We start from the raw sequence: 144,179 nt of genomic DNA on the forward strand, positions 1-144,179 counted from the left end.
TGATATCAATGTCTTCCTTCACAACATGATCTCTGAGAAAGTGATGACGAATTTCAATGTGCTTTGTCTTCGAGTGCTGAACTGGGTTGTTGGCAATCTTGATGGCGCTTTCGTTGTCGCAGTAAAGTGGCACTTGCTTCAGATGAATGCCATAGTCCTTGAGTGTTTGCTTCATCCACAGAAGCTGAGCGCAGCAAGATCCAGCAGCAATGTATTCAGATTCAGCAGTGGAGAGAGATACACAGTTCTGCTTCTTTGAAGACCAACATACAAGTGATCATCCCAGAAAGTGACATGTGCCTGATATAGACTTGCGATCGACTTTGTCACCAACATAATCAGCATCCGAAAATCCAACCAGATCAAACTCTGAGCCCTTTGGATACCATAATCCTAGAGTTGGGGTGTGAGCCAAATATCGAAGAATTCGCTTCACAGCTAAGTGATGCGACTCCTTTGGTGCCGCTTGAAATCGAGCACACATGCAAACACTAAGCATAATATCTGGCCTAGATGCACATAGATAAAGTAAAGAACCAATCATGGAGCGGTATACCTTTTGATCGAACTCTTTACCATTGTCGTCGGGACCCAGATGATGTTTGGCTGGCATTGGTGTTGTGAAGCCTTTGCAGTCTTGCATACCGAACTTCTTCAGGCAATCTTTGAGATACTTCTCTTGAGATATGAAGATGCCATTGCGTTGTTGTCGTATTTGAAGACCGAGGAAGAACTTTAGCTCTCCCATCATAGACATCTGATATTGCTCTTGCATCATATATCCAAACTCTTCACATCCATTTGACATAGAAGTATGTTATGATGATTTGCATAGGCCAGCAGTATGCGTATGGCTTCAAGTCTAGCCACAGGAGCAAATGTTTCATCGAAGTCAATGCCTTCCACTTGAGTATATCCTTGAGCAACGAGACGAGCTTTGTTTCTAACAACTTGACCATGCTCATCTTGCTTGTTGCGGTATATCCATTTGGTGCCTATTATATTGTGTTTCCGTGGATCAGGACGCTTAACCAGTTCCCATACATTATTCAGCTCAAACTGTTGAAGCTCTTCTTGCATAGCTTGAATCCATTCAGGTTCCATGAAGGCTTCTTCAACTTTCTTGGGTTCTGTTATTGAGACGAATGCGAAGTGCCCACAGAAATTTGCTAGCTGAGTTGCCCTTGAACGAGTGAGTGGACCAGGTGCATTGATGCTATCAATTATTCTTTCAATCTGCACTTCATTGGCAACGCGAGGATGTACAGGGCGAAGACTTTGCTCTTGCTGTTCATTGTCGTTGTTAGAAGGAATGTCTTCAGGCTGAGCATTGTCTTCATGTTGATCAGGTGCTGAGATGATAAGTTCTTCTTCAGGATGCGCTTCAGAAGGTATAATTTCTCCAGTTCCCATTAGCTTGATTGATTCACTGGATGGAACTTCATCTAGCACATTTGACAGTTGCTCTCTTTGTGAACCGTTGGTCTCATCGAACCGCACATCCACTATTTCAACCACTTTGTAATGAAAGAGATTGAAGACTCTGTAGGAGTGTGAATCCTTTCCATATCCAAGCATAAAACCCTCATGTGCTTTTGGTGCAAACTTTGAGGTGTGATGTGGGTCCTTGATCCAGCACCTTGCGCCAAATACTCTGAAGTAACTGACATTTGGCTTCTTGCCAGTAAGGAGCTCATAAGATGTCTTGTTCAGTAGCTTGTGAAGATAAACACGATTGATTGTATGGCATGCAGTATCAATGGCTTCGGGCCAGAATTTTCTTGGGGTCTTGTATTCATCTAGCATCGTTCTGGCCATCTCAATTAGTGTTCTGTTCTTGCGTTCGACGATGCCATTCTGCTGTGGCGTGTACGGGGCTGAGAATTCATGTGTGATGCCCAAGGTATCAAGATATGTATCAAGGCCAGTGTTCTTGAATTCAGTGCCATTGTCACTTCTGATGTGCTTTATCTTAGCGCCATAATTGTTCATAGCTCGATTGGCGAAGCGTCTGAAGACATCCTGCACTTCAGTCTTGTAGAGGATTATGTGCACCCAAGTATATCTAGAATAATCATCAACAATAACGAAGCCATAGAGGCAAGCAGTAGTAGTAAGAGTTGAGTAATGAGTGGGACCGAAAAGATCCATGTGAAGCAGTTCGAAGGGTCGAGTAGTGGTCATGATTGTCTTCGAGGGATGTTTGGCCCTCGTCATCTTCCCTGCTTCACAGGCACCGCATAAGTGGTCTTTCTTGAACTTGACGCCCTCGATGCCTATGACATGCTTCTTCTTCGCAAGGGTGTGGAGGTTCCTCATGCCAGCATGCCCAAGCCTCCGATGCCAGAGCCAGCATTCTGACGCCTTTGCTAGAAGACATACTGCAAGCTGTGGTCCTGCTGAGAAATCTACCACGTACAAATCATCTTTTCGATACCCTTCAAACACTAGAGACTTGTCAGATTCCATTAGTACAAGGCAACGATATTTTCCAAATATTACGATCATGTTCAAATCGCAAAGCATTGAGACAGACATTAAGTTGAAGCCAAGGGATTCAACAAGCATGACTTTATCCATGTGTTGATCCCTTGAGATTGCAACTCTACCTAGACCCAATACCTTACTTTTACCAGTGTCAGCAAATGTGATGTGGCTCTTGTCGGATGGACGTAAGGTTGAGTCCATAAGAAGACTTCTTTTGCCAGTCATGTGATTTGTACACCCACTATCAATAATCCATTCTGAAGAGCTGGTGTCGTACCCTACAGTGCAGTTAGGGGGATAGGCTTCACCAAGAGCATTGTGAAGCAAAAACATTTGACGAACCAGTGGGTTATGAAAGCTTAGATCCAGGTTAGGACTAATAGGGAGAGTAGCAAGCGATTCAGGAACGAAGTACATAGTAAGACCATTCGGGCATTTGATCTTGCGCCCTACAAGATGTTTAAGGTCCCCAGCAATAGCGTCAGACGATTTTGGTTTTCTGCTGGAGACCTTTCCCTGCAAAAGAGAGTTAAGCTTTCTTAGCCACCCACATCTTCAAGGGTGGCTTAGAAGCAATAAGTCTAAGTGCAGCATCTGAGAATTTTGGCTTTGAAGCCCTAGTAAACAGTCTTGCAGGCGGACAATAGTACTCATAAGAATAAGCAGAATAGTTCTTGGTCTTATGAACATGGCGGTTTGATGAACCTCTCTCATATTCATATGCCTGAGTGTGGTTTCCCTGCAAAACGTTTGCGTTAGTGCGACTCAGGTGAGTCCTCTGTCTGTATGAAGCCTTTGGACCGTATGAAGCCTTTGGTCTGAGGTTTGTCTTCTTCACGTGAGGTGTCATGATGACATTCACAGGAAGACTCTCCAGACACCTTTTCGAAACCTAGATCTTCTTCATAGGCGGTCCATTCCTGCAGTTAGTACCAATGTACCTGGCAAACACTTCACCATTCTGATTCTTAAACAGTATATAGTTTGCATCAAAGGATTCATCAATGATAATGGGGTTAGCACAAGTGAAGCCAGATAGATTGGATGGATCTGCTGAAGGTTCCTTTGTAGCAACCCACATGGTTTTGGGGTACTGCTTAGGTTTCCAGTAAGAGCCATCTGCATTCATTTTCCTTACGAACCCTACACCCTCTTTCCTAGGGTTTCGGTTCAGAATCTGCTTTTTCAGGACATCACATAGCGTCTGATGCCCTTTAAGACTTTTGTACATCCCTATTTCAAGCAATGTCTTCAACCTAGCATTCTCATCAGCAATAGCGGTGGTATCCTCAGCAGAGGGGTTAGTTACCACATCAACAGTTGAAGATATTGCAACAGCAGTAGCAGTAGAACATTCAGCAACAGAAGTAGCATTATCACGCTCAATGCATTTAAGACATGGTGGTTCAAATCCTTCCTGAGTGGGACTGATCTGTTTGGCGCGAAGTGACTTGTTTTCCGTTTGAAGATCTTCATGAACCACTCTCAATTTCTCAGGATCTTGCTTCCTTTGAAGATAATCATAGGAAAGCTTTTCATGAGTTGTTGAGAGAGTTTCATGACGACTTTCAAGTTCCTGATACTTAACGTGAAGATTTTTTATGTCTTCAATTAAGGATTCAGATCGAGTCATTTCAGCACCTAACAGATCATCGCTTCTGTCTAACAGTTTTTGAATATGTTCCATAGCTTTCTGTTGTTCAGTTGCAATTTTAGCAAGTGTTTTGTAGCTAGGTTTTGAACCACAATCAGAGTCATCGTCGCTAGATGTTTGATAGTGAGTAGTGCGTGTGTTTACCTTGGCACCGCGTGCCATGAAGCAGTAGGTAGAAGCGGAGTAGTCCTTGTCATTTGCATCGGTGTCGGCGATGAAGTCATTGTCTTCAGTGTTGAAGATGGACTTAGCAATGCATGCTGTAGCCAGACTTGCGACGCCTGAGTCGGATTCCTCCTCAGACTCCACCTCCGCCTTCTCAGAAGCAGACTCCTCCTCTGAATCCATTTCCTTGCCAACAAACGCACGTGCCTTGCCAGATAAGCTCTTCTTGTGTGATGAAGACTTTGAGGAAGACTTGGACGAAGACTTTGAGTATTTCTTCTTCTTCTTGTCGTCAGAGTCATATTCCTTGTTCTTCTTCTTCTTTTTGTTCTCATTGTCCCACTATAGACACTCAGAGATGAAGTGGCCAAGTTTCTTGCACTTGTGACATGTTTTCTTCTTGTAGTCATGAGTAGGAGCTTCATCATTCCTTGAACTTGATCGGGAAGACTTTCTGAAGCCTTTCTTCTTGGTGAATTTTTGGAACTTCTTGACAAGCATAGCAAGTTCCCTTCCAATGTCTTCAGGATCATCAGAACTGCTTTCAGATTCTTCTTCAGATGAGGAGACAGCTTTTGCCTTCAAGGCACGAGTTCGCCCATAGTTTGGACCGTAGATATCTCTTTTCTCTGAAAGCTGAAACTCATGTGTGTTGAGCCTCTCAAGTATGTCAGACGGATTGAGTGTCTTAAAATCAGAACGTTCTTGAATCATCAGGGCCAGGATGTCAAACGAACTATCAAGTGATCTCAGTAGCGTCTTGACGACTTTGTGTTTGGTAATCTCAGTGGCGCCGAGGGCTTGAAGCTCATTTGTGATGTCAGTGAGTCGGTCAAATGTGTGCTGGACATTCTCATTGTCATTTCGCTTGAAGCGGTTGAAGAGGTTGCGAAGGACACTGATTCTCTGATCTCTCTGGGTTCAGATGCCTTCATTGACCTTGGAGAGCCAGTCCCAGACCAGCTTAGATGTCTTCAAAGCACTCACACGGCCATACTGTCCTTTGGTCAGATGACCACAGATGATATTCTTGGCAGTAGAGTCCAGTTGAACGAATTTCTTGACATCAGCAGCAGTGACACCTTCTCCAGCCTTGGGAACGCCGTTCTCGACGACATACCATAGGTCGACGTCAATGGCTTCAAGATGCATGCGCATCTTATTCTTCCAGTAGGGATATTCAGTTCCATCGAAGACGGGGCACACAGCGGAGACTTTAATTATCCCTGCAGTCGACATAGCTAAAACTCCAGGTGGTTAAACCGAATCACACAGAACAAGGGAGTACCTCACTCTGATACCAATTGAAAGTGCGTTATATCGACTAGAGGGGGGTGAATAGGCGATTTTTATGAAAGTCTTCAGAACATAGAAGTTTTGAAGACAAATGATAAAATTAAACCTATTACCATGCAGCAGAAGGTAGACTACACTAGGCAAACCATAGTCAAGTATTCAATTGAAGTGAAAGCACAAAGACTAATAGCAGCTAGGTAGTAAGGATCAGGTAGGAAGATATTGTGAAGCCAAACAGAACACGTAGTCACTCAGTGAAGACAAATGATAGTGCAAACATACAATGACTTCACAAGGAGTAACAGTAAGTAAAGGGAAGTGAAGATGAAACCAGTGACTCGTTGAAGACAATGATTTGTTGGACCAGTTCCAGTTGCTGTGACAACTATACGTCTGGTTGGAGCGGCTAGGTATTTAAACCTTAGGACACACAGTCCCGGACACCCAGTCCTGAACACGCAGCTCAGGACACCCAGTCCTCACCGTATTCTCCTTGAGCTAAGGTCACATAGACCTCGCCCAACCACTCTGGTAAGTCTTCAAGGTAGACTCCCAAACCTTCACAGACTTCGTTCACCGGCAATCCACAATGTCTCTTGGATGCTCAGAACGCGACGCCTAACTGGCTGGAGGATGCACAGTCCTCAAGTGTAATAAGTCTTCAGATCACACAGACAAGAAGACTTAAGTGATGCCCAATTCTCTCTGGCTCTGGTGGTTAGGGCTTTATCCTCGCAAGGAATTCTCTCTCAAAGGCTTCGAGGTGGGTTGCTCTCAAACGACAAAAGCCGTACTCTCAATCTGAGCAGCCAACCATTTATGGTTGTAGGGGGTGGGCTATTTATAGCCACTTGGCAACCCGACCTGATTTGTCCGAAATGACCCTGGGTCACTAAGGAACTGACACGTGTTCCAACGGTCAGATTTCAAACTCACACGGCAACTTTACTTGGGCTACAAGCAAAGCTGACTTGTCCGACTCTAGACAAGATTCGCTCTCATAGTCTTCACTCGAAGACATAGGTTTTTGGTTTAGGCATCACTTCAGTCATTCTGACTGGTTCTCTTGGACCCCACTTAACAGTACGGTGGTTCCTATGACTCAACACAAAAGAAAAAGAACTACGAAAGATCTAAGTCTTCGAGCTCCATAGGCTTCATATAGTGTCTTCTCTTGTCATAGTCTTCAATGTGAATATCTTCATATACCACTTTTGACTTCAATGTCTTCATACATTTTTAGGGGTCATCTCTGGTAGTAAAACCGAATCAATGAGGGACTTCTACCTGTGTTATCCTGCAATTCTCACAAACACATTAGTCCCTCAACTAGGTTTGTCGTCAATACTCCAAAACCAACTAGGGGTGGCACTAGATGCACTTACAGGTGGTGAAGCGCGACTGTCGTCTTCGTCGTCATCGTCCGGCACAGAGGTGGGGAAAGAGACGAGACGAGGGGCAATTCGAACTTTGCTTGGGTTGGTGGCGAATTTCAGATTTTGAGCAATTTGGGCATGGAAGGGGACGGTGGAGAAGGGAGATTTTGCAGGGCTGGAATTGGGGCCGCCAGACATTTCAATCCGGAACATGGAAGCGTGAACTTATTTTGTCGTCGCTCTTTTGGGGGGAGGGAGGGGGTGGGTGGCTGGGTGCTAAGCGTCTGTACGGCACACGCGACCACCACGACACGAGCCTGGTCTGCCTGGTGTGCCTACATTTGAGAATGCAAACAAATCTCCTTTCATTTGCAAACAAATCTGTATGTATTACCATGTCCGTTTTTTCCTTGCAAATAATTGGTCATTCGAAACAAGGTACTATTAATTAATTAATGAGGAGTTATTTGAAAAAAATCGAAACAGTATCCACGGTATCCACGTTAATGTGGATTAGAGTGTGTGTCACATAATTAGTTATTTGAATTATGAACACCATGGTAATGAGAAAATTTTGGATGGATTCAAACATATGACCTACAAAATAGCACAACAATCGAGTCAATGTAAACTTTTCCAAACCTAGTATGGCACGAATTCGAAATAATTACCCATATGCATGGTCGTAAGTTCAAATGTTGTTTTTAGCCGCACCCCCCCCAGCACATCGATATTAAGTCTCGTACTATATACATCGATATTAAGTCTCATACTATCTACATTCAAATGTTGACACTAGAATTTTTTTGAAAGTAATAAGAGGCAACGGATATCGTTCCGTCCCCATAGGTGGCACGTTCCCTACCAAAACCATCATGCTTGTTGTGAGAAGCTCTGGTTCGTGAGAAGCTTATACCCAAACCTGCCCCAAATGGAACAAAAATTTTACCACGGCATGTTGATGCCGCTCCATGATAGCATGCCAAGTTTCATGAATTTCAAACGAGTTTTGGATTTACTAGAATTTAAAAACCAGGTATCTCAACGTTTTGCCGGCAATCAACAATGCCCTGGTGTTTGAAATTCATTATCGTTTCTTGCATGGGACCTAACCATGCACCCAAGGACACAGATTTGATTTTTCAACCAATTTGTATGCACTGGAGCATGTGCATGCATTTCAAATTTGAATTATGCACATAAAATGCCTAGAAAACCAAGTTAATGTATAAACATCTCCAAACGAACCCCGAAAAATTCCAAAACTTAACACAACACTCATGTTGTCCTATGTTGGCACTAGAAATTTTTTGAAAGCAATAAGAGGCAACGGACATCATTTCATCTCCAAAGGTGGCACGTTCCGTACCGAAACCATCACGCTTGTTGTGAGAAGCTCTGGTTTGTGAGAAGCATATACCCAAACCTGTCCCAAATGGGACAAATTTTTTACCACGACATGTTGATTCCGCTCCATGATACCATGCCAAGTTTCATGAATTTCAGACGAGTTTTGGATTCACTAGAACTTAAAAACCATGTATCTCAACGTTTTGCTGGCAATCAACAGTGCCTTGGTGTTTGAAATTCGTTCCCATTTCTTGCATGTGACCTAAGCATGCACTCAAGGACACAAATTTGATTTTTCATCCAATTTATATGCACCGTAGCATGTGCATGTAGTTTAATTTTGAATTGTGCACCTGAAATGGCTAGATAACTGAAAGTGCAACTATCCCTAGGTGGTTTTGGTAATTCCTAACAACATATAGCTCATTGAGCTAATGCTATTTCAAGATTAATATCTCAGGAAAGCTCAATGATTGGCATGGCATGGATGAGAAAAGTGGACCCCTCAAAATGCTAGGGACAAAGGATTGGCTCAAGCTCAAAGCTCAATACTCTACATTTTTCCATTTTAGTGATCCAAGATCACATTGAGTCTATAGGAAAAGCCAATACTATCAAGGAGGGATGAGGTGTTGCTTAATGAGGTTCTTGCTCAAAGTGCTTAGTGATATCCTCCAAAGCCCTCAACTACTTTCTCACATCCACATATGACCTAAACCAAAAGTCAAACTCGGCCCCACCGATTCTTCCTATCCGGCGCCACCGAGTTTAAAATGTCATAGCCACTGCCACAAACCCTAGGCAAATCGGTCTCACCGATAGGGATCTCGGTCTCACCGAGATGGGGTAGTAAACTCTCTATTTCCCTTCGTAACATTTCAGTCTCACCGAGATGAGCAATCGGTCCCACCGAGATTGCAATGTAAACTCTCTGTTTTCCCTTTGTAACGTTTCGGTCTCACCGAAATGAGCGATCGGTCCCACCGAGATTACCTGACCAACTCTCTGGTTAGCTTATTACCAAAATCGGTCTCACCGAGTTTGTGTAATCGGTCTCACCGAGATTACGTTATGCCCTAACCCTAATCATATCGGTCCTACCGAGTTGCATGTCGGTCCCACCGAAAACCCTAACGGTCACTAGCTTTGCTGAATCGGTCCGACCGAGTTTAACCATTCGGTCCCACCGAGTTTGGGAAGTTATGTGTAATGGTTAGATTTTGTGTGGAGGCTATAAATACCCCTCCACCTCCTCTTCATTCGCGGAGAGAGCCATCAAAATTAACCTACACTTCCAACTTACTTTTTCTAAGAGAGAACCACCTACACTTGTGTTGAGGCCAAGATATTCCATTCTCACCATATGAATCTTGATCTCTAGCCTTCCCCAAGTTGCTTTCCACTCCAATCTTCTTTCCACCAAATCCAAATCCTGTGAGAGAGAGTTGAGTGTTGGGGAGAGTATCATTTGAAGCACAAGAGCAAGGAGTTCATCATCAACACACCATTTGTTACTTCTTGGAGAGTGATGTCTCCTAGATTGGCTAGGTGTCACTTGGGAGCCTCCGACAAGATTGTGGAGTTAAACCAAGGAGTTTGTAAGGGCAAGGAGATCGCCTACTTCGTGAAGATCTACCGCTAGTGAGGCAAGTCTTTCATGTGCGATGGCCATGGTGGGATAGACAAGGTTGCTTCTTCGTGGACCCTTCGTGGATGGAGCCCTCCGTGGACTCGCGCAACCGTTACCCTTCGTGGGTTGAAGTCTCCATCAACGTGGATGTATGATAGCACCACCTATCGGAACCACGACAAAAACATCTGTGTCTCTAATTGCGTTTGAATCCTCCAAACCCTTCCCTTTACATTCTTGCAAGTTGCATGCTTTACTTTCCGCTGCTCATATACTCTTTGCATGCTTGCTTGAATTGTGTTAAGATTACTTGACTTGTCCAAAGTTGCTAAAATCTGCCAAGAACTAAAATTGGGAAAAGGCTAGATTTTTATTTGGTCAAGTAGTCTAATCACCCCCTCTAGACATACTTTCGATCCTACAAGTGGTATCAGAGCTTTGGTCTCCATTTGCCTTGATTTTCATAGCTTTTGGAAGTCATAGCCTTAGTTTCACAACCTAGGGGAGTATGGCGTCTAGCAGGGGAAATTACCACCGTAGAGGTCCTTACTTTGATGGTACTAATTTTGCTAGTTGGAAGCATAAGATGAAAATGCATATTCTTGGACATAACCCCATCGTTTGGGCTATTGTGTGTATTGACTTGCAAGGTGAATTGTTTGATGGGAGAGAACCGAACTATGAAGCTACCGCGGAAGAGTTGAAGATGCTACAATACAATGCTCAAGCTTGTGATATCCTCTTCAATGGATTGTGCCCCAAAGAATTCAACAAAATCAGTCGTCTTGAGAATGCAAAGGAAATTTGGGATACTTTGATTGATATGCACGAAGGTACCGATTCCGTCAAGGAATCCAAGTTGGATGTGCTTCAAAGTCAACTTGACAAGTTCAAAATGAAGGATGGTGAAGGTGTCGTTGAAATGTACTCTAGGCTTGCTCTTATCACAAATGAGATTGTCAGCTTAGGAAGTGAAGAGATGTTCGACAAATTCATCATCAAGAAGATCCTAAGAGCCTTGGATGGAAAATATGATACCATATGCACGTTGATCCAAATGATGCCAAATTACAAAGATCTCAAGCCAACGAAAGTCATTGGAAGAATTGTTGCTCATGAGATGTCACTCAAGGATAAGGAGGAGCTCCATAACAAGTCAAGTGGTGCTTATAAATCCTCATGTGAAGCTCCCACATCATCAAGTGAGAAACAAACCTTCAATGAAGAATTGAGCCTAATGGTGAAGAACTTCAACAAGTTCTACAAGCGTAGAAGCAAAGAGAGAAGTTCCAAGTCAAGGTCCTACAATGACAAAAGATCTTCTAGTCGAGAGCGAAACTGCTACAATTGTGGAAGACCCGGACACTACTCCAATGAGTGTACGCCCCCCTACAAGATAAGAGAGGATTCTCCCAAAAGAATAAGTAGAAGAGAAGAATAACCATCGAGTGAGAGAAGGAGTAGGGATGATCGTTATGAACGAAGACCCTCTCGGAGAAGCAAGGATTCGGAAATGAAGGACAAGTCATCAAGGAGCTACACAAAATGAAGACATCAAGCTCATGTTGGTGAATGGGTATCCGGCTCCGACTCCGACAATCACTCCGAGAGAAGCTATCACTCCGACTCCGGATATACTCAACATGAAGGTGTTGCCGGTCTAGCACTTGTGTCAACCAACTCCTACGACATATTTGATTCACCAAATGAAGGAATTGGAAGATGCTTCATGGCCAATGGTCCAAAGGTATCACACCCCGAGTATGTTGATTTCAATAGTGATGAAGATGAATTATTAGGTGATGATGATTTACTTGTTGACAACTCTAGTGATGAATACTATGATGAAACGTCAATTAATCATGCTAATCAAGATGAAACAACACTACTAGGGAAAACCCTAGCAGTAGTGCTGGTTTTGTGCTCACTAGTAGCGCGGGTAGGCGCGCTACTAATAAGGCACTATAGCTATTACTTAGCAGTAACGCGTGCCGCACGCGCTACTGCTAGGACAAATAGCTGCAGCGCTTGTTCACTCCCACACTGCTGCTAATGTAACTACTGGCAGTGTGTTTTCTTTCCATCGCTACTAGTATTGTTTTTATTTTTTTTATTTTTAGTGTATTTATGCGCCATCGTACAAATATTGGTACAATACCAGTTATGAGGTTTACATCATTATGTCCATAACAGTGTGTCAAATGAAGGTGGATTAGGTTCAAGTGGAAGCAATATGTGGTGCATGTCAAAAGTATACTACTAATCCAAACTTGATCTAGTTTGGACTAGTAGTACTTTCGATGTGCACCACATGTTGCCTCCACTTGAATCTAATCCGCCAGCACAAGCTATTTAATCATCATCATAATCATTAGCACCAACAATATTTATTTAATCACCACTAACACTAGCTAATAATAATCACCAGTCATTACCACCAACACTAGCTATTTTATCATCATAGTAATAGTGTAGCACATCATCATCCTCAAACTCATTTCTAGCTAATCACTCCTGCTGCTCTCTCTTAGGTAAAACAACATAAAACATGTGTAGCTCTCCTCCTTGATCAAGTTGGAGCATGCAGATGAACCTGTCTCCTAATTTTGGGTAGCACATCTGTTTGCCGCCCCCTAGTACTTGTCTGCACTCCCCCATCACATATCTAGTCCAGTCTTGCACTATTAAGCATTCATCGTTGATCTTGAATGCACTAAAGTAACATGTAGGATATCTTGGCCGTAAGCTAATAATACTCATGGTACCTTTAGTCTCGATCCCATAAGGCACAACATTCATCGGGAGTCCCTGTTGAAGAACATCGTATGGTCACATACTTAGCAATGAAGTTTAGCTTCACAAATAATGTATGGAAAACATGCACTGAGGACAAATAGTAAAAATCTTACCATCCTTCCTAAATAGATGTGACCGTAGTTCATGATGAACACTATTGGTCGCACGTTTTCAGTACTAAGATTTCTAAGTCCAGGAAGAAAATTTGTCTTGACGGTATCAAGATCCTCAAGCCATGAAACATAATGACTTAGCTCCTCGCAGTTTAGTTCAGCCCCGGGACAGTAGTAGGTCTTGTCTACCAAGCGCTGGACATGTTTGCTTGCACCGAAATAAGCTGACAATACAAATTAGTTGTCAACTATTTTTGAATAAACAATATCAAAGACATAAATATGGTTGAGAAACTTACATTTTGGTGTAACTGGAGGCGTCTGCACATTGACCCAGATGTCGGTATTACCTTCAATATCATCTTCCGAATGAATATCAAAGGTGATAACCATATCAGGCTGAAATGCATAAGTCTTGCATAGTGCTCACCATATTTTGCATCCAAAATAGGTGTAGTCGTCTGAATTGTATAATTTTGCGTGGAAAATATAACCATGCTCGGTCTTCAAATAAACTTTCTTTACCTCCATAGTATGACTGAAACCTATCTTATCCAATACAAAAACTCTTGCATGGCAGGGGATACGCTAGTAGAATAGTAAAAAAAATATAAGTTGAAGCAAATGAAGCAGATGTCATGCTTAATTACGAAAAAAGACTTGTCGTTGTGACTTACTGTATCCACTTCGAAGTTCTCGTCCAGCTTGATGCTGAAGCGCCTATCATCATCTAGGAAGATTCCGTCGCACAGGCCGCGCTCGTCTTTGCAGTATTTGCAAATACCGAAATCCTTTTTGCCGTCAGACATTTCCTATGTTCATAGTTAAAACATTAGTTGAAAATTGATAAAAGACAACTACCAGGATACTCAACACACAAATCCGGGGCACTCGATATTTCCTACATATTCTGGCAAAAGTCATGCCAAAATTCACGGAAAAATACGGCATGACCTTTGCTAAAATAGGATATATCGAGCGCCTGAAATTTGCCGGAATGGAAATGAATCAACACTCCGGCAAAACATAGGCCACTCGGAGGTGTAACCTGCAAACATGACCAGCCACTTGGATATTGAGCAACACAAGATATACATTTCAAAATATCTTATAAGACTCAAATTAGCATGCATTCAATAAGCAAAAGTAAATCATCTCATGCGTCCGTACATCGTCGAATATTATCACTAATACATCCCGAATAGTGTCATACATATAACATCACTAGTACCATTAAAACCCTAGCACACGACGGGTATCGGCGCGGGCGGTGGACACCCACAGAGAAGGAACCATCATGGGATCATAGCTCCAGTGAGATCCCTGGAGAACCTGCCAGGTATTGGAGAACCTGTGCTCCAACGCAAACAAGTAGCGACGGACGTGCGCGTCCTCCTCACTGACACGGTGACGCACCACCTCCGCGGAGTCCTCGAGCCTCTGGACCGTCACTGGCCCACGCGACCGCCACCAAAGAAGGTTCGGGTCAACGACAGGCTGGCTCCTCACCAACCCGCGCCCCCCGGTAGGTAGCGCCTCCCAGTACCACCCCGGCGGAGCCCAGTCCCGGACATGGCCCATCTGGTCAAGCAAGTGTCGTCCTCCGCCGACTCGACGACGAGGATGCGAGATAGGCATCATCGACGTCGATGCGGGAAAATTGCTTTAACTAAAAAAATAGCAACAAGTTCTTACTAACTAGTTCTATTAATTCAACTAGTTCTTACTAAAAATAAACTTACTATAAATAAAAATATTCTAGTACCTAGTTAGTACCTAGTTCTTACTAACTAATTAGTACCTAAGAACTACTGCCCTAATTACCATCTAATTTGACGAACCTATAGGGGTGGAAAGTGGTAGCGGATATTCCAATTATCCAACTATGAAGTGAAATAAGTGGTCAAATTTTACTCGTTTTATGATTTATCTTAGAAATTTGATTCGTTTCCACCCTTACATGAACCCTAACTCATTTGAGCCGCGTCTGCATCCGATTCGTTTCCACCTTAACTAATTTGATGGAGGTAGAAACCCTAGGCAGAGGTAGGGGAGAGCAAGGAGCAGGCGTGCTCACCTCGGGTGCCTGCGACGAGGGAGGGGCAGGCGGTGTCAAGGTCGTGGTCGGGGCTCCGGGGCGGCGTTGAGGTCGGGGGGGCGGAGGCGGCGTCCGGGGCGGCGTTGAGGTCGGGGTCGGGGGCGGCGTCCCGGGCGGCGTTGAGGTCGGGGGCGGGGCCGGCGTTGAATCTGGGGTCAGGGGCGGCGTGGGGAGAGCGCGCGGCGGCCGAGGGGCGACGGCGGCGGCGAGAGTGGAGTTGATTTGGGGCATGAAGTGGCTGTGGGGAAGGACGAACAGCGTGGTTAAGTCAGAAGTACCAGTAGCGCGTTCCAGAAAGGGCGCTACTGCTACGTTAGCTACAGCGTGTTCTGGAATACACGCTGCAGCTAAGGAGATTAGCAGTAGCGCTGGGCCATTATACGCGCTACTGCTAGGTTGGGCTAGCCATGTGCGCCCAGTTCAAACGTAGCATCAACGCTTTTCGCTAGTACGCGCTACTGCTAAAGTCATAGCACTAGCACGGTTTATTTACGCGCGCTGCTACTACGCTTGATTTTGTACAGCGCTACTGGTAAAATTCTGTGTATAGGCTTTTCCCTAGTAGTGCAAATGGCAATGATAAGGAGAAGATTGAGTCTCTAACTAAACAACTAAACACTCTTAAGTTAGCTCATGAAACTATCTTAGGAGATCATCGAGAACTTTTAAGGACTCGTGGGAAATTACGTTTTGAGAAGCTCAATCTTGAGCAAGAGCATGAGTTCTTAAAGGCAATAAATGATGATCTTTGCAAGAAAAGTTCTTCTTACATTGCCAAGCATTTACTCTTATCCACTTACATGCCTCAAGTCAAGTCTAGTAACAAGACCAAGAAGGATTCTTCCTCTAGTAGTAACAATAATCATGCTAAATCCAATATTGTTGCTTCTAGTAGTTCTCTTGATTCCACTAATGATTCTCTTAGCCAAGTTACACTTGAGCAAGAAAATAGCTTATTGAAGGGAATCATAGAGAAAGGTGTTTACAAGAGCCTTGCCGGGAATAAGCAATTTTAGGAAATTGTACGCAAGCAAGGAAATGCACCGGAAGAACCAAGCTATTGGTTTTGAACGAAAGTTCAATGCCAATGGAGTTGAGTGGGAAGAAGATCAATACCCCAAGACGAAGTTTGTTCCTCAACAAGAGAAGTATGATCCTACTTCTTTCAAAGGGACACAAGCTCAAGATGATCTTCCACCACAAGACCACAAGCAAAAAAGGCAAGGATAAGCTTCAAGAGGAAATTGATGCATTTGAAGAAGCACCCAAGGCCTTGGTCAAGTGGGTTACCAAGACTACATCAAGTTCTACTTCATCAAGTATGACTACAAATCCAAGGATTCCCATCAAGATGATGTGGATCCCGAAGAAGAAGAACTAGAGAGTTCTTGAGGGTGACTCCGCCAACATACCTCACTCTTATCATTTTGGCAAGAACAAGTGCAATCAACTTCCACATCGTGCACTAGTTCAAGGAGTCACAAACCCTCTTGTTGGTAAGACAAGGGACAAGGTAACCTAATGCTCTCATATACATCATCTTGTGTGTGCATCACTCTATGTCTATGGATATCCTTGTTTGTTCCTTGTGGGACTAACCCGTGTAGGTATTGAAAATGCAACTCACTCCAAAGGATAGCTCTGAATGATCTACATCAACTTAGAGCATCCACATCTTCAACACCTACATGAAGTCATCATCGACAAAACCCAAGGTTAGTTCATCCCTCTTAGGGGGATCTCACATCTAGGGGGAGCTTTACTCTAAGTGTCGGATTTCGGGTTCCGGCAGACCCTTGAGGTTCGAACACTGGGGTGCGCGCGGAGATTTCGCCTCCTACCTACCTGCACCCCTCCGCCATGCTAGGATCTAAACTAAGGAAAGAACAACACAAGAGACACAGGGTTTATACTGGTTCGGGCCACCGTTGTGGTGTAATACCCTACTCCAGTGTGTGGTGTGTGGATTGCCTCTTGGGCTGATGATGATGAACAATACAAGGAAGAACAGCCTCGCGAGGGTCTGTTCTTGGCTGAGGCGATGAACTGCTGGGAGGAGTTCAGTCACCTTTCTCTCTCTCTCTCTCTCTCTCTCTCTCTCTCTCTCTTTCGACCGACCGACCAACCCCCTTGCTGTGTGGGTGGCTGGTCCTATTTATAGAGGCCCTGGTCCTCTTCCCAAATATTGAGCGGGAAGGGAGCCAACAATGGTGGGCCAATTTGAAGGGGGACAGCAAGTATCAGCTATCCTGACAAAAGTAGTCTTCGCCTGCGCAAAGCTCTAATGATGACGCCGTCTTGGGCTCCACGGTGACCTCCGTCTCGTAGCCCTCCTGGTCTTGGTCTCGTTGCACCGAAATGGCATCTTTGCCTGATGCCTCGGTACTCCGCGGCTGCGCTTGCCCCCTTTGCACCAAAGAGGAAAGGATGACGCTGCGCGGGCTGGCACCCACCTGGCGCCCTGAGTTGTCATGGCTTGCGTCATGGGCACCTCGTGAGGTACCCCGCCTTGATCTCTCCGCCTCCTCGTGAGCCAGCCTGACGAGGCCGTGCCTGAGGAAGCTTCGCGTCGTCCGCCCCGCGAGGCTTGGCCCCTCGCAAGGGTGTTGGGTTTGTGTTGGTGAAGATGGGCCGTGCTGGGCCCCCCTTTGAGCCACGCCGCAGGCCGCAGGCAGGCAAGTCTGGGGACCCCCGTTCCCAGAACGCCGACACTAAGAATTGAGCTAAAGCAACTCTAATGGTGTGAACACAACAACGCTTTATGTAAAAGTGGTAACCCCACTTGTGCTTAAACGATGAGTATGACCTATGATCAAATGTTCTCATTTGACTCCTAAGTCAATATACTCATATATAGATGACCTAGTCATCGCCAATTGCTTGATAGATGCTAGAATTGTTTGTGCATGCTTTGCCACATATTTCATTTGTCATTTTATTATGTGAGCATGTTGGTTGCATAATTTACTCATTCGAGGACATCCACTTGTTGTTTTGATTGGTTTGTTTCCTTTTCTCTTGCCAAGTGGATGGACAAGAATGCCTAAGAACCTTCTCTAGCTATCTATGCTCTTCTCGTCTCAAACTCTATTCATGCTGCATCACAAAGTTTGATCAAGTCGGGTTCGAACCACTCTGTGTGAGGAGCACTCGGAGTCCCCGATTTTTCATAGACTTAAACTTCCAAAACTTCTTTGTGCATTTCGGTCTGACCGATTCATCCATTTCGGTCATACCGAGATCACTAAGTCGATCTAGGTTTTTAATCTTGGTGCAACCGATTTGAACTTTTCAGTCACACCGAGTTGCAATAACTGCTTGCAGTTATGCAACTCGGTGCCACCAAGTTGTTCCACTCTGTCACATCGACAGGGTCAGGCTATATATACCCACGGGCCAAAATTTGGAAAACTTTCTGAACCTCTTCGCCCGCACTCAGCATGCTCTGCCTCCCTAGGTCCCCGGATCGTCCTCCTCATCGCCAGCTGCCTCCAGTCGCTGGTCTCCGCCGCCGTCAACGGGATCGTCTCCGCCATTGCCGCCGTAGCAAGTCCATCACCGATCTAGGGTATGGACTTGATCTTTGTGCTATTCTCACTCCGATTCCCCAGCACATTGTTTTGCCATGTATCTTGCCACGATTGAGATCACTCTATCCAATGAAAACACTCCGTAGTTTAGTTGTGGATTGAAAATTTAGGGTTAGGTTTCCGCCGAAACCATCTCGGACCGACCGAGTTGTTGAAATCGGTTCCACCGATTTGGCTCAGGCCATTGCACATGTGATTCTCGGTCTGACCGAGAATTGCAAATCAGTGTGACCGAGTTCAAGTCTTTGTGAAACCCTAGCAGTCTCTGTGCCACCAAACTGTGACTCGGTCTGACCGAGTTCACTAGTTTAGGTTCCAACAGCTGCTTCGGTATCACCGAGATTTCAAATCGATAGATCCGAAATGCTTTCTGTGGAAAACTAAAACTAAGTTTTTAACTCATTCTTTTGCAAAACCTCTGTACTTTGTGATGCTCATCCACTCTACCTCATCTATAATCTATTCACAGGGTCTGCTGTCAGTGTTTGCATCATGTCAGATCAGAGTGACGGTCAGAACAAATCTGAGGAGCAGGTTCACATGAGTGAGGGCACTAGTCCCTCCAGTAGCTCAGATGATGGAAGCAGGAGCACACCCAGCAACTTGCCTAAGGCAGCCACCAGGACTAGAAAGAAGAAAACCTCAGATTCAGAGGATGAGGACTATGTGGCTGCTGAGGAAGAGGCCACCTCAAAGAGGAAAGTCCTGAAAAAGTAATATGGCACATTTGCTGCCACTAAGTCAGGGATGAAGCAAAAGGTTCCTGCCAAGAGAGCTCCCATGTCAAAAGCCAGAACATCCACTCAAGAGACTTTGGGATCTGCACCCAAAGAGCAGGTTGTGGCAGAAAAGAAAGAAAGGAAAGGGTCAAGAAGACCACTGCCAGAGTGCTTGGGAGATCTTCAATAATGAAAGACTCTGAAGAAGAGGAAGAGGAAGAGGATGCTGCACCAGCACCTAAAGCCCAGAAGCTTATGGGAGATGCCATAAGATCAGGGGCTGCTCCATCTAAGCCCAAAGGAACTCCTCAGCCAGCTGCTCCAAAACCCAAAACCGCACCCAAGAGGAGCACCAGGAACATCCCAGCAGCAGAGAAGAACAAGGGCCCAGTGCCTGAAGCTGCAATGGAAGAAGAAGATGATGAGTCACATGTCTTGAGGAAGTTGAAGCCAAAAATTCCAGATCACAATGATGCTCATCCAGTAGCTGAGAACATGAAAATCAGGAAGGATTTTGGTCTAAGGCTATGGAGAGAGTCTGATCCATATGCCACCAGGAGAAGGACTGCTGTGAACTACAGGTTCCATAAAAAGGAACGGCAGGACTTCTATGAGACTATCTTACTTGACAAGAAGCCCATAGTGTGTGACATGAGATGGGTCGATTGGACATTCATTAAGGAAAATGAGGATCACTTCCCTGGTGTATATGACAGCTTCAAGGCGTGTGAAGTCGATGAGTTTGTGGCTCAGAAGCTCACAAAGTGGAATGATGAGCTCATCATGCAGTTCTACTCCACAGCTCATTTCTACCCAGATGGAAGAATTGTCTGGATGTCTGAAGGTACTAGGTACCAGTCAACGGTTGCTGAATGGGCGAAATTGATCAATGCTCCTGAGGAGAGTGAAGATGACTTGGATGTCTATACCAAGAAGAAGAAGCATCACAACACCATGGCACACATGTACAAAGAGATCCCAGATGCTGCTCTTGAGACACACAAGTTTGGATCAGTACATTACCTTCTGTCAGGCTTGCCAACAATCAATTGGATCCTCATGCACACACTTCTGCCCAAGTCAGGTGATCATAGAATGATCAGAGGTCACTCCATAAACTTGTTGCACATTTTTGATGTCCCACAGAAGTTCAAGGTCATGAGCCTAATTGTGGAAACCATTAAGAGAACAGCTACAGATCAAAAGAGGAGTTGTGAGTATGCCCCACAGATCCAGGAGTTGATCAACTCCAAGATCGGCACTGGCACATATCTCCTGGACAAGGAACACATGCCCATTTACCCCGACTTTGAGGACAACACTGTGGTGATGGATGAGAATGAACCATCTTCTATGCACGCACAAGCCAAGAAGGAGAAGGCAAGGGCTGAAAAAGCAACAAAGATGCCAACCATGAATGAGGCATCTCAGTATCTTCTGAAGAGTAAGCAAGATCATCTTGGCTACTTGATTGCCTCCACTCTGAGGATTGAGAAGGGACTGGCTACCGTGACTCAAAACTAGGAGAGCTTGGAGAGGATCGTGGAGAAGAAGTTCTATGACTTAGATGTGAAGGTCACTGAGATCCAGTCAGTCGTTGAGCAACTTCAGGATGAAGTGCAGGAGAAGAAGGGCAAGACAACCACTGATGCTTTTGCTAGAGTGCCCAGAGGTCAGAGGTCAGCTGCTATGCCTGTCACAGACACCAGAGCAACTTCATCTGCACAAGCTACAGCTTCAGTGCCACCAGCTCCAGCACCTACTCCACCAGCTCCATCTACATCGACTGACGCCTTCGTCCTTGGAGTTTTGTCTATACCACCACCTGAAGACCAAGCCTGAGTGACGATTTAGCACTATGCATTTTTTATGAACTTTTTGGTAACTTGTTGCCAAAGGGGGAGAAAATGTATAGATCATAGGCTTCGAGAGAGAGTGTTGCTTTTGTTCTCTCTTGCGTTTCTCCTTGGTGGTTGAACTTTATTATTTGCTTGGTTGAGATACTTTATACTTTGTGCTTGCTTGGATGATCATGTGTTTGATCATATACTACCTTTATGCTTGTTGGATGACATTATCCTTTTATATGATCATTCACTTTGCTTGGTGATGAGTGCATGTATTTCATTATTATCATTATTATCATTTTGAGCGCTCCACCAAGATGTATGTGACATGGAAGAGTAACCCATGATCCTAACTCTTTGTGCATTTGTAGTCCAAAGCAAATATTAAACTATGCACAAATTTAGGGGGAGCTCTTGCTTTTCACATACTTCTCAAGGCGACAATGTTTTTCACTCTTATTATCATTTGTCGAAGCTTTGATCTATATGTTGTCATCAATTATCAAAAAGGGGGAGATTGAAAGTGCAACTATCCCTAGGTGGTTTTTGTAATTCCTAACAACATATAGCTCATTGAGCTAATGCTATTTCAAGATTAATATCTCAGGAAAGCTCAATGATTGGCATGGCATGGATGAGAAAAGTGGACCCCTCAAAATGTTAAGGACAAAGGATTGGCTCAAGCTCAAAGCTCAAGACTCTACATTTTTCTATTTTAGTGATCCAAGATCACATTGAGTCTATAGGAAAAGCCAATACTATCAAGGAGGGATGAGGTGTTGCTTAATGAGGTTCTTGCTCAAAGTGCTTAGTGATATACTCCAAACTGATCAACTACTTTCTCACATCCACATATGACCTAAACCAAAAGTCAAACTCGGCCCCACCGATTCTTCCTATCCGGCGCCACCGAGTTTCAAATGTCATAGCCACTGCCACAAACCCTAGGCAAATCGGTCTCACCGATAGGGATCTTAGTCTCACCGAGATGGGGTTGTAATCTCTCTGTTTCCCTTCGTAACATTTCGGTCTCACCGAGATGAGCGATCGGTCCCACCGAGATTGCAATGTAAACTCTCTGTTTTCCCTTTGTAACGTTTCAGTCTCACCGAAATGAGCAATCGGTCCCACCGAGTTTACCTGACCAACTCTCTGGTTAGCTTATTACCAAAATCGATCTCACCAAGTTTGTGTAATCGGTCTCACCGAGATTACATTACGCCCTAACCCTAATCATATCGGTCCTACCGAGTTGCATGTCGGTCCCACCGAAAACCCTAACGGTCACTAGCTTTGCTGAATCGGTCCGACCGAGTTTAACCATTCGGTCCCACCGAGTTTGGGAAGTTATGTGTAATGGTTAGATTTTGTGTGGAGGCTATGAATACCCCTCCACCTCCTCTTCATTTGTGGAGAGAGCCATCAGAACAAACCTACACTCCCAACTTACTTTTTCTAGGAGATAATCACCTACACTTGTGTTGAGGCCAAGATATTCCATTCTCACCATATGAATCTTGATCTATAGCCTTCCCCAAGTTGCTTTCCACTCAAATCTTCTTTCCACCAAATCCAAATCCTGTGAGAGAGAGTTGAGTGTTGGGGAGAGTATCATTTGAAGCACAAGAGCAAGGAGTTCATCATAATCACACCATTTGTTACTTCTTGGAGAGTGGTGTCTCCTAGATTGGCTAGGTGTCACTTGGGAGCCTCCGACAAGATTGTGGAGTTGAACCAAGGAGTTTGTAAGGGCAAGGAGATCGCCTACTTTGTGAAGATCTACCGCTAGTGAGGCAAGTCCTTCGTGGGCGATGGCCATGGTGGGATAGACAAGGTTGCTTCTTCGTGGACCCTTCGTGGGTGGAGCCCTCCGTGAACTCGCGCAACCATTACCCTTCGTGGGTTGAAGTCTCCATCAGCGTGGATGTACGATAACACCACCTATCGGAACCATGACAAAAACATCCGTGTCTCCAATTGCGTTTGAATCCTCCAAACCCTTCCCTTTACATTCTTGCAAGTTGCATGCTTTACTTTCCGCTGCTCATATACTCTTTGCATGCTTGCTTGAATTGTGTTAAGATTACTTGACTTGTCCAAAGTTGCTAAAATCTGCCAAGAACTAAAATTGGGAAAAGGCTAGATTTTTATTTGGTCAAGTAGTCTAATCACCCCCTCTAGACATACTTTCAATCCTACAATAACCAGTTTAATGTATAAAATGTCCAAACGAACCCTGAATAATTCCAATTCTTTTACGACACATATATAGTTGCATGTTCACTGCAGATAAAAGGTCTAGCAATTCAAACAGCGTCCATTTCCGCTGTGACCCCATTATGTAATTCAAATCAAGTAGATCCCACATAGTTTATTATCACCAACCGTGTGAGATGTTGTACAAAATATCTTGGAGCACCGTCGGTGTTTAGTACGCCTATGGCTTACGCGAGAAGGTGCGTCGGCTATAGTCCACGGCCGGCGTGTCAAGCACACTAGCTCGATCCCCAAATACTCCTGCCTCTACATCCCTCACAATCTCGAAAATATTACTGCCTCGTAATCTTGAAAATATCTACCGCCTGGGAGGTTTTAATGTTTGATAGCACACGATTAGTATGTGTAGACCGTGTGCGATGTCTGTTACTCCTGCTCTGCTTGAGTCCCTTGATTCTAATTTTCAGTAGCCCCGGCATTTTACTCCCGCCTCTGCATCCCTCACAATCTCAAAAATATCTTGTAACACCCTCGATGCGGCTATAACACCCTCGACCGTGCAGGTGACGAACACGATCTTCATCGAGCTCCTCCTTGAGCTCGGTTGCGTCACCTGCACGGTATCATCGGCACCTGCAAACTAGTTTTGGAAGTAATCTGTGAGTCACGGGGACTCAGCAATCTCACACCCTTGCGATCAAGACTATTTAAGCTTATAGGTAGGGAAAAGGTATGAGGTGGAGCTGCAGCAAGCACTAGCATATATGGTGGGCTAACATACGCAAATGAGAGCGAGGATAGAAAGCAAAGCACGGTCGTGAACTAGAAGTGATCAAGAAGTGATCCTAGACTACTTACGTTCAAGCATAACTCCAACACCGTGTTCACTTCCCAGACCCCACCGAGAAGAGACCATCACGGCTACACACGCGGTTGATGCATTTTAATTAAGATAAGTTTCAGGTTTTCTACAACCGGACATTAACAAATTCCCATCTGCCCATAACCGTGGGCACGGCTTTCGAAAGTTCATAACCCTGCAGGGGTGTCCCAACTTAGCCCATCACAAGCTCTCACGGTCAACGAAGGATATTCCTTCTCCCAGGAAGACCCGATCAGGCTCGGAATCCTGGTTACAAGACATCTCGACAATGGTAAAACAAGACCAGCAAAGCCACCCGAATGTGCTGACAAATCCCGATAGGAGATGCGCATATCTCATTCTCAGGGCACACCGGATAAGCAATCCGTACAACTAAAACCAGCCCTCGAGTTTCCCTGAGGTGGCGCTGCAAGGGGCTCTAGTTTGGACCAACACTCAGAGGAGCACTGGCCCGAGGGTTTAAATAAAGATGACCCTTGAGTCTGCAGAACCCAAGGGAAAGAAAAGGCTAGGTGGCAAATGGTAAAACTAAGGTTGGGCCTTGCTGGAGGAGTTTTATTCAAGGCGAACTGTCAAGGGGTTCCCATTATAACCCAACCGTGTAAGGAACGCAAAATCAAGGAACATAACACTGGTATGACGGAAACTAGGGCGGCAAGAGTGGAACAAAACACCAGGCATAAGGCCGAGCCTTCCACCCTTTACCAAGTATATAGATGCATTAATTAAATAAGAGATATGGTGATATCCCAACATGAATATCCATGTTCCAACAAGGAACAAACTCCAAGCTTCACCTGCAACTAGCAACGCTATAAGAGGGGCTGAGCAAAGCGGTAACATAGCCAAACAACGGTTTGCTAGGACAAGGTGGGTTAGAGGCTCATGGCAATATGGGAGGCATGATAAGAAAGTGGTAGGTATCGCAGCAAAGGCATAGCAATAGAGCGAGCAACTAGCAAGCAAAGATAGAAGTGATTTCGAGGGTATGGTCATCTTGCCTACAAAGTTCTCCGAGAAGACGAAAGCTTGATCCTCGAAACGTACTCAATGGGTACCTCGAACACGAACTTGTCTCCCGGCTCTACCCAAGGCAAGAACACAAGCAAAGGAGACAACAGTCAACCACGGTGCAATGCGCAAGCCACATGATGCAAAACATGGCATGATATGCGGGATGTGAAATGCAATGGATATGCGAGCTCTAGAAGGAAAAGATTGAATCAGGCCTCAACTTGGCAAACCAAGAGCGCCGCTGGAAATAGGAGTTGATTTCGGTCGAAATCGATATAAAGATCACTGGAATCGGATGCACGGTTTGCAAATGGCAAGCAAAACAAATATGGCACAAAGCTGCGATTAACAGCACGAGGCCATCCAAATGCATCAAGAACAACATGCTACAGCACTCCGACATAGCAAAAAAATACATGGCAGGGATCCACTCAAGATGCTTGACAAAAGATGAATGCTGAGCTACGGCTAATTCACTCAATAGCAGGTTCAAATAAGCATGGCAAAAGTGCAAAAGATATCAGGCTACAGACTTAGTGAAAATAACATATCAGGAATTTAACATCAGGAAGAAATGTTTAGAGCAAGATAACAACATGCCACATGAACATATCATGGCAAAGCAAGACATGGCATGAAGCTACTCAAAGCATACAACAAAAGTCCCTTGCTGACCATAAGCCAAAAGGGATCAGAAAATACAATGGCAACCATGTGAACATAGCAACTATCGTTAACAGATTCAGACTTAGAAGAAAAACTGGAACATGGCAAAACAGATTCACGTAGGCATGTTTACGAGCTCGATGCACTCACCACAAGGCATTGCATGACAAACTAAGCATACACCCAGCAAGTAGACATGGCATAGAAGCTAAACATGGAAAGAATGACAACATAGCATGTATGGATCAACTATAACAACCTCGGCAAAAATGCTTAACACGTAAACATTCTGTGAGGGAGTCCTAGATTAGGGTGTCTCCGGACAGCCAGACTATATCCTTTGGCCGGACTGTTGGACTATGAAGATACAAGATTGAAGACTTCGTCTCGTGTCCGGATGGGACTCTACTTGGCGTGGAAGGCAAGCTAGGCAATACAGATATGGATATCTCCTCCTTTGTAACCGACCTTGTGTAACCCTAACCCTCTCCGGTGTCTATATAAACCGGAGGGTTTTAGTCCGTAGGACACAACAACTACAAAATACAATCATACCATAGGCTAGCTTCTAGGGTTTAGCCTTTCTGATCTCGTGGTAGATCTACTCTTGTACTACCCATATCATCAATATTAATCAAGCAGGACGTAGGGTTTTACCTCCATCAAGCCTCCTGTTACCATCCGGCCTAGACGCACAGTTCGGGACCCCCTACTCGAGATCCGCCGGTTTTGACACCGACATTGGTGCTTTCATTGAGAGTTCCTCTGTGTCGTCACCGTTAGGCTTGATGGCTCCTACTATCATCGATGGCGATGCAGTCCAGGGTGAGACTTCTCTCCCTGAACAGATATTCGTATTCTGCGGCTTTGCACTACGGGCCAATTCGCTTGGCCATCTGGAGCAGATTGAAAGTTACGCCCCTGGCCACCAGGTCAGGTTTGGAAGCTTAAACTACACGGTCGATATCCACGGAGACTTGATCTTCGACGGATTCGAGCCTCTGCCTTGTGCGTTATGCAGTCATGATGAGTACGATCTAGCTCTACCATCGGACAGTGTCCAGAAGATCGCACAGGCAGCCGCTCCGACCCTCAATTCGGAGCCAGGTGCGCCTTCCGCGGACGGGTGGATGGACCCCGCCACGGAGGCCTTACCCTCAGCAGCGATCGAGCCAAACATCGACCTTACCTTGCACGAGAGCCGTGTTGTTAAACTGCTGGATCCTTCCCGCAGGGAGACGAAGAGGAACCACTGCCCACAGGGCACTGGACAGCCACCTCATCATACGATATATACATGGTGGATACACCCAAAGAAGGCAATGGTGACGAGATAGCGGAGGATGACCCCTCCAAGAAACAACCCAAGCGCCGACGTCAGCGGCGCCGCTCTAAGTCCCCCCAAAGCAAAAGTGGTGATACCAGCACAGGAGATAATAATACTCTGGATAGTGCCGAAGACAACAACAATCTCCTCCAGCAAGATTTAGAGCAGGAGGATGGAGGAGCCAGCCCTCCTGAGAGAGCGGCAGATGGAGAAGAGGAGGATGATAATTACATGCCCCCCTCCGAAGACGAGGCAATCCTCGGCGACGACGAATTCGCTGTGCCAGAGGATCCCGTCGAACAAGAGCGCTTCAAACGCCGGATTATAGCCACGGCAAATAGTCTTAAGAAAAAGCAGCAGCAGCTTCAAGCTGATCAGGATCTGCTAGCTGACAGATGGACTGAAGTCCTCGCGGTCGAGGAATATAAACTTGAGCGCCCCTCCAAGAGTTACCCAAAGCGCAGGTTGCTACCTCGACTGCAGGAAGAAGCGTATGATACGGCTAATCGGCCACCTCGTGGCCGCGATAGAGAGGCATCCCAGCCAAAAACTCAGCCTCCACCCCGACGCCATTCAAATAAAAAGGTATGGGGAGATACGCCAGACCTACGAGACATATTGGAGGACAAAGAAAAGCATGCAAGATCAATCTACGGATCACGAGGGCGTGCCACTTTGCGAGACGATAAACGTCATGCCAGATACAGTAAAAGCAAATCCGGCCGGGCCGAACACAGCGGGCAAGACCCATTCGAGCTGCGTCGCGATATAGCCCAATACAGAGGCGCCGCACACCCCTTATGCTTCACAGACGAAGTAATGGATCAGCAAATCTCAGAAGGTTTCAAACCTGTAAATATTGAATCATACGACGGCATAACAGATCCTGCAGTATGGATCGAGGATTTCCTCCTCCACATCCACATGGCATGCGGTGATGACTTACACGCCATCAAATACCTCCCACTAAAGCTCAAGGGACCAGCGCGGCATTGGCTTAACAGCTTGCCAGCCGAGTCCATCGGCTGTTGGGAAGATCTGGAAGCCGCATTCCTTGACAACTTTCAGGGCACTTATGTGCGGCCACCAGATGCCGATGACTTGAGCCACATAATTCAGCAGCCAGAAGAATCGGCCAGGCAATTCTGGACTCGGTTCCTAACAAAGAAAAATCAAATTGTCGACTATCCGGATGCAGAGGCCCTAGCGGCTTTCAAACACAACATCTGCGACGAATGGCTAGCCCGGCACCTTGGTCAGGAAAAGACGAAATCTATGGCAGCCCTCACGACACTCATGACCCGCTTTTGTGCGGCAGAAGACAGCTGGCTGGCTCGTAGTAATAACATATCAAAGAACCATGGTACTTCGGATACCAAGGATGGCAATAGCAGGTCACGTCACAACAAACATAAGCGCCGCATTAACAGCGATAATAACGAGGATACGGCAGTCAATGCCGGATTCAAAGGCTCTAAACCCGGTCAGCGGAAAAAGCCATTCAAAAAAAGTACGTCGGGACCGTCCAGCTTGGACCGTATACTCGATCGCTCGTGTAAAATACACGGCACCCCAGAAAAGCTAGCCAATCACACCAACAGGGATTGTTGGGTGTTCAAGCAGGCCGGCAAGTTAATTGCTGAAAACAAGGACAAGGGGCCACATAGCGATGATGAGGAGGAGCCCCGGCAGCCACACACCGGAGGACAGAAGAGGTTTCCCCACAAGTGCGGACGGTGAACATGATATACGCAACCCACATCCCCAAGAGGGAGCGGAAGCGTGCACTCAGGGACGTATATGCGTTGGAGCCAGTCGCCCCAAAGTTCAACCCGTCATCCTCCTATCCGATCACTTTCGATCGCAGGGACCATCCCACTAGTATTCGTCATGGCGGATTCACCGCACTGGTTCTGGACCCAATCATTGACGGATTTCACCTCACTCGAGTCCTTATGGATGGCGGTAGCAGACTGAACCTACTTTATCAGGACACAGTGCGCAAAATGGGTATAGACCCCTCAAGGATCAAACCCACAAAAACGACCTTCAAGGGCGTCATTCCAGGCGTAGAGGCCCATTGCACAGGCTCAATTAAACTGGAAGTGGTCTTCGGATCTCGGATAACTTCCGAAGCGAAGAGTTAATCTTCGGTATAGTCCCGTTCCACAGTGGTTATCATGCACTGCTCGTGCAAACCGCATTTGCGAAATTCAATGCGGTACCGCATTATGCATACCTCAAGCTCAAGATGCCAGGACCTCGCGGGGTTATTACAGTCAATGGAAACACAGAGCGCTCTCTCCGAACAGAGGAGCACACTGCGGCCCCCGCAGCAGAAGCGCAAAACAGCCTCTCAAGGCAATCTACCAGTTCGGCGTTTCAAAACCCGGACACCTTCAAGCGCGCTCGGAGCAATCGGCAAATAGACCGCCTGGCGCGATCTGAGCTCGCATAGCAATGCGGCTCCCACCCCAGTCCCAGCCAAACAGCGAAGCTCATGCCACGCGTACATAATTACGCATTAAAAATACCATGGGCACAGGTGGGGAGGGGGGCACACTGCGGCACGCCCCAAGATGCGGCTTAAACCACACTAGGGGCTTCCCGTTTGGTTATTTTTCTCTTTTTTCAGGACCTTAATCTCTGGAAACCCTGTCCGGCGACACTATTGCCGAACACTTGATGCAGCAACCAAGGAGGCAGAAAGCTACGTCACACCACGGAATTCCCAGGTGGATTAAAATAACGAGTGAAATATTTGATTTAATACTATTCCTCAGCTTGCCCTTGGAAGGGACATAGTCCCACTCTTTGCTTATCGCACTATCTGTATCATTCTGCTTTAACGCACCTTTTTGAATAAACAATGCATAACATCACGACTATTATTGCATTCTTATTATATATATATGCGTTCATTAACGACGCCTTGCAACCGTACACTTTGGTACGGCCAATACACCAGGGGCTTACGTACCCCACAATATGGTGTGAAAAGTCCGAACACTTTCACAAGTGCGGCACCCCAAACTTATAGCATTATATGCATCAGCTCCGAATCATGTCTTTGGTCAAATGTTGGGTTTGCCCGGCTCCTATGTTTTGGTACCTTGCGTTCTGCTCTATCGGCTAAGGTAGCACTAGGAGAACTACTGCGATTGTGCCCCGGTTCTGCCGGGCTCAGCACCTCAGTAGAGAAAGCTAAAACTGACTGTCATGATAAGGCGAGAGACTGGTCGCTGTTTGGCTAGGTTTTTCGAGTCCCTAAAGACTTATGCCGCTTAGGGCGAGGGGCTGGTCCTGTCCGGCTTACAGGCGTGTATTGCGCCCTGAATTCGGCCTTCCGAATACTAGGGGCTTCGCCGAAATTTAAAATTTTAGAATTCTATGGCTAAGTGAGAGTGATAAAGCATTATTAGTCCGGTTGCCTTGTTCGTTGTGCTGAGCACCTCCCTCGAAGGACCCAAATATGGGAACAAGAGTGCTCAGGTTTATCCCGAACACCCCAGCACTCGTGGCATGGGGGCAAAAGCCGAGGACTAGCCATCTCTCAGATTGGATAAACGGCCAAACAGAAGGTAATATTTTAAATTCACACAAGCGTTGCATAGCGCATATGAAACAAGTTTTCATCATACAGGATCACACGAGCAAGTTTACTCAAATATTACATCCTTGGAACATTCCTCCACTACAAGACGGGCACCCTTCAGGACACCCTCATAATAAATTTCGGGGGTGCGATGCTCTTTGCCCTGCAGCGGCCCTTCCTTGATCAGCTTCACGGCGTCTAGCTTGGCCCACTGCACCTTCACATGGGCGAAATCCCGGCGTGCACCTTCGATGCAGACGGACCGCTTGAAGACCTCTAGCCGTGGGCAGGCATCCACAAGCCGCCTCACCAGGCCGAAGTAGCTGTTCGGAAGGGCGTCGCCAGGCCATAGCCGGACTATAAGGCCCTTCATGGCCTGTTCGGCCGCCTTGTGCAGCTCGACCAGCTGCTTTAGCTGATCGCTCAGAGGCATCGGGTGTTCGGTCCCAGTATATTGAGACCAGAACAGCTTCTCTGTTGAGCTTCCCTCCTCGGCCTGGTAAAACTGTGCGGCATCCGACATGCCGGGGGGCAAATCTGCGAATGCTCCTAGAGAGCTCCGAATTCGGGTAAGTAATCGGTAATTTACTTTTACATGCTTGCTCTGCATACAGAATGCCTTACCCGCCGCTATCTTCTTCATTGCGTCGATCGCCTGGAGGGCCTTTTGGGCTTCGGCCTTGGCACTTTTCACACTCTCTAGGGCCGTGGCAAGCTCAGACTCTCGCGTCTTCGAGTCAAGCTCCAACGCCTCGTGCTTCGTCACGAGAGCCTAGAGCTCTTGCTGCACCTCGCCCACCCGAGCCTCTTGCTTTTCTCGCTTGGTGCGCTCCTTGGCCGCTTTATCTTCGTCCTTGGTTAGCGCTTGCTTCAGGGTCGCCACCTCGGTCGTGGCCCCTGGCAGATATACGATGATCCTGTCATTTTGCAATCATGTTTTTTTATATATACATATCTATAGATAGGGTATTACTTACCCTTGTTCTCCTCGAGCTGCCTCCTGGCAAGGCCGAGCTCTTTCTTGGACCCCTAGAGGTCCTGCTTCAGTATGGCGACCTCCGCAGTCAGTGCGGCGGACGCCAGTAGCGAGGCCTGCATACGCATATTGACATACTTATATTAGACTCCCGCGATATTATTTGATCCTCTATTCGGCTTTTCTTTGTGAACACCGAACAAAGCATCAGGGGCTACTGTCTATGCGGTAATATTTTTCCTATATTTTAAAACACTTACCTCAAAGCCTGTTAGAAGGCTGGCACAAGCTTCAGTCAATCCGCTCTTGGCGGACTGAACCTTCTGGACCACCGCACTCATAATAGTACGGTGCTCCTCGTCGATGGAAGCGCTGTGAAGCGCTTCCAGCAGATTGTCCGGTGCCTCTGGATGGACAGAGGTCACCGGCACAGGCGGCTTTCCCCTCTTAGAAGGAGGCCGCCTGCCCGAGCCCGGAACCACTGGAGGTTCCGACGCGGTGTTCGGCTGAGGGCCGAACTTGGAGCTCTCGGGGGCCTTGTCCCCTCGGCTCCCGAAGTCCGGGGCCACCTTGAGGCGCCTCCGAGACTGTCTCCCCTCGACCCGGTGCCTCATGAGACAGCACCTCGGCGTCGTCCGCAGGATGAGGGGAGGTGGCGGTTGGGACTGGATCACTATCCATGTCCGACGAGCCCAGGGAGCCGTCCGATGTTACATCGATACTGACTCGTGGGGGCCTGCATAATCATGTTCAGTGTTAGGGAAAGTAGTGCGACAAAGGAATGCTACGAGTTACTCTGGTATCCGAATACTTACGATCTCCCCAGGGGCTTGGCCCTGGGCAACCACTCGTCTTCGTCTTCATCGGCGGCGGTGGAGCTGTCCGGAAGGAAAATCCTTCCCTTCTTGGACCCTTCGGCCCCCCCAGTTGGGACGGCCTTCCTTTTCTTGTCTCTCCCGCCTAGAGGGGGAGCATCTTCTTCTTCCTCCTCGTCTTCAAGGGAGGAGTGTGCCGCAGAGTTATCGGACGATGAGTTCGATAACACCAGGCGCCGGGAACTCTTTCGGGTTCCCTTGGCCTTCTTGGTCTTCTCCGGCACCTTGTAAGGAGCCGGAGTCAGCATCTCCGTCAGGAGAGCGCCCAAAGTGTCTTCGGGCAAAGGGGCCGGACAGTTAATCTGCCCCGATGTCTCCACCCAGTCCTATCAAAGGCATGGAGATTAGACCCCGCATATAATTAAGCTAGGGGAAATAAATGTCCTACGGGACGTATTGAACTCACCGAATGCGCTAGGCGCTTTGCGCTTAGTCCGCGGTCCTCGGTGAGAGAAGGAGGGACCTCGGCGCCCTTGAACAAAACCTTCTAGACGTCCTTGTGCGTCGTATCAAAGAGCTCGCTCAGAGTCTGGTGCCGGGCCGGGTCGAACTCCCACAAGTTAAAATCCCGTTGTTGACACGGGAGGATCTGGCGGATGAGCATAACCTGGACTATGTTGACAAGCTTAAGCTTCTTGCTTGCCATACTCCAGATACATTTCTGGAGTCCATCCAGCTCCACCGATGAACCCCATGACAAGCCCTTCTCTTTCCAGGAAGTGAGCCGTGTAGGGAATCCGGATCGAAACTCGGGGGTTGCCGCCCATTTGGCGTCGCGCGGCTCGGTGATGTAGAACCACGCCGATTGCCATCCCTTTATTGTCTCCACGAAGGAGCCTTCAAGCCATATAACGTTGGGCATCTTGCCCACTGTGGCTCCGCCGCATTCTGCTTGTTGGCCTCGTACCACCTTCAGCTTGATATTGAAGGTCTTTAACCATAGGCTGAAGTGGGGTCGGATGCGGAGGAAAGCCTCACACACGACGATGAACACCGAAATGTTGAGGACGAAGTTCGGGGCCAGATCATGAAAGTCCAGCCCGTAGTAGAACATGAGACCATGGACGAATGGATGGAGGGTAAACCCCAGTCCGCGGAGGAAGTGGTGGAGGAAAACTACCCTCTCGTGAGGTTCCGGGGTAGGGACGATCTGCCCCGCGGCGGATAGCCGATGCGCGATATTCGCGGCTAAGTATCCGGCTCCGCGTAGCTTCTTGATGTCTCCCTCCGTGACGGAGGAGACCATCCATCTACCTCCCACCCCGGACATGGTTGGAGAAGGTTGAGGTGGGAAGTGCGGACTTGGGCGCTAGAGCTCGAGTGTGCGAAAACGGATGAGCAAAGGAGGAAGAAGGTGTGGATGGAAAGGTGAATCATTATCCCTTTATATGGGCAGACGAAACTAAGCGTCCCCACTAGCCTGGTAAAACTCGCTTATCCCCCAAGCGTCGTAATCGATGGCACGGTTGGGTTACCCACGCCCGTATTAATGAGAATCCCTTAATAAGGGGACATGATCTCTGCTTTGACAAGACGTGTCAAAAAACTGCCTCGCATTATGTGCGAGGCTAGTTAAAGGAAATGGTTCGAATAATCACCGGGTCATGACATAACGTCATGCTGCCAAAACAAGTCAGCAAATTAGATTTGCGAAAATATTATTCTCTCTACGGTGGTATGTGGAACTTATTTTGCAGGGTTGCACACTATCCTTGTATTCAAATTCTTCTATGGTGTATTCGGAGGAGGAACCGGCCTTGCAATGCCGAAGACAATACTGCGCGCCGGAATCATCGTCATTGAAGCCTGGTTCAGGGGCTACTGAGGGAGTCCTGGATTAGGGGGTCTCCGGATAGCCGGACTATATCCTTTGTCCAGACTGTTGGACTATGAAGATACAAGATTGAAGACTTCGTCTCGTGTCCGGATGGGACTCTACTTGGCGTGGAAGGCAAGCTAGGCAATACGGATATGGATATCTCCTCCTTTGTAACCGACCTTGTGTAACCCTAACCCTCTCCGGTGTCTATATAAACCGGAGGGTTTTAGTCCATAGGACACAACATACAATCATACCATAGGCTAGCTTCTAGGGTTTAGCCTCTCTGATCTCGTGGTAGATCTACTCTTGTACTACCCATATCATCAATATTAATCAAGCAGGACGTAGGGTTTTACCTCCATCAAGAGGACCCGAATCTGGATAAAACATTGTGTCCCCTGCCTCCTGTTACCGTCCGGTCCAGACGCATAGTTCGGGACCTCCTACCTGAGATCCGCCGGTTTTGACACCAACATTCTGCTAGGAACATTTTATAGCAAAAGTAGAGCTCGATTGACTCAAGCTAGGTTGCTCCAAAATTGCAAACAAAGGCATGGATGGATAGAGCATAACATTATCTACAAAACATCCTTACTGATCATGCTCAAAAGAGGCATGGATCACTCTGTAGCAACATGAATACATGGCATAAAACTAATAGCAGGAAAAGGACTTAGAAGATTTCTAAGTCCCTGAAATCAGCAACATTAAGAGGGCTACTTTGCATGCTTGTGCTAGTCACCACAGAGATCACAAAAATACATGGCATACACCCCTGTAAATATGGCATGGCATACTTCAAAACACATGTAGGGCTCAAGATCATAGGAGGCACACATTAAACATGGCAAAAATGACAAATGACCAATTACTGATAAGAATCTGAAACTAACATTGCATAGCACTCTTTCAACAACATTAAGGGCATCAAGATGAACTCAAATGAACATGGTGCAATGGAATGAAATGAAGTGCTCATCGAGACGAACAATTTGATATGCTACACGCCAAAAACGGAGCCACGGATGCAGAGTTATGATGCGATGAACAGGGGCATAAAATTACTGAGATCTGGGGACTTAGAGAAATATTACCTTGCGGGAAAAGTCAACGGGCGGACGAGGAGAAGCGGGACGACGAGATCCAGGCGCGGGGCACGGCGTTTGGATGAGATCCCGGTGGATCTCGTTCCGATCCACCGGATCTCGCCGGAGAAGACGACGACGGCCGGAGAGAGGGCGCGGTCGCCGGGGCGCATCGCTGGTCGTCGGTGGCGGGCGCGCTGGCGAAGGGTGGCGCGGGGCCGGCGCGGGTCGGTGGGGCGGCGGCGAGCCGTGTGGGAGGCGGCGCGGCGAGCTGCGGCTCCGGCAGGCGGCTGCGCCGGCGATGGTGGCGGGCGTGCACTGGCGAAGGGCGGCGGCCGGCGGGAAGGAGTCGCGGGCAGCAGGCGCGGTGGCGGCGGAGAGCCGGCGGGCGGCAGCGCGGTCGGGCGCTTGCGGGCACGGGCGGCGGGGATCCGGGCCCGAGCGGGCCGGATCTGGGTCTCCACGGGCCCGCGGTGGAAGGAGAGAGAGGCGCGGTGAGGTGGCGCGACGCGATGCGATTCGCCGGAGTGAGGTGGCGGCTGGACATGTCCGGCGCGGATGGACATGTCTGACGGCGCGAGGAGGAAGATGACTAGGGTTTCGTCCGCGAATTTTGGAGGGGATCACATATATATATGTAGAGGGAGCTAGGAGAGTCCAAATGAGGTGCGGTTTTCGGTGACGCGATCGTGATCGAACGACCGAGAGGATGGAGTGGGTTTGTATGGGTTTTGGGCCACTTTGGAGGGGTGTCAGGCTGCAACACACACGAGGCCTTTTCGGTTCCTCGGTTAACCGTTGGAGTATCAAACGAAGTCCAAATGGCACGAAACTTGACAGGTGGTCTACCGGTAGTCAACCAAGGCCGCTTGGCAAATCTTGGTCCAATCCGAGAACGTTTAACACCCACACATGAAAATAGGCAAAAGGGGACGCTGGAGGACATAGGAGCGCCGGATTGAAAAACGGACAATGGGGAAAATGCTCGGATGCATGAGACAAACATGTATGCAAATGCGATGCACATGATGACATGATATGATATGCATGACATGCAAGCAAATGACAAGGCAACATAGCGAATAACTGGAAGACACCTGGCACATCGGTCTCGGGGCGTTACATATCTGCTCGCCCTTGATCCAAATTTTCAATAGCCCCACCTTGTTACTCTCGCCTAGTAAAAATTTAGTTACCGCAGTATTTCTAAAACACCACCTTGCCCCCCCTCCCCTGCCCCCTCCACACACACCCCAAAACCTCTGCTCACACAGACACACACAACCCTCGAAACCATTGGTAGGTTGCCGCCATCATCGGCACCTCCATCCTCAACCTCTGCCCGTGTGCCAGGGAGGTCGAGGAGCCAATGGCGAAAAATAGGTTTATCGCAGCCTTTTCGCCCGACGTCGGCGAGGTGGCCGCCGAGGTGTCCTCGTCGTCCTCCGCAGGCTCGATCCGACATCGCCGGTCCACTGATCCGCCTGCCGCGGAGCCCCTACGCCGGTTTGAGGACTTCCCCGTCCTCCCTCGGACCCGACAGCCAACGAGGTCCTACCTCGGGGTCCGGCAGCGGCGGTGGGGGACGTGGGTCACCGAGATTATAGATCGGGAGACCCACACCTGCAGGTGGCTCAGTAGCGTCCACACGGCCGAGCTCGTGGCCATGGAGTATGACCGCTGGCAGGTCCGCTACCATGGCGCGGTGGCTAGGCTCAATTTCCCCTTCGGCGCATGTCCGGTCGACCTCGTTCCGCCAGAGCCATGGTGGTGATCTCGGCTATGGCGCGGGAGGACCGCGAGGCGTGGGAGCGCCTCGAGGCCGAGGCCCCCGACGAGGCCTACATGCAAAAGCTCCGCTGGCAGCACCCGAAGCTCGTGGAGGCGGAGCGGGCGATCTTTGTCGGCGCGGAGGGCGGAGAGGTTATCGCGCTCTCCTCCGATGACAAGGTTGAAGGTGGCGAGGACGGCGGTGTGGAGGGCGGCGAGGTTATCGCTCTCTCCTCTAATGACGAGATCAAAGGTGGCGGCGATGGCGGCACGGAGGGCATCGAGGTGGGCCCCGAGGACGAGGAGATCAGCGTCGACGAGTGGGGGAGTGCCTTCCCCAACGACCCCGATGACGGTACAGGCTCGCGGCACACCGTACATGACGAGGAAGGATTGGCTCGACCTCTACTTCGACCGAAAGTAGTTTAGCTTAGTTTAAATTTATGTTTTATGTTCGGTTATGCAAAACTATCTATGTTTATGTTTGAATGCATGCTACTTTCGGTTGAACCTGCTTTGAACTTGATCAAATTGAAGTTTACAACCTTAGGCCCTGTTTGGATCACCGTTTCTCTTTTGAATACACTTGTAAAAATACACACTTGCGCACGTCGTTTCAATTCCGGCTGGAATTTGCACAACGGCCAATAACTTACAGGTGTAAGTTATACACCTCCGTATTGAAATACAACCATTCCAAGCACGGCCTTAAGTTTAGAAGATTGACTAGAAAAGGCCAAAAATTGCTGGAGTATATATATATATATCCACTAAGGGTTTTAGTCCTTTAAATTTTTAAGGATCACCTAGAGATGTCCTTATGACTTGTTTATTTCAGTTCTTCACAATGTGATGCTCTATATGTGCAACTATTTGCCAGGCAGTTCAATTTCATCAATAATAGTTTCAACAATACCACTATGAATTATGATATTTGGTTGCTATTAAGGATATTGCATTTAACATGCCTTTTCGTTTTTTTAACAATAACTAGTGTACTGTAGACCTGCACAATACCAGTTTGAATGGCTATTTGCTTGTTTTTAAATGTTATGCCTGATGCAGTTAACACACATTTCCACTTCTTGTTTTGCTTAACTAGCGTGCTTAAGCCTGCACACTAAAGCTATCATTTGTAGATTATGTTGTCTACCATGGATATATTTGGTTGATGTTTAGCCTATTGTGCTTAACATGCCTTTATATGTACTCATGCAGGACAATATTGAGAACAATGTTGTTTTCCATCGAGGTTAGTTTCATCGCATTCCTTATATGTACTCACTGTTCAGGATATCGGTAGCTGGTACCATATAGCCTAGGGCTGATAAGGGGTTAATCGTCGAATCGGACATTTCGCTGAATATATATGTAACCCATTTATTAGTAGGTTAATTAGGGCCATATTTAATATATCTGAGGCTACATAGCAACATGCATTGTACTGAATGACTAAATATGCAATCCCAAGCTACATAGCAACAAGGAAGAGTGTTACCTTAATGTTCTAATGATGTCTAGACATACATGTAATAAAATCTTATATAATGGGATGGAGGGTGTGTTGTACTACATCATTTTTCAATTGTTGTTTAGCTTCTAATATTAACTTGGTGCTTTTAGGTACATATATCATTGCCAAAGATCCACACTTCGACCCTTTCTGCGTATGGGGCAATGAGATATTCATGAACCAGCATCAAGTACGGAAACTGATAAAGATTGTTATTAAAATGGGTCAAAAGATGTCAATCAAACTATTTGTTTACACTTTATGCAAGACAACAGTGAACTGCAGGATGGTAAGTAAGAACCCTGTAGCCTTCTTTTTACTGCCCGTAATGAGTTGTGTTAGGTGACAATATCTGAATCTTTTTTTCTTTTGTAGTGGATCCTGAAGCAGTTTACTCAAGATTACCTCTCAAACTACATGATTGGCAGCCGACCATCAAAAGGGGTTGGACTAGAGTCTTGCATGCCTTCTGCATCCAGGAGAGCATAATAGGGCCATTCCACTTCACCTTGTTCAACAACCGGAATGTTTGTCGCCTCTTTCTTTATCATCTGTAACAGTACAAGTATAGAACCCTGGTTCATCATTCTTTATTTAGTGCTTATGTAATTCTTAAACATATGTACCTGTGAATCGAATAATGCATTGGTTGTTTGAACCTAATGGATATGAATAAAGCTATAGCCTACTTTCAAGTTTAAATTAGGTACAATTTTAAATAGCAGCAATTAAATTAGGGCGAAATTACATTGTGCAGGTCATTACGACACACACGGTTGGTAGAACACAAACTTTTGCGATATACACCACAATCCGAGACGGTTCACAGAGAGGAAACATGTGCAAGCATGCACACAGTTGCCGTTTGCAAAGCATGTGTGATGTCAGACACTATCACATACGGTGCGGGAAAACTAAATGTGTGTGATTGTCTACCTATCATACATAGTTTATAATCATGAACTGTTTGTGATGTGCCAGGCATCATAAAACTCCCATGCCTGGAATCTGACGGGAAAGCTCCCGTGCCTAGAATCTTCCTGGTTTTAGGTAAAACCACAAACTCTGACTATGATGGCAATGCGAGCACAAACGAGTAGCAAGGATGAAGCGTTTGGGATATTCGAGATGTCGGAAACGGTTATATAGGGAAAACTATATGCATCAAGGCTCCCTATCACCGATGGTTTCTGGGTCGTGTGGGAAGGACCCCCAATCGCCCACACTCACTTGGCGATGGTTCCAAATGCCGTCGCGGAAAGGGGTTAAAAACCGTTTGTATAGCACCGACGTGTACTAGTGACCCCGCTCCTTCCCGGGAGAATATCATGTGCCCCCACACCTTAGATGCTATATGCTGATACGAGTTGCTTGGAGCTTGTAGATCTGAGATATAGCAGCTCACAGGATGCCTTAATATTTTTACAGGAAACCTTGATGAGTTTGAGAATTGCACACAATTTGTACAAAAACTACTCAGATGCCCTTGGATCCCATATCCAACGACCTCTAAGCTCATATCACCGTAGCATCTAAGATGGAGGACATCATATTCTCCTGTATGTAAGAATATCATGTGCTACCACACCTTAGATGCTTTTGTGATACAAGCTCGTCGGAGCCGTTGGATTTGTGACCCAACAACTCCTCGGTGGTTCGAATGTTTTTTTGCAGAAAAGCCCCCAAAGAGTTCGGCCACTGCTTACAAGCACAAAGACTGCTCAGATGCCATTGGATCTCAGATCAAACGACCTCGAAGCTCGTATCACCACAGCGTCCAAGCTGCGAGAGCACCTGATGTTTTCTCACACGGGAGAATATGAGGTGTGCCCCCGCACCGTAGATTCTATGGTGATACGAGTTCACAGAGATCTAATGGCTCACAGTACGAGGTTTGAATGTTTTCGCAATATACGCTTGAGAGAGTTTGGGAATTGCGTAGAAGGTACACGTACTATGCATGTGGCATCTAACCACAGATCATACGACCTAGATGCTCGTATCACCGTAGAGGCTAATTAAGCTACGGGGAGCACCTAATATGAGCAATGGGGAGCCGTTAGATCCAAGATGCAGCTGCACACATGAGGCCTAAATGTTTTATTTGAAAAAAAACCTTGGAGAGTTTGGAAATTACGCATATACAAAGACTACTCCCAAGCCATTAGATCTCGGTTCCAACGATGTAAAAACTTGTATCACCATAGCATCTAAGCTACAGGGTGGATGTGATATTCTATGCTGCTATCATTTTTGTTCGTAAACTTGGAAAATACGTGTACCTCATGCCATTACTTGTCTAAACGCACAAAGTGTTTGTTAAAAAAACCATCCTACACTGAAATATCGGAACAACACACGGGGGTCCCACTTGTCATTGATCAAATTTGGACCTGAAACTAACAAATCTGAAAGACGAGATTCGAACTAGCAACCTGGACTACAAAGCATAAGTCGATAGCCTGAAACAACATCGGTTGTTGGCTTTGTCCCATAACTTGATTTTATTCAGTATTACGTTGAGTGGAGTAGAGGGAGTGGCTCGTCAACACGTGCATGACCATTGACTCACTTACTAGTGGGTCCCAGGTCTGCGATCTCTCTCTCCTCTCCATCATCTAACCTTTAGATGCACGGGCACACACGAAGAGCGGCGCTAGCTTGCCGTGGTGTTATTATAACTAAAAAAGCTTCAAAAATAGAAGAATTGCCTAGAACAAGAGACATTGTGGCTGGTCGAGATGGAGCTAACCACACCTATCCTCCATGCCACGTTAGCATGATGAAGCTGTGTGGCTAGTGGGGTGTTTTCGACCGACTGGCTGGGTCCCGAGGTCTAACCATAGGTAGTACGTCTGATACAGTATAATTTTACACGCAAAGTTTTCCTCCATGGCGAGACGTGGCACACCCTACCGCGCGGTTCATCCTCCTAGGTGGTGCACGCATATATTCTTCCTTGCCGAGACGTGGGACGCCCTACCGCGCGTTTTCTGGGTCCTCCTCGGTCGTATCACCGAAGCAACTAAATGAGTCATCAAATCACGAAAGATCACCTTTCCCGCCGAGTACATCAGTGAAGCACGGTGGCTAGCTAGTTGGGCTAGTGCGACTGATTAGCTAGGCCGTCGTCACATTTGTTTTTCACCCCTTTTTTATCTCCTTGCCGGCAGGTAAATTTTGAATATCCACCGCGGCGTTGCTCTGGTTTTTGGGTGCGGCAGGCACGGCAGGATTTTTAATTTTTTGATTGACGGGAGCAGGCGCGGCAGGATTTTTAAATTTTTTTATTGACGGGAGCAGGCACGGTAGCAATTAGTCACGATGACTCCGCCTGTAAAACCCACTGCTCGCTGATGTGAAAAGTCGTTGACTGGTGTTTACCCATGGTGAAAACCAAAAGATTCACCCCGCTCCTCGGCTGGCTCCCTCCGCCTTCCCGTAGATTGCATTGCCTTTTAGCTGTTTCGCCCCATTTGCTTCCTCTCCCCATTGCTTCTACCTGGTGCCATGGCGGCGCAGCAGATCACGGAGTCTAAGGTGAGGTGCCTAACACATGAGCTCCAGGCCAAGGATGTGGAGCTCAGGGCCAAGGACGTGGAGCTCCATGAGCTCAAGGAGGAGAGGAGTGCCATGCTCCTCCGTTATGTGTGGGAGTTCACGGAGCTTCAAAAGCGGCAGGCGTCCACCACAAAGATGCTTGAGGCATCGGCGGCATTGCTACAGAAAGCGGGAGATACGATAGGCCATCAGGGGAGCCAGCTGGAGTGCGAGCGGGACGATCGTGACAAGGTCCAGGATCGCCTCACCCACTTGGTGGACCAAGTTGCCACGCACGTGTTGTGGCTGTGCGATGCCTACCGTCGTGCCAGCGCGACCATGCCGGCCGTCGGGCTAAACCCCTTCGACCACCCGTCGACTTCAATGAGTTGCAGCTTCCTGACCTGGTCTCCTTCTTCACCTATATCTCCAAGGAGCTGAGCCATCTCCACACGATGGTGGGGGCGGAGCTGGACAAGGAGGGGTTGTGGGCTGCCATCGCCATTGCCAGGCGAATCCTCTCAGTGCTCCGTCACCGGAATCCATTCACGCCATTGGATGCCATCTTTGACGAGCTGGCTCCCGTCGACCGGGAGCGGGCTCTGCGGGCGGTTGCACCCTGCATCACCAACGTCGTGTGCCTCGAGAAGCAGAGGGACTTCGGTGGTGTTTAGTTGTCCTCTGCATGGGCATGTCCATGTCTCGGTGCAGCATGACTGTTGGATCAAAATCAGATGGTGCAGATCGGTCATTGTAGCACAAAGCGTGTGCGTGTGTTTGGTTGCATTCTCATCTCAATATATTTGTTCCCTCTTCGTGTATTTGTGTTAACCTACTAGTGTGGACTCATGCACCCTTCCTGCACTCTGCCAAACACCCAAAAGTGGGTTGAGAAGGGAACTTTTTCTCCCATCCCGTGCACCCTTCATACACCATGCCTAACACTGATTTGTGCTTCATATGGTTCATGTTTCAGGGAGAACTATAGCAATGTATTGTCCGTGTGCTGTAGACCTAGTTCTGTTAATATAGATCTGACCGTTCATTCTCGACTGGACAGTCGAAAAAGTGGTACTATGTTACATTACTGTTCATATAGTTGACACGCGCACAACATCATTTGTTATTGTCATATCTTACTACACTAGCAACAAGATTATGTAGTACTAACATATGAACCACTTCACATGCCTAGTAGTAGGAGCACTGTGTATGTTCAAGTGGTTGCCATGTTTCGCACTCCTCTATCATAAGAGTGGAAATGCTTATTGTAATCATTTTTTTCTTCTGAAAAACAGTGGACCCGCTCTACCATGCGGATCCTCCTCGACGGTCGTCAGGAACCTTGATACTCACTCTCGCCGACGTGTGGGACAGTTAGCATCGGGGTCCACCAGCCATACACTAAATTACTCCATAGTAGAGTGCCCAACTGCATGGTAGACTACCCCGATCGAAGCACCGCATTAATGCCCAATGAGCCGTCAAATCACAAAACCCCCTCGTTTCCAGCAATAAGTTGGAGGGACGAAGCAACCATCATTTCACTCTTCTCTCTCAGCTTCCTCTCTTGAAGAAAACCCCCACTCACTTGTCCCTCATCTTGTTCCTCATTTATTCAAGAGAACCCCGGCCTGCTTCTGTCATTGTTCTTCTCTCCCAAAGAAGGAAAGGTGAGCGCATCAATGGTGTTGATTCTGGCCAAGGCCCGGTCTTGCAACCCCGAGACTGATCCTATAACTCCCTCTTTGTTCTTCTTTTGGGTTTGTGATTATGGTTTCTTTTCTTTTATTTCTATTTGACAATTTCTTGATGGACGCCGGAGCACCGGCCGAAGTGATGTCTATGGCTCTGGCCAAAACCGTCGAGGCTCATGGTATGAAGAAGCGCAAGCACCCCACCGAGACTACCGCAGACAATCTCAAAGCCATCGCCCTGTCCAAGCCCCCCTCTCTGGGATCCCTCATTAAGCAAGTCCAGGTAATATCTTTTCTTGACCATCTTTTTCTCGATCTTGATCATGTTTTTTCATCTAACATGTAGTACTAGTACTAGTAGTACAACTTTCTGGGTGATCTTGCATGTGATTTTTGTGTGCCAAATGACTGTTCTAAATTCCTCTTTTGACCAAAACATGCAAGAGGTTGACACTGATTTCTTATAGATTACTTTCAACTACTTTATGAACATCAATGCTACCTTTGAAGAGGGTATATTTGGCTCGGTAACTTGTGTTATGTATATTGCAAGTAATCCCTCTGCTCTCATGCCTTTGAAGACATGTTCTAGTGTCTTTGTTCACTCATTTATGTGCGTATTTGTAGTCATATATGGAGTAAAATATCGAAAATTATCTTATATTTCTGAACATAGGTTGTAATAAAATATATGGTTTTTGTTTGAGTTAGAACCATGTCCGCGGTGGAGATGAAGTTCTCAAAGTCATGCCGTGTGAACTGGAAGACCTGAGGATGAGTTCTACTGCTAAACTATTCAGCTGTTGTGTCCTTGTCGCCACGTATCCTGAACTAGTGTTTTCCTGTAGCATTGTTGTCAGGCATGTTCTCGAGGCTGTACTTGACCACAACAATTTCCTGGTTGTGCCTTCGATTACGAAGGGTATGGTTCTTGTAAAGCTTCCTGACAAATCTGATGCGACATGTCTTCATCGTCATGTTTATGAGTGGAAAGACCACTCTGTTAGGTTCTCCAAGGTTGACGAGATTGTGATGGTGCAGGTAGACATCTCTCACGAAGTCCATGGCCTAGTCAGTTATGCGGGGTTCATCCCATAGGTCGGTGGCAAGAAATAGTTTGCAGAGTTTAATTAGTGCAACTTTGCTTGTCTGTAGTAAGTACTATTGTTCAGTACTTGATTTGTGTTTGTGAACCCCGTATTGTTTAGTACTGCCGCTTTTGGGGTGTGGTGAGTCTTGAGAACAGTCTATGTTAATGTCTGTCCACTCAATTAAGTCTGTATATTTTGAAGTGTCCATATCATCTTTTTTGTGAGGACGATTTATAAATTATGGTTACACTCCAATATTTGTATGCATTGCAGGGTTTATCGCACCCACCAGGATTTCCAGTCCCATGGATGTTCGGTCCATACGATTTGTCATGACCTTTGGACTATCCTGCTTGTGGGAGTAGGCGGGGGCCCTGCATGCCACGCGTAGTTGGACGATCAATCTTCTGTTTAGTACTTCAACATAGTGATTTCCTGGTAAAGACTCACTCGTGTCACATCAAGTAAATCTTATTGATTTACTGTCTAAATCTTATTGATTTAATGTCATGTTTTCTTTCTTTTGCTACAATTTTATGATGCAGGTTTTGTGATGTCTACTACACAACCTTCTTCTTGTAGACGTTATTGGGCCTCCAAGTGTAGAGGTTTGTAGGACAGTAGCAAATTTCCCTCAAGTGGATGACCTAAGGTTTATCAGTCCGTAGGAGGCGTAGGATGAAGATGGTCTCTCCCAAGCAACCCCGCAACCAAATAACAAAGAGTCTCTTGTGTCCCCAACACACCCAATACAATGGTAAATTGTATAGGTGCACTAGTTCGGCGAAGAGATGGTGATACAAGTGCAATATGGATAGTAGATAAAGGTTTTTGTATTCTGAAAATATAAAAATAGCAAGGTAACTAATGATAAAAGTGAGCACAAACAGTATTGCAATGTGTTGAAACAAGGCCTAGGGTTCATACTTTCACTAGTGCAATTTCTCTCGACAATAATAACATAATTGGATCATATAACTATCCCTCAACATGCAACAAAGAGTCGCTCCAAAGTCACTAATAGCGGAGAACAAACGAAGAGATTATGGTAGGGTACGAAACCACCTCAAAGTTATCCTTTTTGATCGATCTATTCAAGAGTCCGTAGTAAAATAACATGAAGCTATTCTTTCCATTCAATCTATCATAGAGTTCGTACCAGAATAACACCTTAGGACACAAATCAACCAAAACCCTAATGTCACCTAGATACTACAATGTCACCTCAAGTATCCGTGGGTACGATTATACGATATGCATCACACAATCTCAGATTCATCTATTCAAACCAACACAAAGTACTTCAAAGAGTGACCCAAAGATTCTACCGGAGAGTCAAGACGAAAACGTGTGCCAACCCCTATGCATAGGTTCATGGGCGGAACCGGCAAGTTGATTACCAAAACATACATCAAGTGGATCAATAGAATACCCCATTGTCACCATAGGTATCCCACGCAAGACATACATCAAGTGTTCTCAAATCCTTAAAGACTCAATCCGATAAGATAACTTGAAAGGGAAAACTCAATCCATTACAAGAGAGTAGAGTGGGAGAAACATCATAAGATCCAACTATAATAGCAAAACTCGCGATACATCAAGATCGTACCACCTCAAGAACATGAGAGAGAGATCAAACACATAGCTACTGGTACATACCCTCAGTCCCGAGGGTGAACTACTCCCTCCTCGTCATGGAGAGCACCGGGATGATGAAACTGGCCATCGGAGAGGGATTCCCCCTCCGGCAAGGTGCCAGAACGGGTCTAGATTGGTTTTTGATGGCTACGGAGGCTTTTGGCGGCAGAACTCCCGATCTATTGTGCTCCCCAAAGTTTTTAGGGTATATGGGTATATATGGGAGGAAGAAGTACGTCGGTGGATGATACGTCCATTTTGCATCATGCTTTTATATGAATATTTATTGTATTATGGGCTGTTATTACACATTATGTCACAATACTTATGCCTATTCTCTCTTATTTTACAAGGTTTACATAAAGAGGGAGAATGCCGGCAGCTGGGATTCTGGCAGGAAAAGGAGCAAATATTAGAGACCTATTCCGCACAGCTCCAAAAGTCCTGAAGCTTCACGGATGATGTTTCCCAAATATATAAAAAACATTGAGCGCAAGAACTTCACCAAGGGGGCCACACCCTGCCCACGAGGGTGGGGGGCGCCCCCTACCCCCTAGACGCGCCCCTACCTCGTGGGCCCCCTGGTGGCCCTCCGGTGACCATCTTCTGCTATATGGGCTCTTTCGATGGGAAAATAATCATAAGCCATCTTCTTGGATGAAACTCCGCCGCCACGAGGCGGAACCTTGGCAGAACCAATCTAGGGTTCTGGCGGGGCTGTTCTGCCGGGGAAACTTCCCTCCCGGAGGGGGAGATCATCGCCATCATCATCACCAACGCTCCTCTCATCAGGAGAGGGCAATCTCCATCAACATATTCATGAGCACCATCTCATCTCAAAACCCTAGTTTATCTCTTGTATCCAATTCTTGTCTCCAAGTCTGGGATTGGTGCTAGTAGGTTGCTAGTAGTGTTAATTACTCCTTGTAGTTGATGCTAGTTGGTTTAATTGGTGGAAGATCATATGTTCAGATCCTATATGCACATTAATACCCCTCTGATTATGAACATGTTTATACTTTGTGAGTAGTTACTTTTGTTCCTAAGGACATGGCAGAAGTCTTGCTATTAGTAGTCATGTGAATTTGGTATTCGTTCGATATTTTGATGAGATGTATGCTGTCTCTCCTCTAGTAGTGTTATGTAATGTCGACTAGATGACACTTCACCATTGTTTGGGCCTAGAGGAAGGCATTGGGAAGTGATAAGTAGATGATGGGTTGCTAGAGTGACAGAAGCTTAAACCCTAGTTTATGCGTTGCTTCGTAAGGGGCTGATTTGGATCCATATGTTTCATGCTATGGTTAGGTTTACCTTAATACTTTAGTTGTATTTGCGGACGCTTGCAATAGAGGTTAATCATAAGTGGGATGCTTGTCCAAGTAAGGGCAACACCCAACCACCGGTCCACCCACATACCAAATTATCAAAGTACCGAACGCGAATCATATGAGCGTGATGAAAACTAGCTTGACGATATTCCCATGTATCCTCGGGAGCGCTTTACATCATATAAGAGTTTGTCCAGGCTTGTCCTTTGCTACAAAAAGGATTGGGCCAACTTGCTGCACCTTATTTACTTTTGTCACTTGTTGCTCATTACAAATTATCTTATCACAAAACTATTTGTTACCACTTATTTCAGTACTTGCAGAGAATACCTTGCTGGAAACCGCTTATCGTTTCCTTCTGCTCCTCATTGGGTTCGACACTCATACTTATCGAAGGGACTACGATAGATCCCCCATACTTGTGGGTCATCAAGACTCTTTTCTGGTGCCGTTGCTGGGGAGTGAAGCTCCTTTGGTAGGTGGAATTTGGTAAGGAAAAAATTATATAGTGTGCTAAAATTTACTATCACTTGTTACTATGGAAAGTAATCCTCTGAGGGGCTTGTTCGGCGTATCTTCACCCCGACTAGTAGAGCAAAGAGTTGCTCCTCAACCTACTGAACCTACTGAAAATGAAAATGCTTGCTTTGAAATTCCTTTGGGTATGGTAGAAAAACTGCTAGCTAATCCTTTTTTAGGAGATGGAACAAAACATCCTGATGAGCATCTAATATATGTGGATGAAGTTTGTGGATTATTTAAGCTTGCAGGTGTACCCAGAGATGTTGTTAAGAAGAAGGCCTTCCCTTTATCTTTGAGGGGAGATGCATCGACATGGTATAGGCTATGTGATGATATGGAGTCTTGGAACTACAAACGATTGAAATTGGAATTTCATCAAAAGTTTTATCCTATGCATCTTGTTCATCATGATCACAATATATATAATTTTTGGCCTCGTGAAGGAGAAAGCATCGCTCAAGCTTGGTGGAGGCTTAAATCAATGTTATATTCATGCCCCAATCATGAGCTCTCAAGAGAAATGATTATTCAAAAATTTTATGCCCGGCTTTCTGGTAACAATCGCACCATGCTTGATACTTCTTGTGCTGGCTCTTTTATGATGAAGACTATTGAATTCAAATGGGATTTATTAGAAAGAATTAAACGCAACTCCGAAGATTGGGACCTCGACAATGGTAAGGAGTCAGGTATGACACCTAGTTTTGATTGTGTTAAATCTTTTATGGATACCAATATTTTTCGTAAATTTAGAACTAAATATGGACTTGACTCTGAGATAGTAGCTTCTTTCTGTGAATCTTTTGCTGCTTATGTTGATCTCCCCAAGGAGAAGTGGTTTAAATATCATCCTCCCATAGAAGTAAAACTAGCTGCACCTATTAAAGTTGAAGAAAAGACTATTACTTATAATGATCCTATTGTTCCTACTTCTTATGTTGAGAAACCACCTTTCCCTGTTAGGATAAAGGATCATGCTAAAGCTTCAACTGTAGTTCGTAAAAGCAATATTAAAACATATACACCTCCTGAGCAAGTTAAAGTTGAACCTAATATTGATATTGTTAAAGATCTCTTGTCTGATAATATAGATGGGCATGTTATTTATTTCTGTAATGAAACTGCTAGAATTGCTAAACCCCGAGATACAGATAAACCTAGACCTGTGGTAGGCATGCCTGTTATTTCTGTTAAAATAGGAGATCATTGTTATCATGGCTTGTGTGATATGGGTGCTAGTGCTAGTGCAATACCTATTGAATTATACAAACAAATTATGCATGACATTGCACCCGCTGAGTTAGAAGATATTGATGTCACAATTAAACTTGATAATAGAGATACTATTTCACCAATGGGAATTGTTAGAGATGTTGAAGTCTTGTGTGGGAAAACTAAATATCCTCCTGATTTTCTTGTTCTTGGTTCCCCACAAGATAGTTTTTGTCCCATTATATTGGGTATACCCTTCTTAAATACTGTTAATGCTACCATAGATTGCAAAAGGGATGTTGTTACTGTCGGTTTAGATGATATGACTCATGAATTTAATTTTTCTAAATTTAGTAGACAACACCGTGAAGAAGAATTACCTAGTAAGGATGAAATTATCGGTCTTGCTTCTATTGCCGTACCTCCTAGTGATCCTTTAGAACAATATTTGCTAGACCATGAAAATGATATGTTTATGAATGAAAGAAGGGAATTAGATGAAGTATTCTTTAAATAGGAACATATTCTGAAAAACAATTTACCTGTTGAAATCCTAGGGGATCCTCCTCCACCCAAGGGTGATCCCGTGTTTGAGCTTAAACCGTTACCTGATACTCTTAAATATGCTTATCTTGATGAGAAAAAGATATACCCTATTATTATTAGTGCTAACCTTTCAGAACATGAAGAAGAGAGATTATTAAAAACTCTGAAGAAGCACCGTGCTGCTATTGGGTATACTCTTGATGATCTTAAGGGCATTAGTCCCACTCTATGTCAACATAAAATTAATTTGGAAGAAGATGCTAAACCAGTTCGTGATCATCAACACCGACTGAATCCTAAAATGAAAGAAGTGGTAAGAAAGGAGATACTGAAGCTCCTTGAGGCAGGTATAATTTATCCCGTTGCTGATAGTAAGTGGGTAAGTCCTATCCATTGTGTCCCTAAGAAGGGATTTATTACTGTTGTTCTGTTGTGAATTTGAGAAATACTTGTGTTAAAGTTTGTGATTCATGTAGCAAGCACGTATGGTGAACCGTTATGTGATGAAGTCGGAGCATGATTTATTTATTTATTGTCTTCCTTATGAGTGGCGGTCGGGGATGAGCGATGATCTTTTCCTACCAATCTATCCCCCTAGGAGCATGCGTGTCGGTGTCAAAACCGGCGGATCTCGGGTAGGGGGTCCCGAACTGTGCCTCTAAGGCAGATGGTAACAGGAGGCAGGGGACACGATGTTTGCCCAGGTTCGAGACCTCTTGATGGAGGTAATACCCTACGTCCTGCTTGATTGTTATTGATGATATGAGTATTACAAGAGTTGATCTACCACGAGATCAGAGAGGCTAAACCCTAGAAGCTAGCCCATGGTATGATTGTATGTTGTCCTATGGACTAAAACCCTCTGGTTTATATAGACACCGAAGGGGGCTAGGGTTACACAAGGTCGGTTACAACGGAGGAGATATACATATCTGTATTGCCTAGCTTGCCTTCCACGCCAAGTAGAGTCCCATCCGGACATGGGACGAAGTCTTCAATCTTGTATTTTCATAGTCCAACAGTCCGGCCAAAGGATATAGTCTGGCTGTCCGGAGATCCCTAATCCAGGACTCCATCAGTAGCCCCTGAACCAGGCTTCAATGATGATGAGTCCGGCACGTAGTATTGTCTTCGGCATTGCAAGGCGGGTTCCCCCTCCGAATACACCATGGGAGAGTTTTGAATACAAGGATAGTGCCCGGCCCTGTGAAATAAGTTCCACATACCACTGTAGAGATAATAATATTTCCACAAATCTAATCTGCTAATGCGTTTTGACAGCATGACATCACGCCACGCCCTGGTCATTATTCGAACCGTTTTTCTCAACCAGCTCCGCAGATAACACGAGGCGGTTTTCTTGACACGTCTTGTCAAAGCAGAGATCGTGTCCCCCTTATCGCGGGATTCTCATCAATACAGACGTGGGTAACCCAATCGTGCCTGTTGGTATGACTCCTAGATCTTAGGCAAGTCCTAAATGGCCATGAGGAGGATGCTTGATATTCACCCTCTTTATAAAGGGGACGAGGCGTTTTCTTTTTTACCTCCCGTGCTCAATCGGATCCTTCCCACCGCCTCGAGTTCTAACACCCAAAGCTCAAGTCAGGTGCTTTGGACCTTCAAATATGTCTGGATCCAACCTTCAAGGTCGGTGGATGCCTTCCTCCGTCACAGAGGAAGACATCAAGAAGTTGAGGGAGGCCAGATATCTAACCACCGAAACTTCGCATAGGCTGCCTGCCCGAGGGTAGGTCGTCCCTACTCCCGAACCCAATGAGAGCATCATGTTCGTCTCCCACTTCCTCCGAGGACTAGGCCTCGCTCTGGATCCCTTTGTTAGGGGTCTTATGTTCTATTATGGGCTGGATTTTCATGATCTGGCCCCGGATTCCCTTCTTCACATCTCGTCATTTATTGTCGTATGTGAGGCCTTCCTCCGCATTACCCCTCACTTCGACCTGTGGCTCAAGACCTTCGATGTGAAGCTGAAGATGATCGAGGGGCGGCACTCAGCGTGTGGAGGTGCTTTAATAAGCAAAATCGCTGACGCTCCATGGTCAGAGGGTTCCTTCCAAGAGGTGTACGGATTGCGGCAGCGGGAGTGGTTATACATCACATCTCCCCGAAGTGCCAAGTGGGTAGCTGCCCCCACCTTCCGCTCGGGCCCCCACCACAACTGATGTCATGGATCAGCAGCGGGCTAAGCTGGGGTCCAGCAAAGGACGTGCCAATACTACAGAGCCGTATCCGAGATCTCTTCAAGCGAGATTTATGTCTAGTTATGGTAATGCAAGTTATGGTAGTTCGTCGAGTCCAGCCTTGCAAGCGCCGGCCCCTCCGCATGTGGGAATTCAACCCGGAAGGACCGTGAGCTATTCAGCATTTCCTCGGCATGACGCTCGAAGAGATGTATAAATCGTTCTTCAGACCCCAAATAGAGTGTCCGGACACCACCGAGGACGTGGGTCCGAGCTGCAACCGCCCCGCTGCCCAAGTAAGTAATCCCATGCCGAACCTGCTGTCCTTTTAATTATCATGGCATCATTCTAAAGAGCCGTTCTTTGACCAGGACTGGATAACAAAGGCGATGATGATCAGGTGTTCGGCCCCCCTTCCTGAGGGCTTGGACAATCCGGTGTTGGACAAGATGCTTGATCCAGTGCCTTATTCAGTGCCCTCAAAGGAAGATGATGGGGGGAATAGAGAGGGCGAAAGCGGGCCTCACTCGCTATTCATTCCAACCGGGGGAATGAGCGTCTCTGCGAGGGAGGACAACCAAAGGGAAGAATCTGGCATTCCTGCTCCCGGGGGAAGGAAGAGGACTATCTCTGAAGACCCGGAAACTAAGGTTTCCAAACGGGAGAAGAAATCTTCGTCAGAGGGTCCTGCCTCAGAGGGTATTCTTGCCGCACAATGTTCGCGCGGGGATCAGCCCTCTACCGAGCTGTAAGTAATCTAAAAGTACTTAATAGTGGAAACATCCTACCTTACTTTCGAAGACAATACCCAATGCTTATAAATTGTAGTCCGGATTGTAGCCCTTCTCGACAGAGTTCGTCTTCGGGGGATCTTCTTCCGGAGATGATGGAGAGCGAAACACCTCCCCCTGGCACCCCGCCTCATAAAGCGGGCGACCTTGAAGTGTCGTCGCGAAGGGTATCTCCGGATCCACTAAGGCTAGAGGATAACCCTTTGGCTTCCCGGGAATCCCCAGTATCCGGCTCCTAAGGAGAGCGGCAGCAAGGGTCCGGAACCGTACAGTGTGTGGTCGGACGCGCTGAAGGATCTTCTGGGGCAAGCAGCCATCTCGGAAGCGCATCGTACGCTAATGGGTACGGTAATTGAAAGGATTTCATCCGCGGAAAGCGGTTTGCATGAAGCATTTATGTGTCTGTTGAAAGGCTTTGAGGTACATGAAATAATGTATGTTTTTGACAGTACCGCATACGTTAGGTGTGCCCTATGCAGATAGTAGCCCCTGAGACTCTAGTTGTCGTCAATAACGGCGGCAACCCGAGGATCATATACCCAGGTAATAACCCGACTGCCTTTATGTGCAGGTGGCTGAGGCTACGGTGGCTAGCCAAACTGACGGGTTTGCCGAGCTAAAACGGCAACTTGATACGGCCGATGCCGATATCGTGCTGGTCAACCAGCGGCTTGACGAGGCACAGGGTGAGTGATTTATCCGGTGATCGTCACATAATAAGAGTAGCATGATGCCAGTATCTTTAATATGTTGTGACTAAAGATGGAGCTGCCACCATGGAGACCCTTCGGGCGGAGCTTGCCCGAGCCAAGGAGCAAGCAAGGAATAGCAATGCGGCCGCTCTGAAGGTGGCCGAAGAGTTAAGGGCTGAATAGGCCGCGCATTGTGAGAGCAAGGAAAAAATAGCCAAGATGGCTGTGGAGTTAAAAGATGCCGCTGACCGTTACCAGCTTATTGAAAAAGAAAACCGGGCAAACACGACGGACCTGGAGAAGGCCCTGGTGGCTGCCAAGGAAGCCCGCTCCAAAATTAGAGCGACGAAGGAGGAGCTGAATCAAGCTGCAAATATCGTGTCTGGGAAGCCCTTCTTGTTGCGGACTAAGTTCGGAGACCCAAAGTATGCTCCTCTCGACCGGCTATGGAGTTCTGCGGATGCTTACATTGATTTGGCTGCAAGTGCTGCTGATGCGGCCGAATACTTCAAGGATCAGAAAGGTCCCGAAGTGGAAAAACTGTTCTGGTCATAGTTTCACGCTCCAGTCCGTTCGCTGCTGCTGAATGAGCCAATGGCCGAGTGGGCCGAGCTCCATAGGTTGTCCGGACTTGCCATGAGGTCCGTTGTGGATCACCTGTGGCCGGGAGGGCCAAGGCCGAATAGCTACTTTAATTTAGTGCAACAATTCCTTGGTGTTGTGCCACACATCGATGCTGTAAAGAGATTGGCGTGCATAGAGGGTGCGCGGATGGCCTTTGCCCATGTCAAGACATACTGGGCGGAGATGGAGGCCACCACTGTTGTGACACAGGGTTCGGCCTTAGGCTGAGTGGCTGCCGAGCACTACTTTGAAGAAGTTCTTGAAGGCGCTCGTTCAGTAGAGGCTCAGTGCTCGAAGAATATTATGTTCTAGTGACATGTATTCCCATTGTAAAAACAATGTTTTATTGAAATATCAAGGCTGTATTTATACTTTTGCCCGAAAGAACTATGATGCCTCCTGTGCGGCTGTTTATGTATGTATATATATAACCTGAAAGTTTGCAGTCGTCGGCTTCCGCCCCACGCATATAATGCGGGGGTGTTCGCAGAAAATGCATATCCACACTTTGATCCAACGTCTTGGTCCGTTAAGGAGGTGATAGCATGGCGAACGAGGCAATCAGAATATATTGCTTTAACACTTTCACTTAGCCATAGGAGTTTGACGGTGGGGCTACTATATAGCCCCTGGTACTTCCACACTTGTCTGAATACGGGGCGCGCACGTACATAACCGGAAAACGGCCCTTCGTTAATGCGGAGGAACCCCGAAGATTCCCATGAGTCATCGAGTGGTTGACCAGTCTCTCGCTATATCATGACAGTCAGTTTTCGGCTTTCTCTACTGAGGTGCTCATCCGGATGAACCAGGACACAATTGTAGTAGTTCTCCCAATGCTACCTTAGCCGATATAACGGAATGTAAGGTACCAAAACATGGGAGCCAGGCAAACCCAACATTTGACCAAAGACATGATTCAGAGCTGATGCATATAGTGCCAAACTCGCGACGCCGAACACTCCCTAAGGTGTCCAGTCTTTATAACACATACCGGGCTAAACAATGCCCTTAATAAGAAACCCCATGTGTCCGGGTACGTGCAAAATCCTGACGTGGCCACACGCCAATAACGCCAGCATCCTTCTTGGTTGTGTGGAGTATCCGAAGGATGTGAGAAACAAGAGACAGTAAAAAAGGTTTACGCAGGGCCTTAATCTAAAAAGAAACCTTTGGGCGGGTCCCTGCTGCACGTCTGTGCTTGTGTCTCTGTTGTGCCGTGTCCTGGACGGGTGTAGCACGATTGTCATCTGTAAAAGGAAAGAACTTAGGTGAAAGTTGCCGTGCCAAAAAAAGAAGAATTGATTATTATCAATGAACTATCAAAATTCAAGAGAAGCCAAGTTGAGCCGGGCTGGCCCTAATTACACGCGGGAAGCCCCTGGTATTGTTTATGAGGGTTTGATCATCAAACCAATCTCATGTATATATGATGGAACGCCAGATTCGTTTAACTGTGTCCGTGGCCTTGACGACCTGCCATTTACTCCGATTGGTGAGGCCGTCTAGTTTGCAGCTGTTAGAGCCGCCGCATCCTCCTCTGTACGTAAGAAATGTTCGGTATTTCCGCCAACTGAGATGATGCCACATGGACCGGGCATCTTGAGCTTGAGAAAAGCATAATGCGGTATTGCATTAAAATGAGCGAAAGCCTTCCTTCCGAGTAGTGCTTGATAATCACTTCGGAATGGAGCGATGTGAAAAGTTAACCTTTCGCTTCGGAAGTTATCGGGAGAACCGAATACTACCACTAGTAGTAGAGAGCCCGTACAGCGGGCCTCTTGGCCTGGTATTACTCCCTTGAAGGTAGTATTACTGTGGCTTATTTGTGTCGGGTCTATCCCCATTTTGCGGACTATGTCCTGATATATCAGATTTAGATCACTGCCGCCGTCCATGATGACTCGTGTGAAATGGTACCTATTTATTATTGGGTCTAACACCAAATCCGCTAGTCCTTCGTGCCAGATATTTGTCGTGTGATCCCTACGATCAAAAGTAATCGACCAGGCCAAACATGGGTTGGACCTAGGGTGACGGGCTCTATGGCGCGTGTGTCTCGGAGTCCGTGTTTGCTTGTCCTCTTCGTCACATGGATCACGTTTACTGTTTTAACCTCTGGTGGGAACTTTTTCTGTCCTCCGACGCTTTGCTGGCGAGGTTCATCCTCGTCTTCACTTGGTGTCTCTTCCCCTTTGCATTCGGCGTTTAGCTTACCGGCTTGCTTGAAGATCCAACATTGTTTGTGGGTATGATTTGCAAGTTTGTCTAGGGAGCCGTGAATATGACAAAGCTTGTCAAGAATTTTGTTTAGGCCAGATTGTCCTTCTCTGCTGCCTTTGAAAGGCTTTTTCCGCTGACCTGGTTGAGAGCCCCTGAATCCGGCGTTTACCGCCATGTTATCTGGGCTACCTTCTTTATTTCGGCGCTTGTTTTTGTTGCGTCGTGGTTTACCATTGCCATCCCTGACTTCGGATGTTCTTGGGTCGCTGGTGCTGCTACGGGCCAACCAGCTGTCCTCGCACGCACAAAAGGGGTCATGAGGCTTGTTAGGGCTGCCATTGTTCTCGGCTTTTCTTGGCCGAGGTGTCTGGTGAGCCATTCATCTTGGACGCTGTGTTTAAAAGCTGATAAGGCTTCGGCGTCCGGACAGTCGACGATTTGGTTCTTCTTGGTGAGGAACCTGTTCCAAAGCTTTCGGGCTGACTCTCCGGGCTGTTGAATTATGTGACTTAAATCGTTTGCATCCGGAGGCCGGACATAGGTCCCTTGAAAATTAGCCCGAAAAACATCCTCGAGCTCCTCCCAACTTCCAATTGAGTTTTCGGGGAGGCTTTTCAGCCAGTGCCGAGCTGGTCCTTTAAGCTTGAGGGGCAAGTACTTGATGGCGTGGAGATCGTCTCCGCGAGCCATATGGATATGGAGGATAAAGTCCTCAATCCAGACCCCAGGGTCTGTGGTCCCGTCGTACGCCTCTATGTTCACTGGTTTGAATCCTTCTGGGAATTCGTGGTCCAGCACCTCATCGGTGAAACATAGGGGGTGTGCGGCACCCCTGTATTTGGATATATCATGGCGTTTGGACGGTTGTAGTATTTGGTTTTGATTTTGTGCCACAGTGTGCTTCCTAAATCCATAGATGGATCTGGTCGTACTGGATTTTTGGCGCAAGTCCTCACGTAGATCATGTGTTGACTTATGTGCGGCCTTGTTAGCTTCTCTATCGCGGTCACAAGGTGGTTGACCCGGTTGGTTGGCTGTTTTATTTTTCGGCTGTGTGGGCTCTAAGGCCTCATCGTCGAATTCAGGTAATAGCTTGCGCTTTGGATAGCTCTTTGTGTGGTAACTTCCACCATACTTTTCTTTGTTGTCGAGCACTTTGTTCCACATGCTGTTGAGCATATTTTGTGCAGCCTTAAGCCTTTGCTTCTGCTTCTTCAGACTCCTCGCTGTGGCAATAAGCCTGCTGCGGAGGTTCTCTTGTTCCAAGTGTCTTTCCGGGATGATGTGTGCATCTTCGTCCGGACTGTTTTCCTCCCCCGACGGGGATTGATGAGGTTTATCCTTGGCGTCACCGTGTTCGGACGTTGGATCCGTACTATGCTCGCGGTTTGCATCTTGATTGTGCTCTGCCACTGGGGTGGTGCAGTTGTCGTCTCTTCCAGAGTCGAATGGACTGTTATTTCCTCTTGCGCTGTTATCGCTGTTTTTGTTATGGCGGGACTTAGAGCGGCGCCGCTGACGTCGGCGCTTGGGTTGCTTGGAGGGGGCATTCTCCGCTGTCTCTTCGCCATTGCCCTCTCTGGGTGTATCCACCATGTATACGTCATGTGATGAAGTGGTGGTCCGGCGCCCTGTGGGCGATGGTTCCTTTTCGTCTCCTGCATCGTCGTCCATACCGTCGATGTCTTCGGAGTCAAAGTCGAGCATGTCGGTTAAGTCTTCGATAGTGGCTACTAAGTTGGTGGTGGGTGGGCAGCGAATTTCTTCGTCGTCCGCATCCCATTCTAGCCGGACATAGTTCGGCCAAGGTTCACCTGATAGGGAGAGAGACCTTAATGAATTTAGCACATCGCCGAAAGGTGAGTGCTGAAAGATATCCGCAGAGGTGAACTCCATGATCGGCGCCCAGTCGGATTTGGCGGGCGCGGATGTAAGCAGCTCGAAGTCCGTGGCCTAAGATGAATCCAGTGGTTCGGCGACACGGCTCTCGTAAGGGGTGAAGTCAGTATCCGGCTCTATCGCCACTAAGGGTGCGGCCTCCATGGCGGGGTCTATCCCTCCGCCCTCGGATGGTGCGACTTGCTCCGGATTGATGGCCGGAGTGATTGCAGATGCGATCTCCCGAACATCGTCCGACGGCAGAGTTACATCATGCTCGTCGCGACTGTGCGGCGCGTCTGACATGGGCTCGAACCCGTCGAAGATCAAGTCTCCGCGGATGTCGGCCGTATAGTTCAAGTTTCCAAATCTGACCTGATGGCCAGGGGCGTAGCTCTCGATCCACTCCAGATGGCCAAGCGAATTGGCCCGCAGTGCGAAGCCGCCGAATACGAAGATCTGTCCAGGGAGGAAAACCTCACCCTGGACCGCATCGCTAGCGATGATCAAAGGAGCCATCAAGCCTTATGGTGGCGACACAGTGGAACTCTCAATGAAATCACCAATGTCGGTGTCAAAACTGGCGGATCTCGGGTAGGGGGTCCCGAACTGTGCGTCTAAGGCGGATGGTAACAGGAGGCAGGGGACACGATGTTTACCCAGGTTCGGGCCCTCTTGATGGAGGTAATACCCTATGTCCTGCTTGATTGTTCTTGATGATATGAGTATTACAAGAGTTGATCTACCACGAGATCAGAGAGGCTAAACCCTAGAAGCTAGCCTATGGTATGATTGTATGTTGTCCTATGGACTAAAACCCTCCGGTTTATATAGACACCGAAGGGGGATATGGTTACACAAGGTCGGTTACAAAGGAGATATACATATCCGTATTGCCTAGCTTGCCTTCCACGCCAAGTAGAGTCCCATCCGGACACGGGACGAAGTCTTCAATCTTGTATCTTCATAGTCCAACAGTCCGGCCAAAGGATATAGTCCTGCTATCCGGAGACCCCTAATCCAGGACTCCTCAATGCGCGTAATACTTTGCTTTGATAAATTGTAGATTTTTGCAATAAGTATATGAGTTCTTTATGACTAATGTTGAGTCCATGGATTATACGCACTCTCATCCTTCCACCTTTGCTAGCCTCTCTAATACCGCGCACCTTTCACCGGTATCATACACCCACCATATACGTTCCTCAAAACAGCCACCATACCTACCTATTATGGCATTTCCATAGCCATTCCGAGATATATTGCCATGCAACTTTCCACCGTTCCATTATTATGACACGCTTCATCATTGTCATATTGCTTTGCATGATCATGTAGTTGACATCGTATTTGTGGCAAAGCCACCGTTCATAATTCTTTCATACATGTCACTCATGAGTCATTGCATATCCTGGTACACCGCTGGAGGCATTCATATAGAGTCATATCTTGTTCTAAGTATCGAGTTGTAATTGTTGAGTTGTAAGAAAATAAAAGTGTGATGATCATCATTATTAGAGTGTTGTCCCAGTGAGGAAAGGATGATGGAGACTGTGATTCCCGCACAAGTCGGGATGAGACTCTGGACGAAAAATAAAAAAAAAGGAAGAAAAAAAAAGAGGCCATAAAAAAGAAGAGAAAAGGCCCAAATAAAAAAATGAGAGAAAAGAGAGAAGGGACAATGCTACTATCCTTTTACCACACTTGTGCTTCAAAGTAGCACCATGATCTTTATGATAGGGAGTCTCCACGTTGTCACTTTCATATACTAGTGGGAATTATTAATTATAGAACTTGGCTTGTATATTCCAATGATGGGCTTCCTCAAATTGCCCTAGGTCTTCGTGAGCAAGCAAGTTGGATGCACACCCACTTAGTTTCTTTTTGAGCTTTCACAAACATATAGCTCTAGTGCATCCGTTGCATGGCAATCCCTACTCATTCACATTGATATCTATTGATGGGCATTTCCATAGCCCGTTGATACGCCTACTTGATGTGAGACTATCTTCTCCTTTTTGTCTTCTCTACAACCAGCACTCTATTCCACCTATAGTGCTATGTCCATGGCTCACGCTCATGTATTGTGTGAAGATTGAAAAAGTTTTGAGAATGTCAAAAGTATGAAACAATTGCCAGACTATATGATTTTGTAGGGATAACTTTGTTTAGCCATGTTATTTTGAGAAGACATAATTGCTTAGTTAGTATGTTTGAAGTATTATTATTTCTATGTCAATATTTAACTTTTGTCTAGAATCTTTTGGATCTGAATATTCATACCACAATTAAGAAGAATTACATTTGAAATTATGCCAAGTAGCATTCCACATCAAAAATTATCTTTTTATCATTTACCTACTCGAGGACGAGCAGGAATTAAGCATGGGGATGCTTGATACGTCTCCAATGTATCTATAATTTTTGATTGCTCCATGCTATATTATCTACTGTTTTGGACATTGTTGGGCTTTATTATCCACTTTTATATTATTTTTGGGACTAACCTATTAACCGAAGGCCCAACCCAGAATTGCTGTTTTTTGCCTATTTTAGGGTTTCGAAGAAAAGGAATATCAAACGGAGTCCAAACGTAATGAAACCTTCGGGGACATGATTTTCTCAACGAACAAGATCCAAGAGACTTGGACCCTACGTGAAGCAACCAATAGGGAGGCCACGAGTTAGGGGGCGTGCCTACCCCCCCCCCCCCCCAGGCGCGCCCTCCACCCTCGTGGGCCCCTTGTTGCTCCACCGACATACTTCTTCCTCCTATATATACCTACGTACCCCCAAACGATCAGATACGGAGCCAAAAACCTAATTCCACCACCGCAACTTTCTGTATCCACGAGATCCCATCTTGGGGCCTGTTCCAGAGCTCTGCCGGAGGGGGCATCCATCACGGAGGGCTTCTACATCAACACCATAGCCTCTCCGATGAAGTGTGAGTAGTTTACCTCAGACCTTCGGGTCCATAGTTTTAGCTAGATGGCTTCTTCTCTCTTTTTGGATCTCAATACAATGTTCTCCCCCTCTCTTGTGGAGATCTATTCGATGTAATCTTATTTTTGTGGTGAGCTTGTTGAGACCGATGAATTTTGGGTTTATGACCAAGTTTATGTATGAACAATATTTGAATCTCCTCTGAATTCTTTTATGTATGATTGGTTATCTTTGCAAGTCTCTTTGAATTATCCGTTTGGTTTGGCCTACTAGATTGATCTTTCTTGCAATGGGAGAATTGCTTATCTCTGGGTTCAATCTTGCAGTGTCCTTTCCCAGTGACAGTAGGGGCAGCAAGGCACGTATTGTATTATTGCCATCGAGGATAACAAGATGGGGTCTTTATCATATTGCATGAATTTATCCCTCTACATCATGTCATCTTGCTTAAGGCGTTACTCTATTTTCATGAACTTAATACTCTAGATGCATGCTGGATAGCGGTCGATGAGTGGATTAATAGTAGTAGATGCAGGCAGGAGTCGGTCTACTTGTCTCGGACGTGATGCCTATATACATGATCATACCTAGATATTCTCATAACTATGCTCAATTCTATCAATTGCTCAACAGTAATTCGTTCACCCACCGTAAAATACTTATGCTCTTGAGAGAAGCCACTAGTGAAACCTATATCCCCTGGGTCTATCTTCATCATATTAATCTTCCAATACTTAGTTATTTACTTTGCTTTTTTACTTTGCTTTTATTTTACTTTACATCTTTATCATAAAAATACCAAAAATATTATCTTATGATATCTATCAGCTCACTCTCGTAAGTGACCGTGAAGGGATTGATAACCCCTTGTCGCGTTGGTTGCGAGGAGTTATTTGTTTGTGCAGGTACAAGGGACTCGCACAAAGCCTCCTACTGGGTTGATACCTTGCTTCTCAAAAACTGAGGGAAATACTTACGCTACTTGGCTGCATCATGCTTTCCTCTTCAAGGAAATCCAACCCAGTGCTCAATAGGTAGCAATTACCCTTTTTCTGAACATTGCTATTTTAATGTGGAAACAATTTATAGTATTCGAGTTTCTTATGATGCTCCCACTATTCCGAATGAGAAGAATTTTGCTTATGCGGAGAGTAATAAAAATTCTATGCTTGTGGCTCATGAAACGAATGCTTTATGTCATAGTTATATTGTTGGATTCATTCATGGTGCTACTGAAAATTATTATGATGGAGGAATATATGCTTGTAGGAATTGCAATAATATCAAGTTTCCTCTCTACATGCTGAAAATCTTGAAGCTATGCTTGTTTTGCCTTCCTATGCTAGTTGATTATTGTTCCCATAAGTTGTTTGCTCACAAAATTCCTATGCATAGGAAGTGGGTCAGACTTAAATGTGCTTATCATATGCTTCATGATGCTCCCGTTATGTTTCAATTCTTATCTTTTATGTGAGCATCATTGAAATTACCATGCCTAGCTAAAAAGGCATTAAAGAAAAGCGCTTGTTGGGAGACAACCCAACATTTACCCCTACTATTTTTGTGTTTTCACATGATTAAGCTACTTTAGTAATCATGTTTTATAGCTTTTGTTTCAATAAAGTGCCAAGTAAAGCCTTTAGGATCTTCTTGGGTGATTGTTATTTTATCTTGTTGTAAAAAATAGAAAGTATGCGCTCACGAGAATAATTTTCATTTTTACCAGAGAGCGATAAAATACCAATTCCACTTGAAGTAGATTACTAAACAAATTGCATAGTACTCCCTAATTTCTCAAGATATTTGGAGTTACAGAAGTATTCGAAACCTACAGATTACTACAGACTGTTCTGTTTTTGACAGATTCTGTTTTCTTTGTGTTGTTTGCTTATTTTGATGAATATGTGAGTAGTATCAGAGGATATGAACCATAGAGAAGTTGGAATACAGTAGATATTACACCAATATGAATTTAGAATGAGTTCACAACAGTACCAAAAGTGGTGATTTATTTTCTTATACTAACGGAGCTTACGAGTTTTCTGTTGAGTTTTGTGTTGTGAAGTTTTCAAGTTTTGGGTAAAGATTCGATGCACTATGGAACAAGGAGTGGCAAGAGCCTAAGCTTGGGGATGCCCAAGTCACCCCAAGTTAAAATTGAAGGACAACCAAGAGCCTAAGCTTGGGGATATCCCGGATGGCATCCCCTCTTTCGTCTTCGTTCATCGGTAACTTTACTTGGAGCTATATTTTTATTCACCACATGATATGTGTTTTTCTTGGAGCGTCATTTTATTTTATTTTGTTTTGCTTGATGTTTGAATAAAATACCAAGATCTGAAATTCTTAAATTTTAGAGTCTTCACATAGTTACATAATTATTCAACTACTCATTGATCTTCACTTATATCTTTTGGAGTAGTTTGTCATTTGCTCTAGTGCTTCACTTATATCTTCTTAGAGCATGGTGGTGGTTTATTTTATAGAAATTATTGATCTCATGCTTCACATATATTATTTAGAGAGTCCTAAACAACATGTTAATTTGCTTAGGTTATGAATTTAGTCCTAGTATGATAGGCATCCAAGATGGGTATAATAAAAACTATCATAAAAAGTGCATTGAATACTATGAGAAGTTTGATACTTGATGATTGTTTTGAGATATGAAGATGGTAATATTAGAGTCGTGCTAGTTGAGTAATTGTGAAATTGAGAAATACTTGTGTTGAGGTTTCCAAGTCCCGTAGCATGCACGTATGGTAAGCGTTGTGTGACCAATTTGAAGCATGAGGTGTTCTTTGATTGCTTTCCGTATGAGTGGCGGTCGGGGACGAGCAATGGTCTTTTCCTACCAATCTATCGCCCTAGGAGCATGCGCGTAATGCTTGGTTTTTGATGACTTGTAGATTTTTGCAATAAGTATGTGAGTTCTTTATGACTAATGTTGAGTCCATGGATTATACACACTCTCGCCTTCCCATCATTGCTAGCCTCTTTGGTACCATGCATTGCCCTTTCTCACCTTGAGAGTCGGTGCAAACTGCGCGGGTGCATCCAAACCCCATGATATGATATGCTCTACCACACATAAGACTCCTTATATCTTCCTCAAAACAGCCACCATACCTACCTATTATGGCATTTCCATAGCCATTCCGAGATATATTGCCATGCAACTTTCCACCGTTCCGTTTATTATGACACGCTCCATCATTGTCATATTGCTTTGCATGATCATGTAGTTGACATCATACTTGTGGCAAAGCCACCATTCATAATATCTTCATACATGTCACTCTTGATTCATTGCCCATCCTGGTACACCGCCGGAGGCATTCATATAGAGTCATACTTTGTTCTAGTATCAAGTTGTATTCTTTGAGTTGTAAATAAATAGAAGTGTGATGATCATCGTTAATAGAGCATTGTCCCAAAAAAAGTAAGGCCAAATGAAAAAAAGAAAGGCCAAATAAAAAATAAAAAATAAAAAATAAAAGGGACAATGCTACTATCCCTTTTCCACACTTGTGCTTCAAAGTAGCACCATGATCTTCATGATAGAGAGTCTCTCATATTGTCACTTTCATATACTAGTGGGAATTTTTCATTATAGAACTTTGCTTGTATATTCCAACAATGGGCTTCCTCAAATGCCCTAGGTCTTCGTGAGCAAGCAAGTTGGATGCACACCCACTTAGTTTCTTTTATTGAGCTTTCATACATTTATAGCTCTAGTGCATCCGTTGCATGGCAATCCCTACTCCTTGCAATGACATCAATTGATGGGCATCTCCATAGCCCGTTGATTAGCCGCGTCAATGTGAGACTTTCTCCTTTTTTGTCTTCTCCACACAACCTCGATCATCATATTCTATTCCACCCATAGTGCTATGTCCATGGCTCGCGCTCATGTATTGCGTGAAAGTTGAAAAGTTTGAGAATACTAAAGTATGAAAGAATTGCTTGGCCTGTCATCGGGGTTGTGCATTATGTGAGCATTTTGTGTGACGAAAATGAAGCATAGCCAAACTATATGATTTTGTAGGGATTAGCTTTCTTTGGCCATGTTATTTTGAGAACACATAATTGCTTAGTCAGTATGCTTGAAGTATTATTATTTTATGTCAATATTAAAATTTTGTCTTGAATCTTATGGATCTGAATATTCTTGCCACAATAAAGTAAATATGTTAGGTAGCATTCCACATCAAAAATTCTGTTTTTATCATTTGCCTACTCGAGGACGAGGATGAATTAAACTTGGGGATGCTTGATACGTCTCCAGCGTATATATAATTTTTGATTATTCCATGCTACTATATTATCCATCTATGATGTTTTATATGCATTTATATGATTTTTGGGACTAACCTATTAACCTAGAGCCCAATGCCAGTTTCTGTTTTTCCCTTGTTTTTGATTTTTACAGAAAAGAAATACCAAACAGAGTCCAATTGACCTGCCAATTTTTGTGGATTTTTTATGGACCAAAAGAAGCCCTCGGAGTAAAAGAGTTGGGCCAGAAGAGTCCCGAGCCGTCCACGAGGGTGGGGGCACGCCCTACCCCCTGGACGTGGGCCCCTATCTCGTGGACGACTCAGAGACCCCCCTGACGTGAGACCTACGCCAAAAATTCCTATAAATATAGAAGCCTCCAGAAAATAACCTAGACCGGGAGTTCCGCCGCCACAAACCTCTATAGCCACCGAAAACCAATCTAGACCCGTTCCGGCACCCTGCCAGAGGGAGGAATCCCTCTCCGGTGGCCATCTTCATCATCCCGGTGCTCTCCATGACGACGAGGGACTAGTTCACCCTCAGGGCTGAGGGTATGTACCAGTAGCTATGTGTTCGATCTCTCTCTCTCTCTCTCTCGTGTTCTTGATGCAGCACGATCTTGATGTATCGTGAGCTTTGCTATTATAGTTGGATCTTATGATTTTTATCCCCCTCTACTCTCTTGTGATGAACTGAGTTTTCCCTTTGAAGTTATCTTATCGGATTGAGTCTTTAAGGATTTGAGAACACTTGATGTATGTCTTGCATGTGCTTATCTCTGGTGACAATTGGATATTCACGTGATCCACTTGATGTATGTTTTGGTGGTCAACTTGAGAGTTCCGTGACCTCGTGAACTTATGCATAGGGGTTGGCACATGTTTACGTCTTGACTCTCTGGTAGAAACTTTGGGGCACTCTTTGAAGTTCTTTGTGTTGATTGAATAGATTAATCTGAGATTGTGTGATGCATATTGTATAATCATACCCATGGATAATTGAGGTGACATTGGAGTATCTAGGTGACATTAGGGTTTTGGTTGATTTGTGTCTTAAGGTGTTATTCTAGTACGAACTCTAGGATAGATCGAACGAAAAGAATAGCTTCGTGTTATTTTACTACGGACTCTTGAATAGATCGATCAGAAAGAATAACTTTGAGGTGGTTCCGTACCCTACAATAATCTCTTCGTTTGTTCTCTGCTATTAGTGACTTCGGAGTGACTCTTTGTTGCATGTTGAGGGATAGTTATATGATCCAATTATGTTATTATTGTTGAGAGAACTTGCACTAATGAAAGTATGAACCCTAGGCCTTGTTTCAACGCACTGCAATACCGTTTGTGCTCACTTTTATCATTAGTTACCTTGCTGTTTTTATATTTTCAGATTACAAAAACCTATATCTACCATCCATATTGCACTTGTATCACCATCTCTTCGCCGAACTAGTGCACATATACAATTTACCATTGTATTGGGTGTGTTGCGGACACAAGAGACTCTTTGCTATTTGGTTGCAGGGTTGTTTGAGGGAGATCATCTTCATCCTATACCTCCCACGGATTGATAAACCTTAGGTCATCCACTTGAGGGAAATTTGCTACTGTCCTACAAACCTCTGCACTTGGAGGCCCAACAACGTCTACAAGAAGAAGGTTGTGTAGTAGACATCACACACTCCTTTTACCTTCGGGATTAGTGTTGAACCTAAAATAAATGTTATTTGGTGTTTGCGTTGAGCATGAATATGATTGTATCATGTCTATTGGAATACGGTTATTCATTTATAGTCAAAGAATAATTGTTGTTCTGTTTACATGAATAAAACGTTCTATGGTCATACACTTAATATAAATTGTTTATTGAATCTCGATCGTAGTGATACACATATTCATATATTGATGCCAAAAGATGCAAAGTTGATAATGATAGTGCAACATACTTGTGGCACTGCCGTTTAGGTCATATTGGTGTAAAGCGCATGAAGAAACTCCATGCGGATGGACTTTTGGAATCACTTGATTATGAATCATTTGATGCTTGTGAACCATGCCTCATGGGCAAGATGACTAAGACTCCATTCTCCAAAACAATGGAAAGAGCCACTGACTTATTGGAAATATGACATACTGATGTATGCGGTCCGATGAGTGTTGAGGCTCGCGGCGGGTATCGTTATTTTCTAACCTTCACAGATGATTTGAGCATATATGAGTATATCTACTTAATGAAACACAAGTCTGAAACATTTGAAAAGTTCAAAGAATTTCTGAGTGAAGTGGAGAATCATCGTAACAAGAAAATAAAGTTTCTACGATCTGATCACGGAGACGAAGTATTTGAATTACGAGTTTGGGCTTCAGTTGAAACAATGTCGAATAGTTTCGCAACTCACGCCACCTGGGACACCACAACGTAATGGTGTGTCCGAACGTCATAACCGTACTTTATTAGATATGGTGCGATCTATGTTGTCTCTTACCGATTTACCACTATCGTTTTGGGGTTATGTATTAGAGACTTCTGCATTCACGTTAAATAGGGAACCGTCTAAAAATCCATTGATCGATGACACCATATGAACTATGGTTTAGCAAGAAACCTAAGCTGTCATTTCTTAAAGTTTGGGGTTGCGATGCTTATGTGAAAAAGTTTCAGCCTAATAAGCTCAAACCCAAATCGAAGAAGTGCGTCTTCATAGGATGCCCAAAAGAAACTGTTGGGTATACCTTTTATCACAGATCCGAAGGAAAGATCTTTGTTGCTAAGAGTGGATCCTTTCTAGAGGAGTTTCTCTCGAAAGAAGTGAGTGGGAGGAAAGTAGAACTTGATGAGGTAACTATACCTTCTCCCGAATTGGAAAGTAGTTCATCACAGAAATCAGTTTCAGTGATGCCTACACCAATTAGTGAGGAGTTAATGATGATGATCATGAAACTTCAGATCAAGTTACTACCGAGCCTCGTAGGTCAAGCAGAGTAAGTTCCGCACCAGAGTGGTACGGTAATCCTATTCTGGAAGTCATGTTACTAGACCATGACGAACCTACGAACTATGAGGAAGCGATGATGAGACCAGATTCCGCGAAATGGCTTAAGGCCATGAAATCTGAGATGGGATCCATGTATGAGAACAAGGTATGGACTTTGATTGACTTGCCCGATGGTCGGTGAGCCATTCAGAATAAATGGATCTTCAAGAGGAAAATGGACGCTGATAGTAGTATTACTATCTACAAAGCTCGAATTGTCACCAAAGGTTTTTGACAAGTTCAAGGTGTTGACTACGATGAGATTTTCTCACTCGTATCGATGCTTAAAAGTCTGTCCAAATCATGTTAGCAGTTGCCACATTTTATGAAAACTGACAAATGGATATCAAAACTACATTCCTTAATGGATTTATTAAAAAAGAGTTTTATATGATGCAACCAGAAGGTTTTGTCAATCCTAAAGGTCTTAACAAAGTGTGCAAGCTCCAGCGATCCATCTATGGACTGGTGCAAGCATCTCGGAGTTGGAATATACGCTTTGATGAGTTGATCAAAGCATATAGTTTTATACAGACTTGCGGTGAAGCCTGTATTTACAAGAAAGTGAGTGGGAGCACTACAAACTTTCTGATAAGTATATGTGAATGACATATTGTTGATTGGAAATGATGTAGAATTTTCTGGAAAGCATAAAGGAGAATTTGAAAGGAGTTTTTCAAAGAAAGAATTACCTGTAAAGCTACTTACATATTGGGCATCAAGATCTATAAAGATAGATCAAGATGCTTGATAAGACTTTCGATGAGTACATACCTTGATAAGATTTTGAAGGAGTTCAAAATGGATCAGTCAAAAGAAGTTCTTGCCTGAGTTGTAAGGTGTGAAATTGAGTAAAGACTCAAAACTCGGCCACGGCAGAAAATAGAAAGAGAATGAAAAGTCATTCTCTGTGCCTCAGTCATAGGTTCTATAAAGTATGCTATGCTGTGTACCAGACCTATTGTATACCTTAGCATGATTTTGGCAAGGTAGTACAATAGTGATCTAGGAGTAGATCATTGTACAGCGGTTAAAATTAACCTTAGAGGACTAAGGAAATATTTCTCGGTTATGGAGGTGATAAAAGAGTTCGTCGTAAAGAGTTACGTCGATGCAAGATTTTTACACCAATCTAGATGACTCTAAGTCTCGATCTAGATACATATTGAAAGTGGAAGAAATTAGCTAGAGTAGCTCCGTGCAGAGTATTGTAGACATAGAAATTTGCAAAATACATATGGATTTGAATGTTGCAGACTCATCGACTAAACTTCTCTCACAAGCAAAACATGATCAATCTTTGGGTGTTAGTCACATAGCGATGTGAACTAGATTATTGACTCTAGTAAACCCTTTGGGTATTAGTCACATGAAGACGTGAACTAATCAAATAAAGATGTGAACTATTGGTGTGAAATCACATGACGATGTGAACTAGATTATTGACTCTAGTGCAAGTGGGAGACAGAAGGAAATATGCCCTAGAGGCAATAATAAAGTTGTTATTTATATTTCCTTATATCATGATAAATGTTTATTATTCATGTAGCGACCCAACCTCAGACGGTCAAGCCTCTGTGTATCTGTGCCATCCCTGGATCAGTATGCTGGCACACACAGTACATCAATGTATATATCAAAGTGCAATCACATGTGTAAATAACATAAAACTGATATATACCTTATAAGTCTCAGCGGAAACAATCGACGGGTGTGGAGTCCCATCAACGCCATTGGTGGGTTGAGTGTAGACCGTAAGCCAATCAACGAAACTCACTCGTTGTATATAAAATCCTGCAACATGATACGTTGCAGCCGTGTAGGTCAGTACATTGAATGTACCCGCAAGATCACCATAAGAGAAAACAGATGATAAACTATACGATATGCAGTATGGCTTTGTGGCTCTATATCTGAGTTTTTTTTCCGTAAAAGCTGGTTTTATTTTCCCTACATCAAAGGAATTATCCGGAGTCTGTACTACAGAGTTTTCTATCATGACATGGTTCCGCCAACCGATGTCTCATAGCCCAAATCATCATAAGTTGCCCACAATTAATTTAGCAGTCCGGTGTTGAGAGTTCCGAGATAGATCCAAGTCTAGAGGCTCAAATTGTCCGTAACTGGGCACACGGCTAATCGATTAGGTTTTAACCCTCTGCAGAGGTTTGTACACTTTACCCGCAAGATTCGATCCCTCCCCTTTCGTCCTCGCACTTCATGATGTTTGAGAATAGGATGATCGAAACATGGTCTTTCGAAGAGTTCCTCTGACCATTGTCCGGTGCTCATCCAATCCTACCGTAGTTCTACATCTGCTAGCACCGTCCTAGCCAGAGTCACAAGCTCAACAAAAGAAACTAAGTGGGTGTGCATCCAACTTGCTTGCTCACAAAGACCTAGGGAATTTGAGGAAGCCCATTTTTGGAATATACAAGCAAAGTTCTATAATGAAAAATTCCCACTAGTATATGAAAGTGAAAATCTGAGAGACTCTCTATCATGAAGATCATGGTGCTACCTTGAAGCACAAGTGTGGAAAAAGGATAGTAGCATTGGCCCTTTTATTTTTTATTTTTTATTTGGCCTTTATTTTTTTCCATTTGGCCTTCCTTTTTTGGGACAATGCTCTATTAATGATGATCATCACACTTCTATTTATTTACAACTCAAATATTACAACTCGATACTAGAACAAAGTATGACTCTATATGAATGCCTCCGGCGGTGTACCGGGATGGGCAATGAATCAAGAGTGACATGTATGAAAATATTATGAATGGTGGCTTTGTCACAAATATGATGTCAACTACATGATCATGCAAAGCAATATGACAATGATGGAGCGTGTCATAATAAACGGAACGGTGGAAAGTTGCATGACAATATATCACGGAATGGCTATGGAAATGCCATAATAGGTAGGTATGGTGGCTGTTTTGAGGAAGATATAAGGAGGCTTATGTGTGATAGAGCGTATCACATCACGGGGTTTGGATGCACTGGCAAAGTTTGCACCGACTCTCAAGGTGAGAAAGGGCAATGCACGGTACCGAAGAGGCTAGCAATGATGGGAAGGCGAGAGTGCGTAAAATCCATGGACTCAACATTAGTCATAAAGAACTCACATACTTATTGGAAAAATCTACAAGTCATCAAAAACCAAGCATTACGCGCATGTTCCTAGGGGGATAGATTGGTAGGAAAATACCATCACTCGTCCCCGACTGCCACCCATAAGGAAAGCAATCAAGGAACACCTCATGCTTCAAATTTGTCACACAATGTTTACCATATGTGCATGCTACGGGACTTGCAAACCTCAACACAAGTATTTATCAATTTCACAATTACTCAACTAGCACGACTCTAATATTACCATCTTCATATCTCAAAACAATCATCAAGTATCAAACTTATCACAGTATTCAATGCACTCTATATGGAAGTTTTTATTATATCCCTCTTGGATGCCTATCATATTAGGACTAAATTCATAACCTAAGCAAATTACCATGCTATTTAAGACTCTCGAAATAATATAAGTGAATCATGAGAGATCAATAATTTCTATAAAATAAAACCACAACCATGCTCTAAGAAGATATAAGTGAAGCACTAGAGCAAATGACAAAGTACTCCAAAAGATATAAGTGAAGATCAATGAGTAGTTGAATAATTATGTAACTATGTGAAGACTCTCTAACATTTAAGAATTTCAGATCTTGGTATTTTATTCAAATAGCAAGCAAAACAAAACAAAATAAAATGACGCTCCAAGCAAAACACATATCATGTGGTGAATAAAAATATAGCTCCAAGTAAAGTTACCGACGAACAAAGACGAAAGAGGGGATGCCATCCGGGGCATCCCCAAGCTTAGGCTCTTGGTTGTCCTTGAATTTTACCTTGGGGTTCCTTGGGCATCCCCAAGCTTAGGCTCTTTCCACTCCTTGTTCCATAGTGCATCGAATCTTTACCCAAAACTTGAAAACTTCACAACACAAAACTCAACAGAAAACTCGTAAGCTCCGTTAGTATAAGAAAATAAATCACCACTTTTGGTACTGTTGTGAACTCATTCTAAGTTCATATTGGTGTAATATATATTTTATTCCAACTGCTATATGGTTCATACCCTCCAATACTATTCATAGATTCATCAAAATAAGAAACACGAAGAAAACAGAATCTGTCGAAAATAGAACAGTCTGTAGTAATCTGTAGGTTTCGAATACTTGTGTAACTCCAAAAATCCTGAGAAATTAGGAATTCCTAGGCAATTTTTTTATTAATCTACTTCAAGTGGAATTGGTATTTTATCGCTCTCTGGTAAAAAATGAAAGTTATTCTCATGAGCGCATACTTTCTGTTTTTTACAGCAAGATCAAATAACAATCACCCAAGAAGATCCTAAAGGCTTTACTTGGCACTTTATTGAAACAAAAGCTATAAAACATGATTACTACAATATATTAATCATTTGAGCACATAAAAACAGTAGGGGTAAATATTGGGTTGTCTCCCAACAAACGCTTTTCTTTAATGCCTTTTTAGCTAGGCATGGTAATTTCAATGATGCTCACATAAAAGATAAGAATTGAAACATAACGGGAGCATCAAGAAGCATATGACAAGCACATTTAAGTCTAACCCACTTCCTATGCATAGGTATTTTGTGAGCAAACAACTTATGGGAACAATAATCAACTAGCATAGGAAGGCAAAACAAGCATAGCTTCAAGATTTTCAACATGTAGAGAGGAAACTTGATATTATTGCAATTCCTACAAGCATATATTCCTCCCTCATAATAAATTTCAGTAGCGTCATGAATGAATCCAACAATATAACTATGACATAAAGCATTATTTTCATGAGCCACAAGCATAGAATTTTTATTACTCTCCACATAAGCAAAATTCTTCTCATTCGGAATAGTGGGAGCATCATACGGTGGTAGATCTAGGTTTTTGTAATCTGAAAATATAAAAAAAGCAAGGTAACTAATGATAAAAGTGAGCACAAACAGTATTGCAATGCGTTGAAACAAGGCCTAGGGTTCATACTTTCACTAGTGCAAGTTCTCTCAACAATAATAACATAATTGGATCATATAACTATCCCTCAACATGCAACAAAGAGTCACACCAAAGTCACTAATATTAGAGAACAAACGAAGAGATTATTGTAGGGTACGAAACCACCTCAAAGTTATTCTTTCTGATCGATCTATTCAAGAGTCCGTAGTAAAATAACACGAAGCTATTCTTTCCGTTCGACCTATCCTAGAGTTCGTACTAGAATAACACCTTAAGACACAAATCAACCAAAACCCTAATGTCACCTAGATACTCCAATGTCACATCAAGTATCCGTGGGTATGATTATACAATATGCATCACACAATCTCAGATTCATCAATTCAATCAGCACAAAGAAATTCAAAGAGTGCCCCAAAGTTTCTACCGGAGAGTCGAGATGAAAACGTGTGCCAACCCCTATGCATAAGTTCACGAGGTCATAGAACTCTCAAGTTGACCACCAAAACATACATCAAGTGGATCATGTGAATATCCAATTGTCACCACAGATAAGCACATGCAAGACATACATCAGGTGTTCTCAAAATCTTAAAGACCCAATCCGATAAGATAACTTCAAAGGGAAAACTCAATTCATCACAAGAGAGTAGAGGGGGAGAAACATCATAAGATCCAACTATAATAGCAAAGCTCGCAATACATCAAGATCGTGCCAAATCAAGAGCATGAGAGAGAGAGAGATCAAACACATAGCTACTGGTACATACCCTCAGCCCCGAGGGTGAACTACTCCCTCCTAGTCATGGAGAGCGCCGGGATGATGAAGATGGCCACCGAAGATGGATTCCCCCCTCCGGCAGGGTGCCGAAACGGGTCTAGATTGGTTTTCGGTGGCTACGAAGGCTTGCGGCGGCGAAACTCCCAATCTAGGTTATTTTCTGGAGGTTTCTGTATTTATAGGAATTTTTGGCATAGGTCTCACGTTAGGGGGGTCTCCGAGTCGTCCACGAGATAGGGGCCCATGCCAGAGGGTAGGGTGCGCCCCCCACCCTCGTGGACGTCTCGGGACTCTTCTGGCCCAACTCTTTTACTCCGGGGGCTTCTTTTGGTCCATAAAAATCCACAAAAATTGGCAGGTCAATTGGAATCTGTTTGGTATTCCTTTTCTATAAAACTCAAAAACAAGGAAAAAACAGAAACTGGCACTGGGCTCTAGGTTAATAGGTTAGTCCCAAAAATCATATAAAATAGCATATAAATGCATATAAAACATCCTAGATGGATAATATAATAGCATGGAACAATAAAAAATTATAGATACGTTGGAGACGTATTAGTGTGCGATGGTGATCTTATCAACCTTGGAATCATTTCCAACACACATCGTCACCTTGCCCTTAACTAGTCTTTGTTCATTTTGCAACTCCTGTTTTGAGTTACTAATCTTAGCAACTGAACCGGTATCAAATACCCTGGGGTTACTATGAACACTAGTAAAGTACACATCAATAACATGTATATCAAATATACATTTGTTCACTTTGCCATCCTTCTTATCCGCCAAGTATTTGGGGTAGTTCCGCTTCCAGGGACCATTCCCTTTGAAGTAGAAGCACTCAGTTTCAGGCTTAGGTCTAGCTTTGGGCTTCTTAACGGGAGTGGCAACTTGCTTGCCATTCTTCTTGAAGTTCCCTTTCTTTCCCTTACCGTTTTACTTGAAACTGGTGGTCTTGTCAACCATCAACACTTGATGCTTTTTCTTGATTTCTACCTTCGCAATTGCAGCATCGCGAAGAGCTTGGGAATCGTTTCCGTTATCCCTTGCATATTATAGTTCATCACGAAGTTCTTGTAACTTGGTGATAGTGACTAGAGAACTCTGTCAATCACTATCTTATCTGAAAGATTAACTCCCACTTGATTCAAGTGATTGTAGTACTCAGACATTTTGAGCACATGCTCACTAGCTGAGCTATTCTCCTCCATCTTGTAGGGAAAGTACTTGTCACAGGTCTCATACCTCTTAACACGTGCATGAGTCTGAAATACCAATTTCAGCTCTTGGAACATCTCATATGCTCGGTGGCGCTCAAAATGTTTTTGAAGTCCCGGTTCTAAGCCGTAAAGTTTGGCGCACTAAACTATCAAGTAGTCATCATATCGAACTTGTCAAACGTTCATAACGTCTCAATATGCTCCTGCAAAAGGTCCGTCACCTAGGACATAATTCTTCTATGCAGCAATGAGGATAATCCTCAGATCACAGAGCTAGTCCCCATTATTGCTACTAAAATTTTTCAACATAGTTTTCTCTCGGAACATATCATAAATAAAACAGGGAAGCTATACGTGAGCAATTGATCTACAACATAGATATGCAAATACTATCGAGACTAAGTTCATGATAAATTTTAGTTCAATTAATCATATTACTTAAGAACTCCCACTTAGATAGACATCCCTCTAGTCATCTAACTGATCATGTTATCCATATCAACTAAACCATGTCTGATCATCACATGAGATGGAGGAGTTTTCAATGGTGAACATCACTATATTGATCATATGTACTATATGATTCACGCTCGACCTTTCGGTCTCAGTGCTTGGAGGCCATATCTGCATATTCTAGGCTTGTCAAGTTTCACCCTGAGTATTTTGCGTGTGCAAAACTGGCTTGCACCCGTTGTATGTGAACGTAGAGCTTATCACACCCGATCATCAATTGGTGGCTCGGCACGATGAACTGTCGCAACGGTGCATACTCAGGGAGAACACTTATGCCTTGAAATTTAGTGAGGGATCATCTTATAATGCTACCACCGTACTAAGCAAAATAAGATGCATAAAAGATAAACATCACATGTAATCAATATAAGTGATATGATATGGCCATCATCATCTTGTTCCTTTGATCTCCATCTCCAAAGCACCATCATGATCACCATCATCACCGGCTTGACACCTTGATCTCCATCGTAGCATCGCTTTCGTCTCGTCAACTACTGCTTCCATGACTATCGCTACCTCTTAGTGATAAAGTAAAGCAATTACATGGCAATTGCAATTCATTCAATAAAACGACAACCATATGGCTCCTGCCAGTTGCTGATAACTTTGTTACAAAACATGATCATCTCATACAACAATTTATATAACATCACGTCTTGACCATATCACATCACAGCAAGCCCTGCAAAAACAAGTTAGACGTCCTCTACTTTGTTGTTGCAAGTTTTACGTGGCTGCTACGGGCTTCTAGCAAGAACCGTTCTTACCTACGCATCAAAACCACAACAATTTTTCGTCAAGTGTGCTGTTTTAACCTTCAACAAGGACTGGGCATAGTTACACTCGATTCAACTGAAGTTGGAGAAACAGACACCCACTATCCACCTATGTGCGAAGCACGACGGTAGAACCAGTCTCATGAACGCGGTCATGTAATGTCGGTCTGGGCCGCTTCTGTAGCGACCTGACCTCAGACGATCAAGTCTCTGTGCTTAAGTGTCATCCCTGGATCGGTATGCTGACACACATAGTACTCGAGGATTTATAACAGAGGTAAATCACATGTATAAAGTGTCGTAAATACTATTACCTCAATCCAAATAGCGGAAGTAACAAGGTTGTGGATTCCCGTCAACACCAATGACAAAGCTGAGTGTAGAAATCGTAACCCTAACGTATCACTTACTCGTCGTAATATTCCTGCAACATGAGACATTGCAGCCATAGGGGTTAGTACATTGAATGTACTGGCAAATTCACACTATAGGATAATGATGAATAAAGGCTATCACTACATGCATTTTTGGCTGGTGGAAAGGCTCAATGGTTATAATGTTTTTGCGAAAATCCAATTTTTCCCTACTACAAAGGACTATAATTTATTAAACTACAAAGTTGGTTGAAAAATATTGAGAAGGTTCCTCCAACTCAATCCCAAATTAAAATCAATAACCCAACAAATTATTTAAGTAACATGATGGGATCAATATGATAATCCAAGTACCAGAGACTCAAGATGTACACAACCGGGGACACAGCTAATCATGATTAGTTTGTACACTCTGCAGAGGTTTGCGCACTTTTCCCCACAAGACTCGATCTCCTTCGTTGGATTTCTCGCACTACATGGTGTTTGAGAAACGGATGACCGAGACACAGTCTTTCAGAAGCATTAACTCTCTACTCTGGAGAGACAGTACCACCTAGAACCCACTACATCTGCTAGTCTACCTCTTCAAGAGCTTCACGCGACTTACTCAACTATGCCAGAGCCCATAATGGCTTGTGGCTGCACACAGAAGTTTCTAGCGTGAATAGTCTTATGATCCCTTTGAGCCTGGGTGGCATTCCATAGGGTGATCACACGGGTCCTCCGGGATCCCCTTGGGCAAGCACTGGGTTCTCCAGGTGCCTGGGCAAACCACTGGGTGCTCCAGGGTGCCCCAACCAATCCACCCAGATGTGTATTAAAGTAGCCACCTTAAGTTAACCATCAAATAATAACTCTCACATTTTTCATGAATTCTCTCAAACTAATCCACGTCTATGAGCATAGCATAGCAATATGAGCATAACATAAAAGTAACTCCCAAGGTTTGAATGCAGGACAATAGGTTCTACCTCATCAACTACTTCCCAAAACCCACATGTTAAACACTTCCTAATGATGCAATGTTTGAGGATGGGAACTAATGCATAAAAACTGGGTAATGAAAAGTATGATCAAAGTGTGAACTTGCCTTGTACTGTTGATGAAGATGATTCGCACTCATAACTCTTGATAGTTCTACTCATCACACTCTGTTCAATCTATCATGAGCAAGCAATAGTAACCACACATAAGCAATCACTCAAAAGATCGGGAAGAACGAAGAAGACAGCTCGGAAAACATCAAAACCAAGCAAATAACTCTTGCAACATAAAACAATTTCTAACAATACCAAAATTATGTGAATTTTGCCTTATCAGAAAGTTTAGGTCAAGAAAATCAATTTGCAAAAAGAATCAACTCAGACAGAGTTATAAAACTCAAGTTATGATCAAACGAAGTTTGAATCTAAATCTGTTTGAAACCAAATTTTAAATTTTCAAAAACATGTTTAAGTTGTTTTACTGGATAGAGGAGATCATAACGAAGACGTGGGAGTTGGTTTCGTCGGATTTGGATAAAGGGGTAAAAAGATGTGATAGATTGAAGATCAGGGACTAAACTGTGAAGAAACTAATTACATACGGGTCCCTGGCTAAAATTAAAAAGAAAAAGAAAAGGACTAAATAATGAACGTTCATTATAGAACGCTAACGAACGAATCCGTTCGCTGCGAAGACCTAACTAGCGAACGTTCTCGAAATAACTAGGCTAAAAAGAAAAACCGATCTAATAATATAAAAACGAAGTAAACCAAATCAACTGGAGAAAACTGGCGGTTCGTACCGGACCGGGGAAAACCGGCGGGTCGATGGATCGGACGGCGGTTCCGGCGAGTCTGGGCGGTGGCGGCGAACTCCGGCACGGCGGCGGGGTTCGGCGGGGCGGCTCCGGGGCGGCTACACGGCGCGGTGGTGCGAGCGGCAGGCAGCGGCGCGGCGCGAGTGCGGCGGCGTAAGCAGCAACAGGCGGCAGCGGCTCCGGCGAGATGCGCGCGGCGGCGGCGGCTTCGGCGGCGGGCCGGCGAGCGAGGCGAGGAGGAGAAGAGGGCGGCGGAGGCGGCGTGACTCCATGGAGTGGGCGAGGGGGCAGAAGAGGCCGGGGCGGCGACGGACTCCGCGGAGGTCATGGCAGCGGCGACGGTGTCGGGCAGGAGGCGGAGTCCTGCCCGAGCTCGGGGACGAGCGGGATGGGCCGTTGGGCCGCGGCCTGGCTCGGGCGCTGGGCCGGCCCAGTCGGCGACGGGGATTTTTTTTATTTTTTTAACACAACAAAAAGAAAAAAATAATGCAAAAAAAAATATAAAATAAAATGGAACCTAGGCATATAATATATCAAAAAAATCAGAAAAAGTTTTTCTACAATGTGAACTATTTTTCAAGGCCAAATAAAGTTTACAAAAATTCAAATAAATCAAATACTGCTACTGATTCAATAGAACCCACTAAAAATCATTTCAAAAATTCCAAAATGATTTCAAATTAAATTTTCTTCTATTGTAGGGAATCATGTTACCCTATTTTCCGTCTATTTTATTTTTGGAGAAAAATAATTTGAATAAAACCCAAATAACTCGAAATTGAAAATAATTTCAAAAGGGACTTTAAATTCGAACCTTCTAAACTCCCAACTCATATTTCATATGTTTTGAAGAAGTCATTTTATCTTCTCTCATGAAAAGCATTGAGTCGCTTGAAGTTTCTGAATTTGAAAATATTTCCAAATAAAATTCAAATCTTTTCAAAACCCTTTTCATTTATTGAAATGGAAGAAGTCATGCCATCTTCTCTCTAGGGTTTTGTAATTGAAACGAATTTGAATTCAAGGAGATCATAAATGCAAAAATGAAAGTTTGGGAAAGTCCTTTTATTCCCTCTCTTTTAACTTTCAAAAAGTTTCAAATTTCACTCAATTTCACACAAGAAACCACACCACAATCAAACAAATCTATTTATTTAGTATAACATTCCAAAATTTAGAATTTTGGGATGTTACAGCTTCATCCAACAATACCGCCGAATCAAAGTATGACATGCTGGCAAGAAGTATGACTATTATTGCCCACAACCCTTTGTGTTCTACTCGTGCATATAACATCTACGCATAGACCTGGCTCGGATGCCACTGTTGGGGAACGCGGTATTTTAGAAAAATTCCTACGATCATGCAAGATCTATCTAGGAGATGCATAGCAACGAGAGGGGGGAGTGTGTCTACGTACCCACGTAGACCGAAAGCGGAAGCGTTTAGTAACGCGGTTGATGTAGTCGAACGTCTTTGCAATCCAACGGATCAAGTACCGAACGCACACACCTTCGCGATCTGCACACTCTCAGCTCGGTGACGTCCCTCGAACTCTAGATCCAGCTGAGGCCGAGGGAGAGTTTCATCAGCACGATGGCATGGTGACGATGATGATGAAGTTACCGATGCAGGGCTTCGCCTAAGCACTACGACAATATGACTGAGGTGAAAAACTATGGAGGGGGGCATCGCACACGGCTAAGAAATCAACTTGTGTGTCTATGGGGTGCCCCCCTCCCCCGTATATAAAGGAGGGGAGGAGGAGGAGGGCCGGCCTCAAGGGGTGCGCCCAAAGGGGCGATTCCTACTCCTAGTAGGTGTAGGTTTCCCCCTTTCCTAGTCCAAGTAGCAGAAGAAGGAAGCAGAGGGAGAGGGAGAAGGAAAGAGGGGGGAGTCGCCCCCTCCTAGTCCAATTCGGACTAGCCCATGGGGGTGCACTGTCTCCCCTTGTGGCCCTTCTCTCCTTTCCACTAAAGCCCAATAAGGCCCAATACTTGCCCCGGCGAATTCCCGTAACTCCCCGGTTCTCCGAAAAATACCCGAATGACTCGGAACCTTTCTGATGTCCGAATATAGCCTTCCAATATATGAATATTTACCTCTCGACCATTTTGAGACTCCTCGTCATGTCTGTGATCTCACCCGGGACTCCGAACAAACTTCGGTCATCAAATCACATAACTCATAATACAAATCGTCATCGAACGTTAAGCGTGCGGACCCTACGGGTTCGAGAACTATGTAGACATGACCGAGACACATCTCCGGTCAATAACCAATAGCAGAACCTGGATGCTCATATTGGATCCTACATATTCTACGAAGATCTTTACCGGTTAAACCGCATAACAACATACGTTGTTCCCTTTGTCATCAGTATGTTACTTGCCCGAGATTCGATCGTCGGTATCATCATACCTAGTCCAATCTCGTCACCAGCAAGTCTATTTACTTGTTTAGTAATGCATCATCCGGCAACTAACTCATTAGTCACATTGCTTGCAAGGCTTATAGTGATGTGCATTACTGAGAGGGCCCAGAGATACCTCTCTGACAATCGGAGTGACAAATCCTAATCTCGATCTATGCCAACTCAACAAACACCATTGGAGACACCTGTAGATCATCTTTATAATAACTCAGTTACATTGTGACATTTGATAGCACACTAAGTGTTCCTCCGGTATTCGGGAGTTGCATAATCTCATAGTCATAGGAACATGTATAAGTCATGAAGAAAGCAATAGCAATAAATTAAACGATCATAGTGCTAAGCTAATGGATGGGTCTAGTCCATCACATCATTCTCTAATGATGTGATCCTGTTTCAAATGACAACACATGTCCATGTCTAGGAAACTTAACCATCTTTGATTAACAAGCTAGTCAAGTAGAGGCATACTAGGGACACTATGTTTGTCTATGTATTCACACATGTACTAAGTTTCCGGTTAATACAATTCTAGCATGAACAATAAACATTTATCATGATATAAGGAAATATAAGTAACAACTTTATTATTGCCTCTAGGGCATATTTCCTTGAGTCTCCCACTTGCACTAGAGTCAATAATCTAGTTCACATCATCATGTGATTTCACACCAATAGTTCACATCTTTAGGTGATTAGTTCACATCTTCATGTGACTAATACCCAAAGGGTTTACTAGAGTCAATAATCTAGTTCACATCGCTATATGATTAACACCCAAAGAGTGATCATGTTTTGCTTGTGAGAGAAGTTTAGTCCATGGGTCTGCAACATTCAGATCCATATGTATTTTGCAAATTTCTGTGTCTACATTACTCTGCACGGAGCTACTCTAGCTAATTGCTCCCACTTTCAATATGTATCTAGATCGAGACTTAGAGTCATCTAGATAGGTGTAAAAAGCTTGAATCGATGTAACTCATTACGACGAACTCTTTTATCACCTCCATAACCGAGAAATATTTCCTTAGTCCTCTAAGGATAATTTTTACCGCTGTCAAGTGATCTACTCCTAGATCACTATTGTACTCCCTTGCCAAAATCATGCTAAGGTATACAATAGGTCTGGTACACAACATAGCATACTTTATAGAACCTATGACTGAGGCACAGGGAATGACTTTTCATATTCTTTCTATTTTCTGTCGTGGCCGGGTTTTGAGTCTTTACTCAATTTCACACCTTACAACTCAGGCAAGAACTCCTTCTTTTGACTGATCCATTTTGAACTCCTTCAAAATCTTATCAAGGTATGTACTCATAGAAAGTCTTATCAAGCGTCTTGATCTATCTTTATAGATCTTGATGCCCAATATGTAAGTAGCTTTACAAGCAATTCTTTCTTTCAACTTCTCCTTTATGCTTTCCAGAAAATTCTACATCATTTCCGATCAACAATATGTCATTCATATATACTTATCAGAAAGGTTGTAGTGCTCCCACTCACTTTCTTGTAAATACAGGTGTCCGTGTCAAAACCGGTGGATCTCAGGTAGGGGGTCCCGAACTGTGCGTCTAGGATCCATGGTAACAGGAGGCGGGGGACACGATGTTTACCCAGGTTTGGGCCCTCTCGATGGAGGTAATACCCTACGTCCTGCTTGATTTATCTTGATGATATGAGTATTACAAGAGTTGATCTACCACGAGATCGTAGAGGCTAAACCCTAGAAGCTAGCCTATGATTATGATTGTTGTATATGATCTATCGACTAGCCTGGCCTTGGTTTATATAATGCACTCGAGGCCTAGGATAACAAGAGTCCTAGCCGAATACGTTGGTGGGGGAGGAGTCCTTGTCTTGACCACCAAGTCTTGTGGGATCTTCCTTGTATGCGACAGTTGTCCGAACTGGCCCATGAGTATACGGCCATGGGGGTCCTCGGCCCAATCTAACTGACCGGGAGACGGCGTGGTGAGTACCCCCTAGTCTAGGACACAGTCAGTAGCCCCCTGAACCAGTCTTCAAGTTGGGGATGCTCCTCGATTCTTCCGAACTGTTCTTCATCTTCGGTTGTCGGTCTTGAAAACTATTTCAACAAATCTACTCATCTTCGATCTTGAGGATCGCCGAAATGCATTCGACGGGTTTACACGTCGGGTATCCGAGGAGCCCCTTTAAGTTTCTGGCCTTTATCAATGCCTTGTTATTTTTATGCCACACCTCGGGTTTGAAGTTGTTCCCGGGAGGCAGTGTCCTCTTGCGTCCGAGCTCTAACGCCGGACTGCATTTGAGGTATCTTTTGCAGCCGAGCACCAATGTCGGACCACTTTCCGAGCTCCAACGCCGGAATGTATCCGAGCTCTGAATGAACCAAAATATTCACTTCCGTCATTGCCGACCAATTATATCCTTTAAGATCACTAGCTTTCAGCTTCACCCAGTCTGAGGTACTAACTCGGATGACCCGGTAGTAACAATCACAGAGGTGCTCCCTTTACCGCCTAGCCAAACAATCAGGAACGTAGGGGTAAGCACAGGAGCTAGGCAACCCAGCTTGGCCAAAATCTTAAGTCAAATTGATGCATATTTATGGCTTTATAACGATGATTACGGAAGGTAGCCCTCATATATAAAATACGACTGTCGATGATATATTTATTTTGACTCTGTTGCGACCGTTTATCACTTGAAAGTCGCCCATCGTCGGCTTCCACCCCCTTGTAGATGCTATGCATGGTGTTTCCACAATAACAAGACAACCCTTAGTCGACATCTCGGTGCCCGAAGGCGGTTGTGTTAGCAGAAACGAGGCAATCAGATGTGCGGGCTTTATAACTTTCACTTAGTCATAGGAGCTTTAAACTGGGGAAGCTAGCTACGAGCCCCCGGTTAGTGTTCCGCACCGACCAAAGTCTAGCCATTATCACTCTGGCCAATGTTATGAAAGGACCATCGTTTAAGACGGGGTAATCGGTATCGATCTATAGTTTGATACCGTCATCGGATCACCGACCAGTTTACGCCCATTATGACAGTCAGTTTTCGGCTTTCTGCACTGAGGTGCTTAACCATTCGAGCTGGAAGCACAATCGCAGTGGTTCTCCGTTTGCACACCTAGCTGAACAAAGCGGAACGCAGGAGGCAAGCACAGGAGCCGGGCAACCCAACTATTGACCAAAGACACAATTCGAAACCGATGCATATATAGCAATATCCGAGAATTTTTGTGCCGAATCTCTAAAGGTGTCTAACGTTGCACTACGAGACTTATGTTGGAAACAAACAAATAGTTTAAAAGTACCATAGGCTTGAAAAACCAAAAAACTTCAGTAAAAACTTTATGCCCGAACTAAATCAAGTCATTTGGTGTCAATCCGAAAATTGGTCTTACTTTTGTGCTTCTGCCGTGCATTAATATGAAACATCCGATCTCAAGACTTCAAGCGGGTCAGCCTACGGCTGCAACCTCCTATCCCGAAGGCAGAGTACTGCTCATTAGACCAGTTTAGCGAACTAAACTCGAGCAGTCACTAGAGAGAAAATGGGCTATCCGGCTATTAACCACACACTCGCGTCGAAAAAGGAGTGATAGAAAAATATTTTGCAATGACTAGGAACAAAACACATTTACTATAAAATGGCTCATATAAATTTAGGAGCCCCCGGTAAACTTGGGTAAAAGAATTTTGTGTATAATGATTGTATGTACCAAAGTACTTATATCATATATGTGTTCAACCAAAATTTTAAACGCGTCTTAACCGACCGTCGGCTTCTCCCTCTTCGGTCAAGGGACGAAAAGTGTTATGTACTCCACCTGTCGAGAATATCGACGGTGCTTCCGATAACCAGGCAATCAGGCCATACGGCTATAACAGACAAAGCGTGCTCAGGGAACTTATGCTATATTACTGACGAAGTGTAAGAAGCATCTTCGAAGAAAATAGTACCCCCATCGATACCTTTCTTCGGTTGCTCATTGTTACTATGAGAATTGTGCAATAGATTTTTGTAATCATGAGTTCCGTTGTGTGCCGACCATGATTGAAAACAATAAGAGCGCTAGCTTTCGGCTTCACCCAGTCTGAGGTCCGAGCTCGGATGTCCCGATCGTGACAATCGCAGAGGTGCTCCCTTTACTCCCTGGCTAAACAATCGGGAACATAGGGGTAAACACAGGAGCAAGGCAACCCAGCTTGTGGAACACTTAAGTCAACATGGTGCATATTGTGGCGTAATACACGAACAAGGAACGAAGCCATACAAGTATAATCATATGCAAGAGGAAAGGCTTCATAAAGGAAGCCCCCAAGTAAACGGGATATTTGAGTTTGTGTGTCACAAATAAAGTTTTGACAAGGAAGTTTTTCATAAACAACTTTTTGCCAAAAAAAGTGTAATGCTTGGTCGAACCGAACAAAATTGAAAACTAAAAGTTTTTTTAGCATGAAAGCGACTTAGCTGGTTTAATGTGCTCGGTATTGATGACGCGGTCCGAGCTTACGACAAGATGAGCTCCCAGCCCCCAAGCCGGTCCCGAGGTGGCAGAGCAAAGAGCTCGACGCTCTGAAGTGGCGACATAGCACGGCCGATGCAGGCCGGCAGTGTGACGCCGAAGTACCCAGCATGGGTTAATGAAGTGATGACGAAGCCCCCGGTCCAGCCGAGGTGACGCGGTATGTCGATACGCCGAGGTGACAGCGCTGCCCAATACGGATCATTTACCTGTGCATAGAAAATAGTGCAATCCGGAGATAATAGTAATAATAATAATATTTTTTTAAAGGATGCATGATTAATAATTTATGCAAAGTTAGTAATAAAAGAAATATGGCCTGTGTGCCGAACACTCGATGAGGTAGAGCTCCCTCAGCGATGTCGAAGTCCCGAGGCAATCGAACATGTCGGTATGGCAATTCGACCAACAAGGTGATCACGCGAGCCGATTTAGGCCGATTGGGACAATGATGTCGGCTTGCCGAAGTGACCGCGTGATGCAGTCGAAGTCGATTACCTACACATGTAAAATAGTGTACTCCAACAATAATAATATAAATATATAAAAATCCTCACGTAATTAATATACGCAAAATAATTTATTTAAAGATATGTGGCCTGGAGCCGAAGTCAATGTCGATGCAGGGCGTCGGCATGATGCGGTAAAGGCGTGGCAAAGCTGATCCACCACGGGACCGTCGTTAATGCGGCCACCATTTGATAGACCTGTGTACAGATGATGGAACAAACCAGAGTAATAATTCCTTGGGAAAAATAAACCCAAGCAAGCAAAAATTACTAGGATTAATAGCACCTGGCTTATTTATTATACCAATCCGAAGAAAGGTGACTCCCAAAATTGGGACTCGATCCGCACAGCCATTGCCTGATGGGCGATAAAGCGACGGCATGGCAACGGTGGCAAAGGTTGGCTCGCCGAGGCAAAGCCCCCGGTCCAGCTAACGTGACGAAGTTGGTCGGCTGGTGACGCCGGAGTCACTAGAGTACGTTGATGAAGAAATATCGAAGTACCTGATCCAGCCGAGGTGTCGAAGCCTCCATGTTAGCCGATGAGTCGAAGCAGGTCGGCTGGTGACGCCGAAGTCACCGGAGTAGGTTTGATGAAGATATGGTGAAGCCCTCGGTCCAGCCAAGGTAACGGAGCGGGTTGATACATCTCCAACGTATCTATAATTTTTGATTGTTCCATGCTATATTATATTCTGTTTTGGACATTATTGGGCTTTATTATACACTTTTATATTATTTTTGGGACTAACCTATTAACCGGAGGCCCAGCCCAGAATTGCTGTTTTTTGCCTATTTTAGGGTTTCGCAGAAAAAGAATATCAAACGGAGTCCAAACAGAATGAAACCTTCGGGAACGTGATTTTCGAAACGAACATGATCCAGAGGACTTGGACCCTACGTCAAGACATCAACCAGGAGGCCACGAGGTAGGGGGCGCGCCCTCCACCCTCGTGGGCCCCCTGTTGCTCCACCGACGTACTCCTTCCTCCTATATATACCTACGTACCCCCAAACTACCAGAGACGGAGCCAAAACCCTAATTCCACCGCCATAACTTTCTGTATCCACGAGATCCCATCTTGGGGCCTATTCCGGAGCTCCGCCGGAGGGGGCATCGATCACGGAGGGCTTCTACATCAACACCATAGCCCTTCCGATGAAGTGTGAGTAGTATACCTCAGACCTACGGGTCCATAGTTATTAGCTAGATGGCTTCTTCTCTCTTTTTGGATCTCAATACATAGTTCTCCCCCTCTCTTGTGGAGATCTATTCGATGTAATCTTCTTTTGCGGTGTGTTTGTTGAGACCGATGAATTGTTGGTTTATGATCAAGTTTATCTATGAACAATATTTGAATCTTCTCTGAATTCTTTTATGTATGATTGGTTATCTTTGCAAGTCTCTTCGAATTATCAGTTTGGTTTGTCCTACTAGATTGATCTTTCTTGAAATGGGAGAAGTGCTTAGCTTTGGGTTCAATCTTGCGGTGTCCTTTCCCAGTGACAGTAGGGGCAGCAAGGCATGTATTGTATTGTTGCCATCGAGGATAACAAGATGGGGTTTATATCATATTGCATGAGTTTATCCCTGTACATCATGTCATCTTTCTTAAAGCGTTACTCTGTTCTCTTGAACTTAATACTCTAGATGCATGCTGGATAGCGGTCGATGTGTGGAGTAATAGTAGTAGATGCAGGCAGGAATCGGTCTACTTGTCTCGGACGTGATGCCTATATACATGATCATACCTAGATATTCTCATAACTATGCTCAATTCTGTCAATTGCTCAACAGTAATTTGTTTACCCACCGTGAATACTTATGCTCTCGAGAGAAGCCACTAGTGAAACCTATCTTCTATCATATTAATCTTCCAATACTTAGTTATTTTTATTGCCTTTTATTTTACTTTGCATCTTTATCATAAAAATACCAAAAATATTATCTTATCATATCTATCAAATCTCACTCTCGTAAGTGACCCTGTAGGGATTGACAACCCCTTATCGCGTTGGTTGCGAGGATTTATTTGTTTGTGTAGGTGCGAGGGACTCGTGCGTGGCCTCCTACTGGATTGATACCTTGGTTCTCAAAAACTGAGAGAAATACTTACGCTACTTTGCTGAACCACCCTTTCCTCTTCAAGGGAAAACCAACGCACGTGCTCAAGAGGTAGCAAGAAGGATTTCTGGTGCCGTTGCCGGGGAGGTCTACGCAAAAGTCAACATACCAAGTACCCATCACAGCCCTTATCTCCCGCATTACATTATTTGCCATTTGCCTCTCGTTTTCCTCTCCCCCCACTTCACCCTTGTCGTTTTATTCGCCCTCTCTTTCTCTATTTGCCTCTTTTTGCATGTTTCTTGTTTGCTTGTGTGTTGGATTGCTTGCTTGTCATGATGGCTTTACCTAGATTTGGTGATCTTCACCTTAAAAGGTTTCAAGAGATCGAAAGCAACGTCGGGAGTTTTATGGTTTTACAATTTGAGCATAATAGTTTCTTTAGAAATGAGCTTAAAGAACAAAAAAGTTTTATGGGTTATATGAATAAGGAGCTCGATGATATGTCTAAAGAATTTGATGGTTTGAAATCTGAGATTTCTTATCTTGAGAAGTTAATAGCTGAAGTTTCGGATAAGCAAGCCACCTTAGTTAATAAGATGGCCGCTAAGCCAGAATTTTTTTTGGAAGATAAAGATGAAGATCTAAAATTTATTGATGTGACCCCTATTAAATCTTTGTTTTGCAATACGAATCTTGATAATGATGGGACTGAATATGATCCACCTTTACCTAGAAGGCGTTCCCAGAATTCGGAGTCTTTAGATCTTGATGCTAAAATTGTTAAAAGCGGGATTTAAGAAGTCAAAACTTTAAATATTAATGAACCCACTATTTTGGATTTCAAGGAATTTAATTATGACAATTGCTCTTTGATAGATTGTATTTCTTTGTTGCAATCCATGCTAAATTCTCCTCATGCTTATAGTCAAAATAAAGCTTTCACTAAACATATCGTTGATGCTTTGATGCAAAATATGAAGAAAAATTTGAGTTGGAAGTTTCTATCCCTAGAAAACTTTATGATGAGTGGGAACCTACTGTTAAAATTAAAATTAAAGATTATGAATGCTATGCTTTGTGTGATTTGGGTGCCAGTGTTTCCACGATTCCAAAGACTTTTGTGTGATTTGTTAGGTTTCCGTAATTTTGATGATTGCTCTTTAAACTTGCACCTTGCGGATTCCACTATTAAGAAACCTATGGGAAGAACTAATGATGTTCTTATTGTTGCAAATAGGAATTATGTGCCCGTAGATTTTATTGTTCTTGACATAGATTGCAATCCTTCATGTGCTATTATTCTTGGTAGACCTTTGCTTAGAACGATTGGTGCAATTATTGATATGAAGGAAGGAAATATTAGATTCCAATTTCCATTAAGGAAAGGCATGGAACACTTTCCTAGAAAGAAAATTAAATTACCTTATGAATCTATTATGAGAGCCACTTGTGGATTGCCTACCAAAGATGGCAACACCAAGATCTATCCTTGCTTTTTATGCCTAGCTAGTGGCGTTAAACGATAGCGCTTGTTGGGAGGCAACCCAATTTTATTTTTATTCCTTGATTTTTGCTCCTGTTTATTAATAAATAATTTATCTAGCCTCTGTTTTTCTTGTGTTTTTTTGTGTTTAATTAGTGTTTGTGCCAAGTAGAACCGTTAGGAAGACTTGGGGAAAGTCTTGTTAATCTTGTTGTAAAAACAGAAACTTTAGCACTCACGAGAACTGCTGCCATTTTTATTTGGAAAGTGATATTTAGTTAATTCTTTTTGAAGACGATTAATAGATAAATTCCTCACGTCCAGAAATTTATTTTAGAATTTTTGGGGTTATCTTGCGTTAGCTATAGATTACTACAAACTGTTCTGTTTTTGACAGATTCTGTTTTTCGTGTGTTCTTTGCTTATTTTGATGATTCTATGGCAAGTAAAATAGTTTATAAACCATACAGAAGTTGGAATATAGTAGGTTTAACACCAATATAAATAAATAATGAGTTCATTACAGTATCTTGAAGTGGTGTTTTATTTTATTTCGCTAATGGAGCTCACGAGATTTTCTACTTTAAGTTTTGTGTTGTGAAGTTTTCAAGTTTTGGGTAAAGATTTGATGGATTATGGAACAAGGAGTGGCAAGATCCTAAGCTTGGGGTTGCCCATTGCACCCCCAAGATAATCTAAGGACACCTAAAAGCCAAAGCTTGGGGATGCCCCGGAAGGCATCCCCTCTTTCGTCTACTTCTATCGGTAACTTTACTTGGAGCTATATTTTTATTTACCACATGATATGTGTTTTGCTTGGAGCGTCTTGTATTATTTGAGTCTTTATTTGTTAGCTTTCCACAATCCTCCTTGCTGCACACACCTTTTTCAGAGAGACACACACGCTTCAGAAATTATTAGAATACTCTATGTGCTTCACTTATATCTTTTGAGTTATATAGTTTTTGCTCTAGTGCTTCACTTATATCTTTTAGAGCACGGTGGTAGATTTGTTTTATAGAAACCATTGTTCTCTCATGCTTCACTTAGATTATTTTGAGAGTCCTACAAAACAGCATGGTAATTTGCTTTAATTATTTGAGGCATTCAAGATTAATAAATAAAATTTTCTTATGAGTGTGTTGAATACTATGAGAAGTTTGAAACTTGATAATTGTTTTGAGATATGGAGATGGTGATATTAGAGTCGTGCTAGTTGAGTAGTTGTGAATTTGAGAAATGCTTGTGTTGAAGTTTGTGATTCCCATAGCATGCACGTATGGTGAACCGTTATGTTAAGAAGTCGGAGCATGATGTATTTATTGATTGTCCTCCTTATGTCGGGGACGAGCGATGGTCTTTTCCTACCAATCTATCCCCCTAGGAGCATGCGTGTAGTACCTTGCTTTGATAACTAATAGATTTTTGCAATAATTATGTGAGTTCTTTATGACTAATGTTGAGTCCATGGATTATACGCACTCTCACCCTTCCACCATTGCTAGCCTCTCTAATACCGCGCACCTTTCACCGGTATCATACACCCACCATATACCTTCCTCAAAACAGCCACGATACCTACCTATCATGGCATTTCCATAGCCATTCCGAGATATATTGCCATGCAACCTTCCACCATTCCGTTTACTATGACACGCTCCATCATTGTCATATTGCTTTGCATGATCATGTAGTTGACATTTTAGTTGTGGCAAAGCCACCGTTCATAATTCTTTCATATAAGTCACTCATGCATCATTGCTATCCCGCTACACCGCCGGAGGCATTCATATAGAGTCATACTTTGTTCCAGTATTGAGTTGTAATCATTGAGTTGTAAATAAATAGAAGTGTGATGATCATCATTCATAGAGTATTGTCCCAAATAAAAAAAGGACAAAGAAAAAAAGGCCCAAAAAAAGGGGCAATACTAATATCCTTTTTCCACACTTGTGCTTCAAAGTAGCACCATGATCTTCATGATAGAGAGTCTCCTATGTTATCACTTTCATATACTAGTGGGAATTTTTCATTATAGAACTTGGCTTGTATATTCCAACGATTGGCTTCCTCAAAATGCCCTAGGTCTTCGTGAGCAAGCAAGTTGGATGCACACCCACTTAGTTTCTTTTTTGTTGAGCTTTCATATACTTATAGCTCTAGTGCATCCGTTGCATGGCAATCCCTACTCACTCACATTGATATCTATTGATGGGCATCTCCATAGCCCGTTGATACACCTAGTTGATGTGAGACTATCTTCCCCCTTTTGTCTTCTCCGCAACCACCATTCTATTCCACCTATAGTGCTATGTCCATGGCTCACGCTCATGTATTGCGTGAAGATTGAAAAAGTTTGAGAACATTAAAAGTATGAAACAATTGCTTGGCTTGTCATTGGGGTTGTGCATGATTTGAATACTTTGTGTGGTGAAGATGGAGCATAGCCAGACTATATGATTTTGTAGGGATAACTTTCTTTGGCCATGATATTTTGAAGAGACATAATTTCTTAGTTGGTATGCTTGAAGTATTATTATTTCTATGTCAATATTAAAGTTTTATCTTGAATCTTCGGATCTGAATATCCATACCACAATTAAGGGAATTACATTGAAATTATGCCAAGTAGCATTCCACATCAAAAAATCTATTTTTATCATTTGCCTACTCGAGGACGAGCAGGAATTAAGCTTGGGGATGCTTGATACGTCTCCAACGTATCTATAATTTTTTATTGTTCCATGCTATATTATATTCTATTTTGGACATTATTGGGCTTTATTATACACTTTTATATTCATTTTGGGACTAACCTATTAACCGGAGGCCCAGCCCAGAATTGCTGTTTTTGCCTATTTTAGGGTTTCGCAGAAAAAGAATATCAAACTGAGTCCAAACGGAATGAAACCTTCGGGAACATGATTTTCGGAATGAACATGATCCAGAGGACTTGGACCCTACGTCAAGACATCAACCAGGAGGCCACGAGGTAGGGGGCGCGCCTACACCCCCCCCCCCTCGTGCGTGGGCGCGCAGTGACGCCCCCGATTCAATCGTACACTAATCATACACGCAAACGTGTACGATCAAGATCAGGGACTCATGGGAAGATATCACAACACAACTCTACAAATAAAAATAAGTCATACAAGCATCATATTACAAGCCAGGGGCCTCGAGGGCTCGAATACAAGAGCTCGATCATAGACGAGTCAGCGGAAGCAACAATATCTGAGTACAGACATAAGTTAAACAAGTTTGCCTTAAGAAGGCTAGCACAGACTGGGATAAAGATCGAAAGAGGCGCAGGCATCCTGCGTGGGATTCTCCAAAACTACTCCTGGTCGTCGTCAGCGGGCTGCACGTAGTAGTAGGCACCTCCCGAGTAGTAGTAGTCGTCATCGACAGTGGCGTCTGACTCCTGGGCTCCATCGTCTAGTCGCAGCAATCGAGTATAGGAAGGGGGAAAAGAGGGAGCAAAGCAACCATGAGTACTCATCCAAAGTACTCGCAAGCAAGGAGCTACACTACATATGTATGCATTGGTATCAAATGGAATAAGGGTATCGTATGTGGACTGAACTGCAGAATGCCAGAATAAGAGGGGGATAGCTAGTCCTTTCGAAGACTACGCTTCTGGTAACCTCCATCTTGCAGCAAAAGAAGAGAGTAGATGGTAAGTTCACAAAGTAACATCGCATAGCATAATCCTAACCGATGATCCTCCCCTCATCGCCCTGTGAGAGAGCGATCACCGGCTGTATCTGGCACTTGGAAGGGTGTGTTTAATTAAGTATCTGGTTCTAGTTGTCATAAGGTCAAGGTACAACTCCAAGTCGTCATGTTACCGAAGATCACGGCTATTCGAATAGATTAACTTCCCTGCAGGGGTGCACCACATTTCCCAACACACTCGATCCCCTTTGTCCGGACACACTTTTCTGGGTCATGCCCGACCTCGGAAGATCAACACGTCGCAGACCTACCTAGGCACAACAGAGAGGTCAGCATGCCGGTCTAAATCCTATGGTGCAGGGGTCTGGGCCCATCGCCCATTGCACACCTGCACGTTGCGTACGCGGCCGGAAGCAGACCTAGCCCCCTTAATAGAAGCGCGAGCTTACGGTCCAATGCGGCGCGCGCCGCTCAGTCGCTGACGTCACGATGGCTTCGGCCGATACCACGACGTCGAGTGCCCATAACTGTGCCCGCATAGATGGTTAGTGCATATAGGCCAATGGACAGACTCAGATCAAATACCAAGATCTCGTTAAATGTGTTATCTTGAAATAACCGCGAATGCCAACCAGGGCCAGGCCCACCTCTCTCCTAGGTGGTCTCTACCTGCCTTGTCGCTTCGCCACAAAGATCCACACAGAGGTCCATCGGGAAAGTATGTCCTTCCATCCCCCAATTCGTGAATCAACCGCGCGTACTCAATGAGCTGACCCGACTTTAGTCACAACATATATCATGTGTAATATGCATAGTATATACCCGTGATCAACACCCGACGTGATCACGGCCCGATAGTATAGCATGGCAGACAGACAAGAATGTAGGGCCACTGATGATAAACTAGCATCCTATACTAAGCATTTAGGATTGCAGGTAAGGTATCAACAGCTGGAGCAACAATGACAGGCTATGCATTAGAATAGGATTAACGGAAAGCAATAACATGCTACACTACTCTAATGCAAGCAGTAGAGAGAAGAGTAGGCGATATCTGGTGATCAAAGGGGGGGCTTGCCTGGTTACTCTGGCAAGAAGGAGGGGTCATCAACACCGTAGTCGAACTGGGGTTCGTCGGCAGTCTCGAGGTCTACTGGAAAGAAGTAACGGAGGGGGAACACAATAAATAACAAAGCAATCAAAGCATCACAAAGTGTAACATGGCATTACGCGGTGCAAGAGGTGACCTAACGTAGTATTAGGTGCTACTGGCGAAGGGGGAAAACATCCGGGAAAGTATTCCCGGTGTTTGACGTTTTCGGACAGAAGAATTGGAGGGGTATTGTTGCATGTTCGCTATGCTAGGGATGTGTGGCGAACGAACGGACTGCATATTCGGATTCGTCTCGCGATCTGAGTAACTTTCATGTTCAAAGTATTTTCATCCGAGTTACGGTTAATTTTATATGAATTTTCAAAGTTTAAAAGATTTCTAGAATTTCTTTAAGTCGAATTATAAACGGTGAAATGCTTTGCCACCTAGCACTATTCTAGCCACAATGTATGACGGCGGGGCCAGTGGGGCTGGGTTGAACCAGTCAACATTTGACTGGTCAACACATGAATAGTAGAAGTGGATCCCACATGTCATAGGCTATACCTAAACAAATAAATAAACACTAACCTAATTAATGGGGTCCACATGTCATCTGCTAGTAGCTAACCTAAATACTAATTAACCCTAAACTAATTGAACATGGGGCCGACCTCACAAACACAGAACACACATGCACACACACAACTAGGGGTTAATTATGTTCTTTGTTAATAGAAGATAGCCTTTTGTGATTTTCATATGATTTAATCCGTTCATCGAAAGGATTTGGTCCAATGGGATAAAATGAAGTTTGTCAAGTATACTTTCTACTCATAATTTTTCTTGGCCTATTAGTAGTTGTTTACCCGCTGATTAGAGGCTGTCAAGGGGTTAGTCAGCGTAATATTCGCAAAGCTAGCCATAGATACAGTAGCATTCAGCAGCAGCAGTCATCGGCATGGCGCGGAGGCGGCCAGGCAACGCCGCGCACGGCCGGATGCGGCTCGGGCCGCATTGCCGGATCTAGCGGCAGGTGGAGGCGGCGGCAAGGTTCCAGCGGGCGCGCACAGGACTAGCAGGGGCAGCGGCAGCGTCGGTAGCTGCAGCGAGCGCGCGTGCAGGAAGCTCGAGCGGCGCGGGCGAGCATGGCCAAGCGGATGGGAGAGGCTGGCAGGTGCGGGTGATAGGGCAGCGCGGGCAGGGGAGCCCGGGGGCGTGGCCGGTGCGAGAGGACAAGGTCAGGGGGAAGGGGACGGCGGACGCGCGGCCAGGGAGCAGCAGTGCAGCAGTGAGAAGGCAGTAGCAGAGGCGGCTCAAACACGCGCGTACGTGGGAGCTCGGGCGAATTCGTGGACGGAGGCTACGCAAACGAATCGTGGCGGGAAGAATGGGGACTCGGGGAAGGAGCTCACAGCGAGCTCGTGGTGTGGTCAAGGAAGCCGCAGGGAGTCGAGGTGGACCGGAGGAGCGACGCGGCGGCGACGAACGGGGTCGGGTCCCGCGGACAAAGGCGGCTCGATACAGTCGATGTAGGTGCTCCGAGCTCGAACGTGTCCCCGTAGTCGAAGAGGACGATGGCGGCGGTCCTCCTGGGCGCCTTGGCTGGCCGTGGGGAGGTCGGTGGCCACGGCGATGAGGGCAACGCAGCGGCGAGGCATTGGGGGGCTTTGGGTTCGAGCGGAGGAGCGAATGGAAGGGGAAGAAGGAGATAGGGTTCGATCCAGGGGGCTCGGGGTTGTTCTTATCCGCTGCTGGGAGACGACGGGGAGGCGCGGGATGGCCGCCTCGTGGCTAATCCGTCCATGGACGACGCACGATCATCCACCGCGCTCGGTGAACAGAGAATGAAGTAGACAGAGGGAAGGAGTTGGGCTAGGCCGGTTCAGTCGGCTAGGCTAGCAACTTTTCATACTAGGCTAAAGTGCATGGTAGTTCGGTTCCTTATGCATTTACTAATTTCTGTTATATATTTTCCCTATGGTTTTCTATTTTTTTAGCTATCAAAACAACTTTTTCAAATGTGCCACTTAGCACATAATCACTAGGAAATATTTTAAAGCAACTCAGGAAGTTACAATTTATTTTGAAAATGTTGGATATATATTTAAATTGAAGCGGTAAATTTAATTGTTGCTAACCCAGTTTTAAATAGATAGGGGCATTTTATTAATTCAAAAGATCTTGGGTAATTCATGAAAAATAGTTAAGGATTTATTTCAAACCAGCCTACATTTTTGTTTTATTGTTTGAAAATTTAATAAATTGACTTGCATTTGATTTTGAATTCGAGTTTGGTTTGGATCAAGGTGAGGCTTAGAAAATTAATCGTGATGACATGGCACAATTAAGGTGTGGTTACTATAGCTTAATAATCCGGGCATCACAATTCTCCTCCACTACAAGAAATCTCGTCCTGAGATTTTAAGAGGTGGAGTGACGGGGAAGGGATTTGGTTACGAAATTCTAACGAGTGTTCTCGGTCTTGGTTTCTCTTTCTGAAGTACTTGATCCTCCTCATTGGTGTCTTTATTTCTCTTCTTTTTAGGTCATCATGATGACGTCGTCCTCCTTTCTTCGAAAATTATGTCGTACTTACGAATAGGTAAGGGGATACTCTACAACGATAGAATGGTATAAGGGGAAATCATTTGGGGTTATCCCAGGGATGAACACAAGAGTATCTCTCGAGTTGAGCAGATGAAACATATCAAGAGCCAAGTAAGAAGGTACCATGAGAAGTTTCAAGCGGGTAGGAAACTATTCGATGCCTAGAACAAAGTGTGAAAGGGGTTCAGAGCAACGGGAAATAATATTGTGTCTGATACCAGAATAGATCACTAGGCATGTGGCTCGTGAATTACATACGAAGTCAAGCGCGAGGAATAACTTTGACAATAGGTTGTACAGGAGAGTCAGTTTTCGATCCTATGGAACTGTGGGTTATGGGTCCATCATGTGGGTTTAAAGTAGGAAAGGCGCTGACATCTTGCACGGTTATGATAGCAAGACATGGCAGGGAATAGCCTGTCGGTTATGTCGGCAATCACGTCGGTACCATGGGCGAGGGACGAAGAGAACCATTTTTCCTGCTCGTTGAACGAGGCGGACCAATAGGCAAAGTTCTCATCCATCGGTGGTTACTGGAATGTCATCAACAATAGAAACAGGGTCTTACTGACAGAGTTGTACACCAAGGTGTTTACATAAGCAGTGAATTAATACTGCTTAGATCATATAGATCACAACAAGATTAAACAGAACAATAGAAATGAAAAGATGATCATCAGATTAAACAGAACAATGGAAAGGAAAATGTGTTTAAACACATGTTTCAGGGGTATATCATTCCCAAGGACAGGTAGAGCATGATATCCATGACACGATAGAAAGTAGAAAACCTTTTAGGTAAGGGGAGAGGAATTTCATGACATTACCCAAACAACGGTGTTTGGGGTAATTAATAAGGAAATTTTAGCATTGTGCTTCAAATGTTCTTATTCAAAATTAGATTACCACAGACATGCTTCGAGATAGCATTGACATGGTATTCAAGCAAAGTTCAGACTTTGGATATAGGAAGGATCCATCAGGGACAACTTGTAGAATAAATCTTACAATTTCCTCATGGAAGAATGGACAACCTTGCTAATAAGGAAACTATAATAGTAGGTCCTCCGACCAGGTGTGCTAGGATGACATCACCTTATTGGGTTAAAGACCACTGTTATAACTCTTGGCAATATGTTCCAACCATCATATGTGGCCGAGATTCAGATCTGATTGGTGTCAGGATACCTCAGACTTAGGATACCTGAGAAGAAAAGGTGCAACACAAATTGATGAGATGACAATGTAAGATCTCGGGAATTGAACTATGGGAGCAAGTTCCGACACAAGAGTTCATCATTTAAAATAAGGAGAGGATGAGGAGGTAGCTGATGCAGTCAGCTACAATCCTCAAGATTTCCAAAAAGGTGGATTTCCACAATTATGCGAACAAGGAGATAACATTTGTCGGAACAAATGATGTAATGAGGTATTCTCAAGGAAAACATGCACAGTTAAACATTGGTTGAAAGGTGCACCCGAAATATGGGCTTAGGTAGCACGATCAAGGTTAGAATGGTGATTCATTATCCAATAGTCTAATAATGATCTGTTGACCATTAACTCCAATGCAATAGGGTTGCTAGGAGTACAAAATACAAGAAGCACCGTGCACTTGTTGGTATTCCGGTTAGAATCAACATTGGGGCCAAGAAAGAATGGTGCTGGTGAGAAGTATCACAATACCAAGAATTTTTAAGAGGTGGTGAAATTCTCACGACATTCCTGACATAAAAGATGGTAATACTCCAAGGTAAAGAAGATCAAATGCTTGATAATAAGGAACTCAAGGTATAACACAAAACACGGATAAGTTTGTGTTCGAGGGAAGGCAGTAAGGTGGTAAATGATAACACAAATCATCGAGGGCAAGGATGATATTTCTCATCATGAATTCAATTGATATCCTGGAAGAGCTCGGAAGGCTGATGATGATCTGACACATTAGTTGAGAGATTTCATGAAGATGTAACCGACCGGTGATGACATCAAGTCCCAGGAATGATGAAGTGAAAAGTTATTGGAACCAATGGTACGACACAAACTCGAAATCAAGCTTGTTGTTCAAGGAGAAATGATATGACGAGGGAAGCCGACGTAAGCTTAGCTCAACGTCGAAAATTGTGCTTCGGAAAGAAGGACCAGATAGCACAGTTAAAAAGTTGCACGATAATGATATAGCCGATAAGGCTAGGAATGACTTGAAGGACTAAACTCATAAGCAATGAAAGTTACTTTAAGAGTTATCATGCCGGAATGCGGAATCGGTTCACATATCGGTATTCTCGGTTGACGACAACCCAGAACCCAGAAAAATTGAAATCGGTGAGAATTAACAGTTGATGAAGAACCCATAAGAAGTTATGCAGTTCCATGACATTATCAAGATATCCTAGTGTAATACTCGACGGTAGATCAAAGTAAAGGTTGGACAGGTGAAATGATCTGCACAAGACAAGTACTTAACTTGTCCGATAAATGATATTAATGAGAAAATATGGTCGGAACCATGATTGCAAAGGATCAAACATAGATACAGGACGAACTTATAACAAGGGGATTAATATCATTTACAAGAAGCTTCGATGATAAGTTTCACATCGGGTCCATGGGCATGAACGCAAAGGCTCAAGGTCGACTCCCACTTCTTCCATGCATAACCTTTCATTTTACTTCTCGCTTTTGATGAAGCTGTAGTGTAGAAATTTTATTTAGAAAAATACCAGAAGAGTATGACTCGTGAAAACTTTCGAGTTCACACATAATAAGGAAGGCATAGGTTCAACCCGTCAGGGTATCATGAAAACGTATACCACAAGCTTCAATAGTAAATACCACCAACTCGAAAACAGAGCATGGTTGAGGAAGCAGAGGATACAATTTACCAAAGGCTTTATATATCCGTGGAAAGGCTCACAAGGTTACTTGAATATGAAGGACACTGTCGGATAATAATCCAACAAGAGCTCTGGTGGTCTACAACGGAGCTGATGTGAGTATCGGTACTCTATCAAAGGAAGAAGGAATGCATGTGCATCTGATTATAGAAACAACTGACTAACTCCAAGGCTCAAATGAAAGGAATTGTGAATTCCAAGACAAGGGATCAGAAGCAATGCTCTGATTAGGGATGGATAAGTTGAATAGCCTAAGGGGTACAATCGACGACAATTTGATTGGTCGAGATCCAACTCATGTTTAAAAATGACGCCTGAGCCAGAAGGATGAATTCTAGGATTCGACTGAGGAATGCGAGCATCCTCAACATATTGAGTCAATGGACTTAAGATAATAAAGACAAGGGATGTCAATAAGATTACCAGACTTATGGGATTAATCATAATGCAGGTAAGCAAGAATTTCAAGAGCAATAGCTTGCTGAGGATTTTTGAAAGATTGAATAGCATTTTGAAGACTTTTGTGCACACATGAACAACTGAGGAGAAACAAATCCTCGATGAGTGTGAGGATTAAGTTGTAGGTGTATTCAGGCGACAAGGAACTACAAGGCAGTAAGCACAAAGATTTCTCGGAGCAATAGAGAGAAGTTCGAGGTATCTTGTAATAACAAGATCAACTTGGAATAAAAGTAAGAACGACGGGTGTATGTATTTATCCATAGGGATATTTTAGTGGTAGGGAATTACAAAAGCAACGGGCACAAAGTCTTGAGAGAACATCGGAGAGTTTCTTCGGAATCTTTTGGTGTAGCAGGCGATCATCTGGAATGAGGGGCTCTCCGGGTGAAAGTATTATCAAGAACCTAAAGTTAGATTTAGTAAAACCATTAAACCTGAATAGTAGAGAGATCAGAGTCCCAGAGTATAGATCGAGGAGTAAAAGATACTAATACCACCCAATGGCGACGTGGGCCCGTGGGCCGCACAGCCAAGTTAGTAAAACAATTTTCATCGACTAGACTCAACTTCGACCAAGGAGTGTGGAAAGGGGATTCCCACAGGCAGTCGGCTCTGATACCAACTTGTGATGCCCCCGATTCAATCGTACACTAATCGTACACGCAAACGTGTACGATCAAGATCAGGGACTCACGGTAAGATATCACAACACAACTCCCCAAATAAAAATAAGTCATACGAGCATCATATTACAAGCCAGGGGCCTCGAGGGCTCGAATACAAGAGCTCGATCATAGACGAGTCAGCGGAAGCAACAATATCCGAGTACAGACATGAGTTAAACAAGTTTGCCTTAAGAAGGCTAGCACAAACTGGGATACAGATCGAAAGAGGTGCAGGCCTCCTGCCTGGGATCCTCCTAAACTACTCCTGGTCGTCGTCAGCAGGCTGCACGTAGTAGTAGGCACCTCCCGAGTAGTAGTAGTAGTAGTAGTAGTAGTAGTAGTAGTAGTAGTAGTAGTAGTAGTAGTAGTAGTAGTAGTAGTAGTAGTAGTAGTAGTAGTAGTAGTAGTAGTAGTAGTAGTAGTAGTAGTAGTAGTAGTAGTAGTAGTAGTAGTAGTCGTCATCGACAGTGGCGTCTGACTCCTGGGCTCCATCGTCTAGTCGCAGCAATCGAGTATAGGAAGGGGGAAAAGAGGGAGCAAAGCAACCGTGAGTACTCATCCAAAGTACTCGCAAGCAAGGAGCTACACAACATATGTATGCATTGGTATCAAATGGAATAAGGGTATCGTATGTGGACTGAACTGCAGAATGCTGGAATAAGAGGGGGATAGCTAGTCCTTTCAAAGACTACGCTTCTGGTAACCTTCATCTTGCAGCAGAAGAAGAGAGTAGATGGTAAGTTCACCAAGTAACATCGCATAGCATAATCCTAACCGATGATCCTCCCCTCATCGCCCTTTGAGAGAGTGATCACCGGTTGTATCTGGCACTTGGAAGGGTGTGTTTTATTAAGTATCCGGTTCTAGTTGTCATAAGGTCAAGGTACAACTCCAAGTCGTCATGTTACCGAAGATCACAGCTATTCGAATAGATTAACTTCCCTGCAGGGGTGCAACACATTTCCCAACACGCTCGACCCCCTTTGTCCGGACACACTTTTCTGGGTCATGCCCGGCCTTAGAAGATCAACACGTCGCAGCCCTATCTAGGAACAACAGAGAGGTCAGCACGTCGGTCTAAATCCTATGGCGCAAGGGGTCTGGGCCCATCGCCCATTGCACACCTGCACGTTGCGTACGCGGCCGGAAGCAGAACTAGCCCCCTTAATACAAGCACGAGCTTACGGTCCAATGCGGCGCGCGGCGCTCAGTAGCTGACGTCACGAAGGCTTCTGCTGATACCACGACATCGAGTGCCCATAACTGTCCCCGCGTAGATGGTTAGTGCGTATAGGCTAGTGGCCAGACTCAGATCAAATACCAAGATCTCGTTAAACGTGTTATCTTGAAATAATCGTGAATGCCGACCAGGGCCAGGCCCACCTCTCTCCTAGGTGGTATCTACCTGCCCTGTCGCTTCGCCACAAAGATCCACACAGAGGGCCGTCAGGAAAGTATGTCCTTCCAGCCCCCAATTCGTGAATCAACCGTGGGTACTCAACGAGCTGACCCGACTTTAGTCACAACATATATCATGTGTAATATGTATAGTATATACCCGTGATCAACACCCGACGTGATCATGGCCCGATAGTATAGCATGGCAGACAGACAAGAATGTAGGGCCACTGATGATAAACTAGCATCCTATACTAAGCATTTAGGATTGCAGGTAAGGTATCAACAGCTGGAGCAACAATGACAGGCTATGCATCAGAATAGGATTAACGGAAAGCAGTAACATGCTACACTACTCTAATGCAAGCAGTAGAGAGAAGAGTAGGCGATATCTGGTGACCAAAGGGGGGGGCTTGCCTGGTTGCTCTGGCAAGAAGGAGGGGTCATCAACACCGTAGTCGAACTGGGGTTCGCCGGCAGTCTCGAGGTCTACTGGAAAGAAGTAACGAAGGGGGAACACAATAAATAACAAAGCAGTCAAAGCATCACAAAGTGTAACATGGCATTACGCGGTGCTAGAGGTGACCTAACGTAGTAGTAGGTGCTACTGGCGAAGGGGGAAAACATCCGGGAAAGTATTCCCCGTGTTTGACGTTTTCGGACAGACGAATCGGAGGGGTATTGTTGCACGTTCGCTGTGCTAGGGATGTGTGGTAGACGAACGGATTGCGTATTCGGATTCGTCTCGTCGATCTGAGTAACTTTCATGTTCAAAGTATTTTCATCCGAGTTACGGTTAATTTTATATGAATTTTCAAAGTTTAAAAGATTTCTAGAATATATTTAACTCGAATTATAAACGGTGAAATACTTTGCCACCTAGCACTATTCTAGCCACAATGTATGACAGCGGGGCCAGTGGGGCTGGGTTGAACTAGTCAACATTTGACTGGTCAACACATGAATAGTAGAAGTGGATCCCACATGTCATAGGCTATACCTAAACAAATAAATAAATACTAACCTAATTAATGAGGTCCACATGTCATCTGCTAGTAGCTAACCTAAATACTAATTAACCCTAAACTAATTGAACATGGGGCCGGCATCACAAACACAGAACACACACGCACACACACAACTAGGGATTAATTATGTTCTTTGTTAACAGAAGATTGCCTCTTGTGATTTTCATATGATTTAATCCGTTCATCCAAAGGATTTGGTCCAATGGGATAAAATGAAGTTTGTCAAGTATACTTTCTACTCATAATTTTTCTTGGCCTATTAGTAGTTGTTTACCCGCTGATTAGAGGCTGTCAAGGGGGTTAGTCAGCGTAATATTCGCAAAGCTAGCCATAGATACAGTAGCATTCAGTAGCAGCAGTACGTTCAGAGCAGCAGCAGTCATCGGCATGGCGCGGAGGCGGCCAGGCAACGCCGCGCACGGCCGGATGCGGCCCGAGCCGCGTTTCCGGATCTAGCGGTAGGCGGAGGCGGCGGCAAGAGTTCCGGCAGGCGCGCGCAGGACTAGCAGGGGCGGCAGCAGTGTCGGCAGCTGCGGCGAACGCGCATGCAGGAAGCTCGAGCGGTGCGGGCGAGCATGGCCAGGCGGATGGGAGAGGCTGGCAGGTGCAGGTGACAGGGCAGTGCGGGCAGGGGAGCCCGGGGGCGTGGCCGGTGTGAGCGAACGAGGTCAGGGGGCAGGGGACGGTGGACGCGCGGCCAGGGAGCAGCAGTGCAGCAGTGAGAAGGCAGTAGCAAAGGCGGCTCAAACACACGCGTAAGCGGGAGCTCAGACGAATTCGTGGACGGAGGCTACACAAACGAATCTAGGCGGGAAGAATGGGGATTCGGGGAAGGAGCTCACAGCGAGCTCGTGGTGTGGTCGAGGAAGCCGCAGAGAGTCGAGGTGGACCAGAGGAGCGACGCGGCGGCGACGAACGGGGTCGGGTCCTGTGGACAAAGGCGGCTCGATCCAGTCGATGTAGGTGCTCTGAGGTCGAACGCGTCCCCGTAGTCAAAGAGGACGATGGCGGCGGTCCTCCTGGGCGCCTTGGCTGACCGTAGGGAGGTCGGTGGCCACGGCGATGAGGGCAATGCGGCGGTGAGGCATCGGGGGGCTTTGGGTTCGAGCGGAGGAGCGAATGGAAGGGGAAGAAGGAGATAGGGTTCGATCCAGGGGGCTCGGGGTCGTTCTTATCCGCCGCTGGGAGACGACAGGGAGGCACGGGATGGCCACCCCGTGGCTAATCCGTCCATGGACGACGCATGGTCATCCACCGCGCTCGGTGAACAAAGAACGACGAAGACAGAGGGGAGGAGTTGGGCTAGGCCGGTTCAGTGGGCTAGGCTCGCAACTGTTCATAGTGGGCTAAAGTGCATAGTAGTTCGGTTCCTTCTGCATTTACTAATTTCTATTTTATATTTTCCCTATGGTTTTTTATTTTTTTTAGCTATCAAAACAACTTTTTCAAATGTGCCACTTAGCACATAATCACTAGGCAATATTTTAAAGCAACTCAGAAAGTTACAATTTATTTTGAAAAGGTTGGATATCTATTTAAATTGAAACGGTAAATTTAATTGTTGCTAACTCAGTTTTCATTTGATAGGGGCATTTTATTAATTCAAAAGATGTTGGGTAATTCATGAAAAATAGTTAAGGATTTATTTCAAACCAGCCTACATTTTTGTTTTATTATTTGAAAATTTAATAAATTGACTTGCATTTGATTTTGAATTCGAGTTTGGTTTGGATCAAGGTGAGGCTTAGAAAATTAATCGTGATGACATGGCACAATTAAGGTGTGGTTGATCCTCCTCGTTGGTGTCTTTATTTCTCTTCTTTTCAGGTCATCATGATGACGTCGTCCTCCTTTATTTGAAAATTATGTTGTACTTATGAATAGGTAAGGGGCTGCTCTACAACGATAGAATGGTATAAGGGGAAATCATTTGGGGTTATCCCAAGGATGAACACAAGAGTATCTCTCGATTTGAACGGATGAAACATATCGAGAGCCAAGTAAGAAGGTACCATGAGAAGTTTCAAGCGGGTAGGCAATTGTTCGATGCCTAGAACAAAGTGTGAAAGGGGTCCGGAGCAACGGGAAATAGTATTGTGTCTGATACCAGAATAGATCACTAGGCAGGTGGCTCGTGAATTACATACGAAGTCAAGCGCGAGGAATAACTTTGACAATAGGTTGTACAGGAGAGTCAGGTTTCGATCCTGTGGAACTGTGGGTTATGGGTCCATCATGTGGGTTTAAAGTAGGAAAGACGCTGATATCTTGCACGGTTATGATAGCAAGACATGGCAGGGAATAGCCTGTCGGTTATGTCGGCAACAACGTTGGTACCAAGGGCGAGGGACGAAGAGAACCATTTTTCCTGCTTGTTGAACAAGGCGGACCAATAGGCAAAGTTCTCATCCATCGGTGGTTACCGGAATGTCATCAACAATAGAAACAGGGTCTTACTGACAGAGTTGTACACCGAGGTGTTTACATAAGCAGTGAATTAATACTGCTTAGATCATATAGATCACAACAAGATTAAATAAAACAATAGAAATGAAAAGATGATCATCAAATTAAACAGAACAATGGAAAGGAAAATGTGTTTAAACACATGTTTCAGGGGTATATCATTCCCAAGGACAAGTAGAGCATGATATCCATGATAGGATAGAAGGTAGAAAACCTTTTAGGTAAGGGGAGAGAAATTTCATGACATTACCCAAACAACGGTGTTTGGGGTAATTAATAAGGAAATTTTAGCATTGTGCTTCAAATGTTCTTATTCAAAATTAGATTACCACAGACATGCTTCGAGATAGCATTGACATGGTATTCAAGCAAAGTTCAGACTTTGGATATAGGAAGGATCCATCAGGGACAACTTGTAGAATAAATCTTACAATTTCCTCATGGAAGAATGGACAACCTTGCTAATAAGGAAACTATAATAGTAGGTCCTCCGACCAGGTGTGCTAGGATGACATCACCTTATTGGGTTAAAGACCACTGTTATAACTCTTGGCAATATGTTCCAACCATCATATGTGGCCGAGATTCAGATCTGATTGGTGTCAGGATACCTCAGACTTAGGATACCTGAGAAGAAAAGGTGCAACACAAATTGATGAGATGACAATGTAAGATCTCGGGAATTGAACTATGGGAGCAAGTTCCGACACAAGAGTTCATCATTTAAAATAAGGAGAGGATGAGGAGGTAGCTGATGCAGTCAGCTACAATCCTCAAGATTTCCAAAAAGGTGGATTTCCACAATTATGCGAACAAGGAGATAACATTTGTCGGAACAAATGATGTAATGAGGTATTCTCAAGGAAAACATGCACAGTTAAACATTGGTTGAAAGGTGCACCCGAAATATGGGCTTAGGTAGCACGATCAAGGTTAGAATGGTGATTCATTATCCAATAGTCTAATAATGATCTGTTGACCATTAACTCCAATGCAATAGGGTTGCTAGGAGTACAAAATACAAGAAGCACCGTGCACTTGTTGGTATTCCGGTTAGAATCAACATTGGGGCCAAGAAAGAATGGTGCTGGTGAGAAGTATCACAATACCAAGAATTTTTAAGAGGTGGTGAAATTCTCACGACATTCCTGACATAAAAGATGGTAATACTCCAAGGTAAAGAAGATCAAATGCTTGATAATAAGGAACTCAAGGTATAACACAAAACACGAACAAGTTTGTGTTCGAGGGAAGGTAGTAAGGTGGTAAATGATAAAACAAATCATCGAGGGCAAGGATGATATTTCTCATCATGAATACAATTGCTATCCTGGAAGATCTCGGAAGGCTGATGATGATCTGACACATTAGTCGAGAGATTTCATGAAGATGTAACCGACCGGTGATGACATCAAGTCCCAGGAATGATGAAGCGAAAAGTTATTGGAACCAATGGTACGACACAAACTCGAAATCAAGCTTGTTGTTCAAGGAGAAATGATATGACGAGGGAAGCCGACGTAAGCTTAGCTCAACGTCGAAAATTGTGCTTCAGAAAGAAGGACCAGATAGCACAGTTAAAAAGTTGCACGATAATGATATAGCCGATAAGGCTAGGAATGACTTGAAGGACTAAACTCATAAGCAACGAAAATTACTTTAAGAGTTATCATACCGGAATGCGGAATCAGTTCACATATCAGTGTTCTCGGTTGACGACAACCCAGAACCCAGAAAAATTGAAATCGGTGAGAATTAACAGTTGATGAAGAACCCATAAGAAGTTATGCAGTTCCATGACATTATCAAGATATCCTAGTGTAATACTCAACGATAGATCAAAGTAAAGGTTGGACAGGTGCAATGATCTGCACAAGACAAGTACTTAACTTGTCCGATAAATGATATTAATGAGAAAATATGGTCGGAACCATGATTGCAAAGGATCAAACATAGATATAGGACGAACTTATAACAAGGGGATTAATATCATATACAAGAAGCTTCGATGATAGGTTTCACATCGGGTCCATGGGCATGAACGCAAAGGCTCAAGGTCGACTCCCACTTCTTCCATGCATAACCTTTCATTTTACTTCTCGCTTTTGATGAAGTTGTAGTGTAGAAATTTTATTTAGCAAAATACCAGAAGAGTATGACTCGTGAAAACTTTCGAGTTCACACATAATAAGGAAGGCATAGGTTCAACCCGTCAGGGTATCATGAAAACGTATACCACAAGCTTCAATAGTAAATACCACCAACTCGAAAACAGAGCATGGTTGAGGAAGCAGAGGATACAATTTACCAAAGGCTTTATATATCCGTGGAAAGGCTCACAAGGTTACTTGAATATGAAGGACACTGTCGGATAATAATCCAACAAGAGGTCTGGTGGTCTACAATGGAGCTGATGTGAGTATCGGTACTCTATCAAAGGAAGAAGGAATGCATGTGCATCTGATTATAGAAACAACTGACTAACTCCAAGGCTCAAATGAAAGGAATTGTGAATTCCAAGACAAGGGATCAGAAGCAATGCTCTGATTAGGGATGGATAAGTTGAATAGCCTAAGGGGTACAATCGACGACAATTTGATTGGTCGAGATCCTACTCATGTTTAAAAATGACGCCTGAGCCAGAAGGATGAATTCTAGGATTCGACTGAGGAATGCGAGCATCCTCAACATATTGAGTCAACGGACTTAAGATAATAAAGACAAGGGATGTCAATAAGATTACCAGACTTATGGAATTAATCATAATGCAGGTAAGCAAGAATTTCAAGAGCAATAGCTTGCTGAGGATTTTTGAAAGATTGAATAGCATTTTGAAGACTTTTGTGCACACATGAACAACTGAGGAGAAACAAATCCTCGATGAGTGTGAGGATTAAGTTGTAGGTGTATTCAGGCGACAAGGAACTACAAGGCAGTAAGCACAAAGATTTCTCAAAGCAATAGAGAGAAGTTCAAGGTATCTTGTAATAACAAGATCAACTTGGAATAAAAGTAAGAACGACGGGTGTATGTATTTATCCATAGGGATATTTTAGTGGTAGGGAATTACAAAAGCAACGGGCACAAAGTCTTGAGAGAACATCGGAGAGTATCTTTGAAATCTTCTGGTGTAGCAGGCGATCATCTGGAATGAGGGGCTCTCCGGGAGAAAGTATTATCGAGAACCTAAAGTTAGATTTAGTAAAACCATTAAACCTGAATAGTAGAGAGATCAGAGTCCTAGATTATAGATCAGGAGTAAAAGATACTAATACCACCCAATGGCGACGTGGGCCCGTGGGCCGCACAGCCAAGTTAGTAAAACAATTTTCATCGACTAGACTTGTGAGGGATATTACTACTGGACGTAAACCGGCCAGGAATAGCCGGATTAGCTTTATGAAGATTAGAAGCCCATGACGACGTAAGAATGGTGACGCTTTACGAAGGCCCAAGGCCCAGAGGCGAGTTAAGGCCTGTAGATGTAAACCAACTTAATTGTGTAACTTGCTTTGTAAGATAGGAAGTGTGGAGACCGAACCGGACACATTTATGATGTGGCTTCGGGACTCTATAAACCGGCGGGCGTCAACCTGTGTATATAAAGGGACGACCCAGCGGCAGTTGAGGGACAGATAACAACTCGAGAGCCAGACAAAGCGGATTCTCTCCCTGGCCTTCGAAACCCTAGCAATACCAATCACAACTAGACATAGGCTTTTACCTTCATCGAAGGGGCCGAACTAGTATAAACTCCCCGTGTCCCCTTGTCCGGTTTAACCCCTTTAAGGTACCCCGTCGCGATGGCTCCACAAGTCCTTTCACAAGGACATCTGCCGTGACAAACCCACGACAGTTGGCACCCACCGTGGGGCTATCGCACGATGGTTTTGAGTTCTTGAAGGGCAGCTTTGATGGACTCAAGGGATACGCTGTGGGCCGGATGACAAAGAGTCGTCGCGGCAAGCTCTACATCGACAACACAGGATGGGGTCCCGAGGCCTATTCAGTCGAATACGGGTACCGGGACCCCTTTGGTGGAATTCACGTCTTCATCGACAAGATTGGCGAACCGGCCCCTGAGCCGGACATCTACACCGACATCATCGAGACGGCTCAGCGTGCAAGCCCTTCGCCGGTTCAGCCCGTGGTGAAGCATGTTTTCGTAGGCGTCATCCATGGAGCAAAATACGAGGACGGACCGGCGTCCGATGGAGAAACCGTTGTCTGTTCCCACGACGAGTCTTCTAGAGAGACCGAATCGCTCTATCAGTTGCAGGATGGCCGGATTAGTGGAGGATCTGAGGGCAACAGTATTCCGGACTCCCTTGATCTACCAAACCGGGCCGCTATCTTCATGGCCGGTACATAGTCGGCGCCTCATTCTTCAGCTGCCGCAGCAATACTCTCTGGTTCAACAACGGCCACGCCGGCAGGGGCAGGAAGCTCTGCGCCGCCTTCGGATCAAGTCATGTCTGACTTGTTCGACGCTTTGGCAACATTGATGGCCGCAGAGGTGGATGCAGCAGCCCGAGATCAGCACAACGCGGAGATTGCAAAGGTGAAGGATCAGATAGCTCAGGCTAAAGCGGACCTAGCGGCAGAGAACGCTAGGATGGCTACAAAACGGGCCGAGTTGGAAGCTCAGGCCTACCGGATTAGGCTGGATCAGAACGCTTCCGAAGAAGTCATGAGAAGAAGGTACCGATCGCATCTCCCGTCGGGTTATGAGCCACAAAATCTCTTCAATACGCCAGGAGCAGGAACTAGTAACCAGCCAATATTAAACCGGACAGAGGCACCAGGAACAGGAGCGCCGGTTCAGCCGCACACGATGGACCTGCGTCGTCAGAATAACATTGTGCCACAATATGTTCCAACACCTCCCGGGCATTACTCTGTCGGATTTCAGGTTCCGGCAGACCCTTGAGGTTCGAACACTGGGGTGCGCGCGGAGATTTCGCCTCCTACCTACCTGCACCCCTCCGCCTCGCTAAGATCTAAGCTATGGAAAGAACAACACGAGAGACACAGGGTTTATACTGGTTCGGGCCACCGTTGTGGTGTAATACCCTACGCTAGTGTGTGGCGTGGTGGATTGCCTCTTGGGCTGATGATGATGAACAATACAAGGAGAACAGCCTCGCGAGGGTCTATTCTTGGCTGGGGCGATGAACTGTTGGGAGGAGTTCAGTCACCCTTCTCTCTCTCTCTCTAATTCTCTAATTCTTGGTTCTCTCCTCCCTGTTCCCCCTTCTCTCCTGTGGGGGGGGCAGTCCTATTTATAGAGGCCCTGGTCCTCTTCCCAAATATCGAGCGGGAAGGGAGCCAACAATGGCGGGCTAATTTGAAGGGGGACAGCTAGTACCAGCTATCCTGACAAAAGTAGTCTTCGCCTGCACAAAGCTCTGGTGGTGATGCCGTTTTGGGCTCCACGATGACCTCCGTCTTGCAGTCCTCCTGGTCTTGGTCTTGTTGCACCAAAATGGCAACCTTTGCTTGATGCCTCGGTACTCCGCGGCTGCGCTTGCCCCCTTTGCACCAAAGAGGAAAGGAGGACACTACGCGGGCTGGCACCCGCCTGGCGCCCTTGGTCGTCATGGCTTGCGTCACGGGCACCTCGTGAGGTACCTCGCCTTGATCTCTCCGCCTCCTCGCGAGCCAGCCTGATGAGGCCGTGCCTGAGGAAGCTCCGCGTCGTCCGCCCCGCGAGGCTTGGCCCCTCGTGAGGGTCTTGGGTCTGTGTTGGTGAAGATGGGCCGTGTTGGGCCCCCCTTTGAGCCATGCCGCAGGCCGCAGGCAGGCAAGTCTGGGGACCCCCGTTCCCAGAACGCCGACATACTCCAACCCGTTGGACAACATTGTGGACGCTGCTTCACGGTTAGCAGCCCTCCCAACCGACGGCGAGTCACCAGTTGCGGTTGAACCACGACGGACCAGAGATCTCCTTCAAACAGCTCTAAATCAGCAGCAGGCATATTCGCACAGTCCTGAGAGGATTCATTCCACCCCACGTCCAAGCCGGAGCTACAGCAGGCATGTTGAGGATGAACCGACCATGTCAAGCAGTGCATGTCGTCGTAACTTGCCGCGAGGACACAACCCGGCAGGGGGCGGTGCCAATGCGCAGGATGTGGTGGATCATGGCCGCGCATGTCAGGAGGCCGAGTTAGCGGCTCTGCACGGGGCCCGTCAACCTACTCCATTTCGCCCCACCGCGTCAGTCAAACCAGGGGTAGTATTCAGTTCCTTAGGGGCGCCGTGCCTTACCCTCGCTTTGCGTAAGGTGAGACTGCCCAAGGATCTCAAAGGACCTCGTAAGGTACCCAATTATACCGCTGATCTGCAACCAGAGGCATGAGTTGAAAGCTACGAGATGGCAATGGAGATGTTGGATGTGGATGAAGCAGTATGTGCTAAATACTTCACCATGATGTTGGAAGGAACAGCTCGTACTTGGTTGAAGAGCTTACCAACTAACTCTATCAGATCATGGGCCGAATTGAAGCACCGGTTTATCCAGAACTTCAAAGATACTTGTAAGCAGCCCATGTCAATTGTGGATCTGGCCGCTTGTGTCCAAGAGGAGGGGGAATCCATGACCCATTGGGTAAAGCGAGTCTCAGCAATTTTTCATTCATCGGATCGTATCAATGCAGATACCGCAGTACTAACATTGGAGGGCAATTGCCGTTTTTTGCCGCTCAAACAGAAGTTAGGAAGGCTCAAACATCACTGCAATGATATGTCGACGCTTATGGCCGCTTTGGTTAAATACGCCGATTCGGATACTACTAAAGACCCTGACTCAGAGGAGGACAAACCGAGGAAAGGGAAAAAGAACGGCAACACCAAGGGGCAGCAGCATAATCCGGCCAGCCATGGCAACAATGGTAAGCGCAAGGCCGACAACAGTTCGGACTTTGTGGCTAACACCAATGCTCAGGAGAATGGTCAGCGTCGTAAGGGTAAGCAGCCCCAGAGAGGCGGCGGTTCAGGCCCCAATTTGGAGCACCTGTTAAATCAACCATGTCCAAAGCATGGATCCAAGGAGAAGCCAGCATCGCATCTTTGGAAGGATTGCTATATCATGCGAGATTTTAAGAACTCCAATATGTTTCAGTATGACAATGGCCCACCCGGCGGTTCAGGAGGTGGTTTCCACGGGCCGGGTTACGGAGGTGGCAGTTCTGGTTTAGAATTTCAGGGCAATCAAACCGATACAACAATCAAGGGAATCAGGGCAACCAGGGAGGTCACAACCATCAGGGGAGCCAGCAGCAGCAACAACAGCCGGGTTATCAGAGCAATCCTAAGCAGTTAAATAGTGGGCAGTATCATGTCTTCACCACTAGCTTGTGTAAGCGTGATCAAAAGCTTCACAAGAGGTCAGTAAACTCTGTTGAACCGGCGGTGCCTCAGTATTTGCGCTGGTCCGAGCAACCCATTTTGTGGAGTAGAGAGGATCACCCCCCCCCCCCCCCGGGTTGACAATCCGGGTCATCTGGCTTTAGTGGTGGCCCCTCAAGTTGGGGGATACAAGTTCACTAAGGTACTCATGGACGGGGGAAGTAGTATCAACATTCTATATTATGATATGTTCCGCCGTATGGGGTTAACAGATAAGAATCTTAAACCGTCAAATACCGTTTTTCACGGTGTGGTGCCTGGTAAGTCTGCATATCCAGTGGGCAAGATAGCCTTAGAGGTGGCTTTCGGAGATGATCATGATTCAAGATCAGAAACATTGACCTTTGAGGTGGTGAAAATCAAAAGTCTGTATCACGCTTTGTTTGGGCGGCCGGCTTACGCTAAGTTCATGGAAAGGCCGTGTTATGTTTATCTGTATCTTAAAATGCCAGGTCATAAGGAGACCATCACAGTACATGGGAGCAGGAATATCGCTTTGGAATATGAGGAAGGTGATGCGGCGTATGCTGAGTCGGTTTGTGCCACGGAGGAACTAAAGTTTTATAAAGACCAAGTTGATCCGGCAGACATGACTTCTTTGAAAAAGCCAACTACGGAACACGATCCAGCGTTGAAGTTTAAATCGGCCACAGATACTAAGATGGTTGATTTTGTTCCTGGCGATTCATCCAAACAGTTCAGTATCAGCGCTAACCTGGATCCCAAAATCATTGAGTTCATCCATGAGTACCGGGACATCTTTGCATGAAAACCTTCTGACATGACAGGTGTACCGAGGGAACTCGCTGAGCACACACTTAACATTGATCCTAAGTTTAAACCGGTCCGGCAGTTTCTCCGCCGCTTCAATGAAGAAAGGCGTAAGGCTATCGGTGAAGAGGTAGCTCGGTTGTTGGCCGCAGGGTTTATCATGGAGGTCTTTCACCCAGAGTGGTTGGCTAATCCGGTGTTGGTTCTTAAGAAAAATGGTACTTGGCGTATGTGTGTAGATTACACAGACTTGAATAAAGCTTGTCCTGCAGACCCCTTTGCCCTCCCTCGTATTGATCAGATCATTGATGCTACGGAGGGTTGTGACCTTTTGTGTTTTCTGGATGCTTACTCTGGTTATCATCAGATCAAAATGGCAGTTAAGGACCAGGAGTAGATAGCTTTCATCACTCACTTTGGAGCCTTCTGTTATGTCTCCATGCCCTTCGGGCTTAAGAGTGCCCAGGCGACTTATCAACGCTGTGTTCAGAATTGTCTTCATAAGCAAATTGGGTGCAATGTTCATGCATATGTGGATGATATTGTGATAAAATCCAGAAAGGAGGAAACATTGATAGATGATTTGAGAGAAACCTTTGACAACCTCCGGGTTTAGAGGATGATGTTCAATCTGGAAAAGTATGTCTTTGGTGTCCCGGCAGGCAAACTCTTGGGATTTCTGGTATTGAACAGAGGTATTGAGGCTAATCCGGAAAAAATCTCAGCAATCACATCTTTGGCTAAACTGACGTGTATCAATGACGTTCAACGTTTGGCCGGCCGGATTGCGGCCTTGAGCCGGTTTATCAGTCGTCTTGGGGAGAAGGCTATTCCTTTATATCAGATGCTGAAGAAAACAGACGATTTTGTCTGGAGCGAGGCGGCTGATAAAGCGTTTGAGGATCTGAAGAGGCAGCTAGTTGAACCGCCTGTGCTTGCAGCCCCGATCGATAAAGAGCCGTTATTGCTATATGTGGCTGCTAATGCCCGAGCTGTTAGCGTGGCTATTGTGGTGGAGCGCAAGGAAGTTGGAAAGGAGTATCCGGTTCAACTGCCGGTTTATTATATCAGTGAAGTGCTCATTGAGTCAACGTAGAGGTATCCACATTGGCAGAAGCTAGTATATGGAGTGTTTATGGCAAGCCGGAAGCTTAAACATTATTTCCAGGGCCATCCTATCACAGTGGTTAGTTCAGCACCTCTAGGAGATATCATTCAAAACAGAGAAGCAACTGGTAGGATTGCCAAGTGGGCTATTGAGCTTGGACCTCACGGGCTCAAATATATACCTCGCACAGCGATCAAATCCCAAGCACTCGTTGACTTCATCAATGATTGGACGGAGTTGCAGGCACTAGAGGAGAAGCCAGATAATACATATTGGACTATTCACTTTGATGGATCCAGACAGTTGGAGGGCTCGGGGGCTGGAGTCATACTAACCTCCCCGAGAGGTGACAAGTTTTGTTATGTCCTCTGTTTAATGTTCCCTTGTACTAACAATGCAGCTGAGTATGAGGCTTTGCTCCACGGTCTTCGGATGGCTAAGGAAATGAACTTAAGCCGGGTCAAGTGCTTTGGGGATTCAGATCTGGTGGCTCAACAGGTGTCTGGCACTTGGGATTCTAAAGACCCACTCATGGCTGCATATCGGCGAGAGGTGGACACAGTGGCTGGTCACTTCAAGGGTTATCAGGTGCACCATATAGACCGGCGAAAGAACGAAGCGGCGGACGCTTTAAGTCGCCTTGGTTCTCAGCATAAACCGGTTCCACCAAATGTCTTTCTTGACGTGTTGCATAATCCGTCAGTCAAGGTACCAACAGAGGAAGAGTTGGCTATTCCTGATCCGAAGGCTCAATTGGTGGCGGCTTTGCATGTCATACCGGATTGGACAATCCCATATCTGGCTTACATGAACCGGAGCGAGTTACCAGACGATGAAACCTTGGCCCGACAGGTAATCCGGCGTTCCAAGTCCATGACCATAATCAACGGGGAGTTACATCGTTACAGCGTCTCAGGAGCAATTCAGCGTAGTGTCTCTCCTCAAGAGGGTTGTGAGATTTTGCGAGAAATCCATGAAGGGGATTGTGGTCACCACGCCGGTTCAAAGTCTTTGGTTGCTAAAGTTTTTCTCCACGGTTTTTACTGGTTAACAGCTCATGCTGATGCGGAGGATTTAGTCAAGAGATGTGACGGTTGTCAAAAATTCGCACACCGTACTCACATTCCGGATCAGGAGTTGAGGATGATTCCAATAACTTGGCCGTTTGCGACTTGGGAGCTTGATATGGTTGGACCCTTCAAGCGATCCAAGGACAAAAATACCCACTTGTTAGTGGCAGTTGATAAATTCACCAAATGGGTGGAAGCAGAGCCAGTCAGTAAGTGTGATGCGGCCACGGCGGTTCAATTCATCAAAAAGGTGATATTCTGGTTTGGTTTTCCACACAGCATTATAACTGATAATGGTACTAATCTGTCAAAGGGAGAGATGGAGGAATTTTGCCAACGTGAGCACATCCGGCTTGATATAGCATCGGTGGCTCACCCCCAGTCTAATGGTCAAGCGGAGAGGGCAAATCAAGAAATTTTATGAGGTATCAAACCCCGGCTTATGGTTCCTTTGAAACGGACACCGGGTTGTTGGGTTGAGGAGTTACCTTCTGTGTTATGGACCATCAACACCACACCCAACAGGTCTACGGGTTACACACCTTTTTTCATGGTTTATGGAGCAGAGGCAGTTCTTCCTAGTGACATCTGTCATGACTCGCCCCGTGTGACAGCTTACGTTGAAGCTGACAATGAGAAGGCACGTCAGGATTCCCTGGACCTGTTAGATGAAGAGCGTGATCTTGCAGCAGCACGTTCGGCGATTTATGAACAAGATCTCCGACGTTATCACAGCCGCCGGGTTAAGACCAGAACCTTTCAAGAGGGCGATTTGGTGCTCCGGCTCATCCAGGATTAGACTGATATGCACAAGTTATCCCCACCTTGGGAAGGACCATTTGTGGTCAGCAAGAATCTGCACAACGGGTCATACTACCTCATTGATGTTCGAGAGCACAAAGACTCACGTAAATCGGAGGAGGAGACCAAGCGGCCATGGAATATAGCTCTTCTTCGGCTGTCGGATTTCGGGTTCGGACAGACCCTTGAGGTTCGAACACTGGGTGCACGCGGAGATCTCTCCCCTACCGATCTACGTCCGATCCTCTCGTGTGAACTAAGATGAAAATGATGAACAACACAAGAGACACGAGGTTTATACTGGTTCGGGCCACCGTTGCGGTGTAATACCCTACTCTAGTGTGTGGTGTGGTGGATTGCCTCAGGGGCTGATGATGAATAGTACAAGGGAAGAACAGCCTCGCGAGAGGTGTTCTTGAGCTGGTGTGATGAACTGCTAGGGTGAGTTCCGTCGCCTCTCTCTCTCTCTCTGCTAGGGTTCTACCAGATCTCTAGATGTCCCTCTACTCTGTGTGGCTAGCTCTACTTATAGAGGCCCTGGGCCTCTTCCCAAATAATGAGCGGGAAGGGCGCCAACAGTTGGCCATTTTGAAGGGGAACATATAGTACAAGTTATCCTGACCAAAGGTGGTCTTCGACTGCCAAAGGCACTGATGATGACGCCGTCTTGGGCTCCACGATGACCTCCGTCCGGCCGTCCGGCTGGTCTTGGTCTCGTTGCACCGGAATGGTAACCTTTGACTGATACCTTGGCCCGTGCTTGCTCCCTTTGCACCAAAGGGGAAACAAGGACACTGCGCAGGCCGGCGCCCGCCTGGCGCCCGCCTGGTCTCGATCTTCATGGCTTGCGTCACGGGTTCCTCGCGAGGTACCCCTGCCTTGATCTCTCCGCCTCCTCACGAGCCTGCCTGATGAGGCTGCCTCTGAGGAAGCTTCCTGTCGTCCGCCCCACGAGGCTTGGCCCCTCGCGAGGGTCTTGAGCTTGCGCTGATGAAGATGGGCCGCGCTGGGCCCCCACTTGAGCCATGCTGCAGGCCGCGGGCAGGCAAGTCTAGGGACCCCTGTTCCCAGAACGCTGACAGTAGCCCCGGGCCCAAGGCGCGCGCGAGCTTGGCTTATCAGAGAAGCGAAGGGACAAGTATGAAGCACCGCGGGCCCTAACAGCCTGCGGCCTTGGGCGCCACGTGGCGGTTGACTAGATGTGGGTGTATGCGCTTCCCATGATGCCTCGGCGACCGCACGACTTGTCAAGTCCCTGCATGCAGAGAAACAGGTCATGATTACCTACGATCATGGTGCTCGGCGGTTGGCCTCCTCCGGCTATAAGTACGGGGCTGGGCGAGCCCCTTCAGTCCATCCCTTCTTGCTGCTCCTCTTCTTCTTCTTGGCTAATCGCCGTCCCCATGGCCCCAAAGAGATTCTCGGCCGCGGAGAAAGGAAAGGACCCTTGGGCAGGGCCTGACCCTCCCCCGACCAAGCGCGGCCGAGGCCGCCCTCGCAAGTACACCACGGTCCCCGTGGTAGCCTCCCGCGGTCATGGAGGCGGTTCCCTGCTCGGTGGTGAGCGCCCGGTTGCCGACGGGGGGCACGCCGTGGGTGTGGGCCCCCCTAGACCACGCTTCCGCTATGCGGAGGTGCTGCCAGAGTTCATCGTGTGGTCGGCGGACCCATCCAGCACCTGGCTCCAGCTCCCATGTTTCTTCGTAGATGAACTGCCGGCCAGCGCTCGGTGCGGCTTCTGGCTCTAGGCAGACGGCTACTGCAGCAGGGCCTCCTGGGCTTCACTGGAGGTCTCCGTCTCTGGGAACGGGGCCCTGACGCGCGGCTGGCAAACGTTTGCCCGCGCGCGTGGCCTGGGCCGGTGGTGTACCCTGTACTTCAAGTTCGATGGCGACGCCACCCTCTACGTGAGGGTGTTTGGGGAAGATGGTCGCCGTGCCGGGTGCTGCCCTGAAGACGACGACCCCGGCCGCCTGCCTAGCCCCGGCACTGACCAGGATGAAGATGGCGACTGGCGTACAGGTGGCGGTGCTCGGGGTTCGCCAAGTTTCGGTGACTCTCCCTCAGGCAGCAGCTCCTCCAGCGATGGTCGCGACCATCCCCCGTGCCGTCGCGCCCGCCTGGGTGAAGGCAGCGGGTCCACCCGCCGCCGCGCCCTGGTGAAGCGAGAGGAGGCGTCCGCATGAACCCCAGGAGCAGCTCGAGCTTTTGCTGTAGGCTGGTGTTGGACAGGTCGTGTCCATTTTGGTTCCTTCCTTTCCTGCGTAAGAAGAAGGTAGTACAGGGCCCCGTGGGGTCGTGTTAGAACTGTTGTTGTCAAGTGTCGCCTTGCTTTTGCCATTTCTGCGCTATGTTTCCGTGCTGCGTGTCCATGTGCGGGAGTCATTTGAGCTTGGTGGAGCTTGACGCGGCCCTCGCCTTCGGAGGCTGAGGCCTCGCCGTGCGCTTCATGCCCTGCAAGGATTAGTTAGAGTGGTAGCTTACGGTCTTGGTTGTGGGGGCGATCAGCCTAGGTCCTGTGCTCGTGTCACGATGCCCGTGGGGCACGGACTGGGAGGGGTGCTCCCGCAGAGGACTCGGATAGGGAAGCTCCAAACGACCGGGGCAGAAAACACTCGCGAGGGCGCCCGCGACTCCCTCGCGAGACTTGTGCGAGAGAAAACGAGGCAAGCGAGAGAGAAAGACAAAGAGTCACAAGCCAGGAACATCAGCAACTCCAATAAAACTTCAAACGGGAATAAATAAGCCAACTGCAGAAAGCAAATGGGAAAGCCGCGTCCTGCACCTATTCTAGTCTTCGACGTCTTCTCACCAGTGCGGAGCTAAGTGCTGCCACTGGGCGTGGGCAGGAGCCCCCGAGGCCCGAGGGCGGCACTCCGGAGACTCCGGGGCGTGTACAGCCCCACTCATTATTACGTGAGAGTGTCACGGGTGGCGAGCTTCACAGGCATTTGCCTTCTTCACAGGCACCGGGCCTTTCCCAAAACGCAGTAGCTTCACAGGCATTCGCCTTCTTCACAGGCACCAGGCCTTTCCCAAAACGCGATAGCTTCACAAGCATTGGCCTTCTTCACAGGCACCGGGCCTTTCCCAAAACGCGACAGCTTCACGGGCATTGGCCTTCTTCACAGGCACCGGGCCTTTCCCAAAACGCGATAGCTTCACGGGCATTGGCCTTCTTCACAGGCACCGGGCCTTTCCCAAAACGCGATAGCTTCACAGGCATTGGCCTTCTTCACAGGCACCGGGCCTTTCCCAAAACACGATAGCTTCACAGGCATTGGCCTTCTTCACAGGCATCAGGCCTTTCCTAGGCGCTAGGCCTCGCTCAGGGGTAGAACCTCCAGAGATGTTGAATGTTCCATGCGTTCTGGATGGGTACTCCCTCCGGAGTCTCCAAGCGCGCGGAGCCAGGCCTAGAAACATGAACAACCTTGAACGGGCCCTCCCACATGGGAGAGAGCTTGTGCAGCCCCTCCCTAGAGAGAACCTGTCTGAGCACGAGATCCCCTACCTCAAGGGTCCTGGGGCGGATGTTGCGGCAGTGGTATCGTCGTAGCGCCTGTTGATACCTTGTCGCTCACAGTGTGGCTTCCCGACGGCGTTCCTCCCCCAGCACGAGATCCGTCCCCCGCATGGCGTCCTGCTGAGCCTCGTCGAATGCCAGGACCTGCATGGAGCAACACCTGACCTCGTTAGGGAGAACAGCTTCTACTCCGTAGACGAGGAAGAACGGGGTCTCGCCAGTCGGCTTGGTCGCTGTCGTGCGGATTGACCACATCATGGACTAGAGCTCGTTGTACCAGCCCCTGCCGCAGGCCTCCAGCTTCTTCTTGAAGGTCCTGGCCTTGAGGCCCCTCAGGACCTCGGCGTTGGCTCGTTCAGCCTGGCCATTGCTCCGGGGGTGTGCTACCAAAGCGTAGCATATCTGCGTTCCAAGGTTAGCACAGTATGTTTTGAAGAGATTACTAGTGAATTGCGAACCGTTGTGAGTGATGATGCGGTTAGGCACCCCAAACCGGCTCACGAGGCCCTTGATGAACTTGACTGCCGAGCCCGCCAGGATTGTGCAGACAACTTCCACCTCGGCCCACTTGGTGAACTTGTCCACGGCGACGTAGAGGTAGCGATAGCCCCCTGGCGCACGAGGAAACGGGCCCAGAATGTCGAGCCCCCAAACTACGAACGGCCATGAGAGGGGTATAGTCTATAGACCCCCCGCAGGCTGATGGATCTTCTTAGCGTGAAACTGGCAGGCCTCGCAAGCCTTCACAAGCTCAACGGCGTCGTTGAGTGTTGTGGGCCAATAGAATCCACTACGGAATGCCTTGCCGACGAGGGTCCGTGACGACGAGTGGTGCCCGCAGTCTCCGCCATGTATGTCCGCCAGTAGCTCCTTCCCTTGCTCTCGGGAGATGCAATGTAGGGACACGTCATTCGGTCGCTTCCTGTAGAGCTCTCCATCCCTGATGCAATAAGCCATGGCCTGCCGCGCCACACGCTCCGCTTCCTCCTCATTCTCCGGCAGAGTCCCTTGTATCAGGTAGTTCTTGAGCTCCGGGATCCAACACCCTTCCTGAGGCTCTAACGCCAGGAGCAGGCGTGCCCCTGAGGCTGGGCCGCAGACCGGGGCTCCTGAGGTAGGCGGCTGAGGGAGCTCCTCCCTTGGTTGTGCCATGCTCGACAGGGATGGCATCGCCAAGGGTTTGAAGAGCCGCTCCTCAAAGACGCCAGGCTCCTGAGGCAACCGCCTAGATGCCCTCTTGGCAATGTCATCAGCCTCCTGATTGGTGCCGCGAGGCACATGCTACAACTCCAGTCCCCAAAACTGTTTCTCCATCTTGCGAACCTCAGGGAGGTAGGCTTCCATGTGCTTGCCCTTTGGCTCATATATCTTGTTGGAGAAGTTGACGAGGAGCTGCGAATCGCCCTTGATGATGAGGCGCTTCACCCCTAGGGCAGTTGCGGCCTTCAAGCCTGCTATTAGGCCTTCGTACTTCGTTATGTTGTTGGAGACCTTTTCTCCATGCTGGAAGCAAAGTTGCACAGCGTAGTAAAGTTTGTCCTGGGTAGGGGATACGAGCACTGCGCCAGCTCCCGCATCGTGTCGGGAGAACGCCCCATCAAAGTACATGACCCAGCCATCCAGTGCTTCACTTCCCGGGGAAAGTGATTGGTCTTCGCCTGCCTCGAGACCCGGCGCTTCTGCCCATTCCGCCACGAAATCCGCTAGCGCGGCTCCCTTGATGACCCTGGTCGTACTGAATTCTAGCTGAAATGCCTGTAGCTGATGTTCCATTCAGCAACCCTTCCAGCTGAGTTGGGGCTCCTGAGTACCCTCTCCAAGGGGTATGCCGAGACGACCTTGATGGGGTGGCCTTGGAAGTAGTGCCACAGCTTGCGCGAAGCCACCAATAGCGCGAGGAGGAGCTTTTGAGGCATGGGGTACCGCGCCCTCGCGTCCCGTAGCACTGTGCTAACAAAATACATGGGGTGCTCGACGAGGTTGAGGGTGCTGGCACTGCCTGCGTCCTCCAGAGGTCGAGGCGTCTCTTGAGACGACGGAGCTCTGAGTGCTTGGTCGCCTGAAGGGGCCTCTCCTGCTCCGGGTGCGTTCTCCTGCTGCGGCTGTTCCTTTCCGGCTGCACTTGCGGCCTTCGCGAGGCCCTCCTGGCTCTGCTTTGCTTCAGTTCAGACGGTCGATGTGGCCTTGGCACAGCGCTCCTCCCTGACCGCTGCCAGGGCTGCGCTAGCGGAGTAGGGGGTGGCCGCAAGGTAGAGCACCAGGGGCTCCCGAGGACGTGGAGCTACCATCACCGGTGGACTGGTAAGGTACCTCTTGAGGTCTTGGAATGTCTTATCGGCCTCTTCAGTCCATTCGAAGGGGCCCTTTTTCTTCATTAGCTTGAAGAAGGGCAGCACTCGTTCCCCCAGCTTGGAGATGAAATGCCCAGTGCAGTTACATGCCCTGTGAGCTTCTGCATTTCTCTGAGGGTCCTTGGCGGGCTCATGTCTTCGACTACCTTGACCTTCTCCAGGTTGGCCTCGATGCCCCTGTGGGATACGAGGAAACCCAGGAGCTTGCCTGAGGGGACTCCAAACACACACTTCTCCGGGTTGAGCCGTAGGTCCACTTTGTTGAGGCTCGCGAAGGTTTCTTCCAGGTCCTATATCAGGGTCCTTGCCTCACAAGACTTCACCACAATGTCATCGACGTAAGCTTCAGCGTTCCTCCCGAGCTGCCGGCCTAAGGCGATGTGCATCAGCCGCTGAAAGGTCGCGCCTGCTTGCGCAACCCAAACGGCATGCACGTATAGCAGTACACTCCACACGGGGTCAGGAAGGCCGTCTTCTCCACGTCTTCTACCGCCATCTTGATCTGGTGATAGCCCGAGAAGGCATCTAGGAAGCACAATAGGTCACACTCTGTGGTGGAGTCGACTATCTGGTCAATGCGGGGGAGCGGAAATGGATCCTGCGGGCAGGCCTTGTTGAGGTTGGTGAAGTCGACGCACATGCTCTCCTTTCCTCCCTTTTTCGGCACAATGACCGGATTAGCCAGCCAATCAGGGTAGCGGACCTCGCGGATAACTCCTGTCGCCTCTAGCTTCCGGGTCTCTTGAACGATGAAAGCATGTTTCTCAGTAGACTGCCGCCTTGCCTTTGGCTTCACGGGGCGCACATTGGGGCACACGTTGAGGTGATGCTCAATCACTTCCCTTGGGACCCCTGCTAACTAATCAGGTTCCCACGCAAACACCTTCTTGTTCACACGCAGGAACCCGATCAGGGCTTTCTCCTGCTCGGGCTCAAGGTTGGCCCCTATGGTGAAGGTGGCGCTAGCGGACCCGTCCTCGTCGACTGGTACCTGCTTGGTTTCTGCCTTGTCTTGGGTGAACAGCTGCTTCTTTTTATCCGGCGCAGCCCCCTTGGGCTCAAGGGCGTCGGTGCCAGTGGACTGCGCCACTGCGGCCGCCCTGAAAACAAGCTGGAGCACCTGCAGCGCATCCCTTGTGTCTCCTGACACGGTGAGGACACCACTGCTCCTAGGCATCTTCATGAGGTTGTACGCCGGGTGAGTTGCTGCCATGAACCGAGCCAGGGCCGGATAGCCGAGGATGGCGTTGTAGGGGAGGCCTATGGGGGCGATGTCGAAGTCGATCAGCTCCGTGCGGAAGTTTTCGCAGGTGCCGAAGGTCACTGGGAGGTGGATCTGTCCCAAGGAGGTGGTGGAACCGGCTCCGACGCCCGAGAAAGGCCTGCTGGGTCGGAACCGCTCCAACGGCACGTGGAGGAGGCTGAAGGCCTCCACCGAGAGCACGTTGAGGCCGGCACCACCGTTGATGAGGGTCCTGGTGACGGCCACTTGGCAGATGGTGGGGGTGCATAGCATCGGGAGCGCGCCCGAACCAATGGGGTTGAAGGGGTGGTCCTCCGAGTCGAAGGTTAGATCGGCCTCGGGCGCCACCCAGCCCGGGGGGCTTCTCGGCGCTTGGAGGCGGTGCTGATCCGGCGGGTGAACGGCTTGACATGATGGCTCGAGGGTGGTGCCTGGGAGCCACCCAGGAGAGCTGCGACGGCGGGCGACGCTAGTGCGGCGAGATGGGCAAGGAAGAGGTCGCGCAGCTCCTGCCAGAAGGTGACAGAGGCCGTCGGCAGGTGGAGGAGCCACGCGCGCGGGATGCTAGTGAGGGCCATGGTTAACCAGTTGGCCATCACCCGGTCGTCGCCCCCGGCTCTGAGGACGGCCTCCTTGTACGCCAGGAGGAAAATCATCGGGTCCGTCGCGCCGTCGTAGCGCGGCGGCGTCTCAGGGCTGAACTTGCACGGCCACTGCACCTGTCGCAAGGCGGGGGCCAAGGCCCTGAGCCCCCTGGCCCTGGTGTCGACATCCGTTGCTGGAGAGGGCGGCGCGTTGTCCGCCATGAGGGCGGGATGCGATGTTGGGGGAGAGCGGGTCGTCAGGAGGGAGGACTCTGGCGCACCCCTACCTGGCGCGCCAAATGTCGGATTTTGGGTTCCAACAGACCCTTGAGGTTCGAACACTGGGGTGCGCGCGGAGATCTCTCCCCTACCGATCTACGTCTGATCCTCTCGTGCGAACTAAGATGAAAATGATGAACTACACAAGAGACACGAGGTTTATACTGGTTTGGGCCACCGTTGCGGTGTAATACCCTACTCCAGTGTGTGGTGTGGTGGATTGCCTCAGGGGCTGATGATGAATAGTACAAGGGAAGAACAGCCTCGCGAGAGGTGTTCTTGAGCTGGTGTGATGAACTGCTAGGGTGAGTTCCGTCGCCTCTCTCTCTCTCTGCTAGGGTTCTACCAGATCTCTAGATGTCCCTCTACTCTGTGTGGCTAGCTCTACTTATAGAGGCCCTGGGCCACTTCCCAAATAATGAGCGGGAAGGGCGCCAACACTTGGCCATTTTGAAGGGGAACATATAGTACAAGTTATCCTGACCAAAGGTGGTCTTCGACTGCCAAAGGCACTGGTGATGATGCCGTCTTGGGCTCCACGGTGACCTCCGTCCGGCCGTCCGGCTGGTCTTGGTCTCGTTGCACCAGAATGGTAACCTTTGCCTGATACCTTGGCCCGTGCTTGCTCCCTTTGCACCAAAGGGGAAACAAGGACACTGCGCAGGCCGGCGCCCGCCTGGTCTCGATCGTCATGGCTTGCGTCACGGGTTCCTCGCGAGGTACCCCTGCCTTGATATCTCCGCCTCCTCGCGAGCCTGCCTGATGAGGCTGCCTCTGAGGAAGCTTCCTATCGTCCGCCCTGCGAGGCTTGGCCCCTCGCGAGGGTCTTGAGCTTGCGCTGATGAAGATGGGCCGCGTTGGGCCCCCACTTGAGCCATGCCGCAGGCCGCAGGCAGGCAAGTCTGGGGACCCCCGTTCCCAGAACGTCGACATCGGCCTTACTATACTTGAGCCACAGGCTCTTCATATGTACATATTTATGACAATGTATATATTATATAATAAACCAGAGCCTCGAATAAAGCGGGGTCTCTGTTCTTTTTACATCATGTGTGTGCCTATAAGGGTTTCTGCTAACAAAGCAAAATTTTGTTAAACCGGTCTCTGCAGCCGCACGGATACAAAGGGATTTCACTAGGGGGCTTGGTTGTTATCACACCATAGCTACACCTCTTGATAGGCATTAAGCCACAAAGGAAATTATGTGGGGCCAAAGAGAGTGTTGCACAAGGCACAAACTCAAACATGGGCACCCACTAAGCACAACTCACAAAGTTACTTGGGGGCTCTTTGTGCAAGGCAACAAAGAGTTTGAAAGGACCCTTGTAATTGGCTATCAAGCCACGGCTTGGAAGCCTGGTGTATTCACCTAAAACCCCGGGTTAACCTGCCTTCATCAAGTAAGCCACTCCTGTCCAGGTAATCCTGGTATGACCCGCCGAACGTTTGACAAGTCAATCTTCTATAGACCCTGAACTTGTCAAAGTTAAAATGACGATTGGTTAATTGGAGGCCCATCTTAAAAGGCTTTGTTAAACGGTTTAACTCAGAGGCCTGGCAGCCCATGAAAAGCCTCGATTTGGAGCCTGGTAGCTCGTAAAAAGCCTCGCATATTTCTTTTTTTGAGTCATGTTTGCTAAGTTTTCTGCCTTTATTGAGGTTCACAATATGTTCTGATAAACCGGTGTCCTTGGCCCGGCTTGACTTTCAACTACACGTCAGTACATGATCAGTTACAAGACGGCGTTCCTTACCCCGATCTGGTTTGACTAAGTCGCTAGTGCTATAAAGAAAACCCGGTGGTTATTGTTGGAAATATGCCCTAGAGGCAATAATAAAATGGTTATTATTATATTTCTTTGTTCATGATAATTGTCTGTTGTTCATGCTATAATTGTGTTATCCGGAAATCGTAATACATGTGTGAATACATAGACCACGACACGTCCCTCGTGAGCCTCTAGTTGACTAGCTCGTTGATCAAAAGATAGTCATGGTTTCCTGACTATGGACATTGGATGTCATTGATAACGGGATCACATCATTAGGAGAATGATGTGATGGACAAGACCCAATCCTAAGCATAGCTCAAAGATCGTGTAGTTCGTTTGCTGTAGCTTTTTCGAATGTCAAGTATCATTTCCTTAGACCATGAGATTGTGCAACTCCCGGATACCGTAGGAGTGCTTTGGGTGTGCCAAACGTCACAACATAACTGGGTGAGTATAAAGGTACACTACAGGTATCTCTGAAAGTGTCTGTTGGGTTGGCACGAATCGAGACTGGGATTTGTCACTCCGTATGACGGAGAGGTATCTCTGGGCCCACTCGGTAATGCATCATCATAATGAGCTCAATGTGACCAAGTGGTTGATCACGGGATCATGCATTACGGCACGAGTAAAGTGACTTGCCGGTAACGAGATTGAACGAGGTATTGGGATACCGATGATCGAGTCTCGGGCAAGTAACGTGCCGATTGACAAAGGGAATTGTATACGGATTGATTGAATCCTCGACATCGTGGTTCATCCGATGAGATCATCGTGGAGCATGTGGGAGCCAACATGGGTATCCAGATCCTGCTGTTGGTTATTGACTGGAGAGGAGTCTCGGTCATGTCTACATGTCTCCTGAACCCGTAGGGTCTACACACTTAAGGTTCGGTGATGCTAGGGTTGTAGAGATATTAGTATGCAGTAACCCGAAAGTTGTTCGGAGTCCCGGATGAGATCCCGGACGTCACGAGGAGTTCCAGAATGGTCCGGTGGTAAAGATTTATATATAGGAAGTCCAGTTTCGGCCATCGGGAAGGTTTTGGGGGTCGCCGGTATTGTACCGGGACCACCGGAAGGGTCCCGGGGGTCCACCGGGTGGGGCCACCTATCCCGGAGGGCCCCATGGGCTAAAGTAGGAGGGGAACCAGCCCCTGGTGGGCTGGTGTGCCCCTCCCCCCCCCTTGGGCCTCCCCTGCGCCTAGGGTTGGGAAACCCTAGGGGTGGGGGCGCCCCCCACTTGGCTTGGGGGGGAAGCCACCCCTTGGCCGCTGCCCCCCTTGGAGATTCATCTCCTAGGGCCGGCGCCCCCCAAGGCCCCTATATAAAGAGGGGAGAGGGAGGGCAGCCGCACCCTTGCTCTTGGCGCCTCCCTCTCCCTCCGTAACACCTCTCCTCCCCGCTTGCGCTTGGCGAAGCCCTGCCGGGATCCTGCTGCATCCACCACCATGCCGTCGTGCTACTGGATCTTCATCAACCTCTACCTCCCCCTTGCTGGATCAAGTAGGAGGAGACGTCTTCCCAACCGTACGTGTGTTGAACGCGGAGGTGCTGTCCGTTCGGCACTTGGTCATCGGTGATTTGGATCACGACGAGTACGACTCCATCAACCCCGTTCTCTTGAACACTTCCGCGCGCGATCTACAAGGGTATGTAGATTCACTCCTCTCTCCCTCGTTTCTAGATGACTCCATAGATTGATCTTGGTGATGCGTAGAAAATTTTAAAATTCTGCTACGTTCCCCAACAGTGGCATCATGAGCTAGGTCTATGCGTAGTTTCTATGCACGAGTAGAACACAAAGCAGTTGTGGGCGTCGATATTGTCAATTATCTTGACGTTACTAGTCTTATCTTGATTCGGCGGCATTGTGGGATGAAGCGGCCCAGACCGACCTTACACGTACGCTTACATGAGCCTGGTTCCACCGACTGACATGCACTAGTTGCATAAGGTGGCTGGCGGGTGTCTGTCTCTCCCACTTTAGTCGGATCGGATTCGATGAACATGGTCCTTATGAAGGGTAAATAGAAATTGGCAATTCACGTTGTGGTTTTGGCATAGGTAAGAAACGTTCTTGCTAGAAACCTATAGCAGCCACGTAAAAACTTGCAACAACAATTAGAGGACGTCTGACTTGTTTTTGCAGCATGTGCCGTGTGATGTGATATGGCCAAAAGGATGTGATGAATGATATATGTGATGTATGAGATTGATCATGTTCTTGTAATAGGAATCACGACTTGCATGTCGATGAGTATGACAATCGGCAGGAGCCATAGGATTTGTCTTTATTTATTTATGACCTGCGTGTCAACATAAACATCATGTAATTACTTTACTTTATTGCTAAAGTGTTAGCCATAGTAGTAGAAGTAATAGATGACGAGACAACTTCAAGAAGACACGATGATGGAGATCATGATGATGGAGATCATGGTGTCATGCTGGTGACAACGATGATCATGAAGCCCCGAAGATGGAGATCAAAAGGAGCAAATGATATTGGCCATATCATGTCACTATTTGATTGCATGTGATGTTTATCATGTTTTACATCTTATTTGCTTAGAACGACGGTAGATTAAATAAGATGATCCCTCGTAATAATTTCAAGAAAGTGTTCCCCCTAACTGTGCATCGTGGTGAAGGTTCGTTGTTTCGAAGCACCACGTGATGATCGGGTGTGATAGATTCTAACGTTTGAATACAACAGGTGTAAGCCAGATTTACACACGCAATACACTTAGGTTGACTTGACGAGCCTAGCATGTACAGACATGGCCTCGGAACACGGAAGACCGAAAGGTCGAGCATGAGTCGTATAGAAGATACGATCAACATGAAGATGTTCACCGATGTTGGCTAGTCCGTCTCATGTGATGATCGGACACGGCCTAGTTAACTCGGATCATGTTTCACTTAGATAACTAGAGGGATGTCTATCTGAGTGGGAGTTCATTGAGTAATTTGATTAGATGAACTTAATTATCATGAACTTAGTCTAAAATCTTTACAATATGTCTTGTAGATCAAATGGCCCACGTTGTCCTCAACTTCAACGCGTTCCTAGAGAAAACCAAGCTGAAAGATGATGGCAGCAACTATACGGACTGGGTCCGGAACCTAAGGATCATCCTCATAGCTGCCAAGAAAGATTATGTCCTAGAAGCACCGCTAGGTGACGCACCATCCCAGAGAACCAAGACGTTATGAACGCTTGGCAATCACATGCTGATGATTACTCCCTCGTTCAGTGCGGCATGCTTTACAGCTTAGAACCGGGGCTCCAAAAGCGTTTTGAGAGACACGGAGAATATGAGATGTTCGAAGAGCTGAAAATGGTTTTCCAAGCTCATGCCCGGGTCGAGAGATATGAAGTCTCCGACAAATTCTTCAGCTGTAAGATGGAGGAAAATAGTTTGTCAGTGAGCACATACTCAAAATGTTTGGGTTGCATAACCGCTTGACTCAGCTGGGAGTTAATCTCCCGGATGACGCGGTCATTGACAGAATCCTTTAGTCGCTTCCACCGAGCTACAAGAGCTTTGTGATGAACTTCAATATGCAGGGGATGGAAAAGACCATTCATGAGGTATATTCAATGCTGAAATCAGCAGAGGTGGAAATCAAAAAGGAACATCAAGTGTTGATGGTGAATAAAACCACTAAGTTCAAGAAAGGCAAGGGTAAGAAGAACTTCAAGAAGGACGGCAAGGGAGTTGCCGCGCCCGGTAAGCAAGCTACCAGGAAGAAGCCAAAGAATGGACCCAAGCCCGAGACTGAGTGTTTTTATTGCAAGGGAAGTGGTCACTGGAAGCGGAACTGCCCCAAATACTTAGCGGACAAGAAGGCCGGCAACACTAAAGGTATATGTGATATACATGTAACTGATGTGTACCTTACCAGTACTCGTAGTAGCTCCTGGGTATTTGATACCGGTGCGGTTGCTCACATTTGTAACTTAAAGCAGGAGCTGCGGAATAAGCGGAGAATGGTGAAGGACGAGGTGACGATGCGCGTCGGGAATGGTTCCAAGGTCGATGTGATCGCCGTCGGCACGCTACCTCTACATTTACCTACGGGATTAGTTTTAAACCTCAATAATTGTTATTTAGTGCCAGCTTTGAGCATGAACATTGTATCAGGATCTCGTTTAATTCGAGATGGCTACTCATTTAAATCCGAGAATAATGGTTGTTCTATTTATATGAGAGATATGTTTTATGGTCATGCTCCATTGGTGAATGGTTTATTCTTGATGAATCTCGAGCGTAATATTACACATATTCATAGTGTGAATACCAAAAGATGTAAGGTTGATAATGATAGTCCCACATACTTGTGGCACTGCCGCCTTGGTCACATAGGTGTCAAACGCATGAAGAAGCTCCATGCAGATGGACTTTTGGAGTCTCTTGATTACGAATCATTTGACACGTGCGAACCATGCCTCATGGGTAAAATGACCAAGACTCCATTCTCAGGAACAATGGAGCGAGCAACCAACTTATTGGAAATCATACATACTGATGTGTGCGGTCCAATGAGTGTTGAGGCTCGCGGTGGCTATCGTTATGTTCTCACCCTCACTGATGACTTGAGTATATATGGGTATGTCTACTTAATGAAACACAAGTCTGAGACCTTTGAAAAGTTCAAGGAATTTCAGAGTGAGGTTGAGAATCAACGTGACAGGAAAATCAAGTTCTTGCGATCAGATCGTGGGGGAGAATACTTGAGTCACGAATTTGGCACACACTTAAGAAAATGTGGAATAGTTTCACAACTCACGCCGCTTGGAACACCTCAGCGTAATGGTGTGTCCGAACGTCGTAATCACACTCTATTGGATATGGTGCGATCTATGATGTCTCTTACCGATTTACCGCTGTCATTTTGGGGCTATGCTTTAGAGACTGCCGCATTCACTTTAAATAGGGCTCCGTCGAAATCCATTGAGACAACACCGTATGAATTATGGTTTGGGAAGAAACCTAAGCTGCCATTTCTAAGAGTTTGGGGATGCGATGCTTATGTCAAGAAACTTCAACCTGAAAAGCTCGAACCCAAATCGGAAAAATGCATCTTCATAGGATACCCTAAAGAAACTATTGGGTATACCTTCTACCTCAGATCCGAAGGCAAGATCTTTGTTGCCAAGAATGGGTCCTTTCTAAAGAAAGAGTTTCTCTCGAAAGAAATAAGTGGGAGGAAAGTAGAACTTGATGAAGTATTACCTCTTGAACCGGTAAGTGGCGCAGCTCAAGAAAATGTTCCTGAGGTGCCTGCACCAACTAGAGAGGAAGTTGATGATGATGATCATGAAACTTCAGATCAAGTTGCTATTGAACTTCGTAGGTCCATGAGGACACGTTCCACACCAGAGTGGTACGGCAACCCTGTCTTGGAAATCATGTTGTTAGACAACGGTGAACCTTCGAACTATGAAGAAGCGATGGCGGGCCCGGATTCCGACAAATGGCTGGAAGCCATGAAATCCGAGATAGGATCCATGTATGAAAACGAAGTATGGACTTTGACTGACTTGCCCGATGATCGGCGAGCCATAGAAAATAAATGGATCTTTAAGAAGAAGACAGACGCGGATGGTAATGTGACCATCTATAAAGCTCGGCTTGTCGCTAAGGGTTATCGACAAGTTCAAGGGGTTGACTACGATGAGACTTTCTCACCCGTAGCGAAGCTGAAGTCCGTCTGAATCATGTTAGCAATTGCCGCATTCTATGATTATGAGATATGGCAAATGGACGTCAAAATGGCATTCCTTAATGGTTTCCTTAAGGAAGAATTGTATATGATGCAGTCAGAAGGTTTTGTCGATCCTAAGAATGCTAACAAGGTGTGCAAGCTCCAACGCTCGATTTATGGGCTGGTGCAAGCATCTCGGAGTTGGAACATTCATTTTGATGAGATGATCAAAGCGTTTGGGTTTACGCAGACTTATGGAGAAGACTGCATTTACAAGAAAGTGAGTGGGAGCTCTGTAGCATTTCTCATATTGTATGTGGATGACATACTGTTGATGGGAAATGATATAGAATTCTTGGAAAGCATAAAGGCCTACTTGAACAAGTGTTTTTCAATGAAGGATCTTGGAGAAGCTGCTTATATATTAGGCATCAAGATCTATAGAGATAGATCGAGACGCCTCATTGGTCTTTCACAGAGTATGTACCTTGACAAGATATTGAAAAAGTTCAAAATGGATCAGTCAAAGAAGGGGTTCTTGCCTGTATTGCAAGGTACGAGATTGAGCACGGCTCAATGCCCGACCACGGCAGAAGATAGAGAAAAGATGAGTGTCGTCCCCTATGCCTCGGCCATAGGGTCTATCATGTATGCTATGCTGTGTACCAGACCTGATGTAAACCTTGCCGTAAGTTTGGTAGGAAGGTACCAAAGTAATCCCGGCATGGAACACTAGACAGCGGTCAAGAATATCCTGAAGTACCTGAAAAGGACTAAGGATATGTTTCTCGTTTATGGAGGTGACGAAGAGCTCGTCGTAAAGGGTTAAGTCGATGCTAGCTTCGACACAGATCTGGATGACTCTAAGTCACAAACCGGATACGTGTATATTTTGAATGGTGGGGCAGTAAGCTGGTGCAGTTGCAAGCAAAGCGTTGTGGCGGGATCTACATGTGAAGCGGAGTACATGGCAGCCTCGGAGGCAGCACAAGAAGCAGTCTGGGTGAAGGAGTTCATTACCAACCTAGGAGTCATACCCAATGCGTCGGGCCCGATGACTCTCTTTTGTGACAACACTGGAGCTATTGCCCTTGCCAAGGAGCCCAGGTTTCATAGGAAGACCAGGCATATCAAGCGTCGCTTCAACTCCATTCGTGAAAGTGTTCAAAATGGAGACATAGATATTTGTAAAGTACATACGGACCTGAATGTGGCAGATCTGTTGACTAAACCTCTCCCTAGAGAAAAACATGATCAACACCAGAACTGCATGGGTGTTCGATTCATCACAATGTAACTAGACTATTGACTCTAGTGCAAGTGGGAGACTGTTGGAAATATGCCCTAGAGGCAATAATAAAATGGTTATTATTATATTTATTTGTTCATGATAATTGTCTGTTGTTCATGCTATAATTGTGTTATCCGGAAATCGTAATACATGTGTGAATACATAGACCACGACACGTCCCTAGTGAGCCTCTAGTTGACTAGCTCGTTGATCAAAAGATAGTCATGGTTTCCTGACTATGGACATTGGATGTCATTGATAACGGGATCACATCATTAGGAGAATGATGTGATGGACAAGACCCAATCCTAAGCATAGCTCAAAGATCGTGTAGTTCGTTTGTTGTAGCTTTTCCGAATGTCAAGTATCATTTCCTTAGACCATGAGATTGTGCAACTCTTGGATACCGTAGGAGTGCTTTGGGTGTGCCAAACGTCACAACGTAACTGGGTGACTATAAAGGTACACTATAGGTATCTCCGAAAGTGCCTGTTGGGTTGGCACGAATCGAGACTGGGATTTGTCACTCCGTATGACGGAGAGGTATCTCTGGGCCCACTCGGTAAGGCATCATCATAATGAGCTCAATGTGACCAAGTGGTTGATCACGGGATCATGCATTATGGCACGAGTAAAGTGACTTGCCGGTAATGAGATTGAACGAGGTATTGAGATACCGACGATCGAGTCTCGGGCAAGTAACGTACCGATTGACAAAGGGAATTGTATACGGATTGATTGAATCCTCGACATCGTGGTTCATCCGATGAGATCATCATGGAGCATTTCGGAGCCAACATGGGTATCCAGATCCCGCTGTTGGTTATTGACCGGAGAGGCGTCTCGGTCATGTCTGCATGTCTCCCGAACCCGTAGGGTCTACACACTTAAGGTTCGGTGATGCTAGGGTTGTAGAGATATTAGTATGCAGTAACCCGAAAGTTGTTCGGAGTCCCGGATGAGATCCCGGACGTCACGAGGAGTTCCGGAATGGTCCGGAGGTAAAGATTTATATATAGGAAGTCCAGTTTCGGCCATCGGGAAGGTTTTGGGGGTCGCCGGTATTGTACCGGGACCACCGGAAGGGTCCCGGGGGTCCACCGGGTGGGGCCACCTATCCCGGAGGGCCCCATGGGCTAAAGTAGGAGGGGAACCAGCCCCTGGTGGGCTGGTGCGCCCCCCCCCCTTGGGCCTCCCCTGCGCCTAGGGTTGGGAAACCCTAGGGGTGGGGGCGCCCCCACTTGGCTTGGGGGGAAGCCACCCCTTGGCCGCCCCCCCTTGGAGATTCATCTCCTAGGGCCGGCGCCCCCCCAAGGCCCCTATGTAAAGAGGGGGGAGGGAGGGAAGCCGCACCCTTGCTCTTGGCGCCTCCCTCTCCCTCCGTAACACCTCTCCTCCCCGCTTGCGCTTGGCGAAGCCCTACCGGGATCCTGCTGCATCCACCACCACGTTGTCGTGCTGCTGGATCTTCATCAACCTCTACCTCCCCCTTGCTGGATCAAGTAGGAGGAGACGTCTTCCCAACCGTACATGTGTTGAACGCGGAGGTGATGTCCGTTCGGCACTTGGTCATCAGTGATTTGGATCACGACGAGTACGACTCCATCAACCCCGTTCTCTTGAACGCTTCCGCGCGTGATCTACAAGGGTATGTAGATGCACTCCTCTCTCCCTCGTTGCTAGACGACTCCATAGATTGATCTTGGTGATGCGTAGAAAATTTTAAAATTCTGCTACGTTCCCCAACAGTTATTATAACCCGATACGGTTTATTATCATAATCCGGCAAAATAAGGATGGAGTTATCAACACTCCGGGTTAGTGTTGACACCTTTACCATACAAGAAGTTGGTCAACCAATGAGGTATGTTGCACATATTAATTTTTATACAAAAACTTTGATTATTCATCTAAGTATTGTATATTTGTTGGGCATCATAACCCATCCAGTGGTAAACCGCTAGGATACTTTCAAGTTCTTGTATCTAGGAACACAACTCATCATCGGCTATGCATAAATAGATCCCAAAAAGTGGAACAAATTTTCACAAAGTGTCACAAAACATGCTCGATGGCATGACAGATAAAGGAGTTTTGCTATCCCATTACAAGAAGCTTCAAAGCGGCTACGAGTGCATAATTATTTTTTGGCATTGGCATACAATATCTGGTAAACCGGCTGCCGGTTTAAGACGCTTCGTCTGGACGGTTTGACGGTTGAGGGTCAGTTGGTGCGATCACTTCTTCTTCATCCATCCCCAGACGCTGGAAATCAACCGTTGACCAATCGACTCCAGTTAAAGCTTGAAACACGGCCTCTTCATGGATAAGGCTGGAGGGGTTAATATCAGGATCAAAGGTATGCTTACGGATTGGAGGCACAAGTTCTTTGACTTTATGGATTTCGGCAGGCTGTCTCTTCCCTTCAGCGTCATAAGCCGGTTGGAAATGAGACAAGTCTGTGTCCTCTGCTAGTTTGCTGGCTATTGGCCACATTTCTTTGGTCAGCCTTCGAAGGTCATCATTGTCGAAGTTTGAACCGTCCTCCTTTACACCTAGGTATCCTTTAATGATGTCCTCCGCTTCAAGATCTGGAATCCATGCCTTGGCTCGGATTAATGCGGTTAATGCACCTGCTCTTGCAGCTGCCTTCTTCAGTTTGGTTGTCCGGGCTGGTAACATGGCCAGCTTCTCAAGAGTTTCCTTTATCAGTGATGGTGTCGGTTTATTGTAAGCCGCAGTGCAAATAGCCCGCTGGGACCCAGAGTACAACTGTTCAATCAAGGTATACGCCGCTTTAAGCTTCATCCGCATATCTGTGCCCAGATGAGCAATACGAGTGCCTGTTACGGTTTAAAATCAGCGTTCTGGTCAATGGTAAGGTTCCATGAATGGACAAACTGCACAAGGAGATACTTACCAAAGACAGCGGAAGTCATGGAGTTGATTTGCCATTTCAAACCGGCTAGTTCATCTACAACTGGTTTCAGGGCTACTTCGGCATCCTCAGCTCTTTTAGTTAAACTGGTTTTCTCGGTTTCCCAATCAGCACGATCTTTGTTAAAAGACTCTTTCAGCTTTTCCATCGCTGCCAGGGCTTTGGTCAGCTCCTCTTTGGCTTTCGCAGCTTCTGCTTGTTGGGACTTCATGTTCTCTTGCAAATCAGTTGTCCATGCATCTCTATTGCTTAGTTCGGCCTACAACAGTGCAGAAATGTCAAACAACAGGATATATATTTTCTAAGTACAAAGCGTATAACAAGTTATACACTTCGTACTTGGGGGCTAATGCCTATTTGCTCTATTTCACTACATCTTTTATAAAGTCTCTAGAACAATGCAAGCATTATCCTTGACACTTGGGGGCTAATGTACATCTATTCAAAACGGACACATGGATTAAAACCCGGATTACCTTGCAAAGCTAAACAGCCTTTGGGGGCTACGCTGAGGAAAGCTATATCATTACATTGGTAAAGTACCGGCCTTGATTTTCACTAAGGACCTAACATTTTGAGGGTCAGTGGGAGAGACTTAAAGTGTTAGAAAGACCCAGTTTACGATTAACATCATAAAACGGCCCTTGGGGGCTACTTGGGCTAGCATTTCAACTTTGGAATCAAGAAGTAAAGGGAGATGAAAATACCTCATAGCGTTCCTTCATCAGATTCACCAAACCGGCTTCATAGTCACGGTTTGAGTGCAGACGGTTTAAGAAACCGGAATGAAGCTCTTCAACGTTGAGATGGGCATAACTTGATAAGTCAGTACTCCATTTGCTCTTTTCCCTAGCGGCACACTCTTCTTTGGCACTATGTTGGTCCAAGATCACAGGATGACCAGGAGAGCTGTGGCCCATGCCAGTAATGATAACATCATCTCCTTGGCCTTCAGTGGTTTTTGCGGGTGATGACGGAGTTTCAGTATCTATCATCGGACTAGCCCGGTTTGGAGCTGCCGGTTCAGTGTCAGGCACGGCAGGATCAGTTTCTGGTGGTTCATCGGTATTCCGATCTTGAAGGGGCGGTTCATCAAAGGCGGCTTCAGGATGAGGACCCTTCGGTTCATGAGTTTGATCCGGTTTACCTCTTTGCTCTTCTTCAAAAACTACCTGGTCTTCTGACGGATTGTTGACCCGAGCTTTCTTGCTGGGTCTGGCTTTGGCTCTGCAAATAAATTAAAAGAGGGTTAGCATCTTATTCAAGATTTGTAACGCATTGGAAGAAAGGGTTTGAAAACTTACCCAGCTACAGTTTTTAGAGGAGGGAGTTGGGTTGCTGTCGACTCGCCAGAGGATGAGGGAGGTGTCACCTGATAATTTGAATTGGACGGATTAAGAGGTTATCTGAAATAACCTGCCTTGCGATAAGAATTGTTAGAGTGGAAGAGACCTCAGACCGGCGCTTCCGAACCGGGGTATCAGGTAAACCGGTCGAAGTGACCTGTTGGCCACTATGCCGGGTTGTCCGGCGAGCTTCATGCTGCTGCGTCTTCAAAATAAATGTTGGGTCCAAGTAAGCAAGAGGATGAGAAAAGCTTACTTTCCGGACTGCTTGACGGGTTTTTTGTGTTGGCATAGAGTCTGAACCGGAGGAAAGGGTAATTACCTCTACATCATCAGCTTGGCTGCCTTCTACGTCCTCCTGATAAAGATCATTATTAATGAGGTGCATGAAAATAGAGCCAAGTGAGTCAAGTTCTACCTCAACTTCTGGATCATTAGCATCTTCATCAAGTTCCATGTTGATCCGGTCAGTCATTTTCCGCTTGACCGCTTTACGACTTTGGTTTTGGGACGGGATGGTTTGACCGCTTTATCCCTGGTTGGCTTTACCGCTTTATCTACGGATTTCCGTTTCCAGAAGGGATCATCACCCTATTCATACATAAACAGAAGAAGGATTACAAATTGAACAAGTTAAACATATCAAAGATGAAAAGGAAGTATAGTGCTTACAGCAGGCGGTTTGTTCTGAGTATAGAAGGGGTTCAAGCCGGTTTGACGACAGACTGATTCCAATTCATTCAAAATTTTCTTTATGCTTTCAGTGACCTCTTCATCGGTCACCTGAATGTTGATATGGCGTTGAGGGTCTTTAACATCACCGGTGTACTCACACATTAAACCGGGGCGGCGGCTTAGTAGCAAGACGCTCCAAGATATCCAACAGCGCACGAAATCAATGTATGTTAAACCGTTGGCCATAAAGGCCCGGAGCTTGGCGAGTTGAGGGGCATATTTGGCCTGTTCTGCAGAACTTAAGCGTTGCAGCATTGGATGGGTGTTGGAAAGCCGGTGATCACGATAGCCTGGAAGGGGATTCTCATCTTCAGGAAAAGTATCTCTGTAGTAAAACCAAGTCTGGTTCCATTCCTTAGGGTGGCTGTGCAGTTTGGCATGAGGGAATTCAACTTCCTTCCGCTTTTGAATTGAGACACCACCAAGTTCAGTATTGGGGCCATTTACAAACTCTGTACGCCGGTTCAGATGAAAAAAGTCCCGGAACAGCTCAGCAGTGGGCTCTTCTTGCAAGTACGCTTCACAGAAAACTTGGAACTTGCATATATTGGACACCGAGTTGCGTCCAATATCTTGAGGATGGAGTTGGAAACTGGCAAGAACATCCCGGAAAAACTTTGACCCTGGCGGTTTGAAGCCACGGCCTATGTGGTCGACAAAGATCACTACCTCACCCTGCCTCGGGGTAGGAGGATTCTCTATTCCTGGAACTCACCACCGGATCTCTGTCTTCTTTGGTAAGGTGCCAATACTAACCATTTTGTTCAATTGATCTTCGGTGATCCGGGAGGGGGCCCAGTTGCAAGCGGCAAACTGTTTGGCCATTGTGAAATGAAAAGCTGAAAAGGAAATGCCGGTTTATGAGTCATTCATGGAGGAGCGCCAGATGCAATGGAATAAACATATACTGGTATGTGAAATTACGTAAACCAGAGACTAATATAATAGTAAATGACAAGGTCATATAAAGGGCATACATGTGTTGTTAAACCGGACTATTACCATCAACGTGCAGAAGGTTTGCCGGTTTACTAGGGGACTAATGGTATGAGATAGATTGTTTTTACAAAGGTAAACCGCCTAGATGGTAAAAAGGATACAGATCTAAGGCGAAGAGGGTTAAGTAAGGTAAAAACAGGTTTCACAGGATCACAGGGGCATTTCGGATCTACCACAAGTCAGGAAAAGAAAAAAGATTTAGACCTAAAAGGAAAAAGGTTGGTCCCGAAACAGTTCATAAAGGACTAGATCAGTTTTTTGCGCATAAGGGTTTGTGGTGGTAACAGAAGGTTAGCCATGGCATGGGATACGTCAAGTGTGAAGTGTCCATCTATAGACTAAGGAGGAACAGGGAAGAACAGCACCGAAGCCCCGATGAACTTCAAAGAACTGCGAAGAACAAGGAAACCCTAATGGATCTAGAAAGGAAGGAGGAAAGGACTCACTGCGGTCGCGGAAGCAGCGGAGGTGTGCTGCGGAGCTCTGGTACGAACAGGTTGATGCAGCGGCCAACGGTGAGGCAGAGGTGAGGCTTGACGATGGTGGCAACGCTCAGGTGCGGGGACGTCGCGAGGAAGAAGAAGGGATGAAGGGGTAACGGAAATAAAATAAAGGGGTTCTCTGCCCCTATTTATAAGGCGAAGCGATAAAACAGCAAGTGCGGGAATCGAGGAGCTCAAAAATGGATAATTAATAATGGTGTCGCCTCGATGACTGGATATGCATTAATGAAGGTAATCCTCAGCTTCAACGAATAGATGACGTCAGGGCAGTTTGTTATGGTCCTAGAACATGACGTCACGGAGGTTTACAAGATCAAAGTGAAAATGCAACGGAGAAATTTTTCTAAGTGACGAAGATTGATATGAACCAGTTCAAACCAATCTGGGGCCTAATGTGAGGGGTATTACTACTGGGCGTAAACCGGCCAGGAATAGCCGGATTAGCTTTATGAAGATTAGAAGCCCATGAAGACGTAAGAATGATGACGCTTTACGAAGGCCCAAGGCCCAGAGGCGAGTTAAGGCCTGTAGATGTAAACCGACTTAATTGTGTAACTTGCTTTGTAAGATAGGAAGTGTGGTACCGAACCAGACATGTTTATGATCCGGCTTCGGGACTCTGTAAACCAGCGGGCGTCAACCTGTGTATATAAAGGGACGACCCGGCGGCGGTTGAGGGACAGATAACAACTCGAGAGCCAGACAAAGCGGATTCTCTCCCAGGCCTTCGAAATCCTAGCAATACCAATCACAACTAGACGTAGGCTTTTACCTTCGTCGAAGGGGCCGAACTAGTATAAACTCCCCGTGTCCCCTTGTCCGGTTTAACCCCTTTAGGCTACCCCGTTGCGATGGCTCCACGACCAAGTCCTTTCACAAGGACATCTGCCGTGAAAAACCCATGACAAGACTCAACTTCGACCAAGGAGTGTGGAAAGGGGATTCCCACAGGCAGTCGGCTCTCATACCAACTTGTGACGCCCCCGATTCAATCATACACGCAAACGTGTACGATCAAGATCAGGGACTCACGGGAAGATATCACAACACAACTCTACAAATAAAAATAAGTCATACAAGCATCATATTACAAGCCAGGGGCCTCGAGGGCTCGAATACAAGAGCTCGATCATAGACGAGTCAGCAGAAGCAACAATATCTGAGTACAGACATAAGTTAAACAAGTTTGCCTTAAGAAGGCTCACACAAACTGGGATACAGATCGAAAGAGGCGCAGGCCTCCTGCCTGGGATCCTCCTAAACTACTCCTGGTCGTCGTCAGCGGGCTGCACGTAGTAGTAGGCACCTCCCGAGTAGTAGTAGTCGTCATCGACAGTGGCGTCTGACTCCTGGGCTCCATCGTCTGGTCGCAGCAATCGGGTATAGGAAGGGGGAAAAGAGGGAGCAAAGCAATCATGAGTACTCATCCAAAGTACTCGCAAGCAAGGAGCTACACTACATATGTATGCATTTGTATCAAATGGAATAAGGGTATCATATGTGGACTAAACTGCAGAATGCCAGAATAAGAGGGGGATAGCTAGTCCTTTTGAAGAATACGCTTCTGGTAACCTCCATCTTGCAGTAGAAGAAGAGAGTAGATGGTAAGTTCACCAAGTAACATCGCATAGCATAATCCTAACCGATGATCCTCCCCTCATCGCCTGTGAGAGAGCGATCACCGGTTGTATCTGGCACTTGGAAGGGTGTGTTTTATTAAGTATCCGGTTCTAGTTGTCATAAGGTCAAGGTACAACTCCAAGTCGTCCTGTTACCGAAGATCACGGCTATTCGAATAGATTAACTTCCCTGCAGGGGTGCACCACATTTCCCAACACGCTCGATCCCCTTTGTCCGGACACACTTTTCTGGGTCATGCCCGGCCTCGAAAGATCAACACGTCGTAGCCCTACCTAGGCACAACAGAGAGGTCAGCACACCGGTCTAAATCCTATGGCGCAAGGGGTCTGGGCCCATCGCCCATTGCACACCTGCACGTTGCGTACGCGGCTGGAAGCAGACCTAGCCCCCTTAATACAAGCGCGAGCTTACGGTCCAATGCGGCGCACGCCGCTCAGTCGCTGACGTCACGAAGGCTTCGGCTGATACCACGACGTCGAGTGCCCATAACTATCCCCGCGTAGATGGTTAGTGCGTATAGGCCAGTGGCCAGACTCAGATCAAATACCAAGATCTCGTTAATGTGTTATCTTGAAATAACTGTGAATGCCGACCAGGGCCAGGCCCACCTCTCTCCTAGGTGGTTTCTACCTGCCATGTCGCTTCGCCACAAAGATCCACACAGAGGGCCGTTGGGAAAGTATGTCCTTCGAGCCCCCAATTCGTGAATCAACCGTGGGTACTCAACGAGCTGACCCGACTTTAGTCACAACATATATCATGTGTAATATGTATAGTATATACCCGTGATCAACACCCGACGTGATCACGGCCCGATAGTATAGCATGGCAGACAGACAAGAATGTAGGGCCACTGATGATAAACTAGCATCCTATACTAAGCATTTAGGATTGCAGGTAAGGTATCAACAGCTGGAGCAACAATGACAGGCTATGAATCAGAATAGGATTAACGGAAAGCAGTAACATGCTACACTACTCTAATGCACGCAGTAGAGAGAAGAGTAGGCGATATCTGGTGATCAAAGGGGGGGCTTGCCTGGTTGCTCTGGCAAGAAGGAGGGGTCATCAACACCGTAGTCGAACTGGGGTTCGCCGACAGTCTCGAGGTCTACCGGAAAGAAGTAACGGAGGGGGAACACAATAAATAACAAAGCAGTCAAA

The sequence above is a fragment of the Triticum urartu genome, chromosome 1A (genome assembly GCF_056163025.1).
Source record: "Triticum urartu cultivar PI428250 chromosome 1A, HENAU_Tu73, whole genome shotgun sequence".
Classification (NCBI taxonomy): domain Eukaryota; kingdom Viridiplantae; phylum Streptophyta; class Magnoliopsida; order Poales; family Poaceae; genus Triticum; species Triticum urartu.